A 144179-nucleotide genomic window follows, 5' to 3' on the forward strand; every position below is an offset into this window, starting at 1 on the left:
CCCCACTGTTGACAACACTGGATGACAAAACTAACTCATCATCATTTCACACAGCCACTCAGGCTTGAAACTTCAAAGCCATATGCTTTCTTCCTCGCTCCTAATTTCTCTGTATCCCATCAGTCAACAAACCTTGCTAATGTTTTCTTTGGAATTACTTTTTGATTCCTTGTTTTCTCTCCATTGACACTGCTATCACTTTATTATTAGCCTTTGTGACATCCCCTTTGACCATTTTACATGAGAATATGTACAGAAGTTCAGCAGTGGAACTCAAGCATACGATTTATGACATAAGTCATAAGAATATTCTTCCCAAAGTAACACTTCAATTGTGTTTTTCATTTGCTCGAGAATCTACAGTGGATTAACTATCAAGACTGATTTTAAACCTATGGTAATTAAGACAGTGTGGTATGGAGCAACATAGACCAATGGAACAGAATACAGAGCCCCCAGACAGACCCAAACAAAGATGGAAAGTTGATATGCAACATATGTGACCTTTCAAATCAGTGAGGAAAGAGTGGATTATCCACTAAATGCTGCTGGGACTCTTGATCATCCATATGGAAAATTATAAAATTAGCTCCCTACCTCACACCACAGAAGAAAAATTCAGTTCCAGGTGGATTCCAGATCTAAATGTGAAAAGCAAAACTTGACAACTTTCAGAGGAAAACAGGAGAATATCTTTATGCGCTTGGAATAGGGAATGAAAATGACTATTTAAGACACTAGACAACACAAAAATAAAGGAATTGATTGCTACGCTTAACTATATTAAAATTCAAGACAACATAAACAAGTTAAAAGACAAGCCACAGATTGGGAGAAGATACTTTCAATGCATATAACTGACAAAAGATAACCTATGAGGTTCTATACTTCTAGCTGTCATCACCTATCTGATTTCCTTTCCCACCACTCTCTCCAACTCCTGCTGCTTAGTCACACTGCTCCTTGCTATTCCTAGGACTTGCCAGGCACACTCTTGCCTCAGGGACTTTGAACTTGCTGTTCATTCTGCCTGCACTCTCACCTCCTTCAGGTCTTTTCTCAAATGTCACTTTCTCAGTCAGGCCTTCCTAGACAACTTTATTTAAAATTGCAGTTCAACAATTTCCTTTCCCACGCCCATACACACATGCTACCCACCCCTCTTCCCTGTTTATTTTTCTCCAGAGCATTTATCATTAGCCATTATTCTATCTTACTTCGCAATTTTGTTTACTGTTTACCTTTCCCCACTAGAATGAAAGTTCCATGAGGGCATGGATTTTTGTCCGTTTTGTTCATTGCTGCATTCCTAGTGCCTGGAACCATTCCTGAAACAAAGTAGATGCTAGAAAAATATTGATTAAATGAATGAATGAATGAGTATCCAGAATGTACAAAAACCCCTATAAATCAATGAGAAAAAAAGACCCAAATGGCCAATAAAGACATGAAAGGATGATTTACTTCATTACAATTCAGGGAAACTGAAAATTAAAACTATGAGATACCATTTCACAACCGTCGGGTTGGCAAAAACTTCAAAATTCAGACGACATCAAGTGTTGCCGAGGATGTAGAACAGATAGAACTCCGATCACTGCTAGAAGGAGTATAAGTTGGCAGAACTGCTATGAAGAGCAACGTGACATTGTATAATAAAGTTGGATAGGGAATACCCTTCAGAAAGTCCATTTCTAGCTACAGACCTGGGCAAAATTCTAACCTTTGTGCACTAGAAGACATGTAAAAGAATGTTCATTGCAGCATTATTTGTAATCTCACCAAAAAAGGAAGCAAATTAAATGTCCATCAGCAGGGGAATGGATGAATAAATCATGGTATTCATGAAGTTTAATACTATTTCAAAATTAAAAGGAGTAACTCAAGCTTGATGTATTAACGGAGTTAAATCTCAAAAATATAATGTTGAGCATAAAGAGAAAATTGCAAAACATGTATGGTATACCATTTATATAAAGTCTGAAAATATTATCTGTTGCTTATGGCTACATAGATATACATAATAGTAATAGTATATAAATCATGAAAGGGCATGATCATCACCAAATGCAAGGGCGAGAGAGGATTGACACTGGAGAGCGGACTACAGGGAACATCAACTGTATCTGTAATATTTATTTCTTTAAACACAATCTGAAAGTTGATGTTGCAAGATTTGCTAGAACTAGGTTGTGGGTACATATATGTTATCCTGTGTACTTTCTAGCATTTTAAATTGTTTGTAATCAATGAAAATGAAAAACAAAGAAATAATATGTAGGGGAGGGTTAGCGGTGTCAAATGTTGAAAACAGGACAAGGAAAATGAGGACTGAGAGACTTTCTCTGGGTGTATCATGGAGTTCACTGGAGACTGTTAAATAAGTGGTTTCAATAAGTGGTCAGGGTAGAAACAAGATGACAGGGTATTGAGAAGGGACTGTATCATGAGCAAACGGAGACGAGAGACCACATATCGAAGAAGTTTGGAAGCAAAAAGGAGTGAAATACAATTTTAATTAAATTAGAAGAGTCAAAGAGAAATACTTACCAAAACTTGAAGCCACTTTAAAGCCATGAGAAGGAGCTAGCAAAGAAGGGGACATTTAAGGTATTAGAAGAGGGAAGCAGAAAGGTTGCAAGAAAAATCCCTCAGTAATTGGGAAGGACGAGCATCCAAGGTGCAGATGGAGGAATCAACCTTAGAGAAAAGGAGAGAGAGTTCTTCCTCCGAGTCTACAGTATCCCCAGCACCCAACACAGTGCCTGGCATATAGTGGGGTACTCAAATATTTGCTGTAAAGAATAAGAGGTTGTGAAGAATGGAAATACATTGAGGTGAGGACACTAAAGACTGTGGAGAAACTCTCACAGGGGAGGTGATGATTTGCTCAAAAAAAAGTAACAAGTGGATGTAATAACAATAATAATAATACCGGTGGCTAACATTGAATACTCATGCGACAGACACTCTCCTCATGGCTTTACGTACATACTTTCATTTAATCCTCCTGAAATCCCTGTAAAGTAGTAATCTTATCGTTTCCACTGTAAAGATGAGACAACTGACACTCAGAGAGGTCTAGCAACTTGCCCGTTAGTTAGTAAATGGCAGAATCAGGACTGAAACTTTTGTCTGACTCTAAAGCCCTACCTTTTTTTTTTTAAAAGATTGGCACCAGTGCTAACATCTGTTGCCAATCTTTCTTCTTCTTCCTCCCAAAGACCCCAGTACATAGTTGCATACTCTGATTGTGAGTGCCTCTGGTTGTGCTATGTGGGACGCCCCCTCAGCATGGCCTGATGAGCGGTGCCATGTCCACACCCAGGATTCGAACCGGTGAAAACCTGGGCTGCCGAAGCAGAGCGTGTGAACCCAACCACTGGGCCATGGGGCCTGCCACTAGACTCCTAGCTTTTCAACTAACACATTACGCTGTTCATGCAATATTAACAGTAGCAACACTAAGTGTTTATTTAGAACCTTCTATGTGCCAGGCACTATGGTAACTGCTCTACCTGAGTTATCACATTTAATCTGATGAAATTGAAGTTAGATGCAGAGGGTTTGGGAACTTGAATAAGGCAGAGAAGGAGGGAACAGGCACTGTTGGAGACTGACAGTGAATCCAGAAAAGTTAATAAAGGGTTTTAGAACAACAGAGAAAGCCCAACGCGAGGCAGGTGGCGTGAATTCCAAATCAGCACTGTAAAGTTACCGGTCTGTACCTTTCTCCAGCAATGCTTGGTGGATGGAAAGCAGGAGCAGAGAAAATATACCAAGAAGGTGCAGTAGGCTCAGGAATTAGTACAGCAGGCAGAGCAGACTGTCATGGGGTGACGGAGTCTGAAATGGTGTTTAGGACGCGTTGAAATAGCTGACCCTGGAGTCAAAGTTGGGTAAAGATATGTATCCCCTCAGCCTAGCACCAGCAGAGGGGATGAAGGCAAGCTTGACTAATTTAATCATTTCCCTGGGCCTGATCCTGTGGAAAATTGTTTTCTCTCCTTTTTTGGCACCACTTCAGGGACTGTGCTTACTTATGTGCTTCTGGATGTGTTAAGTCATTTTTGTAAGTTGGCTAAAATCGTTATTTTATTCCCAACCATCTTCTGACTTACCTATGGTTCTTAATGACACCTCTATTTACTTGTCACCCAAGTTTGAAACTTGAGGTTTATCCATGAACTCTTCTTCTCCTTTACCTATGATATCCAATAATCCAAGTTTTGTCAGTTCTATAGTAAATTTTTAGTGTATAGCTCTGATTGTTCTCACCTATCATCATCAGATGGTATTTTGCCTAACAGAATAAAGGTCTTATGCCAGATACTTGTATTTACATATAAGAGATATCCAATGCAAAGAGTTAATGGTCACTGAACAAAATTCAAATAAATGAAATTATAGATTCAGGTAAACATGAGTCTTACCACCTTTACCACCACACACACACACTCACACACAAACACAGACATACAATTAAATGGGTGCTCAGTGCCTGTCTTTTATCCACTAGACAACTATAACTAAGTGCTTAGGACTTACAGGCTTTTTAGAGACAAAATAAAAAAACTGAGATCTTAAAAAGAGACTATAAAACACTAAAAGAAAATAAAAAACTCAAAAATCATAGCAATTTAATTAAATGACTACAAAATATAACATATCAAAGTGATTAATTATTAAATCTCATATTTATTTTTAAAACCATTGTCTTTGCAAACAATTTTTAGGTTGGAACTTCTCACTTCCCAAGACTTTCCAAGTATGCCTAATGATTGTGGAGAAATCACAGCCATTATAAATTAAATTAGTTATGCACAGACAAATAATTTCAAGAGCAAAATTACAAAAGCCCTTTCAAAAATTTACAGCAAAATTATAAATATTTAATGCAAGATGTGGATGCATTGTAATATGTTTAATATGATACTGGCTGAAGCCTTCATAAGCTAGATAGCTTAGGGCCTGCAAAGGCAAAAACAGGCCTACTTAACACAAGTGAGGCTGGGGAGGAAGATTTCGCATAGGTGAGTCAGCAGCCAGAGGCTGGAAGGCAGGCCAAGCGGAGGCATAAATGATTCATTGATTTTTAAATCACCACTAGTTGAAAAGCCTTGCTTTTCATATACACAAATCCAACATAGATATTGTTTTCCATACAGAACAGCATAAAGAAAAGCTCATTTTTATTTACATATTTTCAATTATACTTTTCATTCTGTATAGAATTTGGGGTGAGAAAGGCTCATTAACTTCTGAGAGGCACAAGCAGGCAGGAGGAGCTGGCCTCCTTGGGGAAAGGAGGCCCTCCAGACCCTTCTTCCCCTCTCTAAGTCCCCCCTTCCCTTTGCTACTTTGTTCCTGCCCTGGCTAGTTTCTTAATTCCCTTTGCCCTCCACCCCTATTTCATTCTCCTATGCTAGGGTCTCCTTTCTGTTTTGAGAATCCCATAGCCAGGTCTGGCATTGCCCAGGCCTACTTTCCTCCTCCCCTCAGAAAGTGAAGAGGCTGAACTGAAAGAATATGGAGTTAGCCTGACATTTAAGGCTCCAAGTATTGTGTCCTGGACATGTCTTTCCAGGGTTACCTCCCGAGACCACTCCTTATGCTCTACCCAGCATTTCCCTTAGCAATTGAACACGTGCAGCAGTTAGTGGCAATCAGACGGGTGTGCTCATGACTCAGGTACTCTGTTGATTGTCCAGATAAATACTGCTTATCTTGCCATCTTGGTCTTGATCTTTATAGAGTGTTAAGCTTTTAAAAAATGGTCATAAACTGTTTAACATATACCCACAAAGAATCAAAAAGATGCTGATGTTGAAATACAGACCATAAAAATGAAAAATTCTACGAATTCTCAAGATGATACTCATCAGACCCATAAGTTGCATTTATCTGATCAAAATTCTTACATAGCACATAAAGATTTCTCTAGCACTTTGAAAACCCTACAAGAGAAAATAGAGTTATGGCTAAATTCAACTCAGTTTTCAGCTTATTGGGAATAAAAATTATCTGCCAAGTAAAACCGTCTCTCTAATCTCATCATTTAGAAACAAAATATAAAATTATTAAAGTAAGCAAACTGATTTTTTTTAAAGCACAAAATTCAAGAATTCCAATCAGGTCTTGAAAGCTGTTTTTGTCTATTTGTAACATTTTAATCCACACCGTGATGGATCCAGTGGACTGATCTATGAAGCCTACCTGAGCTCCCTTCTACCCTCAACCCTGTGTCCCTTCTCCAGGCAGGCCGTGACACAAGAGGCTGGTCTCACCTCCACTGCAGGTGTGACAAAGGAAGAGCAGAACATACTCTTGTTTTTAGGTTATCGGTTTATGTCTCAGTTCAGAGTGTAAGACAGAAAAGAAGATTTTGGAAGAATACTTGGGCAAGATGTGTTATGTTACTCATCCCATCCCTCCACCCTAGTAGATAAGAACCTCAGAACTGAGAAGAAGGAGGAGAGTAGGAAAAGAGAACTTAGAAGTTGGGGTCTTGTGGTCATGATGAGGGGAAGCAGCTTTGGGTGGCAGTAAGGATCATGCTATTAGAGGTCTGAAGTGGAGTCGGATGGATGGCAGCAGGGATGCATGACAGGGTGACTTCATACATCTCAGGGAAGGCCAGTGCAGAATATACCAAGAGCCCAAGAAGTAGACGCCTCCTCCCCATCACTGCTAATTCAGTCTTACATAAACTCTAGAGTTCAAAATCAACATGAGGGCCACGAAGGAGGGAGGGGGTGACTCCAAAATCTGGTTGACTTTAAACATGAAATGACGCACACACAAAAACAACATTGAGTTGACCGAGTCTATGTGGATGAGTCTAGATTGTTTTCTGCTCTCAGGAAGAATGGTGCCTCTAGAAAGAAATTAAGTCCAGATACAGGCGATGTAATCTCCAAAATCTTGTTTGTCTTGCTATGGCTGTATACCTGGCACCTAGCACCTGGCATAGTAGTTATTCGATAGGTATCTGCAGGACGTATAACTATCCTTTGCAGAAAATAATGTATGACTTAAAATTTTCCTAAGGGTTTTAAGCATCCAAAGAAGCTGCTCCTCTAATCAATTTGACTATTTAATTTCTTGGTCACTTCTTCTTACTTCCATCTCGTTAATGCTATCTTTTCCCCCAACCCCCTCTGCAACTGCACCTACTGGAATCCTCTTTATTCTTCAATGCTCACCTCAAATGGTCCTTCCTCTTTGAAGCTCTTCTCTTGTCACCTCTCAGCTGGAAAAGAACGCTTCCTCTTCGGAGTAACAGTATCTCTTTGTACCTCTTATAGAACTTCTTGAAACTTCTCAAGGTCTGTTTTGTATCATATTGCCACAGAATGAATAAGCACATGATGAGCTCTGATCATTCTTAAATTCACTCCCCCACCATCTCCTCAGTGTTTTATAGCTCTACTTTTTTTTTTGAGGAAGATTAGCCCTGAGCTAACTGCTTCCAGTCCTCATCTTTTTGCTGAGGAAGACTGGCCCTGAGCTAACATCCGTGCCCATCTTCCTCTCCTTTATATGTGGGACACCTACCACAGCATGGCTTGACAAGCGGTGCCATGTCTGCATCTGGCATCCGAACCGGTGTACCCTGGGCTGCCGAAGCGGAACGTGCACACTTAACCGCTGCGCCACCGGGCCAGCCCCTATAGCTCTACTTTTTAAAGTAAACGTTTATAAAACATTTACTTATATTTTTCTATAGTATGTCTACTTTTCCTTCTTTTAATGTGCATAAAATATATATGTACAGTTTAACAAATGATTATAACGTTAATGCCCATGCAACCTCTATCCAGGCCAAGAAATCAAACATTGTTAGCATTTAGGGAGACACCCCCAAACCAGGTGCCTCTCTCTCTGACCATCTCTTCTTCCCTCTGCCCCCGCAGAATTAAACAGGGGCTGTTATTGGTCTGGCACACTCTGTCTTCTGTCTGTTTCTGCATACTCAGTGTGTTCCAGAATACTCAGCTTCTGTCTGCTTGGATTGGTCAAGATTTCAGTCACACTGGTAATTAAAATTTTTGAAGATCACCTCTGGACATAACCACTATCTTGACTTCTGTGATAATCATTTATTTGCTTTTCTTTCTAGTTTTATCACTTATGAATGAAGCCATAAATACTTTTGCCTGTTTTTGAACTTTATATAAATGTCATCACACAGTATGCACTCTTTTATACCTTGCTTATTTTACTCAATATTATGTCATGCATGTAGGTGTATATAGCTGCCATTTTCATTGATGTATAGTATTCCAAAATATGAATATATCACAATTCATTCATTCTCCTGTTGACGGACATTTGGGTGGTTTCCAGTATTTGGTATTATAAGTAAAAGCTGCTATGAACATTCTTGTATATAGCTTTTGGTGTGCATATGAATGATTTTCTCTAGGGTGTATTTTCCTAGTGGAATTACCGGGTCAAAGGTGTTGCAGGTTGGGCTCTCCAGAAGGAAAAGCTGAGATGGAGTGCTGAGTGCAAGATATTTATTAGAGACCAACACCTGGGAAAGAAAGGCGGAGGAAGTAGGGTTGGGCAGAGGGAGAAGATGAACCGTGATACAAGTCTGAGAAACCTTGAGCCAACTTGGCATGGAGTTTTGGAACAAGTAGTGCCCATCGATGTGTTCTGCGTCAGACCTCACTTATTTACACTCCTGCTTTGTTCATTCACCTTCGGAAGAACGTGACCTTGGGCAAAGGAACTCTGCAGCTGCAGCAGACGGTCAAGGTGATGGCAGCTGGGGGTTATCTGTTGACTGCATTCCCCATATCTGCGCAGAATGTCCTTCCTTGACGGAGAATCTGGGTTGCACGTCTCTGTTTCTCTACCACAATAGGGTACATATGTGTTCAGCTCTAGTAAATAATGCCAAACTGGTTTCCAAAGTGGTTGTACAATTTACACTCTTTGTAGTATATGAGAGTTCCCACTGCATCCTGTCCTCACCAACTCTTGGTATTGTTAATCTTTAAAAAATTTTTAGCCATATGAATGGATGTGTAGCAATATCGCACTGTCATTTTAGTTTGCATTTCCCTGATGACTATAGAGGTTAAACACCTTCTCATATGTTTATTGCTTTGTTATAGCTCTTTTTTCCACTTGCATTTGTCTTCCTTAGATAATGAATCTCTTTCAGGTAGAGATCAGCAAACACAACCTGAGGCCCATTTTTGTATACCCCTCGACCTGAGGATGGTTTTTATATTTTTAAATTGTTGAAAAAATCCAGAGAGGAATAATATTATATGAAATTCAAATTTCAGCGTCCATAAATAAAGTTTTATTGGAACCCGGCCATGCTTATGTGTTTACCTATTGTCTATGGCTGCTTTCATGCTACAGCAGCAGAGTTTAGTCACTGCAACGAAGACCTTATAGTCACGAAGCCTGAAATATTTACCGCCCGGCTCTTTACAGAAAAACTTTGCTGATCCCTGCTCTAGGTCACTGGTTCAAAAGTGTGGTCCCTGGACCAGCAGCATCAGCATCACTTGGGAACTTGTTAGAAAGGCAAATTCCTAGCCACACCCCAAAAATAGGAATTCAGAAATTCTGGGAGTGGGGCCTGTGCTTTAACAAGCCCTCCAGTTGATGCTGATGTGTTGAAGTCTGAGACCACCGGTTTAGGCCCAGGACAAGGACCCAATCCATTTTCTTTGTGAGACATCATAGTCCTTGATATTTTGTTCTACACATAGTGGGTAAGCTGTAAAAGAGCCTTAAAAAGTATTCTATAAATATATTGTTATGCATATGAAATCTGGCCCAAATGGACACCTAGGGCAAAATTAGAGGAGGAAAAGTGGGAGGAACCACAGAGGGCAACATAAAATCTGAATGGTATGTGTGGAGGGTGGAGGACGCAATACAGTTTGGGAGTCAGCCCCTGGACCCCCTTCCCTCCACCTCATTTCATGTAGCCTTTTAATAAAGATGAATGAGATATGGTTCCTGTCCTCAAGGAGGTCACAGTCTAAATAGGGAAGTGTCCTGCCCTCTTCTCCCTCATTTACTGCCTTTCTTCAGAACTTACCTTTGAGAAAGTGTAGTTGCACCAAACTGCTGACCCTAATAAATGATAATGAACATAGCAAATTAACTGGGCAAACAAAAGTTCTGCCTTATTCCCACCTTAGTTTAGGACTGACTTTCTCATAACCTTGCTTTTTCCTTGGCTCAGGCTGAAGCCCAAAGCATCATCTTGCTTTTTTCTTTTTGTTAACTCTCATCCATTGAGTGCATTTTACATGCCAAGACCATGCTAAGTGTTCTATGTATACTTTTACATTAAATTCTTATAAAGCCACTTTGAGTTGGGTTTTATTATATTTTACAGATGCAAATCTGAGGCTTAGGGAGGTTTAACAATTTGGTAGAATTCAAACTCCAAGTCTTTCTGACTCTAGACTCCAAGCTTGTACTAATTGTGCTATTCTTCCTCTTGTAGTATTCACAACCTGCTTTCAGCAAACTCGATTCACATTACTTAGCATGTTTTTCAAGTTTTGGGGCATGCATGGGTATGTAGAATTTCCGGGTGAGAAGTATTTAAAAAATTGCTATATCTTTTTCCTGAGCTAGGTTTCGTGTGATAACTTTTAAAAGTAGAAAAATCCTTTGACACACAACTTAAAACAATAATGTCAAAAACAGTTCCTTATCCAGGCAACATTATTGTAAATAGCAAAGTAATTTATATTTCTTCTGTTACGTTACACATTAAACAACTACACTCTGTCTTCAGTATGAAATTGTTCTTTTCCTTTTTATGACTCATCCTGTCTAGTAGCTCCTACTCCTTCTGTTAGGGATTATTTCAACCTGTCCAGTTTTGAGCAATAATTTTTGATTCATCTTTTAAAATGTTATTTATTTATTATATAAGTATAAACACCTTCATCGAGGAAAATTAGAAGTAATAGAAAAGCAAAAATAAGAAAAAGTCACCCATAATCCCACCATCTTGCTGTAACTACTGTTAACATTTGGAGTAGAACCTTCCAGACTTTTTCCTTGGTGGAAATCTATTTATGTAAATAGTTTCTTTTTTCTTTTTCCAAAAGTGAGATCATTCTATTTTCTTGCTTGCCTTTTCTCACTCAACAATATATTAGGAGCATATTTCCATGTCAACAGATACATATTTACATAATCCTTCACAATAACTGCACAGTATTCCATTTATGAATGCTCTGTACAATATTTTGCCAAACACTTCTTCTTGGACATTTGAGTTGTTTCTGTTAGGTTCTCCCCTCTCTCTGCACTCTAACTGTCCTGAGTCCCATTACTGTTCCAAGAATTTACTTTGGGTATATGCAAGAACCCCAAGTTATTCTCCAACTTCCACCTTACAACAACTTCTGTGTAGAGCTAAAGAAATTATCTGGCTGTTCACGCTATCGGAGCCTTAAGAGTGACAGTGTCTCCTCATAAACCCAGAGGGAACACGATGGAGACAGATAGCAGAAATATTTTGCAGTCATTTTCTCAATATGATTTACATTGTCAAGTCCTGTGAAGACCAGAGAATTTAATAAAGGTGAAGTGGAAAGTTGAGATTTGGAGCCAGACAGTCTGAGATTTGAATCTGGCTTCTGGCACTCACTAGCTATGGGACCTTGGGTGAGTTATTTAGCCTCTCTACGTCTCTGTTTTCTGATCTGTAAAATAGGGGTAATAATATTTATTTCATACAATTGCTGGGAAGATTAGCAATAGCATATGTAAAGAACCTAGTGCAGTGCCTGATACAATAGTGGGTGCTCAAGAAATGGTAGACATATACTAGCTATTACCATTACTGCTCCCTTTACATACAGAGCACCGAGGAAATGTGACATTTTCAAAGATCCCACTAGCATAAATGTCTTTAAGAAGAATGGTGAAAAAGCATACTAATATGAGCAGAATGGTTACTATAGCAGTGAGCAAAATACTGTGACCAGAATCCTTTGTACCAACTTCTGAAGAACACTGATCAGTGGGATCGCAATGTGGTTTTAAGTCATACTGTGGTTTCAACGACAAATTTCAGATACAGGATAAGAGAAGGAACGCCAAGCCCTTGACCTTGCCTTTATGAACTTTGTAAAAATATTTTAAATACCACCACTAGACATGTGTTCTGGTAGCTACTAAACAAGTTCAGCTATGCAAAAATGACTATTGAATATCCTCTACAATGTTCACAATCTGCCCAAATGGACATATTGTTCAGTAGACTAGGGTTCATTTTGAGGATCTCAAATATGGCCCCAAGGTTTTCTGTAAAAGTTTGCTTTGTTCTCCAATCTCAATGGAATAGAGCGATTAAAAACCATTTCAAATGAAAAGACATAATAAGGAGAAGTAGCAGATAGAGCAAGGTGCTGAGTAGGATCAGAAATGAGATGACTCGTTGAACAAAGTCTACAGACCATGAATTTTAGGCAGATTTGCAAATAAGGATAGCACATGCTCTGTAAATAGCAGCTGTTGCCACAAGCCAAAGGGCAATATTTACATGAATCCTGCAGCAAGACCTATGGACCAAGCATTGACCTTTCCAGCCGAACTCATATACTTGGTAGCACTTTTAGCCGTGTCACCTTGAAAAGAGAGGATCACATTATACATACGTGGAAAATCGCCAGCATACAACTATGTTCTGTCCCTCAAATCAACTTTTAAATTCTTTTTTTGGAACGTAGAACACACGTTCCCACAGAAAAGGTGTTATGCAGGGATGTGAGTTTCCCAGCTTTCCTCACCAGAGTGCAGTTAGCCCACAATGTAACTGAAATACTGTACATTGGCAATGAGAAATACAAAGGGACAAAGTACCCTTGCAAGTGGGAACATATCAATATACAACAAACATTTCTTGAGCCTTTCTCCTCTGAAGCCCCAGGCAATGAAAGGGGAATTCTGTCCTCCCATAGCTGTAGTTTGGTGAAAAAGAAGTCCTCCACTGCCCTTGTCTGGAAAGGTTCTTCTCAAGTCAGGGGCACGCGTGCGTTGAAGCATCCTTCTTTGTCAGTGCTTTTTGAACTTCCCATCAAACAATCCTTAATGACTGAGGAGATTGAACAGGTAGTGGGGAAGGGCTAGGATGTCTAACTGGAAGTCTCAAGCTGTTATCTGGAGACACTTCAAACTCCGCAGTTCATTCCTTAATACATGTGCACATTTTAATAGAAAAAATCGTGTTTCAAATGATCAGTTAAGTGACTTAATTTCATCCCACTTTTTGACCAAAGTTGATGCTCCAGAAATATGAACCATTTTTACACTGAGACTCCCTATACCCACTGGATAGTACACAAGCCTACTTCAGGATGAGAAACACGGACACAGGGAAAAACCAAAGTAAATGAGAAGAACATACTGAAATTCAAATCAGAGCAAAGCTAGCACCACCAGTCTCTCCTTTCCTCTCTCAGTGGCACACTTCTTCAATTACCTGCGTCTTGCTTTTTGCCTCTTTTTCTTTGTTCAAAACCAGTCCCTGGATAAGATCTCACACTCATTCACACTAAGGTGTAAATGACCAATAATAGCTAAAATGTCACAAGTTTTTGCATATTAAGGAGTCACAGCTTTAAAACAAAAGGGAATTTAGGGTATTATCCCCAGGAAAAATGGATCTATTTGGGAGACAATTGTGTGCCTTCCTCCTATTCACAGAAATCACACTTGACTTCAGATTGGTAATTTAGGAACGTGTGTTGAGGGAAATTAATCATGACTTCTTTTCACTTTGGAAAGTATTTGCTTCGTTTTGGAAACTGCAGGTTTTGTGATTGTTGTTTGGTACACTGTTTCCTATATGTTTTACTGTCTTTTGTCTCTAATGACTGAAATTTAAAAACTAGGATATAAATCTTCCCATTATTGATCAAAATAAATGGTGAGGAGAAATAGAAACAATAATATTTGATGACTGACATTTGCATCCTTTCGCACCCTTTACGATATACTTTTATATCTGTGACCACGCATCTTATTGGTGTTGAATTACTACTAAACAATAACGAATAGAACACACCACAAAATCACAGTAATTCAATCCAATTACTAATATTAGGTACTTATCATGAGTTGCCCCAGGTTCTGTTGGGACTTTGCCCCCTCCCCCCCAGGAGTTTTAAAATTCACTGGTGAAGGCAAAAGAAGGGCTCCTGCACACTGGCCATCGGAGAGGTATCAGAGTTGAAAATAGAGCAAATATACATAAAACCCAAGAGTCACGCTTTGCCTTGTAAGTGAATGTTTGCAGCTGCAATCAAGAGACTCAGGAGTGCTTCTCCTTCTGCAGAATTTACGAAGGTGGGAATAGCACCTCCAATCCCCCTTTAGGGACCTGGGAAAGGGCAGTCCCCGGAGGGGTTCTGGGCTTTGCAAATGGTGAAAAAGACCTTCTACGGTACACTTAGAAGCAGAGGAAAAGTTCTTTGTGCAAGAAGGGGAGAGCGCCCTGAGGTACAAAGAGCAGATTTAAGGGAAAGAGGATTCCTTTTGCACACATCTGCGAGGGGAACTCAGGCTGACTGTTGGGGGCGTGTGGGAAAGGAGATTTTTAGGGGGCTGCTGGCTGTGGGTTCCCGCCTCCACCCTTGTCCGCGCCCCATACTCCGGCAACAGTTGGTCGTGTGGGGCCGGCCGGGCTCTGGGTGGGGAGGGGGAGTCTCGCGATCGTTGAGGGGGGGTGGAGGAAGGGGGGAGGGTGACGGGGGGAGGCCATGACGTAGGGTGGGTGGACGGAAGTGGGGCAGGGTTGAGGGTTATTTAAAGAAGGGGGGGCCGAGCGAAGGGGTTGAAAGCGGAGTGATTCCCCACCCCTGCTTCATCTGGCTCTTTCCAGTGCAGCCACCGCCGTCGCCGGGAACCCGCGTCCCCTTCCTCGTCCCCCTCCTCGTTCCCGCTCCAACGCCATGGAGCCGGACACCGCTGCATTGGCAGCCACCGTGGCAGCCGCTGATGCGACCGCCACAATCGTGGTCCTAGAGGACGAGCAGCCCGGGCCGTCCACCTCTAAGGAGGAGGGAGCGGCCGCCGCGGCCACCGCGGCCACCGAAGCCACCGTGGCCACAGAGAAGGGCGAGAAGAAGAAGGAGGTAAATAGAAAGGGGGTGTGTGTGGTGGACAAATCCGGTGCCGGGCCCCTCCGAGGGGCCCAAACCCTGACCTTTGGGCGCCGACAGGTACCCACGGAGCTCGGTGGGGATGGGGGCCGCGGGCGGGCGCGGGGGGGGAGGGTGGTCGGCGGAACAGTCTAGCATTCGCTCCCCTCCCCCTTTCCTTCTCGCCGCCTGCGGGCGGGGGCGGGGCGCGGCGCAGCGCGGTGGAGGGGCCCGTTATCCGGGGACTGGGGGGCTCGGGAGCCCCTCTACAGCCCCCGGCCCCCGCACATTCCCGGAACTGGGGTAACGGGGTGGGGGATGGGGCCGTGCAGGAAAAAGCCTCCGCCTCTCCCCTCCTCGGCTCGCTCCCTCTCCCTCCCTTCCCGTCGGCCTCTGCCTGGGAAATCTGGGCCCTTCAATCCCACACTCACGCAAAAGGGGTTTTGCTGGGGCTCGTTTTTTTAAATTTGAATTTCAAGGTGCGGGTGGTTGGGAGGCGGAGGACCACAGGAGAGACTTTCATTTCTTTCATTGGCCATCTCGGCCTTTTGGGTGGCTGGGAAAAAGAATCATCCCTTGTTCGTTTGGTCCCCGCCTGCCGAGGCGGGGGTGTCACCCCAAGAAAATGAGCATTCCGTGTCGTACCCCCCCAATCCAAACCCCAAACTGAGGAACCGTGGACGCTGGCCTAGGAAATTTTCCAGCGCGTGCACCCTCACCCTCTCCTGCCCCGCCCCCGACGGTATAGTGTTTCACTCCAGGGCCACCCAAATGGTCCCCCAATCCGGCCTCAAGCCTTCCAGGCTTCCGCCTCCCTCTCCTAGTGGGCGCTGCTGGCTCCTGGACACACGCAGGTTTTTAAAAAAAAAAAAATTTTTTTTTTAACCCAGCGTCGCCAGGATGAGCTGCTGCTAACGTACAGAAGGGGACCGCTCTGACACCTATGAAAGCCAAATCCAGAAAATGTGTATTATCTCCATAAGGCATATTTTATATGGACTGAGACATGCAAATAAAACTATGAGACCCGTTAAAAAATTAAGATAAAGGGTAGGCCGGGGCATAAGGATTTTTGATGTATAATAAAATTGTGAAACGGATCGTTTATGGGTGGATTTTTTTTCCGTTTACGAGTAGACATATCGCAATTTAAAAAACGGTAGGTAATTAAAATTATGCTTTAGAGATCTCAAGTGGCTTTGTCTGAATCATTATATGATAATATACGACCAAATGAAAAGCTTTCGAGGGAAATTAACACCTTTCTCCGTGAATTAGAGTAATTTTAAATTCAGCAGTTGCTTAAGTGGCATTTTACTGTTACAAGGTTGACTAAACAGAAAGACAATTGTACTGCTAAGTGAAAACCATAGAAAACATACGCATTTTAAGATCTGTGCGATATTTGGATCAGTAAGACAATATTGATGATTAAAGCAGGGCCAGATACCAAGCATCAATGTAAATCAAATGTTAGGAAATTCAGAGATGCCACTAAGTACCTTTTATTCCCTAGACTGGGCAGATGCAGGTGCGAAACTGTCTTTTGTATGGCAGTAAATGTTGAATTTCCAGGTCGTATGAATTTTTTGAATTGTGAAAAGACTGGGGCTCAATAAAAAAACCTACAAAATAAGCACTGAGTTGATATACATATATTCATGAACTCTACAGCCTAATTAGCAATTGCCCTAATAGCACCTCATTTGTCCGCTCGGGGGGGGGGGAAATGAGGTGCTATATGGCAGGAACTTTCTGGATATCTGAAGTTTACTACCGTAGTAACTGCATCTTTTTATTTTTAATTTTTCCTTAAAAATCTAAGTAGTACTAAAACATCAACTTAAGTTCTTTCATTGGTACCATTTCTTCAAATACATTAATTTAGTACTCCCCCAAATCTGAATACACTGCGTCCTACCCTGACTCCCTAAATGGTGTACGGAAGGCGCGAATTAGCCTTTTCCTCATGTCCATCAGTTACTGTACTCGGCGACACGAAGGCATTGGAGATCCAGGAGGTTGTTTCCCCTCAATTAAGTAACCACTTCCCAGACACTTGCAGTATAGTGCTGATTTTTAAATAATGTTTCCATCTCCTTTCTTGTTTGCCAGGCTGTTAGCTGTTACTTTTAAACACTTCATCTACTTTCGTGAGGAAAAATTTATGATAAAGTACATAGATATAACAAAACCATGAAATCATTTGAAACAACTATAAAAGACAAAAATACAAGTGGTGCGGCAGGGAGAGGAAAGTAATTACACCTGCACACCAAGGAAAAGGGATGTCACTGCAGTGGGACTCATGTGTTAGTCCTGGGCTTCTCCCATCCCTCCTTGCTGTTCGTAGTGTGCCTTCTTCTAGTAGTCTTGCCCATGTCATCTGTTGCTGCTTTTCTTCTCTGTAGTATGGCAAGCCAGATGATCAAACTTCCTAGAATTGTGTATCAAATAAAAGATAATAGGCTCTGGGGGCCGGTTAAGTTCGCACTCTGCTTTAGCGGCCCAGGGTTTCACCGGTTCGGATCCTGGGCGAGGACATGGCACCGCTCATGAGGCCATGCTGAGGCGGCGCCACATGCCACAACTAGAAGGACCCAGAACTAAGATATACAACTATGTACTGGGGGGCTTTGGGGAGAAAAAGGGGAAAAAAAAGATAATAGGCTCTGAACGAGAGCATTTTCATGATGCGTAAACTGGATGAGAGTTAGTGGATTGATTTGTGACATTTAGCTACAGAAAGGTATTTTTGCTTACCTTCTGGTTCTTGAACTTATTTGATTTAAGTGACAGTTGGATAACCTAACACTGTGGAAATTGGAGTTGGTATTTTTGGTAATGAAAACGTCAAGAAAAAGGTCATGGTCTTTAAGACAGGGCATCTAGATGACCTTGTGCTGCATTCTCATGACATCTAGACTAACAGATGATAAAATCCATAAGGAATTTATTGGAATATCTCAGTCACCTTTTATCTTTTCTGGTATGAGAAGTGTGTTTTTAAAAACGTATGCAAATGAGAAGGTTTAGAAGGTAGGTATTTTAAAATTTGTTGAGGAAGATAGTGCCAATTAAGTAATTACCCACAGCTTTTAATAGCACTGCTCAAGATTAGGAATTTTAATTAGCGTATAATTAAACTTTTTATGGTATTCTACTGCAAGGTAAGCAAAAAATTAATGCATAAAATATTTTTCTAATACGAAAGCTTTACTTTTCTATGAGTGAAGTTTGTGTTCCACATTATTAGATATATACTTATGTATATGAGGCAAAGTGATTTTCACTGTTTTGAAACTCGGAAACTAGACTTCATATAGCTTTTCAAGGAATGATAAAGATGTGGATTTTGTTACTCAATTTTCCTTTACTTGTAGCTTTGAAAATAAAATAGGATTTATAGTATATGTGACAGTTTGAAAGTGTGGGGTTGAGGGCAGTTTGGCAGTTTTCTGTTCTCATCCATCCAGGATTACATTCAAAACATGCCACGTAGATGATATATACGTATGAGATGCTATAAATCAAGATGGTTGTCATTTGAATTAAGAATAACTGAACAATATCTGGTCAGTGCTCCAAATCAGAACCCTGACCAGGGTCAAATTCCATAATCTTAGTTTGGATTTCCTCAAAATAGAAATTTTAGTAAATGTCAGAAGACGTATTCATTAACTTTTGGAGCCATGTTTTTCTCATGTTTAAGATGACACCGTGTTGCTGGTTTATGACCTAAGTTTTCAGGAATAGATTGACAAAAGCCAGAATAAAATGGACATAATTTCTTTAGTTTTCACAACAGATTTGTGTTTTGACTTGTGCAAAGTCTGTGTTAAAACTGAAATACTCCCGGCTTTGGTACTAATGAGTAGATTTGTGTTTATTTTATTATTTCTGGATTTCTTACAGGGAAGAAGGTGTATTGTGTAGATCTATCTATATTTACAAGTATGAGCTTGTCTTTACAGAGAATTAGGCTGCATGAGACCCCCATATAATTACAGTATTTTTAAATAGCGGATTCATGTTAGTTTTCAATAAATTACAAGTTGTTAAATATCAAAGGTTAATAATTAATAGCCCTGAGGAACTGCTTCTACAAAATATTTGTGTAATATAAATAGTTTAAAATAGTTTTCTTTCCAGTTGAAGAAAATTAACATAAGCCAAAGGTTTGAAACTGTAAGATTTCATTATTTTAAATATAAATGGTTACATTGCCTTACATATAGAAGTTTAAATATTTTAATTAGAATATGAAGACAATAAAAGAAATAGTGTCTTTTCAGGAACAGAAACCAGTCTTTTCTTTTGAAAGTCTGGCTTGTTTCCATTACATAAAAAAGTGTTTCTGAGAATTAATATTTACTTTCCTCGAATCCTTTGGTTTGTGGTTGATAATATTATATTCTAGATTTTAAATCTCCTATTCAATGGTTATACACTTTCTTATGCTGTAAATTAAAAAATAGGTGAAAAGACTCAATGTTTCGCCTTTTGATTTTTATTTTAATTAATGTTATTTCTCTGGCTTTCACACTTCTTGGATTTTTTTATTGGACCTCAGGTGCACAGAACTGGATTAATCATAAACCCTGCTTCATGACGTGCTCTCATCATTGGTCCATGCATGGCCCATGATGATTTATTTATTTAGTATTTAATTACTTTTTACTTTCTTCAAATGAGGATGTTGACCACTTTTAAGACCTTGCTTTGCAATTTGATGATTTATTTTCTTTGAAATTCTAGAAAAACGTTTCTCCGTTTCAAGTCAAACTTGCTGCTAAAGCTTCTAAATCTGAAAAGGAAATGGACCCAGAATATGAAGAGAAAATGGTAAATATATTTGTGGGTAGGATAGTGAATACCGTAGTTCATTTTTATAGAGGGGATGTGAAAGATTAAAAAATACATGTGTATATATAATGCATAGAGAATCATGAATTTTAGATTTGGAAAGTGATTTAATATATAATCCATCATAGAGATTTTTGTTGAATAGATGAATCTCCTCATTTTCAGATGAGGAAATGAAGGATCAGAGAAACTATATGGAATAGGTGGGACCAGAAGCCACGTTGCTTCACTTTTGTTCAGTACTTTTTACCCTATAAGGTGTTTTATTCTAGAACTATTTTATCCACTAAGTGAAAATATTGGTGGCAATATGAATATGGCTGAGAGAAAGCAAGTCACAAAGACAGACTGATATTTTTTTCTCTTTGTCCTTGTTTTGGCTGTATGAATGAATGCTACACGTTAGGAAACATGTAATACCGTAATACATTTTCTTGAGGGAAGGACATTTGCCCAGTGTATGAAAATATTACATGTTTAAGCAGCATAATCCTAGTTGTGCCCATCTACTGCTTTGCAATAATTTAATTATTAATTTTTAGTCACTAAAATCCATATTTTAGCTTTAAATTTAACTAGGGCTAACTTTTATCCCCTGGGATCTTTCAAAACCAGTACACTTGGTTAACTCAAAAGAGAAATTAACAAGTACTAAGAACTGAATTTTTTGTTGAAGGGTTGTTTTTGCAGTAGTAGTATAAAAATAAGTAGAGATGAAGTACGTTTTTTGGTTGTTCATAGTGGTTTTACAAAACTCCATTCCTTTAATGTTTAAGGCCACGTCTAATGTACACAGTTAATGTTTTAACAACTCTGAAAACAACATTCCAGTGAGGATAACATAAAATGGAAAGGTTTTGGCTTCCTTCCAGCTACTGGTCTGAGTATATTTGTCTCGTTCTTGTATTTATGTTAATGAATGCTTCTAAGTTTCTGGTATTATTATTTATGCATCCTTCATTAGCAAGCAAATATTCTCTACCCTGTGGTCAGAAAGTGACTGGGAATTGAAAAATCTTCATTTTTTTAAAATCTAAAATGATGTATACATCCTTTAAGATTTTAGTGAAAAAAGTTTTATTGCATTCATATGGTACAAGTTCTATGACCTTTTCAGAAATTATATGTATCAATTTTTAATAGTTAATATATATTAACTATTTCACTTCTATATGTGTGTGTATTTTTCCCCCAAATCCTGCTCACTTTGGGGAGAAACTTTATATACTGCTAGCTTAAAATGCAATTTTCTAGATCACTGTAATTGAAGAGAGAGATGTTTATTGCATTATCGTACCACAACATTCAAAGTATTTTGAGGTAAGATGACACTGTATTCTAAGATTTCAATTATTTCTAGATGGAGGTTGAAAATTCTTAAGAGTTCAGTTTTTGGTGTGTCTATATATATGCGTTATATTTGGGATACATTATATATTATGATACTTAGTTTTGTTAACTATTTAGGAAAATAAAACCATATGGTTTGGAAAGAGGATTTGCTTTGACCCTGACTCTTTAAGCATGGTATTTCTTATTGTGGCGTTTACTAGGTCTGTCACGTCTCTTGGCTCCTGTTCCAACTGTCTCAAAATACCGTTTTCAAATTCTGTTGCTTACTAGCTGCGGGAATTTGAGCAAGTTACTTACCTTCTCTGTACCTCAGTTTTATCATCTATAAAATAGGGAATACTAGTACCTCCCTAAAAGGTTTATGGTGAGAATTAAATGGGTTAGTATGTTTAAAGTGCTTAGAACATAGTACAGAGTAGGTGCAATGTAAGTGTTTGTTAAATAACTTTGAATGAATAGAAAGAAAACCATTACTTTTTCTTTTGTTTTGTAAATTAGAAAGCAGACCGAGCCAAGCGATTTGAATTTTTACTGAAGCAGACAGAACTTTTTGCACATTTCATTCAACCTTCAGCGCAGAAATCTCCAACCTCTCCTCTGAACATGAAATTGGGACGTCCTCGAATGAAGAAAGATGACAAGCAGAGCTTAATTTCTGCTGGAGAGTATGTCGGCATGGCGCTCTCTCCTTTCTGCCCTCTCTCCTTCCCTCCCTTCCTCTTGTCCTTCCTTCTCCCTCCCCGCATGCTCTCCTTCCCTCTTCACTTGTTCACTATAACTCTGTATTCAAAAAATAAGGTTATTGTCAATGTAAATAGGTTTTGGAGGCAACAATGCTTTTTTCTCATTAGAAGTCGATCAATAAAAATGTAGGCAGGTTCTACCAACTTCTAAGCAAGACCTTAGATAACTCATTTTTTTTTCATAAAAGATATTATCAGAGTATACTGACTTCATTGACACCTTAGCATTTGGGTTGAAAATGACGGTTTTTCTTTTTTCATTTCAGCTACCGCCACAGGCGCACGGAACAAGAAGAAGATGAAGAGCTCCTCTCGGAAAGTCGGAAAACATCTAATGTGTGTGTTAGGTTTGAGGTATCCCCTTCGTGTGAGTACTTCAGCATGTTGGTTTTGTTTTTCCAGTTTGGTTTTAGAAAAATTTTACTTGATTGTATTAATGAAAGTATGAGGCATCCTTGACTTTTTTTTCAGATGTGAAAGGAGGACCATTGAGAGATTATCAGATTCGAGGACTGAACTGGTTGATCTCTTTGTATGAAAATGGAGTCAATGGTATTTTGGCTGATGAAATGGTAAGGAGTTGGTACCAAAAAAAACATTCTCAGTTATCAAGAATTTTAATGTAATAATTTGAAATACCTGAGCTGAATTGCCCCTCTGAGGCCTGGAAGCTATGTGCTTTATTCAGTTATTATAATGTAAAAAGCATTTGTAAAGTCTAAAATTGTTCCAAATAACCTCTAGAACATATTCTTTCACAGGCCACAAAATTTTAGCGATTTCTTCAAATGGTTCTAAAAACCTGCTTGTACTTTTGTTTTTGTTTGTGCTTTGGCTTTCAGGAAGCTCAGAGGCAAAATAAATGCCAAAATGGAGCACGTGTGTAACTTTTCACGGTTTGCCCATTGTGTCCTTTGTGCCTTTTCCTATTCGAGACCTTCTAGTCTTACTTTCCTTGGCCTCTCTTTATTTCTATTTTACTGTTGATTTATGTTCCATGTGTTCATTGTAGGCTCCCTGAAATCCTTGTGGGAATAAGGTGGGATCTATAAACCAAACACTGAATGAATGAATGAATGAACCAAACAATAAGTGAATGAGTGCATGGATGGATGAATGTAAATGCCTTGATGTGTGAGCAATCAGAAAGTTAATAGATGGAATAAAGAACAGAGAAGTAAGGAGCAATATTGAGTCTTGATACAGCAGAGTGCCAGGTGGGGGTCAGTAAGTAAGCTAAGGAATGATGGACATATACATAAAATGACAAAACAGAAAAACTAAGGCCATTTAAGACGTTAATTCAGCAGATCAGGGGAGTATATGAAGGCCTAGATTGGTATTTTAAGACCAAATGAATAAGATGGGATTTAAGAGAGGGCAGGGGGAGTTTTAGATCTATATGACCCAGTGATGCTGATGTTTATGTGACTCTGGAGCCATATTTGGAGTCACTCTTATCCAGAAGAGCCACGTGACTATTTATGCTCTACAGCATGTAGTGTAGTAGTCAGTCCCATGGGTACTTATCTCTGTCCGAAAATCAAGGCTCTGTAGTTCCTTACATTTAGTGTTCTGGGTTGGAGACTACAGTCAGCTCAGAGGGGCAGGAGCTTGGTTAATTGGACAATAGAAAGACCAGGATTTTTCATTTCAAGCTCCTCTTGGTTGCAGCCTGTCTAAACATGAAGGATCTAAAGATCCTTCATATTGAATTTATGATGACACCAGGTATGTTTTAATTACTAAAAAAGGGAAGATACTTTAAGAAGTATAGAAAGTTTGGAAAAAATCTAGAAACAAGTTAAAAGCAAGCTATAATTCTGCTACCTAGAAATAACCACAGTTAATATTTTGGCATAGTTCTTTTTAGACTTTTTTCCTCTGGATGTATTTATTTTGCATAGTTGAAATCATAATATATAACTTGGTATTCTGATTGCTTCACATTCATGCTTACTTTCCACATAATTAAAACATTTTTGTAAAAATAATTGTTAGTTACTGCATAATAGTTAATCTTATGGAGCTACCATAATTTTATTCATCTCCCTTATTCCTGGTTATTTGGATTCGTTGATGTATAATACATATATAATATATATATTGTGTGTGTGTGTGTATATATATAGTATATATTGGTTGATATATATACATGTATATGGCATATAATAATGCTGTTATGAGAACCTTTGTAATTTAGTTTTTCTGCACCTCTCAAATTATTTCCATAGGATTCCTAGAAGTGGAATTTCTTGCTTAAAGAGGATAAACATTTTAAGATTTTGATTCATAGCACCCATAAAACCCGTCTCATTAAGTGAAATATCAGAAGGGATGAACCCTGTAAAGATAGCTTTAAGCTTAGGTTTATAAAAGAAAATATATTCCTTGCATAGATAAAGCCAGAAACTATTTTAAAAGGCCGTGAAGCGTAGGACATAGTTCCCTTTTCCATTGATTAGCTGTTGGGTTCATGGGTGTTCAGTATATTATTTTTTTAAAAAGTCCACTGGACTAGGTGGTCTCTAAGGTCCTTTCTGGCTGCAAAGGTCTTTTATGTTCTGTTCTTGTGGTTCCGTAGCTCTTCAAGGGTGTGAGGTGCAGGTACAGAGCTACAAGCCCCTTGATGCATAGTCTGAGTATTTCATGCCTGGGGTGTAATAATGTTAAGGACAATGGGAAAGAAAGACTGGTATCTAAGCAGGCTGTTAAAGGAAACGAGTCTTTGTGATATACACAAAATTCCTAATTTTGCAACCAGTAGGAAAAATTATATAGTAGATTGCTTGCTTCTTTAGGAGTACGTCTCCTAAATAGAAAGTTGCTTTGTTGAGCAAGTTTCTACCTGCAGGTTCCTGGTTTCTTTTTGTGCTCACAGTAAGTACAGGATTGGAATGGTTGTTCACTTAAAAAAAAAAGATATTTTAACTTCTTCCTTTGTGAGATGGTTGGCAAATATCTTTTCTGATGTTGTTACTAACAAAATGTTGCGTTAAATAAAAAACATTGATGCATTTTTTTCCTTGTCATAATAATGCAGGGTCTTGGTAAGACTTTACAAACAATTGCTTTGCTTGGTTACCTGAAACATTACCGAAACATTCCTGGACCTCACATGGTTTTAGTTCCAAAGTCTACTTTACATAACTGGATGAATGAATTCAAACGATGGGTCCCATCTCTCCGTGTTATTTGTTTCGTCGGGGACAAGGATGCAAGAGTAAGTGATAAACAGGTTTAAAAAGGCAATCGAGAATAACATTTTTGGGGTTAAGTTGCATGTTCTTGCCGTAAAAGACATGTAACTTGACTACAACTTAGCAACACTTTAGTTGTGTTTACTCTGTGTTAGGCTCTGTTGTAAGTGCTTTTTATCTATTAATTAATTCTCCTAGAATTCCTATGAGGTAGATGTGTTACCTGTTAATAACAGACAATCCATTATTGTGCTTATGTGCATTTACTTTTGACTAACTCATTAAGCTAAGCATTTTGTAATTTTTAAATTATTTTTATTGAGGTCACATTGGTTTATAACATTATATAAATTTCAGGTGTACATCATTGTATTTTGATTTCTCCGTAGACTACGTCATGTTCACTACCCAAAGACTAATTACCATCTGTCACCATACACATGTGCCTTATTACATTTTTGAGTTGTACTTTGAAGTATCTTTTTATAAAAAAATCTTATTTTACTGACAGTGTATCTTATCAGTGACTCTATCATTTGTGCTGTTTGATGCCCAAAATGTGTGAATTTGCATGACTTAATTTTTTATGTTTGAATTTTTGACTTTTGGCTTTCACTTGCTATACATGTATACACCCACGAATGGGGCCTTTTTGATTTGTATGGAGAACCTTGTGTTTTGTGTTTCTGCGTAGACACAGCTTTCAGTTTTGGTCTTTGCATAGAAAAATACATGTCTGCATACATTTCTAGATATTAGAAACTCTGGGCTTCTGCTTAAATTAGCCATTTGTCAATCTAGTAGGCTACAATTATTTTAGGACTGTAGAATTAATCTAAAAATAATAAATTATGCAAAAATACCAAAATGAATAATCAGCTTAGAAAGCATATTATTAAACTTTGTCTTTATTTTGCCTCCAGAGAACATAGTTTAAAGATTTATTCTATTTTATATATTTAGATAGGTTATCAAAAGATATCCTCAAAAGAACGGTAGCATAGTGAATTATATAATTTTATTCTTATCATTTTGCTTGAAGAAAAATTACTTAAATTTAACATAAATAATTTAAATATTGAAATACTGGTCTCATAAATTCAGAATTACAGGCTTGATTCTTCCCTATGCCTAATATTTCCCAGTAGCACATTAGTCACTTAGAACTCTTTCTGATCTCTGCTATTATTTAATATAATCCCACTCCATATAAAACTTTGCTTTTCTGAAGTATTGGTTTTTTGCTGAAATTATTTCTTGAAGATCATAAGCAAGAGAGAAATATCTAGGCTTGTGTGTTCATAATGTTTCAGTAAAAAATGTATGTCGTGGTTTTCAGCTATATTATGTGGAATCCAAGGGTTTCATGAAGTATCTCTGGAAGCTTTTGAAGAAGTGGATGTATTTAATTTGTGACTGCCCTCTCTCTCCCCTGTGGGAGGTTGGGATTCTTCTGGTGGCTTCAAAAATTTCTTAATCTTGAAAACTAATCTTCGAAGTCAGTGTTTTTCAAATTGCTACTCATTAATAGGGTGGAAATTAATCTTAGTGGATAGTGACAACAAATTTTTAAAACACTGCGATAGAATAGAATAGAAAAAAGCAGAGTGTTTCATACATATTAAGGATACATATTGCTTCTTTCTATATACACACACTCGAACATATATGTGTTTACTGGATTGCGACCTAGAATGTAGTTTTACTGTGGGCCATGGTCAGAAGAGTTTGAAAACCAGTAATTATTAATTACATAAATAATGTGCCATATTTAACACTTAGAGATTGATGGTCAGTATGGATAGAGAAAATCTAGATCTTTATTTATAGACAAATTTGAATGTTGGTACCATTATGGGCTAGATATATTGGGTCTTTCTAGTTTCCTGGCTCTTGAAACATTTTGTGAGGGCAATATTTTAGTAATAAAAAATTTGATGTAGGCTACAACAGGTATTTAATTGAATTGGGATATTGTTAGAGATACTCCTGATCCTGTCTGATGCTAATGTAGTCCTGAAGTTTATGAGGTGTGATTCCAAAACATGGTTTTTTGACCCCTTCCTTTTCCACTCCAGAGGCATCAAAGATCATGGACATGGAGGGCTGGCCACATGGAGTAGTGGTTGGGTTCAACGTGTTCTGCTTCAGCGGCCTGGGTTCATGGGTTCAGATCCCAAGCATGGACCTACACCACTTGTCAGCCATGCTGTGGCAGTGACCCATGTATAAAGTGGAGGAAGATTGGCACAGATGTTAGGTCAGGGCTAATCTTCCTCAGCAAAGAAAAAAAAGATCATGGACATGGAAACAAGAGATCTGATTTTTAGTTCTGGCTTTGGTACTGACTGTGTGATGTTGAGTGAATCTTGAAGGGCCTTAATTTTGTCACCTATAAAAGGAAACCTTTTGGATTATGTAATCTTTAATATTCTGTCAAGATATTTAACTCTAACTCTTTCAAGTAGTTACACAAATTTCAAATCAGAGCTAATTTAAATTGAAAATATGCATATGTTCTATGAAACTGTAGGAGGAACCAATAAATTGAGTGTCTCACAAAATCAAACAAAGATAAGGTGTTTGCAGGACCAAATGGCGTCTGACACCCTGGTTCTCTTTATTTTGTCTCTAATTCCCTAATATCTTAATTATCGTTTTTAATGTGGCCACTTCCCAGGGTGCAACTGAGATCTCTACAAAGGCCTTTTTTCTGTTCTCTGCTTTAGTCCAGGCAATCCTTTTAAACATAGTGGGCACTCACTGAATATTTGTTGAATGAGTCCACAGTGTGTTTCGTGCATAACAGTGAATTTATGAAATAATTACTTAGCAGTGCACAGTTAATTTTTTTATGCGCTGTAATTTCAGATTTACAGTACCAGTCAGCCCCTTCTCAGTATAGATTTTGCTGCTCCCTGTTAACTTTTGTGGTTTTATTTTGACCTGTAACATCTGAAATTCAGTTCATGCAAGTTAGAAATACTCTCAATCAACTTGGCTACTACATGGCCACTGCCTGTGAAGGTTTAAAAATAGTTTTAAATAGTCTCACTGTTGTAAATAGCCTCCTATACTGGATAGAGCAAGTCTCCTTTATAAAATCATGTCTGTAGCCTCGTAACAACATCAGGGAGTTCACAGAAACATTAATGAGCTTTCACGACCCCTTAACAAATACGTGACTCATCCTTGCTAGAAAGTGAAGGAATGTACAAGAGATCTCAAAAGGTTGGAATCACTCTTGGATAGTGAGTTCTTTCCATTTGTCGAAACCATATCATGTGGGCAATGCTTGGATCTTGGTAAGAATATGGTGTTCAGAAAGCAGTTACAGGGCCTGGCCCGGTGGCGCAGCGGTTAAGTTTGCACGTTCCGCTTCTCGGCGGCCCGGGGTTCGCCGGTTCGGATCCTGGGTGCGGACATGGCACCGCTTGGCATGCCATGCTGTGGTAGGCGTCCCACATATAGAGTAGAGGAAGATGGGCACGGATGTTAGCTCAGGGCCGGTCTTCCTCAGCGAAAAGAGGTGGATTGGCAGCAGTTAGCTCAGGGCTAATCTTCCTGAAAACAAACAAACAAACAAAAAAACCACAACTTAAGAAAGCAGTTACTTTGCCGATGTCCCTTTGGACCTGTTGGTATGAAGAAAGAGCCTGGTAGTTTAGTCATCTTCTGGCGATAGGAACTTCTCCACTTCATTGAATATGCTGTACTTGTTTAAGGGAAGCCTTTGCTTGTCTTTTGTTGATGAATACATTCGCATGCCATCTGGATAATTGACCACAAAGGTATCTGGGCCTCAGTTTTTCTGTGTCTAAAATGGATGAGACCAAATGATTGCCAGGGTCTCTTAGAAGTCTAATATTCTCTTGCTGCTTTAATTCTGTGATCATCTTGTCCATATTCTAATAGAAGGAACTTTATTTTGCATTAGGCTGCTTTTATTCGTGATGAAATGATGCCAGGAGAGTGGGATGTTTGTGTCACTTCTTACGAGATGGTAATTAAAGAAAAATCTGTATTCAAAAAGTTTCATTGGCGATACCTAGTCATTGATGAGGCTCACAGAATAAAGAATGAAAAATCTAAGGTAAGCCACTTCTCAATAATTTTATTAAAGTTTTCTTTTAACTATCACATGTTTGTTTACTTCTCTGTATTCAAAATAAAAAAGTGATGGAAGATTGTGATTTTATTCATGGAATGTGAATGGAAATCAGTTTTGAAAAGGGTTTTAAGGTTTAAATTATTGAATGCAAAACAAATGAAAATCCAGCACAGTTTTTAACGTAAAGAAAGTTAGGTGTTTATTGGCTGTACCTGTTGCAGCTTAACTCTGTTATCCTACAGTATTTTAATATTTTGGTAATATTTGGTGTCCAGATGTCATTTGCACTGATTTATTTTTTAATGAGGAGCTACCTTATGTTATTCATGTGGATTAGAAAAAATCATTTCCTTGAATTATCTGACGTGTGTGAATTAGAGTGTGGTGTTAACATTGAAAAATGTCAATGTTTCTTGCCATTCAACTCCATCAACAGTAGGCAAAGCATCAATTATTATGTGAACTTCTCTTTGGATCACTGGGCTACTTTGGGAGAAAGGAACAGAACTGGAGCAAAACCACCAGGTGGATCATACTAATTTCAAATTGGAACTAGTACCCGATAAGAGGACGCATGTTAGAGAAGAATTGTTTAAGAGCATTGTAAAAATGTGCATTTTTATTGATAACATTACTGTTCTTTTATACTTTTGATGCTTTAATTTGTGGTCTTATGTTTAGAAAGTTAATATTAGATATCAGGGAAAATGGGCTCAACTCTGGTGCTTAAAAATTGTGACCATGTCAAGCTGGAGCTAGACTAGGCATGTAGAGGAGCATGATTGGCGGGGAGAAGGAAGTGTTTTTGTGTGTAGTGACTAGCCTGGATTCCTTAGTGTTCTAATTGTTTCTGTGGACCCAAAATGGAGAGTAAATGTTGTGAAGTGGGGCAGGGGTCTCAGGTATGACTGTGATCTGTATTCTTGTGAGGGTCGAAATGCCCAGAACATTTTGTTCATTTGTGCCTCACTGTGGCAGTGTCACCTGAAGTAGGATATTTTTCCATAGAAAATCAATTTCCAAGTTTTATTTTATTCAGGAAATGCATTGGTTGGATAAAGAACTGAATGTAGAGCCTTCTAATAAATAAAACGATGTTAACGGAACTATTACTTTTCCAGCTTTCAGAGATCGTTCGTGAGTTCAAGTCAACTAACCGCTTGCTCCTGACTGGAACACCTTTGCAGAATAACCTGCATGAACTCTGGGCATTGCTCAACTTTTTATTGCCTGATGTCTTTCATTCTGCAGATGTAAGTTGAAGTCAGACGTTTCAAGTATAATTTTCTTATGCTCACAGACATGTTTTCAAAGCATAGACTGTAGATTGAAATAGTTCTGTAGTTAGAGTTCTTTTTCATTTGTAATTCTTTATCTGTGTTTTTGTTTTCTCAGGAAAGAGCTCTGAAGTACAAATTTTTCAAATGTGGATGTTTAGAGAAATAATGTTTCTTTTCTTTGAGATTATCCTCCCCGTTAAACTTTACCTATATCACATTGCTACTACAGGTTATGATATGAGATAAGCTGAGTTCAGAATAGTGCACTCAATATTTTCTTCTGGTTAAATTGGAAGGGCTTTCTATATACTAGTTTTGCAGTTGGAGTCTTTAAAATGAGCTTTGATTATTGTAGGCATTAACATCCGGTGAGTGCTAAAGAGCTCATAATGTATGATTTGAAAAACAGCGTATTTTGTAAATGTATGATTTACATTGTTTTTGTCGTTAACACAAGGTTATGCTAGTGCAGCAAACTGAATTGAATGATTTAAGGACTTTGCAGCTTGATTTTCCTCATTACTGATATTAATTGATAATAAAAAGTACCAAGTTCAGCTATTCATTGGTTTGTATACTTTATCATTTTTATCGTTTGATTAACATTTTCATTAGCAATGTGTGTTTTCGATTTTATATTCTTACTCCTACTCCTCTTAACTGGATATAATGCTACTATGGTATGGGGAAGCTTAATAAAAGCATTTTAAGGAAAAACTACTGATGGAGTTTCTGTGTAATGGGGTTCAGATTTTGTTAACTGCTCCAGTATTTTATCTATTTTCAGAAGTAGATAATATTGGCCATCACAGTTAACATATTTTTGAAGGTGCTGTCATCCACTGCCAGTCTTCCTCTTTTTGTATGTGAGCTGCCACCATAGCATGGCGAGTGGTGTAGGTCCGCCCCTGGGAGCCAAACCTGGGCTGCCGAAGTGGAGCGTGCCAAACTTAACCACTAGGCCACTGGGGCTGGCTCTGAAAGTGCTTTTAAAGTGAATTATTGCTATATAAGTTGTATAAGAATTTGTAGGATATTGAGCTTATTAAAAGAAAAACTGTGCACTTACTGCAGAATTTTGACCCCTCCACAGGACTTTGATTCTTGGTTTGACACTAAAAATTGTCTTGGTGATCAAAAACTCGTGGAAAGACTTCACACAGTAAGTAATAGCAGACAAGAAGATTTAGTAATTAAATGTGTGTAACAGAGCCAGAAAACCAACTGCCATAGAATCCATTTGAACTTGCGGGTTAACCTCTTGGCTCAGTCTCCCTGCTTCTCCCTCCCAACATCCCTCTTTGGGAAATACACTCTACTATATCCTCAGCCAATCTATGAACAGCATTTTAGCTTCAGCTCTCAGCCGTGGATAATGTGATCCTCTCCAGCAGAGGGTCTTCACTCTCTTATACTCCACAGGTCCTCAAGATCGTATCAGTATTCTCCTAGTTCCCCAGTGCCACTTGTAAGCCACTGCTTCTCCACTGTCATGTGTAGAACTTTTCCTTTGAAGCTCAAGTTATCTTGCAGGTTCACCCACCACCCATTCTCTTTGTCATGTACTCAACACCAGGTGACTCTCTCACATTCATTAAACACCAGTTTTCCATTCTTTGATAACTTATGTTCTTCTAGCTCTTTCACTCATGTTACTCCTGTATCTATTCTCTTACAGAGACCTTCAGTCCCTGACCCCTGCTTTTTCTCCCCATCCATCAGCCCATTTCTGCTGTTACTTTTTTCTGTATCCAGCAGTGAGCCCATTTTCTATCACTTGAACCACTCATTTGCCAATACTCCCGAACTCCCTTGCTGTCTTGTCTGTCTGCCATTTCAGCCCTGAAAGCCCTAAACTAGAATAGTGTAACTGTGTCTCCGTTCTCTGGGTTTGAGTTCTGCTTCTACCACTTACTAGCAGAGTGACCTACTCTGTGCTGGGGCTGCTCAAAACTGATAAAGAAGATTATACAACTGTATAGGTTGAAACCATTACGATTTCGTGTTCCCTAATGTAAGCTGGGATTTGATGATGCTGGTGATCCTTCAGTATGGCCTTCTGCAGCATTCTTTCCCGTTTCCTACAACGGCTATTTCAGACCTTGCCCAATATCCCCAAGACTTCTATCCCAAGTATCCCCTACTCTCTTTCTCCCTCAGCAGGTAGTATCCATTCCTTTCTCAAAGAGAAATCAGAAGGCATTAGGTAGGAATTCCTTCAAGGCTATCCATCTTCCACAGGTATCTGCATCTGTGTTGTGTTCTGCCTGAGCGGAAGAGGTATGCTTTCTCTGGTCGATGGCTAATTCTTTCAGCATGAACGCTGGATGTCATCTCTTCCTATTTCTTTATGGACGTTTCTCCATGATTTATCCTTTTCATTGACTGAATTTTCTACCTCTCCCTCCACATTGGCTCTTCTCTTTCCACATCTCAAATATCTCCCCTGTTAAATTCAAACCCCTACTGATACCCACCCGCCCTCACACATGTACAAAACAGTACTCGCTCATTACTGTGTCCATCTTTAGCTGTGATTGTGGTTTCTTCCCTTGATAGCTAAGCTTCTTGAAAGAGTAGTTTATCCTCTCCATCGCCACTACCTAATTTTCTCTTCACTCTTGAATCCATTGACCACTGGCTTCTATCCATTCCATACAACTGAAACTTATTTTGCAAGTGATTTTCCAGTTGCTCAATTCACGGTACACCTTTTGGTCAGTATCTTGGCTTCTCTGTACTATTTAGCACTGCTGACCACTCCTCCTGCTCAAAACTCTTGTATGATTTCTGGGTATGGAATGGATTTTCTCTTCCCTCTTTGCCTGCTTCTGCCAGTCCCCTTTCTGGACTTTTCTTTCTCTGTCCCTGAAAGTGTAGTATTTTGTATGGCTATGTCTTTGATCTTCTTTTTCATGCAGGCTCTCCCTGGGGATCCACTTCCATGGTTTCAGTTACCACCTGTATACTTCTAACTTCCAAATTTGTCTCTATATTTCTCTTCGAGCTCTAGACTTACATATCCCACTGCCTTCGAGTCTTTCTGCCTAAATGTCTCACAGGCAGTTTAGACCCTTAAGAGTCTCTCCTACACAAGTTTAAGAGGCCCAAACCAGAGACCAGAAGTTTTTTACTTTTCCCTTTTCCTTATCACCTGTAGATCTGTAATAATGACAGCTTGTGGTTAAGCTCCACACACGTACTACCACAAATTGTTGCAGCAGCCTTGGAAATAGGTGTCATTATCCCCATTTAAAAATGCTTGGTATATACATAGATCAGAATTTTTTTGACATGGGGAAACAAGCTCAGAAAGGTTCCGAAACTTGCCCAGACTCACAACAGTGAATCGGACTGAGCTGATTATAGAATCAGCTTGATCTGGCTTTGAATTTTGCTTCTACCACTTACTAGCAGAGTGACTTTGGTGATGTTACTGAAGTTGAAGTAATCACATTTCCCTCAAGGATTTATTGTAAGGATTCAGTATGCTATGTAAAGCTCGTAGAGCACTGTCTGGCACATTGCAGATTCTGTATGGATAGTAGCACTGGCATTTGTGATAGAATCTGTCTTCCAGATATACACTGATTATTTCATCTTTTTTCTCTGTTCATCTTTATCTTCCTTAACATTGAACCATTTTGTCCTCATTCATATATTGAACCATTTTGAGATTTCCTGCATTTTTATTTCACTTTTAGAAACTCTGATCCATACTCTCACCAGATTTCCTTTGAAGGTTTAAAAAAGCTCATATGACAGCAGATTTTTTTTAAAAGAGCTCTTCCACGCTTATTCAATAATCAATAATATTGTCTTTATTTTTAATGTATTTTGTGCCATCAAATTATGAATGTCTATTTTAGGGCCCCTATTCTGATTTTCTAGGTGGCCATTACTTGGTTCTTTTTTACCAAGAAAGTTGGCAGCTGTTGTTGGTAGTGTTTTTCAGATGATGCAGTGGGAAGTAAATTTCACATTAGGGTGTTGTCATTGAAATATATGGTTTATAATATTACATGTTTTATAAACTTTATAAAAACTATCACTTTTAGGTTTTAAAACCATTTTTGTTACGTCGTATAAAAACTGATGTAGAGAAGAGCCTGCCTCCTAAAAAGGAAATAAAGATTTACTTGGGGCTGAGTAAAATGCAACGAGAATGGTGAGCTCTTTTATTTCCATTAGAATTGATTTATGTATAAGGATTTGTTAAAAAATTAACTTTGTAGTGGTTCAGTTGTGCCATTAGTACAAAAATTACATTTCATGTTTAAATGTCGAGTTAAGTAGTTCAAATATTTTAACAGAAAATTGATGAGTATTTTATTTAACCTTTGGGTAAGAGCATGGGCCTGGAGTGTATAGGCCTGTGCTTGAATCCTGTGCTTTGCATCTTAATAGCTGCTTAGCTTGGGCAAGTTTAATAACCTCAATTTCTCTTCTGTAAAATGGGGATAATAATACTTAGCTTATGGGAATTAAAGGGGTTAATGTCACTGGCACGTTTGTTATTCTTGCTTTTTTCCATCAGTGAAAATAGTAATAACTATAATAACAATAAGTGACAATAAGATGAGTGAAAACATCAGTGATTGTAGATATTACAAAAGCAGAAGCTGGGATGGTTGGATAAATACAAGCAAACTAGGAAATTGACAAAGGAAGTCACAAGGAATCATAAATTAGACATGCTAATAATGTAATATTGCTGCTAAGAGAAGCAAAACATTGCTTATTTACATAAAATTAGATCACATAATATGTAATTATATCTCGACTATTGAAGCCAGTTTAGGATAGTGGTGAAGAGTATATTCTTTGGATTCTGACATAAGGTCACACCCTGGCTTTGTCCTTTTCTGTGGCCCTGAGTAAGTTGTTTGACTCCTCTTAGCGGCCTGAATTTCCATCTGTAAAATGGGCGTGATACTAGTACATATCTCAGAATTGTGAAGATTTAACAAGTTGATTTCTATAAAGCCCTTGACCTGATACCTGGCACTTGCACTCAGTACAAGTTGGCTGTGATTATAATTATTATTATTGTTCAGGTAGATATGTAGGTCTGTTTTTGCCCAGGTGAAGGTCTAGAAAAGACGTTTATAGAATCAGAAAGAAATGCCCTATGACAACATGTATAAGAAATTGTGATTGTTTTAAGCACAAACAGGTAAAAGTTGGATGGCATCTTTTGGCAAATATTGTACTTATTGAATAATTACCAGATATAATTATCTGAATATTTATTAGCTGATGGCAATTTTTGGTAATGATAAAGCAGGAGGAAACAGGTTTATAGGCAGCATACAAGTTAAAATGTTCAAATCTTCACTGCTTTCTTAGTTTTGCTGATCAAATTTACACTCAAATCAAATCTTGTTGTTTGTCTTTAAATGAGAATCCAAGCTGATCACCACAGGGACATTTCTTGATGGCATTAAACCTTTCTAATAGTTGATGATTAATTATAGTTTAAAACTTTAGGTATACAAAAATCCTGATGAAAGATATTGATGTTTTAAACTCTGCTGGCAAGATGGACAAGATGCGACTCTTAAACATTCTGATGCAGCTTCGCAAGTGTTGTAATCATCCTTACCTGTTTGATGGTGCTGAACCTGGTCCACCTTATACCACTGATGAGCACATTGTCAGTAACAGTGGTAAAATGGTAGTTCTTGATAAACTGTTGGCCAAACTCAAAGAACAGGGTGAGTTACAAATCTTTAAATTAACGTGAAATAACTTAATATTGATGACTTGTATATGAATAACAATTTTCATAAACACTAATCATTCATTCTCTCCTTCAGCAAACATTGTTGAGTACTTACTATTTACCAGGAATTGTCCTAAGGTCTGCCTAGACAAAGATGTATAAGAGAATAGTCTTTCCCTTGGAGAAGCTCACAGTGTAGTGCGGAGGAATAGTTGCATTTCATGGTGATAAGCGCTGTGATATGTTAAGAAACTGGGAGTTGGGGAAGTTGTCACACAGATGACATTTGAGGTGAGCAATGGAGAATGTGTAGGAGTAAACCATGGGAAAAAGGAAGCGAAGGGTTTTCCAGGGCAATGAAACAGAGGTGTGAAAGAAAGGAATGCAGATCTTATGGTATTTGGGGTAGAGTGGCAGGTGATGAATCTGGGAAGATGGTTGGGGCCAAATTACTTAAACCATGCTTGAAGAAGTTTAGACTCTTTTGAAGTGAGGGGGAGTTCATAGAAGATTTGGTGTGGAGAGTGACACGATCAGATTTATATGGTAGGAAGAGAACCTAGGCAGCAGCATAGAGAATCTACTGAGGATGAGAGACTAGAAACAGGAGACTAGTTGGGAAACTGTTGTGGTAGTCTAGTGAAGGACTTTGTGGACCCATCACCTGTGACTCTGTTTCAGGACGGAGTAAAGGTAGACTTGAAATCATCTCATTGCTTGTGGAGGATTTTGAAGGCCTTAAAAATGCACAGCTCAACAAGCGCATAATTCTGTAGAGCATCCCTTGAAGGGGCGTGTGTGTGTTTAGTGGAGTGTTCATGTGCTATATATTTATATTGCATATGATGTTTATTTTTGTGACTTTCAAGTTGGTTTAATGTAAGTCGAATAACTTGCTTTTTTTTGGTGAAATGGTTTAGGTTCAAGGGTTCTCATTTTTAGCCAGATGACTCGCTTGCTGGATATTTTGGAGGATTATTGTATGTGGCGTGGTTACGAGTATTGTCGACTGGATGGACAAACCCCACATGAAGAAAGAGAGGTGAGGAAGAGAAAATAAAACGAGACTTCAAAAATCAGAGTTCAGTTAAGCCTTGTTTTTCATCATTAGGGAGTTTTTTGAACTTTGGCCTTTTCTTTAGCTAGGTACATTAATTTCTCACTGCCACCTCGCTCTCTATCTGAGATCTTCAATTTGGCTTCCATTACACTGACTCTTTACAAGTCATCCTTCCCAAGGTCTTTAAAGACATCCTCACTTATCTAAAGGACACTACACCATTGTATCCTTACTGCCTCTAACCTCTGCTATCTCTGAGCTTTTGATTACTGTTTCTCAGCTTACTCTTTGACCTCTGATTCTATGGCATTTTCTTTTCTTGATTTGCCTCCTACAGTAGACCCTTGCCATTTGTGGAGTTTTAACAGTTGAGATTTTTCCAGGTTATGAGCAACTCTAAAGACTCATGAAACATAATTTTGTAAAAGGAATATTCTCAGTCTTACAGAGATTTTGTAGAACTGAAACGGGGTGTCGGTATAGGTGCTTATCATGTGTTTGGATCTTAGAGTAGTAAAAGGTTGGTGTGCAGGAATGAGTCGCTTAGCTGACAAGGAAGCCTACCCAGCACCCAGTATCTTTCTCAGATGTGGACATTCTTACAGCTCTTTAGATTATCCCTCACAAATGTCATGGGTCTAATGTATTTTAAATCCTTTAAAGCACTTTTTTCGGGGAGGGCTTTGCTAATTTATCTTCTCTTTTCTGTGATCCTTCAGGGCTCTGTCTTTGGCCTCTGTTTTAAGTCTATACTCATGCTCTGGGCAAAGATCGTGATTCCATGGTATAGTGGAAAATGCATTGAGCTTGGTTTCAGAAGACTTGAATTTTAGCACCAACTCCACCACTTTGTAGTGTATGCAAGCCATTTAATTCTCTGAGCCTCAGTATCTTTAACTTGTGTTATAAGAGGAAAATTAATACCTAGGCTTCTTTTTTCTGACAATTTTGTGAGGATAATTGGCTATAATTGTTATGAATGCAGTTTTTAAACTGCGTTACAGTATATATTGCATTTTAAACTGTGTAGTGCAGTATATATCGCATGTCATGAAATTGCACACAGGCCTTTTTGTCTCTCAGCTTTAGGGCCCCTTATCAGGCCACAGAGACTCTCAGCACGAGTCCCTCTTCCTTCCGCAGCTGCAGTGGGCACTCTGTCCCTTGTACACCTCCCTGTTGAAGCCTGGCTGTAGCATAGGATAGTGCCGATGGCAGGCATTAAGGGTTTCCTGCAACCCACTGTGGGGAAACAATACAATAACGTTTACAAATATGGGGATGTTTCAAAGCTTACACTGTTCCCTACTCTGTGGTATTTTACTCTCTCTGAAATGGTAACTTGAAGCTTTATTGGGCTTTTGCTGATTTATTCTTGAGAATGGGTTTCTCCAAATCCACACAGTACCATTCAAGACGGCCTTTCTTCCTGGAATAAAGATGATACTGAGGCAGAAGAGTAGGCTTTCTGACCTCAAATTGCCGATTTGCGTTTCTCACTGATCTCTCTGCTCATGAACAATGTGGACGTTACCTAATTATACCCAAATTCTTCTGGTTTCTTGAAATTTCAAATAATTTTCTCCCTTCAGAGACTTTGAATTACATATATTGACTTTAGGTATAGCAAAGTCACAACTGTTTTTTTTTTTTTTTTGGAGATGCCCTGCTTTCCCATTACGCAATGGGAATCACAATCATTTCATCTATTTTCACAGTAAGAAGGGGAAGACCACGTTTGATTCCTTACTCTAATTGTTTGCTAGCTGTTAATAAACAATTCTTTCTCAGTAGCTCTCAGATTTGCCCTTTCTCCATTGCTGCAGCTAAATTCAACTAGCTAAGTCTCTGATCATCGTCTGACTCAGTTCCTGTGAACTTTACTTAATTGGCCTCCTCACTTGTATAGAGAAAGGAACTAATATTTGTCAAGCAACTCCTATAAGCTAGGGAACTTATAGTTCCAATTGAGTTCTCCCAGCAGCCCAGTAAAGTATTGGTATAATTTTCTCCACTTGAAACTGTGTCTCAGAGAGATTAAATGCTTGCTCAGAACCACATATGTAATAAATAGTAGAGTTATTCACGTCCAGGTTTTTGCTATTTCCTCTACACCAAATTGCCTCTCACTACACCATGCTGCTTTCTGTACTGTCCCCTCTATATGGACTGCGGCAGTGAGTCACCTTCTCTGCCTGCGACTTCTGACCATGCCATTCCATTCATTAAAAATAGAACTTCCTGTATTTTGTGATTATAAAAGTAGTATGTGATTGCTGAAGGAAATTTGGAAAATAAAAGTCTTCCTGGCCAATATTTTGTGTATATGTAATATATATAAGTAATTGATATTATATTATATACACTATATATAAAGTTGTGTTGTACTTTCCTATATCAGTAAAAAATAATTGTAAAAATAATTTTAGTGTAGTATTTCATCCTACGGACGTACTATAAATAACTTATCCCCCTATTGTTGATCGTTTAAGTTGTTTCCAATTTTTCACTATTATAAATAATGCTAAAGTGAAAGTCCTTATACATAAATCTTTGTGCACATTTCTGATTATTTCCTTAGGATAAATTCCTAGAAGTGGAATTACTGGGTCAGAGGGTATGAACATTTTTAAGACTCTTGATGCATATTGCCAAATTGCTTTCCAGAAAGGTTGTACCAATTTACACTCCCAGCAGCAATGTATGAGAGTGCCCGTCTCACCGCCCCCTCGTCAACATTGAGTATTATCATTTTTTTTAATCTTCAAAAAATGGTATTATGTTGTTTTAATTTGCATTTATTTGATTACTAGTGAGATTGAACATTATTCTTGTGTTTATTAGCCATTCGTATTTGTTCTGTGAATTGTCCTTTTTTTGCTCATTTTTCTATTGGGGTCTTAGTGTTTTTTTTCTGGTTAATTTGTATGAGATCTTTATATAGTAAGGATATTAACATCCCATTAATTTTTAAGACTGTTTACTAAATATCCCTGGATTACCTTCCTGACGTTCCTCATTACTTCCCTATTTGCCCCTTTTCGCCATATGGAAATAAGTCTACTTAACCTTTATCTTTTGCTCTCATTCCCATTTCTAAACCTTTTTCTCTCTTGGTTGGTCCTCTATACTGTACCTTCTTTATTAATCCTTTATAAACTAATGGGAATGAAATTGAGATATCTGACATTTTACCCCCTAGATATATTTCAGCTCTCACTCAATTAAAACATTTTTACTATTATTTTTTAAAATAATTTAAATGACTTATTACTTGCTTAGTTAAATTTGTCTATGTGATTATTCTAAATTTGTCTCTATTGATGTAAGCTTCTGAAGATTAGGAACTTTATGTAATATACTTTCTACAGCAATTCACAGAGTATAGTATGTAGATAGATAGATACTTAAATATTTTTGAAGATGAAAGAGTATTATAAAGTGGGGCTTTGAGTATGCATGTTAAAAATGTTTCTTTCTTTCTTAAGGACTCTGGTAATTTGATTTTTCTCTCTTTTTCTTACATCTCCTCTGTCAATTAAAAAAACAAGGAAGCAATAGAGGCCTTTAATGTTCCTAACAGTAGCAAGTTCATCTTTATGCTGAGTACCAGGGCTGGAGGTCTCGGGATTAACTTGGCAAGTGCTGATGTGGTTATACTATATGATTCAGACTGGAATCCACAGGTTGATCTGCAAGCTATGGTTAGTAATCTTTAATGATGCCAGAAATTTATCTTAACTCAGAATACAGTTGCTATTTACATAGCACAAAGATAATTTATGATGGTAACAACAAATTTTGGGAGGTTTTGTAGATATCAAAATAGATTATTCTGGAAAACAAAGTTGCTATGCTAATTGCAAAAATAAAGGAAATGAAAACAAACACATACACCCCAAATCCAACTATAGCATTTGTAGTCGATTTTGGCTTTTATCATGAAACACAAATGTCGTTTTTCCCCAATCTTGAATATTGAAGAGGACACATGCATATGTTTTAATGAAAAGGGTTAAACAGTTAATTTCTCAATATTATTCTGCTTAACAACTAAATATATTAAAATCCTTAGCAACGAAATTGGGAGAGGTAGGATTTTAACTTTTGTAATAAAACAGTTGGGGCAAGAAGGTAAAAAGATAACAAAGGAATATATTCCAGGAAAATATTTGTTACCTAAGGACACCGTCAAAAACTAGTCTACCCTTTATCTAAAAAGAAATTTTCAGGGAGGTATTTCTCTTACCTTTCATCACGGTGTCGTTTATTGAATTAGAGCTACAACTTCTGTCAATGTGACTCAAATTTTAAGATAAAGAAATATAATTTCAAAAGTAAAAAGATGCAAAATAGCTATGCATCCAAAATCCCGAGAAGTTAGACAATTGACTGTCTTTGGGAGCAATTAAAGTCACATGCCAATGAGGCATAGCTTAGAAGTCCTTCCTTTTCTTTTATAATAGAGAATTGAAAAAATATTGACCATTGGGACGTTTTTAAATCAACATGCTTTGGCATAATTATTGTTACTTTAGCATGGTGCCAAACTCCCTGTTTGATATGAGTTAAATAGGAGTAAGCCCCAGTAAGTTACAGTGTTAGTGAACTGGAAAATCTATTAATGATAACACTTCATTTCCTTAAAAGTGTTGGAGTATGACTGATCTTTCACGATTTACTGATTTGAGTTTGAAATTTTAAATACGTGTAGGGGTGTTGCATTCTTTTTCAGTGTGCTGTGTTAAAACTGTTACTGGGCTCTAGTGTTTTTATATTTAGTACAAGGGCTGTTTTGAACCCTTTTCTTTAATTTTTTTTCTCAACCTCCCACCTCCCTTCACCTGTTTGCTCTAGCAGCTTCTGTGTTTTAGAAACACTCCCTCCAGCTGTTTTTATATTATCAGAATTTGCCACCTGTCACCTCTATCAACTATAAACCATAGGACCAATTCTAGACCACTGTATGGTAAGGATATTAATATCCCATTAATTTTTATGACCCTCTACTACAGATCCCTGAATTGCCTCTGTGAGCAGAAAGAACTGCTTCATGATGAGCTAAAGCTGACCCTTGCCACCATAGCAATCCTAGTTAACTACTTTGCCCCTCACTTCCAAAACTCCTGGCTAGTGTGGAAGATGTTTCTATTTAGTGGCTTAAAGATACTTGGTAATTTAATCGCAAAGTTTTTAGTTCCATCTAGTTTTCATCTTAAAGGAACTTTGCCTGTTGTCCTTCTGGAAGTTTTCCATTAATGGTATGGTAGAATATTTGCAGATTTCCTTGTTCCCAGGGGTCTCTAGATATTGCTACTATTCATCATCATCCTTTCAAAAGTGGCAGGTGTAATGAGTTTAGGAACTAATTTTATGTTCAGAATTTTATAGCATATGGTGGCTATATTATACATTTTATCCAGAATACCCAATATCTTATGTTAGGGTTTTTCCTACTAGGATCGAGCACATCGTATTGGTCAGAAGAAGCCAGTGCGTGTGTTCCGTCTCATCACTGACAACACTGTTGAAGAAAGGATTGTGGAAAGAGCGGAGATTAAACTGAGACTCGACTCAATTGTTATACAACAAGGTATGTATACCTATAAACTTAGGTGGTTTTTTTGCAAAAATGCATGCAATTTTCTTCAAAGGAGATTACTTTTAATGAAAGTTGACTGAAAAATTTGCAAACTTAATGAGATAAAAAAGTTAGTTAGAAAGATGCTGATCTTCCTAATTTAGGGCCGTGTGTTCAGTGTATGGAAGAGACAGGTGAACATTCCTAGCTTATAGTTGAATGTCAGTGGCATGTCTTTTGAAGTTCCTGATGTTATTCTGCAGATAAAATGTCTAGTTTACAAATTTTTAAAACATGTTATTAGAGGGGTACCTTTCCATACAGAGAAATTTGATCTGAAAAATGAAGTTTGAACATGAAAAAGTGTTTCTGTGCTTCTGAGTGTTGACTGATTTTACTGAAGGAAATTCACATTGAGAATAGAAGGTGTGGTAGGAGAAAAACTTGGAGAGTGGGTCATTAAAAAATAACTTTGAAGCTCGCTAATTTTCTATTATTATAAAGGTTTACTTAGGGTTAAATGTAGTAATGTCTGATTAGACCTGTTATGCTATGCTTTGTCTGGAATATAATTGAATATGTACAACTTTTGTTTTTATAATTAGGAAGACTCATTGACCAACAGTCTAACAAGCTGGCAAAAGAGGAAATGTTGCAAATGATACGTCATGGGGCCACACATGTTTTTGCTTCTAAAGAAAGTGAGCTGACGGATGAAGACATTACAACTCTTCTGGAAAGAGGGGAAAAGAAGGTTAGTTAAAGTGGCGTTTAGCTTTCCCGATAGATTGCTTTAAAATCAACGTACTTCAGCATGCTTGTTGTATTTGTGTTGTTTCAAATGACTCATGTTCTAAGAATTTGTAGATTTATATCCAGGGGTAATTTAGTTTTTTTTAGTTTAAGTTTTGATGAGAAAGACTAAGAACCAGAGTTTAAAGTTGAGTGACCTTATACCTCATGCTTATTGAAAATAACATTGGTATTTACTTAAAAGCCAAATAAACTTTGTGTTAAATCACATGTATTAGGACTGAATTTTTATGACTTTTTTCCCCACTGGATTAGAAATGTTCTACTGCTATATTGTGTTAACTGAAAATCTTTTATGAACATTTCTTGAAATATGAAAGCATTATTTGTTAAAGTATAAGCTGTTTCAGAACATTGCGATTTTGTGTTGAAGTTGCCTTTTTTCACAAAGTATTATGGATAATTTCAAATACAAGCAAAAGTAGACAGAATAGCGTGATGGACCCCCATGTACTTATCGCCCATTTCCAACAACCATCAGCCAGTCCTGCCTCAGTCACACCCCCAATTCATCTTCCCTCTTTCTGGATTATTTTGAAGCAAATTTCAGACACATCATTTCAGCTGTAAGTATTTTACCATGTGTTTCTAAAATATAAGAACTCTTTTTAAAAACATAATCATTATAGCATTGTCCCATCTGAACAACCCCAATAATTCTATAATACCAAATATCTAGTTAATATTCAAACTTCCAATTGTCTCATAAGTAGCTGTACTTTTTTTGGAAACAGTTTTCCTTTTTTTTAATCAGAATGCACATAAGGTCCACACATTGCCATTGGTTGATATGTCATCTCTATCTATTTTAATCTGTCTGTTCTCCCTCAGTTTATGTATTATTTCCCTTGTAGTTTATTTGGTAAAGAAATTGAGTTGTTTGCCTTTTCAGTTGCTCATGTCTAGATTTAGCTGATTCCATCCCCATGGTATATTTTACCACGTTCATTTATTTCGTAAATAATACATTTACAAAATGTATTTCCTGTATTTTGTATTTCCTGTAGATTGGTTGAATTTACTTTTCAGACTACTTTTGTTTCTGAGAGAGAGAGATACATATTTTATATATATATGTGTGTGTGTGTATATATATATATATATATATATATATATATATATATTTCCTTTTTGGTGAGGAAGATTGGCCCTGAGCTAACATCTGTTGCCAATCTTCCTCTTTTTGCTTGAGGAAGTTTGTTGCTGAGCTAACATCTGTGCCAGTCTTCCTCTATTTTGTATGTGGGACACCACCACAGCATGGCTTCATGAGCAGTGTGTAGGTCCACACCCGGGATCCAAACCCATGAACCCTGGGCTGCCAAAGTGGAGCATGCGAACTTAACCACTATGCCACTGGGCCAGCCCCCTATATGTATTTTCTTACATTACATTCCCAGGACTTATTTATTTTACGACTGAACCCCCACCCCCACATCCCACCTGTCTTTCTCTGTATTTTACTTTGAATAATACCCTAAGGTCCAATCATGTTGTTGCGAATGGCAGGATTTCCTTCTTTTTTATGGTTGAATAATATTCCATCGTATACATATACACCACATTTTCTCTATCCATTCATCCATTGGTGGACACTTAGTTTGTTTCCCTGTCTTGGTTATTGTAAATAATGCTGTAATGAACATGGGGGTGCAGATATATTTTCGAGTTAGTGTCTTTGTTTCTTTCAGATAAATATCCAGAAGTGGAAGTGCTGGATCATATGGTGGTTCTATTTTTAATTTTTTTTTTTTTTGGGTGAGGAAGATCTGCTCTGAGCTAACACTGTTGCCAATCTTCCTCTTTATTTTATATGTGAGCCATGCCAGAGCATGGCCACTGACAGATGAGTGGTGTAGGTCCGCATCGAGGAACTGAACCTGAGCTGCTGAAAAGGATCGTGCTGCACTTAACCACTAGGCCACTGGGGCTGGCTCTATTTTTAATTTTTTGAGGAACCTCCATACTGTTTTCCATAGTGGCTGTATAGTTGGAATTTACATTCCCACCAACAGTGCACAAAGGTTCCCTTTTCTCCACATCCTCACCAACATTTCTTTCTTTTTTATTTTGAGAATAGCCATTCTAACAGGTGTGAGGTGATATCTCATCATGGTTTTGATTTGCATTTCTCTGATAATTTAGTGATGTTGAGCAACTTTTCATGTATCTGAGGTCATATCTTGAATTTTGAGCAGTCTTGTGTTACTGTGTTTCATATTAGTATGCAAAATGTCTTGTTTAGTCTGCGTTTGGCTTTATTTTAGCATTAGCCATTTGTCCCATGAAAAATATGCAGTGGCAGTTATAATGTGGCTACATCTTCAATGGTAAAACAGTTTAAAGAAAGCCTAAGTGAGAATACTTTGGAAGACCCATTTAAGTATTTGAAATACTTGAAGCAAGTTAAACTTATATTTGAGTTTGATGTTAGCATTATATTCTTACCTTGTAAGTTAACAGATTGTATATTTCATGTTAAAACCAGACTTTTAAAAAGAGAGAATCCACAAATTTTTATAAGTAATTCAGTGATAATTTTCTAATTTCAATACATTCACCTTTAGACTGCAGAGATGAATGAACGCTTGCAGAAAATGGGAGAGTCTTCTCTGAGAAATTTCAGAATGGACACTGAACAAAGTTTGTACAAGTTTGAAGGAGAAGATTATAGAGAAAAACAGAAGGTAATTTATCCTCAACCATTAAACTCTCAAATTAGTGTTTCTCCGCATAGCAATTATTAAAAAAACACTGGCACTTACCTATTACAGTACTCTGCTATAGAGTGAAATTTGATGTAGGTCAAAAGATCTCATGCTGTTGCTGCTACTACCACCAGTTTTGTTTTTGAGAAGCAGCATAGGTTGTGGTTGAGTTCCTGGATTCTGAAGCTGAAATCCCAACTCTCTCACTAATTAACTGACTTGGGGTACTCAGGTTTTTCACCTGGAGGCTATAGTAATTAGATCATAGAGTGATTCTGAGGGTTAAATAAGTTAACACTCATAAAATAACTAGAACAACGCGTGGCACTTAGTATTAACTATATTACTACTAATATTATTATTAACATATAGATACTTAAATGCCAGAAGGAGTTTGTTATAGGTGGTCTCATTTATAAAATAATGCCTTGTAATATACTGCATGGCCAGCAAGAGTCCTATGAAGAAATGGGAGTTTTATTTATTTTGTTTGTTTCAACTGACATTATGGCTGTAATTTTTAAAACTTTTTGTTTTGAAAAATGACTTTAGACTTTATTGCAAAAAACAGTACACAGTTCCCATATATCCTTCACTCAGCTTCCCCTAATGTTAACAACTTACATAACCACAGTACAGTTATCAAATGCAGGAACTTATCACGTTTTTCCCCTAATGTCCTTTCCCTGTTCCAGGGGATACTATCTGGGATCCCACATTGCAATTTTAAAAACAGAGTTTTATTTTTAATGGCCATTTTAGGTTCACAGCAAAATCCAGTAGAAAATATAAAGAGTTCCCTTATTCCTTCTGCCCCCGCCCAAACATAGCCTCCTCCACTGTCAACATCCCACACCAGAGTGGTACATTTGTTAGAACTGAACCTACACTGACACATCATTATCATCCAGAATCCATCGTTTGTGTTAGGGTTTACTCTTGGTGTTGTATGGGTTTGGATAAATGTCTCATGATTTGTATCCATCATTATAGTATCATCTAGAAGAGTTTCACTGCTTTAAAAATCCTCTGTGGTCTGCTTATTCATCCCACCCTCTCTTCAACCCCTGGCAACCACTGATCTTTTTACTGTCTCCATAGTTTTGTCTTTTCCAGAATATCATATAGTTGGAATAGTACGTAGCCTTTTCAGCTTGGCTTCTTCCACTTAGTAATATGCATTTAAGTTTGCTTCATGTCTTTTCCTTGGTTGATAGCGCATTTCTTTTTGCTGCTGAGTAATATTTCTTTGTCTGGATGTACCACAGTCTATTTATGCAATCACGTACTGAAAGACATGTTGGTTGCTTCTGAGTTTTGACCATTATGAATAAAGCTGCCGTAAACATTCGTGTGCAGGTTTTTGTGTGGACATAGATTTTCAACTCCTTTCGGTAAATACCAAGGAGCACAATTGCTGGATCACATGGTAAGTGTATGTTTAGTTTTGTAAGAAACTGCCAACCTGTCTTCCAAAGTGGCCATGGTACTTTTCATTCCCATGAGCAATGAATGAGAGTTCCTGTTGTTCCACATTCCTCTCAGCATTTGTTGTTGTCAGTGTTCTGGATTTTTGCCGTTCTAATAGGTGTGTAGTGGTATGGTGTTGTTTTAATTTGCATTTTACTGATGATGTGTGATGTCAAGCATCTTTTTATTTGCTTATTTGCCATCTATATCTTCTTTGGGGAGGTGTCTATTCAGGTCTTTTGCCCATTTTTTAATCAGGTTGGTTGTTTTCTTGTAGTTGAGTTCTAATGCTTTTTTGCAATTCTGGATGACAGTCCATTATCAGATATGTCTTCTGCAAATATTTTCTCCCAGTCTGTGGCGTCTCCTCTCATTCTCTTGACCCACGTTGTGTTTTTTTGCAGTGTCTCCTTAGTCTCTTCTAATCTGTGATAGTTCTCAGTCTTTCATGACCTTGACACTTTCGAAGAGTACTGGTCAGTTATTTTGTAGCTCGTCTCTCACTTGGAGTTTGTCTGACATTTTCCTGTGATTTGATTGAGATTATGCATTTTTGGCAAGCATGCCATGGAAGGGATGTTATGTCCCTCCAAGTACATCGTACCAGGCAAGGTGTGATATCCCTGTGTTGTATTACTGGGGATGTTAACCTTGATCATTTAGTTGAGGTGGTGTTTGCTGCACTTCTCCACTATAGAGTTATCATTTTCCCTTTGTAATTGATAAATACCTAGGGGGAGATACTCCTCAAACTTTTACCCACTGATTTTAGCATCTGTTTGTGGAGTTGCTTGCAACGGTAATTAATATGGTGTTTGCCAGATAGTAATTTTGTATTTCTTTCATTCCATCTACATTTATAAATTGGGATTTTTCTGTAAGGAAGAGCTGTCCCTTCTTCGCATTTCTTTATATACTCAGTTATTCATTTATATCAGCATGGACCCGTGGATATTTATCTTTTTTGAGTTATGATATTTTTCTATCATTATTTATTTTGTTGCTCAAATTGTTCCATAAAGCTGTTATATTTGTTAACTGACAGAAATGAATTTTGTTAAAACAATAAAAGCTTATTCTTGGGTATTCATTTTACTGAAAAATGAGAGCTGAGCCATTTTAATTTGCATTGCAACTAGTATGCTGATAATGCTTTGTTGCTATCATTATTTCTGGTAGTTTTTAGTGTCTTGACTTAAAGCTATGTGGTTCTTTTATCTATAACCTTAATTCAGATTACTCATATTTTATTCTGATGAGATGGAGGTGATGGCTTGCATGCACAGGGTGGAAATTGCCTTCCTAATATGCTGTTTAGATCTCATTATGTGATATGAATTTTATTAATTTTACAATTATTCCCACAGGCTTATTGGTATTAAAAGTGCTTTATAAAGTGGAAAAATATTAAACAGTTAAGAGTCTAAATATCAGTGGAGCTTCTTATCTACATTCTTAGAAGAAAATTAGACTCAGTAAAATGCTTGTCTATTTCTAATATAACAGGTTTTCCTGTGCTTCTAATTCCAGCAAAATAATGATTCACAGATATAAAGAAATTTTAATAGTAATAATTATGATTTGTATTTTTATAGTTGAATGTCTGGCCAAATCAGGATATTTTCTGAATATTCTGAGTTGAGATTACATTTTATTTATATTTTATTTCTTTCTTTTCATATTTTCTAGATAGGTTCTTAAAATAGGTTCATATTATCCTTTGAAGACAATTGAAAACCTGCAAGAATGTTGTTTATACGTAAATCATGGGAATTACACAATGAGGTAGATTTTCATATATGATTTGTTGAACCAGTTGCATTATTTTACAAGCATACTTGGTAGATTAAGTCATAATGACTGACATTGATCCTCAGTAAATTAACCTGAAAAAGTTTGTATTAATGTACTCCTGTCTAAAACAAACTAATTCAGCATGATTTATTCCACGTTTGAAAGCTCAGGATTGGCCTTTAATGCTTATTTCAAGTTTGAATACCTAGACCTTCAAACAAGTATAGGTTAAATGGCCCAATATGTTAGTTTTAGAAAGTTAATTTAAATCATTATTGATTTATTTTCACTCCGATTGAGATAAATAAAATATTGGTTATTTATAAAATGCCTTTTCCATTACTATCATCTCATATTAATCCATCTGAGGGGAAAAAACCAAAACAAAACTCATTTCACTGCTCTGGGTATTTCTCATTTTACATAAACTCACATTTTACTGTCTGTATCTTGTAGACTCTTAGAGTTAAAAGAGAACTTAAAAGTCATTTAGTCTAATGTTTTTTATAATTAAGAAATCCCATCTATAGCATTTAGGACATATCCAGCCTCTGTTTAAACGCAGTCATGTTGGAAATCTTATTCCTCTCAGGATTGTTCATTTCAGTGTTTTTTATTCTCTGGTTCCCAGAAAACTTATTTAACTTATAAGCTCCTTGTTGGAAGAGATTATTTTAATCATCTTTATATCCTTGACACTGACTTGCAAATAATACAATATGTACTTAAGACATATTTGTTAAATTATATTGAGTAGCAATCTACTTTGCTTTGACTTCCCACATTGGTTTTAATCTTATGGATCAACAAAGAACTGTGTTCTTTTCTATTTGATAGACTTTTACATATGTGAATGCCACCATTATGTTTGTCTTTAGTCTTTGCTTCTCTAGACACTGAAAGTCTGTAGATCTCTAACCATCCTACTCTTCTTAGTTTATCATCCACTCTTAAAATATGATACAAATGTTGGAACTCAACCCTTAGATAAGATCAGATAGAGTAGGATCATTAATTGTAGATTAATGGCTTCTTTTAGACCATTAATGGCCTCTTTCGTGTAAAAGCACTAGGCTAGGCACTGTGAAATCAAGAAAAATATCTGAACTAGAAAAACCATTTCTACCAACTCCGGAACTTTGTATTGCCAGTTTGGTCTGTTGACTTTTAAATTGTGTTTTCTAGCTGATATTGGGGTAAAGTTTTGTAAGGCTACCGAATTATTGTTCACCCCACTTTGAATGTTTAATAATAACTTACATTTAACTCTTGGCAGTTTATCTAATGCTTTCATGTATATAGTCACATTTAATCCTTAAGGTAGGTATTATTATTCACATTTTACACGTGGAAAATAATTTCTCCAAATTTGTACAACTGGTAAAGTGGCAGCACCTGGTTTCAAATTCAGATCTTTCTTAATAAGTCATGGCAATGCAATGTATGGCATAGGGCATGTAGTCAATGATATTGTAATAACGTATGGTGACACATGGTAATGAGACTTAGCATGATCGTTTAAAAATGTATAAAAATATCAAATCACTATGTTGTACACTTGCAACTAATATAATATTGTATATCAGTTATATTTCAGTAAAAAATAAAAAAAACCCCAAAGTCCAAATTCAAGTCTTTCTGATTCCACTGACTTTTCCCACAGATAGCTCACCAAGAGATCTCATTAAAAAATTTCTCTTGGGGCCAGGCCTGATGGCCTAGTAGTTAAAGTTTGATGTGCTCCACTTTGGCGGCCCAGGTTCAGTTCCCATTGTGGAACCACACCACTCCTCTGTTAGCCACTATGGTGTGGTGGTGGCTCACATAAAAAAAAATAGGAAGCTTGGCAATAGACGTTAGCTCAGGGTGAATCTTCCTCAGAAAATAAATGAATAATATTTCTCTTGATTTGAAGGGAACATATGCTTGTCATGTTGATATACATAATTTACCCCTTTCAGCTATTTTCTAATTCATACACATAACCACAGTTACCAGAATTTTGTTAGTCTTCCTTCTATATTAGATACTGTTTGTTTGTTTATTTTTGGTGAGGAAGGTTGGCCCTGAGCTAACATCTGTGCCAATCTTCCTCTATTTTGTATGTGGGACGTCACCACAGCATGGTTTGATGAGAGGTGTGTAGGTCCATGCCCAGGATCGAAACCCATGAACCTTGGGCCGCTGAAGCAGAGCATGTGAACTTAACCACTATGCCACTGGGCCAGCCCCCGTTTATTTATTTTGATATGAAATACTAACCAGATTGTGCAAATTCTTCTCAATTACTAAGGAAGAACTAAGTTTTAAACCTACTTTCAGAGAAAAAAAAAAAAAGGAAACCATCCTTGCACCTGAATTGGTATATAATACAAGGTTTTGGAACTTTGGATGTATAATTGTGATTTGTAAAGCAAATTTTGATTCTTTCTGATGGCTTTGGTTTTCTCACGCTTCTGTGACCTTGATGTGCTAGATTTTCATGAAACAGTTTGGAGTAATTAAACTCCTTGTTCTTGTGTGTTGTGTATAGCTTGGTATGGTGGAATGGATTGAACCTCCTAAAAGAGAACGCAAAGCAAACTATGCAGTGGATGCCTACTTTAGAGAGGCTTTACGTGTCAGCGAGCCAAAGGTTCCAAAGGTAAAACAGTATGAGGCCAGGTTTTATGTCTTATAGCAGAATTCTCTTGTAACCCGGTCTGTGATTCAGATTTACTTGCGTTAGTACCCAATCATAGTCCTTAAAATATAATAATGATACAGAAAAGTCCTTAATATGGCCCAGCAATATACATGGATTTCATTGTATTTATTTTTCTGTATATAAAAGAAATAGTAAAAGATAAGTATGTTCGCTTCGCGTACTGAAAACAAATATATATATATATAATGTATTTTTCTCCCACAGGCTCCACGACCTCCAAAACAGCCAAATGTTCAGGATTTTCAGTTTTTCCCACCACGTTTATTTGAGCTCCTGGAAAAGGAAATTCTTTATTATCGGAAGACAATAGGCTATAAGGTATAAAAATTTTCAATTTTTTAAGATTAGTACAATATAATCTTTTAAGCTAATATCTATTAAGCTAGACTAGGAGGTGTTCCATTTTAATGGGAGAGAACATAAGAGTAAACCAAAACAGTGGTGTTTTTAAAATCAAAGAGGAGGTTTAACTAGAAGTCAAACATCAAATTACTGAATCATCAGTAGGATCATCACTAAATGGGATTGATGGAGAATTAGCCAATATTTCAAAATAGTAATAATAACATTATTTTAATAGTGCTAGTGTTCGAGTGGTCAAAGAATAAGTAGAAAGAACAATAGGTATGTGTTGAATTGGAAGTGAATGCATGATAAATGATAGGAAGTTTTTGGTCATTTTCCTTAGTATGGCTAAGAAATAGTATTTTTGTATTTATTGCTCATAGGTTGATGAAAGAGCCCTATTGGCGGTTAGTAGATTCTAGTCACATAGGTGTTAAAGATAATGGTAAACATGATAATGAATGATGTCATTTTACTTTTTGAATTACGTCATTTAAAAATGATCTTTTGGAATTCACAGTTCTTATTTATATAGGTAGATAGGAACCCATTTTTAGTTAGCGAAATTTAATGTTTGTCACACTAAAGGTATCACATTGAGAGATTAGACATGCCAGGTTATTTTTGTATGTTGAAATTGACTTCCTAGTGAATGAAAAGGGATGACCAAATGTATGATCGATAGTATGAACAAAATTATAAAAATATTAACACTATTGTAGTTGTATGAAGCTTTCTGTTTTCTGAATTGGAAGCTGTGTTTTAAAATTTATTTTGTGAACCTTTATTAGGAATGGAACTATGACCAATTATTTTGATTAGTAGCTGTAATAAGCCTAGAAAAGCTCCATGTGTGTAAGATGTTCGGTTAGCCCATTTATATTTTGGAACTAGAGTGGATCTCTAGAATGTTTCTATTATTTGTCCAGAGTGGGAGCGTTGCCATTTGAAACAGAGCAAAAAAGCTTTGCTTGCTATTTGTGTATCAAAGTTTAAATATATATAAATAGGAATAAGAAACTTAAGGTGAATATAAGTGGTTAGTTATAATCTAGTTAGGGAAATGTGATTAAATTTGAATGTATTTAAATCAACAGGACTGGATAAAATCGTTCTTAGGAAGTTGTAGAAGAGTAAAGTAACCATGGTTGAACATTATCATTATCTTTGAAAACCAGTTTCAAAGAAGGTGAAAATGGCGCTATGCCAGAAGAAACAGGCAAGTTATAGGTTAAAAATGTAAAATAAAAATAGTAAAATTAATAAAGTAGTTAACATTTCATGAAGTAAACATATATATTATCCCATTAAGGATTATAATAATTTTAGGTTTAGATCATTATATTCATCAGATATCTATGTAGAGTATTTTATAATTTAAGAAATGCTTTACCACATACTTCATTTGATTCCTAACAACTCTGTGAGATAAGTCTTATTATCACCTCCATATGGTAAGTAAGGAAACTGAAGTTCAGAGCAGGTAAATGACTTGTTCAGGATCACATAGCTAAGAGAGTTGCCAGGGGTGCTGGTCTCAACTCCAGGTTCTCAGTGTTCATATGCTATGCTTTTTCTGCTCAGACGTTCTGGGCTATTTCTGCATGTGACATAACCCCGCTTCTTTCAGCAGCCCTAAATAAGGACTTTGTTTACAGTGGTGTGACATGTTGTTTGGGAGGTGAGCCAAGGGTAGTCAAGTAGCAGCAATAAAAAAATCATCTCTGCTGATATAACTGTTTATGCTCCTTCTTTGGAGATTCTGAAATTCTGTTCCCTGCAATAATACAGCGCTCACCACATTCTCACCACAGCTCTGGTTTTAATGTAAACAGTGCCTTTAATTATAGGCAGTTTGTGGTTAGGGGTGAGGTCTTACAATGACTGGTTGGGTGATGGCCAACTGGAAGGAGATAGAGGAGAGAGGAAACCTTAGAAGAGGGAGGAGTGAAGGGACAGCTGCGAAGGGTGATAGGAAGGAGGAAAGTGTAAGAAGAGAGGAAAGGGATGAATGTGGAGAGGGAAGATGGTGTGGAATCCATGCTATGGCACCTTACTATTTTCTCTTTCTCACCTTCCAGAAAGAAATGACGGGAGAGGGAGAATGAGTGAAAAGAGGGCTTTTTTTCATTTAATACATGTTTATTGAGTACTCCTCTGTGTCAAGTCCTATGCCAAGCACTGGGGATAAAGTGGTGAATAAGACAGACGAGGTCCCTGAGCACACGGAACTTAAGTATTCTAATGGAGGAGGTAGACATTAAGCTGATACCACAGGGTGATGACATAATTTATTTGTTTTCAGTGCTTACAAAGGGGTACTAGAGGGGAGGGAGCATAACATGGGCATCTAATGTGGACTGGGAGATCAGAGAGGTGGTCCCAAGGAAGTGTCATTTAAGCTGAGATCAGAGAGATGCACAGAAATTAGCCAAGTGAAGTATGGGAGAGAAGAGCATGGGCAGGGGAATGACAGGTAAAAAGGTGTGGCGGGAAGGAGGATTGCCCCTTTAGAAACTGAAAGAAAGCCAGTATTGTTAATGGTGGAGGGGAGGAGAGCGACTTGAGATGAAGCTGGTGAGCGGGTAAAGTTGGTTCATGTGGAGCACTGAACATTTATTATAGGTCATATTAATTAGTTTGAACTTTAGCTTTAGAGCAAAGGAAAACCATTGAGATGTTTTTAAGGCAGAGGGGTGGGTGGGTGTGAAATAATAATAGCAAATACTTATTTAGTACTTACTTATATTGCTTACTGTTCTAAGTTCTTTAAAAAGATTAGCTCATTATCTTCATAACAGCTCTGGAACTACATTCCACTTATACAGATAGGGAAACTGAGGTATAGAGAGGTTGAGTAATTTGCTCTGAGTAATTTGCTCAAGGTCAAACAACTTATGTGGTAGAGTATGATCAGATTTACATTTTAAAAGATCACTCTGGCTGCAACACAGAGAATGGTGAGGTTATCCAGGGAAACCAGGCAGGAGGCTGTTGAAGTGTCAAGATGAGAGAAGATGGTGATAGCTTGGAGTGTGGTGATGGTGGAAGGAGACTCAGTCCCCTACCACTATGCTCCTAGCCTTGTGCTCTCTTCAGCCCCATCCTGGATTGCCTCTGTATTGTCTAAAGACTTGCCTTGATCCTCCGTGTGCCTATTTATCTGAGGATTTGCAAGATAAATAAGAATACGTTCTGGATGTTGGTTCTTTCTAAACCTTGTCTCTCTCATTTTTTACCAGGAGCTACAGACCCGAGCCAAGATGAGTACTTTAACTGGGTGCATTTCATTTTTGAATTCAGAGTATAGACAGATGAGCATAGCGTGTTAATCATCTGCCAAAGCTTTCTTTCAAGGATGATGTGATATTGATGACTGTTAGAAGTATCTTCTCAAGGATGTCTGGCATTGATTTTTTCTCCCTATGCCTCCAGAAAACTCACCAGAGCCACAAAGGGAACAGAGCAATAGTTTATTCTCAGGTGAACAGAACTGCTGTAGTGGAGTGAGCCTGGTATTCTCTATGCAGTTAGGAGTCTCAAAAAGGAGCTCCTTCCCCTCTTTCTGCTTAAATGATTGTTAGCCCAGGGGAGAGAGGCCTTGTGTATGGCTGGGGGCACTGTGGTGCACAGTATCCTTTTGTCCGTTTGGAGTCCCCATAGTCTTATTCTGTAGTGATTTGGAGTGGGGCTTATGAGCGGCTCAGTAGTTTTGAAGCAGTTGGTAAAGGCATTTTTCCTGAGGGCCTTCTTATTTGCATTTTTATTTTCTATTTTGTTTTCCTCCCATACTCAGCACAAGGTCACAGCAATATTACTGATAATAAGATCTTTAGTTAAAGAATTTTGTTGTATTTGAGGCTGAAATATTTGTTTCTTTTGTCCTAACCACTTGATGGATAGCAGTGCAGTACGTGCCAGTTCTCCCCGCTGTCTAAGCGTTGACCTTGTCGCAAGTTAGACGTATTCAGAAGCTTCGTTGCTCTTGCAACTTAAGGGAGTTACTTAATGTATTTAATCACTTGTTCACTAAAATCTTTACATTGGAAGAGGATAACTTAATTGAAATTTCAATTGCAGAATGAAAAAAATCCAAAGCATTTAGGAATTCCATTGAATCGAAGGCTTGGAGTGAAGGAGTTTTGCCATGTTTGAAGCTGAAGAAAGCTGTAGAACATTCTAACATTTATCCTCAATAAAACAGTTCTTTAGGGACGGATATAAACATTTGACGAATGGAGACATTTCCGTAATCTTTGTGAGTTTTGATAACGTACTGTCGTGGGCCACCTGGTTTGCAGTGGTAGACCAAAAATGCGCTGAGCTGATTTCAGGTTACTCCTTTCATTTTGTGTGTGGTCACATTTCATTCGGGATTCCGTGCTTCTATGAAATGCTTGCTAAAACTCCTTCGAAGAAACAAGACAACAAAAAGATTTTTGCTTTCTCATGGAACACAGCTCTTAGTCACAAATTACTTAGTCTGACTAGAAATCCAAATAATAATTGTGATGTTTCCTTTCGAAAGATAACTTTTTGTATATTGTAACTATATTAAGTGTTGCTGGGGGCCATCAGTAAGACAGACGTATGAGTACTTGAGATAACTTTTAGGTGTCAACTTAGTACTATTGGTCTATAATTTATCTACTTAAGTTTTACACAGGCATACCTCAGAGATATTGTGGGCTTGATTCCAGACCACCGCAATAAAGCAAGTCACACGACTTTTTTGGTTACCCAGTGCATATACAAGTTATGTTTACACTGTACAGTAGTCTGTTAAATGTGCAAGAGCATTATGCATAAAGAATGTACGTACCTTATTAAAAAATAATTTACTGCTGAAAAGTGCTAACCATCATCTGAACCTTCAGTGAGTCTCACTCTTTTTGCTGGTGGAGGGTCTCGCCTCGATGTTGATGACTGCTGACTGATCAGGGTGGTGGTTGGGGAAGGTTGAAGTGGCTGTGGCAGTTTCTTAAAATAAGACAACAATGAAGTTTGCTGCATCCATTGACTTTTCCTTTCATGAACGATTTCTCTGTAGCACGTGCTGCTGTTTGATAGCATTTTACCCACGGTAGAACTTCTTTCAAACTTGGAGTCAATCCTGCTTCATCATCCCTGCATTATCAACTAAATTTATGTAGTATTCTAAATTGTTTGTTGTCACTCCAGTAGTCTTCACAGCATCTTCACCAGGAGTAGATTCCATCTCTAGAAACCACTTTCTTTCTCTATCCATAAGAAGCAAATCCTCATCTGTTAACGTTTGATCATGAACTTGCAGCAATTCAGCCACATCTTCAGGCTCCACTTCTAATTCTAGTTCTCTTGTCATTTCTACCACATCAGCAGTTACTTCCTCCACCGTAGTCTTGAACCCCTCAAAGTCATCCATGAGGGTTAAAATCAACTTCTTCCAAACTCCTGTTAATGTTGATATTTTGACCTCTTCCCACGAATCATGAATTTTCTTAATGGCATCTAAAATGGTGAATCCTTTCCAGAAAGTTTTCAGTTTACTTTGCCCAGATCCATCAGAGGATCCACTATGGCAGGTATAGCTTTCTGAAATGCATTTCTTGAATAAGACGACTTGCGAGTTGAAATGACTCCTTGATCCATGGGCTGCAGAACGGATGTCATGTTAGCAGGCATGAAAACAGCATTCATCTCATTGTATGTCTCCATAAGAGCTCTTGGGTGACTAGATGCGTTGTCAATGAGCAGTAATATCTTGAAAGGAGTCTTTTTTCCTGAGTAGTAGGTCTCAACAGTGGGTTTAAAATATTCAGTAAACCATGTTGTAAACAGATGATCTGTCGTCCAGGCTTTGTGGTTCCATTTATAGAGCACAGGCAGAGTAGATTTAGCATAATTCTTAAAAGTCTCTAGGATGTTCAGAATGGTAAATGAGCAGTGGCTTCACCTTAAAGTCCCCACGTGCATTAGCCCCTAATAAGAGAGTCAGCCTGTCTTTTGAAGCTTTGAAGGCAGGCATTGACTTCTCCTCCCTAGCTGTGAAAGTCCTAGATGACTTCTTTCTCCAGTATAAGGCTGTTTTGTCTACATTGAAAATCTGTGGTTTAGCGAAGCCACCTTCATTAATGATCTTAGCTAGATCTTGTGGATAGCTCGCTGCAGCTTCTACATCAGCGCTTGCTGCTTCCCCTTGCACATTTATGTTGTGGAGACGGCTTCTTTCCTTAAACCTCATGAACCAACCTCTGCTAGCTTCAGACTTTTATTCTGCAGCTTCCTCACCTCTCTCAGCCTTCACAGAATTGAAGAGAGTTAGGGCCTTGCTCTGGATTAGGCTTTGGCTTAAGGGGATGTCGTGGTTGCTTTGATCTTCTATCCAGACCACTGACACTTTCTCCATATCAGCAATAAGGCTGTTTCGCTCTCTTATCATTCATGCATTCACTGGGGTAGCACTTTTAATTTCCTTCAGACTTTTCCTTTGCATTCACAACTTGGCTAACAGTTTGGTGCAAGGGACCTGGCTTTTCGCCTGTCTTGGCTTTTGACATGTCTTTCTCACTAAGCTTAGTCATTTCTAGCTTTTGATTTAAAATGAGAGACCTGCGACTTTTTCTTTCACTTGAACAGTTAGAGGCCATCCTAGGGTTATTAATTGTCCTAATTTTAATATTGTTGTGTCTCAGGGAATAGGGAGGCCCAAGGAGAGGGAGAGAGACAGGGAAATGGCTGGTCGGTGGAGCAGTCAGAACACAAAACATTTATCGATTAAGTTTGCCATTTTAGGTGGGCAAGGTTTGTGGCGCCCCAAAACAATTTCAGAAGCACGTATATATTTGAGTAATTTCTAGAATTAAAATAGTAAATGTGTCATTGATGAAGTCATTCTAAAGGTTTGCTGTATTAAAAATATGACCAGTGGATGTAGAAGTAGTCTGCATTGAATCCTGAAATCTAATGGTGTGACATAATATTCTGATTTTGCTCTTGTTAAAGTTCAAGGGGGAAATTTTTAGTATTGGGGATATCTGCATGGGAAAAAGAGTGTATTTTGTGTGGGTATATTATCCGTTTTCTGTCATAAGATTAGATGTTTATGAAACATTTCATTTTGTTAACTATGGTTGGACATGAAAATATTGAAGATATTTGATAGAGAGGTATCTTAAGGTTAAAGAAGTTTTTCTCAATTAAAATTTTACGCCAAAGTAATTTCACATGCAAGCAGTTTAAGAAGTCTATTAAACTTTTAAAGCTATGTCTGTAATTTTTTTCAAATGTTTTATTATGAAAAATTTTCAAACATACAAAAATGTTTAAATAATTGTACAGTACACAACACGTATATTTTCCAATTTACATCTTGTTTGCCTTATCACCTATCTGTCCATTTCTCCAGCTTTCTGCCAAATGGATAACCATCTTATTTTTTTATGCATTTCACTCTTGCAGGCATAAGTATATTTCACCCAGGAACACTTCAGCATACATGTCGTTAGCCAGAGTTCAATATTTATTTGATTCTTTTTTAAGGTAAAATTTATATACAGTTAAATGTGTAAATCTTAAGTGTATGATTTGACGTATTTTGACAAATGCATCTGCCTACATAACTGGAACCCCTATAAAAATATAGAACATTACTGTCACCCCAGAAAGTGCTTCTTCTCAGTCAGTCCCCGTACCACTCCCTAGAGACAACTACTGTTCTGATATTATTTTCCTCCATAGATTAGTTTTTTTCTGTTGTTGTAGAATTTCACATAAATAAATGGAATCATACATTGTGTGTAAAGCTTCTTTCACTTAGCATACCGTTTTTGAGATTCATCCATGTTGTGCCATTATCAGTGGTTCTTTCCATTTTGATTGGTGACTGCTATTCCATTGTAGGGATATACCACACTTTGCTTGTCCATTCTCTTGTTGATTGACTTCTGTCTGGTTTTTGGCTATTATGGGTAAAGCTGCTATGAACATTCTTGTAAAAGTCTTTGTAGAGATATATTTCATTTCTTTGGGTAAATACTTAGGAATGGAATTGCAGATGTGCCTATAATTTAAAAATTGAATTTAGCTATTGACAAAAGTTATTTTTAATCATGCTTATTACTGGACTACTATTTATCACTATTTCATTTTTAATTTATGCCTTCTTTTCCATTTCCATCTGCCACCATTCTAGACCAGGTGGTCATACCTCATTTGTAGATATGACAGTTAAGCTAGTTCTCTCGCTTCTAGTCACTTCCCCACTTCAGTCCATTCATCGCAAAGCTTAAAGGTGAAAACATTATGTTTTGACACTTTACTCCTGTGCTCAAAAATCTCCGGTGGCTTGCTGTTGCCTACTGTTTAGTTTCAAAAGGCCCTCTAATCTATCTTCACCTGGCCTTGTTTCTTATCCTTTCTTAACATAAACCCTGTCTGCTCCTTCCTGTCCATTTCTGCCTTCATGTTTTTGCTCATATTGCTCCAGACTGGAATATTCTTTCCCTCCTCTCCATCACCCTAAGCCTTAGAGTTCTTAAGGTACAGCTCAAAATTCTACAACTAGGTTGTGAGCATGTTTTGGGCAAGGACCATGTCCACTACTTCTTTTATATTCCAATGAATACATATCATAGTGCTACAAACATAATAGACATTTAGTCAATACTTACTAATTTGATTGTTTGGTACTGATGATTACACATGACTCTGTTTTTTCAGTATTTTTTAAATGCCCAGTTAGTAGGTTTTATATTTAAACAACTGTTGGATATAAATAGTTTTTAAAAAGATTTATTTTTAAGTTACAGCAATATAGTTTCAAACTCTATGAAATATGTATGAAAATTAGAAAAATGTACTCTAGCATGTATTGTAATTACATTGTAGTAAAACCATGACTGTCTGATACCCCTAGGGAATGAGTCATTTATGATAGGTGTATATTCCAAACAATGGAAGGCTTACTGTCAACTCTTTTCTTTTCATGTTTAATGGAGTGCTATAAAATGGCCTCTTCGTGTTATGGACCTACCCTCTTAAATCAGTGTGTTGCGTTATCGCTGTAGATGCACATAGAAGCGGTGTGAGGCTTTGGGCGGAGTGACTTTGTCACTCCATACGATGAATGCTGCTCCATACTGCTGAACCGTACTGGCTTCTGTGTTCACTGTGACACACAGGCCTCTGGGGCTACAGTTTTGATATATAGGTTGCTGACTGACTGCTCGCTTCCTTGGAGAGCTAAGCTTCTGTCCTCAGTCTTTTGAACTTTGTCCCGCAGTATAATTAAATCTAGAATGTAGTATGGCATTTAGCAATGGGTTTTAACCCTAAAATATCATGTAGCACATTTAAGAATGATTTTTTTGGGTAATATCATAGTAGTAGGAATGTGAGAGGATCATGTGTCATTCTGGTGTGACTCTATATTGTTTGCCGTTGAAACAACTCTAAAGATTGATACGTGTATATACACCCTTAATTAATTTTTCTGAACAGTTTACTCATAACTCATCTCTTGATTTATAGGTCCCCAGGAATCCTGATATCCCAAATCCAGCTGTGGCTCAAAGAGAGGAGCAAAAAAAGATTGATGGAGCTGAACCTCTTACACCAGAAGAGACTGAAGAAAAGGAAAAACTTCTCACACAAGTAAAATATTTCAAGTGGCTGAAATATTTCTAGTCAACAAATAGAAACAAGAAAATATAGATCACTTTTTAAAAAATGTTATCGATGTCATCATAGTTTATAACATTGTGAAATTTCAGTTGTACATTATTATTTGTCAGTCGCCATATAAATGTGCCCCTTTACTCCTTATGCCTACTCCTCAATCCCCTTTCCCCTCTGGTAACCACTAATCTGTTCCCTTTGTCCATGTGTTAGTTTATCTTCCACATGAGTGAAATAATACAGTGTTTGTCTTTCTCTGTCTGGTTTATTTCACTTAACATAAAACCCTCAATGTCCATCCATGTTGTTGCAAATGGGACAATTTTGTCCTTTTTTATGGCTGAGTAGTATTCCATTTTATATATACACCACATCTTCTTTATCCAATCATCAGTCAATGGGTACTTAGGTTGCTTCCACTTCTTGGCTATTGTGAATAATGCTGCAATGAACATAGGGGTGCATAAGTCTCTTTGTATTGTTGATTTCAAGTTCTTTGGATAAATACCCAGTAGTGGGATAGCTGGGTCATATGGTATTTCTATTGTTAATTTTTTGAGAAATCTCCATACTGTTTTCCATAGTGGCTGCACCAGTTTGCGTTCCCACGAGCAGCGTATGAGGGTTCCCTTTGTGCCACATCCTCTCCAACGTTTAGTTTTTGTCTTTGTGATTACAGCCGTTCTAATGGATGTAAGGTGTAGATCACTTACTTTTTATTTTATGGGCCCAGTAAGCTAATTATTGGACACATCAGCAAAACTCAGGGCTGTTTTGTATACGTTTAGATCAAATATCCCCATTTTTTATCCATTTCACAGAATACACCCTTTTGAAAATACAGTCATGTACTACATAACAACGTTTTGATCAACAACAGGCCACATATACGACAGTGGTCCCATAAGATTAGTACCAGATAGCCTAGGTGTGTAGTAAGCTATACCATCTAGGTTTGTTAAACCACACTCTATGATGTTTGCACAACGACAAAATCACCTAACAACACATTTCTCAGAACCTAGCCGCATCGTTAAGTGAAGCATGACTGTACTAGAAAATACATAAATGCAAAATATGTGTCAATTATTAGAAAGAAGACATGTATTTTATCAATTATAATAAGGTCAGTTAATCCACATATGAACCCTGATAGAAATTACTAGCATCTTCTTATTGAGTGATGTGAACTATTCTCTGAAATTATACTCTACTAATCTTTTATTTATGGAATAATTTCATAATTCTCAAAATGCCTTTTATCCTTTTTTTGGGAAGAATTTTAATAAAACGAGAACTTTCTGAAACTTTTAAAGTTGAGCATTGTATAATTAAAAGCTAATAGTAATTAAATAGGGAGCATTTCCATTTGCACAAAATAAGAATGCTTTCTGGTCATTGTTGCTTTAGTATGAGTGGCGTACTTCTAAAATAATCTGTAGAAGATAAAAAAAGTTATAGCATAAAAGAGCCTCGCAAAATAATAAACAAAAATGTGTACTGGTACCACTTTAGTAGAGAGAGTTGCCAGCAAGATTTATTTATTCAACAAATTCTTCTGAACACTATGCAAGGCACAGTGTTGGAAAGTTTCCACATTAATTATTGAAAGATAGTTTTTATATTTATATCTTGTTATATATAGGTCTTTTCTTTGTCATAGCATGTAATTTTATTGAATTAATTTCTACAAATTACATTCATAAGTTTTTGAGCCAAATACCTGGAAGTCATAAAGTTTAGTTTGAAAATATAATTGTAGTCGGCTGAACACTAGGGCTTAACCCAGAATAAAATAAAACACTTAAATATTCATGTTTTATTTTCAGAATTTATTTACCAAACACAACAATAAAGTTATGGTCTTAGAATGCTACTTGGCTTGCAGTCTATTGTGAATGTACAATATATTGTACAGTATCAACTGAGAAATTGCATTAGTTTGTAATTAGAACTCAAATCAATTTTTTGGCCCCTCCTTGTAGTTGAATTCATCTTTAATCATCTTTCTCTACTACCCTAAATAATTAATCTTTTAAAAAATCATGGCAGTGCGAAGGAACAAATGTGGGATCATCTGAAACATTTATCAGCTAAAGGCTGGGGATAGTTTTGCACTGTTGAGGGTGTCACGTTCATGTGAGTTGGGACATGAGTGGAAAACAAATTCTTGGTCCTGTGAATTCACAGACATGCTAGTAATACCAAAGAGATTTAAGACACTGGTTGGTTAAACTTTTCTATCTTTGAGTAAAGAAATTGAGTGAGCCCAGTAACGTTCTGTTTATAGAAATTCTGTTTATGAATACAATTTTGAACAGAAATTATTTGTTCACAGTGGTTTGGAATGATATAAAGAGCTACAAACTCTTTTCTGCATTCTCCTTTTTTTCTCCACGTTTTTTTGATTTAGTGCATCCACATACCTCTCTTAATTTACATGGAAACAGATCTGCGAAAAAAACCATTCAAGTACTGGAATATCAGGGCTTCAGCATTTATATTAGCATTTTTATTTTAATGCATTAATATTTTAATGTAGTAGGCATCTATAAAATATGGAATTAAAAACAATTATCTTGGAACTGTAAATCAGTTTTTAGTACTTGGAGAGAAGTACTTTCTCTTCATGGTAGTAAAGCAGTTATTTTTATAATAATGCTCACTCAACTTTTGATTCCAACATAAAAAACCTGGGATTTTATAAGGAGGAACTCTTTAAATCTTTTAAACTGTTTTTAATGTATCATTGTCTAGAAGTAAATAAAACAATAAATGGTTTTGTTAATTTAACCTCTATTGATGACGCTTAATTTTTTGTTCACAGGGATTCACAAACTGGACTAAGCGAGACTTTAACCAGTTCATTAAAGCTAATGAGAAGTATGGAAGAGATGACATTGATAATATAGCTCGAGAGGTGGAGGGCAAATCCCCCGAGGAGGTCATGGAGTATTCAGGTTTGTATATGACTTCAAACATGGTGTTTAATGTAGCCTTATTCATTTCTTTAGTGTCAATTCAATTGTACCATTGTTCAGAGATCTTTTAAACTTTTATGAATAAAGTGTAGATGAAAGTATAAAATATAATTGTATTTCTATGAAAAGACTATAAAATTTATCAAAACAAACTGACTGCTAGTGTCCCTAGTAGGTAACTAATAGAGCCAAGTAAAGGCCTGATGAAAGAAGGGTGGATTTTGGATGAGCATTGACAAAATAAGTTTCCCACTTTCCCACCTCTGGAATTTGGTCCTCTTCTGGGCAAGTCAAATCTGAGACTTCAGGTTCAGCAGATTCAATTAGTGTCTTTCTAGGTTGTCCTTAAAGTAGAAAATTCCCATCAGGCCCTTTTAGATCCTCAGACACCCTCAGAGTTCCAGTGAACCCCCCGCAGGTCATGTGGATTCCGTTAACTTGAAGCAAGCTGGACTAGATCTAAAAAGACTGCGTGAAGAAATCCGTTGATTGGTCCTAGAATCGTCTTCCTCTCTTCCTCAGTTGTGTCTTTGCTCTTGACCAGAACTAGGTTAGCTACTGAAGTATACGGAGTTAATACTAATTCTCATGTCACAGCGCATCCAACCTCAGGCTTCTGGAAAGAAATCTTATTAAAAATAGATAATCATGTCTGGTAAGTTTTCTATATGTAGGAATAGGAAGTTTCGAACTTCCGAATAGGTTGAACTCTCAAATTTAGTCTGAATGTCAACTCTTTGGAATCCAGAGCATTTTTCCCTATAGAAACAATGTTACAAAATAGGTTTAGATTTCTGTGTTAGCCCCTCAAAGTCTGTTTAGCTTAACACTGAAATTCTGTGTTATTGCAGTGGAAAATAGTAGAGACGAAACATGACAATACTAATAAATATACCAAAGATTAATACAGGCTAGGAACAGCTTTTAATTTATCTCTAGTGATCGTGTTTGAAGAAATCCAGGTTTAATTAGAGAATAGATACTTTTTTTCTTTTGGAAATCCAAAAGGGTCTCCTGGTGATTATCAGGGACTTTAGAGGTTGATTATATTCAGTTTTTATTTCGTGTAATATAATATCAAGTTTATGAACTTCCTTTTCCTTGATACCAGCATAGCATTACTTTTACGCTTAAGCTTTATCACATAAGTTTAGGGCTTGTGGGGGCTTAGAGAGGGGAAAAATAGATGAGAGAGAGGAATTTTAGCAGCAAGAATTGAATGAAAAGAGTGTAAAAGGATATGTGTAGAGAAATTTTTCTGAAGTAGAATTTTTTTCGAAATAGCATCAGTGTATATGAAGTTGCAAGAAAACAAGTGATTCAAAAAGATATGTCAGATGTTCCCTCAAATTTGACACCAGGCCTGGTAACATGACTAGCTCAGGACAGCTTAATTGGGGCCATGTCAGACGGTGGGGAGATTGGAATGGGTTTATGTAGTTGGTTGCAATAAGAAAAGAAATGTGTGAGGTTGGCTGTTTGTGAATATCTTGTACAAAGCAGGGATTTAAATATGTGTTGAACGAATAAAGGACAGAATGAATAAATGAACACAGATGCTTATAAAAATCGCAGTGCTAACATTCCTTTTTTGATAGACTCTATAAATGAAAAATTTGAGAATGCAGAGTATGTCATTAAAAGGCTTTTCACTGAAGTCATGAGATGTGACATATTAATGCAGTCAGATTATTTAGCTCATTTATAAAATTTGGTGACTTTGTGTTTTTTTCTTTTTGAGAAAAGGCTGTTCCAAGTAAGTTTCAAAAACAAGCTAGGTGGTGCAGCGGTTAAGTTCTCGTGCTCCCCTTCAGCGGCCCGGGGTTCGCTGGTTCGGATCCCGGGTGCGGACATGGCACTGCTTGGCAAGCCATGCTGTGGCAGATGTCCCACATATAAAGTAGAGGAAGATGGGCACGGATGTTAGCTCAGGGCCAGTCTTCCTTAGCAAAAAGAGGAGGATTGGCAGCAGTTAGCTCAGGGCTAATCTTCCTCAAAAAAAGAAAAAGAAAGAAAGAAAAAGCAAGCTATGGGTCATTGGAAATATTGTAAGATTAGTGAGTGGTTCCAAAAGCGAAGTAACAGTTTCAGTAGAAATTGCTGCTTCATAGGAAATTTGAAGGACCTGTTAATAATGGTTTCGTTCTTGTTTTTGCTTGCTAGGAAGCTCTGTTTTCTAGGTTTATATGGCCACTCTCTCTGTCGTATTTCACTTTATGTATTGGTCTCTTCATGTCATGTTTGAATAAAAGCATAGCTTTAAAACAGTGTCTGTAGTATCTTGAAATCCTAGTCATTTTGGATAGATAATTAAAAACTTCATAATATTTTGTGAAAGGAAAATCGCTAAATCTGAATCCTAGTTGTAAACAATGGAAGTTCACTGTATCCTTTCCTGTTAATTCTTTATTTTACAGTTCCTTGGATTCATTTGGTTAAGATGATAGTATTGTAAAGTAATAACTCTGTTTTTCAGCTGTGTTTTGGGAACGTTGCAATGAATTACAGGACATTGAGAAAATTATGGCTCAAATTGAACGCGGAGAAGCAAGAATTCAACGAAGGATCAGTATCAAGAAAGCCCTAGATGCCAAAGTACTATATTTCATAATTGTCAGATTATGATTAGATTGTTTAATTGATATGGTGATTAGCTTTGACTTATTGTTTTGCACATTTAATTAAAAGTGGTGTTTTGTTTAAATCCACAGATTGCAAGATACAAGGCTCCATTTCATCAGTTACGTATTCAGTATGGAACCAGCAAAGGAAAGAACTATACTGAGGAAGAGGATAGATTCTTGATTTGTATGTTACACAAAATGGGCTTTGAAAGAGAAAACGTGTATGAAGAGTTAAGACAGTGTGTACGGAATGCTCCCCAGTTTAGATTTGACTGGTTTATCAAGTCTAGAACTGCCATGGTATGTATTCCTTTCTGACTTATTTCCTCCAACTTTTTATTTTGAAAAATTCCAAATATATATCCTTGACTTAGATTGTCTAATTGTTAATATTTTGCCACCTTGGCTTTCTTCCCCCACCCATATATGTGTATATAAACTTATACATACATACATACGTAGAATCTATAAATAGATATAGCATCTATATTTTATATTTCAGAAATACAGAAACATATCTACATTCAGAAATACATATCTGTATTTTATATTCATAAATATAATATCTTTATTTCTGAACCATTTGAAAGTAAGTTGCAGGCGTCATGAGCGTTCACCTCTAAATACTTCAGCATTCATCTCCTGAGAACGAAGACATTTTCCTGCATAACTGCAATACTCTTATCTTACCTGGAAGTTTTCACATTGATCCAGTAATGTCATCTAGTGTACGGTCCGTGTACAGAATTTTCCGGTTGTCCCAAAAGGGTCTCTCAGAGCCGTTTCTTTAAATTGATAGTGCCGTCAAGGTTCACATATTGCATTTGGTTGTTGCGTCTCTTTAGTCTACAACTTTTTGTTTTTCGTGACAATGACTTTTTTAAGGTGCCCGGGCTCGTTGTCTTATAAAATGTCCCACATGTATCTCATTCTTTGCTCATTGTTAGATTTAGGTTAAGCATGTTTGGCAAGAATGTGACATAAATGACGTATACTTATTATTATCACATCAGGAGGCACATTATGTCAGGTTGTCATCCCCTGGGTGATGCTAAGTTTGATCACTTGGTTAATATGGTGACCACCAGAGCTCTCCTCTTTAAAGGTACATTTTCCTCTTTGTAATTAGGCTGGTGATACTTGAGACTGTGTGAATAACAAGGATTTATTTTTAATGAGAAGGAATTATTGCCTAAGTTGAGTATAAGAATATTATGAGACGGGAATAATTAAGTAGAAGAGATATTTTATTTTACCTTCATGCAATTTACTCTGTTACTTTCTAACATGAATTGTGTTCCTGTTAAATTCTAGTGCTGCTTAGCAGTGTTCGTGATGATATTGAAATAAATGCAACACATTTTTAATGTTGGCATCATCAGTCCTTTGTCAGCTGAGGTAATTAAGACAAAAATAGATTTATACAGCCTAAAAATTAAAAGTAAACAGAAACTAACAATCCAAACAATGGACATTTTTCTTAAGTAGTTGCTATCTATCATAAATGATTTTCTTGGCCAAAAGTTCATAGGGGTGTGAAGCAATGCTTAATATTTTGTTTGACTCATTTTATGTTTTCAGTTCAAGTTGAATAAAAAGGAAAGAAGATGCTAATTTTGGTGGATGCTTTTATAAGATCAGATATTTCTTTAACACAAATTTAGAGTGTTCTTGGATTGTTGTTAGAATGTGCCTATCAAGTTTCTGGAATACATAATGCTGGGAGAGCTAGCAAATACTTTGGATCAAGCCAGCATCCAAAAGAAACTAGAGTAGTTAGAATGGTAGATGGGTTGACTCTCACAACGTGACATTTAATAGGGATAAATTTAAAGCCCTATCCTTGTACAAAAGAGTATGAAATGTGTATATATGAATAAGATACAGTAGGAAGAATTGAGAAAAGAATAAAAAAGATAAGAATGAATCTGTAGCATGAAGGACTGAGGGTGGAAGTAGGGAAGAGTTGCTTGACAAGCTTCTTTGGATCATTGAAATAGATTATTGAAGAACAATGTAAAATACCTCTTCTATTAGCCGTGAAAATGAGATTGTATTTTGACTATCTCAAGACTTTGGCAGTGAGCTTGTTGGCCTTTTAAGGTACCTTCTAGGTCATGGCATCTATGACCATGTTTAGCAGAGAACTCCTTTCAGAAGCCATGCATTTAAAATTTTTGTCAGTTTGGGGTGTTATGTGTGTAATGACCTACTTTGGAGCAGCATCACTAGCTTGTAAAAGACAAGTGCCTACCTGCATTTGTCGGTGAATCATGTTTTAGATCATACCTGCCCTTTTATGTGATGTAGCATTTGCTGAATTTTGAGTATTATTTCAGTGATATTTTACTATTTTTAAAAGGTTGAGAGGTTAATGCTGTTTTCAGTTTCTGGAATCATTAAAGTAAAACAGTAGCATGAAACAGATTCAAAAGTGCAAAGAAAATCTTATATTATTTGTAATATGAACATGACTGTAGAACTACATGACCTTATTTCATTTTCTAAGAGAAAAACCCAGTATATTAACAACCACTAGATGTCTCTTAACTCCCTTGTAAAGAATCTTTTTATCCTCCATCTTCTTTCTACAAGACATTTACTTTTTTCTTTCCTAAGAGATTTAAATCTCTAATGTATATTTTCCAAAGAACAGATGTTAACCATGTAGGTAATTGCAAAATGAAACCTGTATTTTGTCTGTTAAAAATGAAGACACCTCTGTCCTTAATTACTTTCTGGAAGGTGGAATTTATGATTTCTAAAGAATCCTTAAAAACATAGAATAGTTTACTTCATATTTAAATATTTTAATCCAAATTTTTTTGCTTTTTAAATTTTCTATCATATTGTTTTTATTTCCCTTCTAGTTAATGGATAATTTTTGCCTGGTTTTTTTTTTTGGATTTGGAGTGTAGGAAGTATATTTTAAAATATGCACATATTTGGACCATCGTTTTGGAATATTTCATGATAATATCAATCAGGGAATTAAAGAAATGGATTATTAATGATCTTAGATGATCTCTTTCCCCCCTCATTTTAAATAATTGTTCTTGTATAGTGAGTGAATCACGTTCACAATCTAGGAAGAGAAACTTCCCCCTTGAAAGAGCAGTTGTGATTTCTGAAATTAAAATAATTTGATTCATTGAAAAATACCATCTTAAAAATACAGAGGATGTAATTTGATTCATTATGTGTGTCAGTGTGTACAAATTAAAATCTTTAATGATTAAACTTTAAACTTAGTTTACTAAAGAAGCTATCTTCAAAAATGTAATCTTGCTTAAAGATGACCCTTTTCTTTCCCAGAGATACCAATAAATACTGTGAAGTACTTAGAAAAATGGGAGAAACCTTAGTAGTCATATTTTATTCAGAGAACTCAAAGTACTGAATTCATGGCTTCTGACTTAACTAACAGTCTTAAAGTGCTTAAAGGCGTGAACTCCACTTCTAAATATGCCTCACTTTGAAAGCCTCCAGCTAAAGGTTGAAGATTTCTTTGAGGCTCTTCTCCATTTAAAAATGCTGGCTATACAAAAGAAAAAATGAGTTTTAGTCCCATTACTCTGTGCTAAAAAGATTGTGATTTCTTTCTCTGAGAGCTTGTGTGGTCTTTAAGTAAGTAATCAGTCTCTATTGAACTACATAAACAAGTAGGAAGGATATAATCAATTTAGATTTTTAAGCTCAGAGCATATGAATCGCCCTACCATTTTCCTTCTAAGAAAAATATATTAAAATGGGGTCTTAGTCTGAGGACATTTGAAAAATATCAGAATTAAAAGGACTTTTACCAAATGACTATAAGAGGAAATGATAATACTCTGAATTTATATAGTACCTTTTGTGTAAGGCTTGCCAGTCACTTTACCAACATTAGCTCATTAATTTTCTTGCCATTCCTTTTAGGGAATGGATGTCAGGATACTATCTCCATTCCTTTAGTGACAGACTAACGTGACTGGGAGATGTAAGAAGAATCTGCGAGGTCCAAAAGATCTAGCACGTTAGTCAATTTACTGGAAGGGACTTGTGGAAAGTACCCAAAGTTTAATCAGTAAATCGTTGGACCCGCTTAAGTCCTTTTAAGTACTTAAAGGAGAAAAAACCAGAATTTAACTCTCTGAGATAAAGAACATTTCTTGATGTAAACACTTATTGCATCCTTTGCGGGGTTGCTTTGACTCTTAATTTTAATAAAAAATAATTCATGCCTTTTAACCTCTGAGGAGCTCTTTTCTTTCCTCTCTTAGCCAGCTCAAGAGGCTGTGTGCACATTGCCTGTGGCCATGTACCTTGAGTTGAATCAAAGTATTAGTAATTAGTTATTAGAGTTATGCTGCCTTTTGTAGTAATTTAAATGAATTTTTCTGATAGCATCTCAGAAAGAGAATTACACGCTGTTGTGTACAGTGTAATAAAAATTTCATGTTATTACTGTTTGTTTTCAAATCACGACTTTGTCATTGTGTTCCTTATTTAAAATTAAGAAAATGACATTCCTCATTAGAATTGTAGAGGAAAAAATACTTTTTAGAAAATATCACTATAGCTTTTTATTAGCTTGCTTCCCTTCTAATAGGTTTATCAGTGATAGTAAATGTTAATTAGGTTATTAGTTCAGCACAAGATATTTTATAAATGATCCGTCCAGTCAGAGGAGGATTTTCTTTATAGATACTTTAGAAAAATGAAAGTCAAATTAAAAACTTTCTGACTTATTCTCTAGTCACAATACCACTTTTGTTTGTTGCTCATGCAGCATAGTCTAGGAAATTACATAAAGAAGGCCACTCACAATTCTGATTTTGTGTTAGTACTTAATTGTATGATAACAGCTAATATTGATGTTCTAGAGCATTACATTCTTAATGGAATGTGAGAAATATGAATTAGTGTATTTTTAGTAAAATTGGTAAACTATAAAATGTATTGATGGGCTCTTCTTGACTATAGAATTGTTAAAATATTAAAAACCCAATACATTTATGCTCATAGGGATATATTATTAACTCACACACTTGAAAGACAAAAATGTCCCTTTTCAGCCTTAATTTTGTATAGTTCCTATATAGAGATTATGTGCAGAGGGAGTAGTGCTTAGCTTTGCCTTGAAGGTTAGGTAAGAGGAATGGCTTCACAGAAGAGGTCCTTCTTGGAACTGAGTCTTGAAAAACTAGAAGGAGCTGGCTATGGGACTACATTCCAGGTTGTGGAAACAGCAAATGCAAAGGTGTAAACAAGCGCAACAAGTTCAGAAACTGTGAGTAGGTTGGTATGGGAGAGTGGAGTCGGGAACTACTAGAAGATGAGGAAGTAGATGGCAACCAAATTACCAAGGGCTCTGTCTGCTGTGTTGAAGTCTTTGGTCATTAGTCTCTAGACTAAGTAGAGAGTCATTGAAAGATTTTAACAGATCAGTGACATGATCAGATTTATGTTTTAGAGATATTATTCTGTGGAAGTGGGCCATTGTCTACCTCAACTACCAACTATAGACGGATAATTCCCAAATTTCTCTCTCTCTTTTCTCTGTTCCTCATCCTTTTTTTCCCATCCATCTTGGCTAATGTATCACCATCTACCCCAGAGTCATTTTTCACTACTGCTCTTTTAACCTTTAAGTGTGATTGATTATATCTAAAGGGACCAGCATAGCCTCTTGCACAAAGTAGGCATTCAGTGAACAAAGGAGCATGGAACTTTCGTACTTCAGTTTGCTTCTGTCTTGTAGACTCTTACAGATGGGTCAGATTTGGATAGAATGTGAAGAAATGCTTGAGTTTTCTTTTCTTTTTATCAGCCATTTTCTAGTGATAGACTTTATTTGGCTGTCATCCCTGCAGCTTTTATTTATTATTAAGTTTGAATAGCCAGTTGTAAATATCATGTGTTGTTTTTTGTTTGTTTATTTTTTTGAGGAAGATTAGCCCTGAGCTAACTGCTGCCAATCCACCTCTTTTTGCTGAGGAAGACTGGCCTGAGCTAGCATCCGTGCCCATCTTCCTCTACTTTATATGTGGGATATCTACCACAGCATGGCTTGCCAAGCGGTGCCATGTCCGCACCTGGGATCCGACCCAGCGAACCCTGGGCTGCTGAAGTGGAATGTACACACTTACTGCCTCTGCGTCACCGGGCCGACCCCTCATGTGTTTTATTATTAACTATAGTGTTTCTTTTAAGACTGAACTGTTCTAACAATCTGAAATACAACTACACTAACAAGAGTCCATTTTAGGTATTTATACTGGTATGTTATCTTGTGAGGAAGTGATATAATATTTTACAAATAACAATGTTTAAGCAGCAGCAGTTAAGTAAAAGCATCATAACATTTGATACTTGTTTAAGAAATGTAGGCTATATTTATTTTAGAATATTAACTCATTTAACTGCCCGTGTGCTTGGGTCCCGAGATTCTAGTGTAGAATGCCATTGCTTTTTGTTAGCATGATAGAGGTTCCAAAGTGACAAAGAACCTGGGAAATGTATACAAAATGTAGAGTCGAAAGTATTGACCCTGTCGGTAAAGTAATAGGGAGTTTATAGAAGAGCAAAGGAGAAAAAACACCCTTTTTGCTTTACTAAGAACTGTGGAAGGAAATTCTGACTTTACAGAACTGCCTGCAAATTTAGAAACACAAATGTGGAGCGTGGTTTATTTTTTTGCCCTTGCTCATTCACCTGCTTTTGACTTTGAACCATAACAGGCACAGACCTTCTGTCATTCAGACTTAGGTAGGCTTAGTGTCTAGGATTTTAGTACATAGGAAATGTAATGTGGAGCCTCTTTAATCTCTTTCGATAAATCACTTCAAGTCTACCGATGCTTTCTGTGCCTTTTGAATTGATGCTTTGAAGCTGAGTATTGGGGCAAAGGATATTTGAACTTGGTGCCCAGCATGATTGATATTCACCACACACTAAGGGACAGCGCCACTCACTGCAAACATTCCATCATTTATTAAATAAAGGTCGAGATACATATCTTAGTATTCAACAGTTGAAACTTGTGTGGCTTTGCATTGAATAGAAACATAAACCATTAAAAAGCTACAGAAAACCAAGGCAGCGCAATTTGTTTAAAGTAAATCTAAAGTCTATAGTTTAAAACAGGGGTTGGCAAACTGTGGCCCACCACCTGTTTTTGTACTGCCTGCAAGCTGAGGAATGAGTTTTACATCTTCAAATGGTTGAAAGAAAATCTAAAGAAGACCATTTTGTGACATGTGAAAATTATGCACAATTCAAATTTTACTATCTGTAAGTAAGGTCTTATTGTAACGCGGCCGCACTCATTCACTTATGTGTTGTCTTTGGCTGCTTTCAAAATGCCGCAACAGCATTGCTGAGCCATTGTGACAGAGACCATGTGGTCTACAAAGCCTAAAATATTTACTATCTGGCTCTTTATTGAAAAGATGTGCTGACCCCTGGTTTAAAAGAATTTGTAAGAAAGGTGGAAAGAAATAATATAACCAAGGGTAAACTGTCCTTTAAGAAAAGCGTTAAATGAAGGATGGGTAAAGGGAGAGGATATTTAGCCTAAAAGAGGGGTGTTTCGAGGGGGTCTGTTGGTGATTGTGATGGAGGCATTATAGCTGCCTTGTAATATTTGAAGTATTGTCATACAGAAGAGGGAATCAGCTTGTTCTCTATGACTACAAAAGTTAGACTTAGAACCAATTGTTGGAAACTTTAAGGTAGCAAACTGTAGCTTTGCATAAGGGAACATTTTTAACTTGTCCAAAGGTAGACTAGACAGCCTTGGGAGGTAGTGAGTACCCCATCATTGGAAGAATTCCGACAGGCTGGGCAACTAATTAGCAAGGACCTAGTAGAAGGGATTCAAGCATCAACTTGAATGATCTTTAAAGGTTCTTTCTAATCTCGAGAGTCTATAATTTTATGAACTCCCACTATTGAAAATCTGTATTTCCAAGTACAAAACACACCTTTGATTACATCGCTCTTCCTGCTCAAAAATCATCAATGAGATCCTTTTGTTAACTGAATTAAGTAAAATTCCTTATTTCTTCATTTCTAGTTTCTTTGTACTTTGATCCAAACTTGGCCTTGTCCATCACTCTTATTACTCTGTACAGCATTTCCCCAGTTGGTTTCTACCAAACGTTGTTCCAGGATATATAAATAGATGATATGCAGGGCACGGGTTCTGTGTTCAAATAGATTTGGGAAGTGCTGATACTAAATCCTACTCTTGACCCTTGCAATCTACATTAGAATGCTAAAAGCTCCGAGGAAGTTTTGCGATGAAGAAATTTGTATAACCTTTTTCAAATCCAGCTTTTCCCACATACTTGTGACCACAGGATACTTTTTCTTTCTTTTGCCACAGCTGTTAACACTGCAGAACGGTTTTCCATTTGTCATTTTCCTATTCTCTTCTGTTGTCTTTATTGTTTTTGCATCTCCTCTCTTCTTGTGTTTTATTTTTCTCCTTCCAATTTCATTCCTAAATCCAGTGTGGAGGAATGGTGAGAGAAAGAGATAATCAGACTAGAGAATTGTGGAAACAGTTTGAGACCACATGAACTACTCCCTGTAACCCCAGGGAAATAGGAAGATAAAGAGGTATCAGAACCTAGGAGAATAGGTATGTGAAAGGAGAAATTATAGTGGATGGAAGTGCTTTTGACATCATGAAACTTCTCATAGTCATTTCATAGTCACTTGGTTATTCAAAAAGTGAATCACTGTTTTATGGGTAATCTAGCCTTTTTCCTTGCAATTTCTGCTTTTAGCTAGTGTTCTGTTTATGATACCATCTGTTTAGTTAGGCAATCTTTAAGCAGGTGAATAAAAAATGGATTGGTTTCTCTAGAGAAAGTGACATTACCTATGCTAGAATGTAACATTCGTACTCGCCCATTCCTTGGTGCCTTTCTCTAGGGAGATTATTTTTCTTTGTCTGGAGTAGTTGGTGACAGGTTAAAAGGAATGAAGGTAAGAATTTGTTATCCAGTCTATTTATAATTATTTTGAGATAGTCTTAACTCTCTGCATGTGAGCCTGTCTCAAAAGTATTAGTTTTTTTTTCCTGAATCACCCATATGAAACATGAATATGTATCTAAAGATATCTCCAGTCACAGGCAACTATTGCTTATTGAGAATAATAATAGCCGGAGGATATAGCTTACTGATTCAAGGATCAGCTTCACATAAAGACTCTATCTAAGTCTCCCTAGAAACCAACGATCAAATCTCATCAGGCTCAACTTTAGTGCTTTCTATAATAGATAAATTGAATAACATGCTGTTTAATTTGTATGTGTGTTGTTGAATGAAGTTATGAAGAGTATTTGGCCTGCATTTAAAGATAACCACTATTGTTTTGGTAAGTAAGGAAAATTCCAGTGTTATTTTCCCTAAATTATTTAACCTTGGGTAATTTGAGGATGCATGAGAAACTTGAATGTACCAGTGTTCTGTAAGGTTATTTTTAACAGTTAGACAATAATTTGTTGATGAAGAATTTTTTTTCTGGCTAGATTGTCTTTGGTTTTCTGCCCTCATTTGGGCTTGAATTTTAAAGAGTAGCAAATGCTTGGATAGTTGATAATATTTCTGTATGTAACATTTCCTATGTTGTATGCCATTTGTCTGGCTTTTATTTGCAAAGATAAAACTGTATTTAAAAAATTTGCCATTTCTTAAAAATGTTACAGATTTCCCAAGGCCTAAATGTTCATTGCAGAAAATTTGGAAAATACACACTAGTATAAAGAAGAAAATAAAAGTTACCATTGGTCCTACTCTCAGAGATAGCTGCTATTAACCACTAGTAACGTTGTAGTTAATATTCTCTCAGCTATTTCTGTGTATATATGTATATAATAAGATGTGTCTGTGTATTCCATTTCCAAATTACCAAAAATTTAGTTCCCAGTATTTCCCTGCTAAAAATAACAGTGTTAAACATTGTTTTGTAAATCTTTATATACAACTATTTCCTTACATTAAGTTTCTAGGAGTGAAATTGTTAGTTCAAAGGGTGTGAAATTTTTAAGATGCTTCATTGATATTCCCAAATTGCTTTCTAGAAAAGTAGTGTATTATTCTGCTTGGGCTGCCATAACAGAATACTGCAGATAGGGTGGCTTAAACAGAAATTTCTCTCAGTTTTGGAGACTGGAAGTCCAAGATCAAGGTGCCAGGAGAGTTGGTTTCTGGTGAGGACTTTCTCCTTGGTTTGTAGACAGCACCTTCTTGCTGAGCCCTCACGTGGCCCTTTCTCTGTGCACGTGTAGAGAGAGAGAGAGAGATCTCTGCGTGTCTCTTCCTATTCTTAATAAGAACACCAATCCTGTCAGATTAGGGCCCCACTCTTCTGGCCTCATTTAACCTTAATTACCTCCTTAAAGACCCTGTCTCTTAACACATTTACATTGTGGGGGTTTTAAGGCTTCAACATACAAATTTGAAGGGGACACAATTCATTCCGTTCCAGGTAGTAACATTGGCATCCCGTCGTCAGTGAATAAGAGTTTCCATTTCACCATCTTATCTCCAACACTGGCTACACACGCCACACATGCACACTTGCACGCATGTATTATTGCTAATTTGATAAAGATGGCATTGTTTTACTTTGCACTTCTTTGATCATTAGTTTGAGTGAGATTTTCTTTAATATTTGGACATTTTAATTTTTATGAGTTTTCTATTCTTGTACTTTGACCGTTTTTTGTTGCCAATAAACCTACATTTTCATTTGCTTGTTTAGCTGTTTTGTATCTTGTCAGACATTTTTGCTTATACAGAAAAGGAATCATATTTTAAAATATTATTTATCTTTTGATATGAAACTATTATTTATCTTTAAAATACAACAAAGTATACAGAGTTAATATATCTGAGTGTCCATATTAATGAATCATATGTTTAATGTTCACCATACATTCATAAAAACTGTTTATAGTTTGGATGCATTGATTTGCTGGCAGTGAAATATAGGTAATGGCAAGGTTAATGCAAAATCTTTTCAGCTGTTGTTTGCTCTGAATTAACAAATACAGCAGTGTTTCATGAGATGTGCTCCTCAGAACTCTGATCCCACAAGATGTCCTAGGAGAAGAGAGTTCTGTTGGTTGAATAGCTTTGAGAACTGCCTGCATCCTACATCTCCTACCTACTGGTTAACAGTGCTCATCAGGAACTTAAAGGCTCTGAGAAGCTCTGTAGTAAAGAAATCTGTTTGACTGTTGTAAACCGAGTACTTCCAAAACTTACTTTGGCGATAGAACATCCCCTTATTTTTTTGTTTGTTTATGTGATGTTTTGGTTAACTTTTTATCTTGAAATATTTATGGATTCACAGGAAGTTGTAAAGAAATGTACAGGGAGGTCTCATGTACCCTTCACCAGGTTAACATCTTGCATAACTGTAGTACAATGTCACAACCAGGAAATTGACATTAGTACACTCCACGGAGCTTATTCAGATTTCACAGGTTATACATGCACTTTGTGTGTGTGTCTGTGTGTGTCTGTGTCTGTGCGTCTGTGTATGTGTGGAGTTCAGTGCAGTTTTATCACATGTAGTTTGTGTAACCAGGACCACCACAAGCCTCCCTTGTGCTAGCTCTTTATAGCCACACTCACTCTCCCCGCTTTCCCTAGCCCCTGGCAGCTGTTGAAATAGTCTCCATTTCTAAACTTTGGTCATTTCAATAAGGTTATATAAGCGGAATAATATGTAACCTTTTGAGGTTGGCTTTTTTGCACTTAGCCTAATTCCCTTGAGGTTCATCCAGGTTGTTGTGTGTACCTCTGCTTTGTATTGCTGAGTAGTATTTCATGATATGCGTATACCACAGTTTGTTTACCCGTTCACCCCTTGAATGACATTTACCCCTTCCCCATATTTTTGGTGGAATCTATTAATACCCGTATAAATATTGTTCTGAAGAATACCAACTTTAGAAATTCTGTACCACAGAAATGATACAATTAAAGAATTGTCCGTTTTTAAAGATTATGCCTGGGTTTCAGGAATTAAGTCTTTTATTATTTGGTTTAGGAATTCCAGAGACGCTGTAATACTCTGATTTCATTGATTGAGAAAGAAAATATGGAAATTGAGGAAAGAGAGAGAGCAGAAAAGAAGAAACGGGCAACTAAAACTCCAATGGTAAAATTTTCAGCATTTTCCTAACTTTTAGGTAGATCCCATTTTTTTACATAATTGAAATGCCTATATTATGTTTAATGCCATAGTGATACCTACTATAAAAAGTGGTTTTATGAAATGCTAATTTGTTTTTGACAGAAAAAGAATTACACTACAACCACACTTTTCCTATCTGTAGAACATATGTTTAGGAACTCCCTAATAACAGGGCTCAGTATTTTAAAAAATCCCTCATGGCTTTAAGCAGAAGTCTAATGCAAGTAAAATCCTTTGAATTGAGACTAGAGTTGTCATGGGGAGTAGGAGAGGGGCGGGGTGGGGTGGGCTGGGGCTGAGGTTGAACCTGGGAGTTCTGATTTGATCAAATAAGTTTCAGATCTTTGTGGAACTGTGAGTGCAAATAAGAACTTCGGGCAGACAGCAAAGCTTTACTTGGTTTACTTGGGAATAAGTTAACTGTTGAATAATAAGATGACTTGATTCTAATCCAGTCAGGTTGCCTTGTATAGCTACAATTTAAATACTCTTCAATAGATCATATTATTTGAGTGTGATGAAGTAAACTACCGTATTTCATCAAGTCTAAGATGCTTTCCATTATAAGACAGCATTATTTTATGAACCACTAAGAAAAAATGCTGTCAAGTAACTATAATTTGTCATCAATTGTAAGGTGCATCCTGATTTCAGAGATGCTCAAGTGGGAAAGAAATGTGCATCATAGAATATATGAAATATGGTATTTTAACATTTATCATAACGTTTTAAAAAATAATACACTCATAAGTAACATTTTGCCCAGAAAACTTTAAATATTAAGTAGTTCTTTAAAATAAGAATACATTTATAGTACCATGTGTAAGTAGACACTTGATGACTATTTTTGATGGGTATTTTATGTCTTTTCTTATAAAGAAACATCTTTGAAGGTTATTTTACATTGGGTTATATAGTTTGTTGGGCTATATAGAACATTAACTGTGAGTATAACATTTAAGTGAATATTCATGTTAAAATTTTTTTTTAATGCATTTACATCCTAGATTTAACATTGTTGGGCCATTTAAAAATGTGCATATTGGAGCAGAACATTAAATCTGTTTCCATTTTAGTCACAGAAAAGAAAAGCAGAGTCAGCTACTGAGAGCTCTGGAAAGAAGGATGTCAAGAAGGTGAAATCCTAAAGCCTAGAAATAAAGTTTTAAATGGGAAACTGCTATTTTCTTGTTCCCATCTTCAAATGCTAATTGCCAGTTCCAGTGTATTCATGGTACTCTAAGAAAAATCTCTTTGGTTTTGATTTCTTGCATATTTTATATATTTTACAATGCTTTCTACCTGAAATGTGTAGCTTTATATTTTATGCATTCTAGTATTTTTGTGTACTGTATTTTGTGCATTTCATGTCTTCATCAAAATTCTCTCAGTCCTTGTTCTTTTGAAGCTTGTGCTGAGGTTTTAGCTTTTCTATGTTTTATATGCCGCTGCTTTGAAAGAGAACCTAGATTCTATAGCTGTATTATTGTTGTTTCATACTTTAAATTTATATGGCTGTGGAAAAATGAATTAAAATGATTTGAGGAGAAAGACTTTTTCACTTCTTTGTTGCTTTCTTTTCTATTGAGTATGGGCTTGTACGTGTTACTGCATACTGTGATTAGCATAATAATTGTTTCTTTGAGGTCATCTAAATATTTTTTCCCTAAAGGAATAAAGGGTGAGAACAGAAAAATATTAAAAAAACTAATATTTGATACTGTGCTTGCTGTCAGTATGCATTACATTTAAATTATTCTCTAAATATTCAAGTGGGAAAATATAATAAAGAAAATGTCTATAAGAAATTTAATTATTTCCTGTTTTTTGTGCAGTAGAAAATAGTTGTGTTTACTGAATTATATTGCTCACTACTGTGTATCTGGTTGAACGTTAAAGCTTTGCTTGCTGACTTGTGCATGATCTTCTGTCTCAGAGCCTGTTCAGAGGAGTCTGGGTATAACAAATAGATTTATTAACAACTGAATTAGGAGTATGAAATAAGCACCGTGCATGCAGAAGAAGGGTGCTGTCTTCTGTAGAAATACAATTATGCTTAGATAACAATCAATCTGGGTTTTACACACCAAGACTTAATTTCTTGCTCGCACTACAGATCCCATGCAGGTCAGAGGGATGTGAGAATGGGAGAGGATCTGCTCCACGTAGTCACTCAGGGCTCCAGGCTGACTGAGGCTCCACTGTTTTGTAGCTGCACCATCTGGGACATGTGGCCTTTTCAGCTACAACTGTGGGAGAAAGAGAGGCTGAAGAATCTCATGTAGGCTTATTATTGCCTCAGCCCCGAAGTGACGTGTTTCTTCCACTTAGATTTCATTGTCCAAAACTAGCCATGTGGTCCTGTGTACATGCAAGAGGGCTGGCAAGTGTAGGGGAACAAATGGAATGTTTTGCATTACTGCCTCTGCCACAGGGGCTGTCGGTTCAGGAAAGGACCTGGCCTGTCACATGAAACTGTTAGTGTGCAGTTAATCAGAGCCGAGGTCAGGTTATAAGGGAACAGGAAAAATGGATCAGAATCTAGTGTGAAACACACAGCAAATAAATAAGCAATGCTGGGAATGCAGAGCGGTGGTGTTTGTTATCAGAACAAGGTTTGGACTACTAAAGAGTTGCTCCCTCCCCCTACCAAGATCTTTCACATTTCCTATCATTGGCAACCCTTGGGTAGCCCTTGGTTCAAGTAAGCATCTCTCATATCTTCTCATAAGGGTTTTACAGCATAGGAATTGATCTTCTAGAATGACAACCCACTGTCTGCTGGACTCTTCCAAGTCTTCGTTCATTGTCCAGATTTCATATTTCTTACTGCCGTGCCCCGGATTGGATTCCTTTGACTGTTTTCACTATTAGGACTTAGACTCTTATATTCTCTTGGAGGTTGGGGTGAAATTGAGGTGCTGTTAAGAGATGAGATTAGGATGATGTTAGATTAAGGGACCCAGATAGACCAAAATATATAATTGCCCTTTCTGTAAGGTCCACAAGGGAGCTGAAAGTAAGCAAAGTAATACTTCATTAGCTGGTGCTTTGGCTCCAAACTTTAATGCAGAGCTCTGAAGCCTAAAATAAGATATTGGAATTTCCTACTCCAATGAGATTAACAGGTACAGTCAGCTGAGCTGGAGACAATGATTCCTGAGAGGGTCTTATTGATACCCCAAGTTCTGTGCACTGAAAAACAGCCCGGTGAGGATCCTGGACTCTGATCAATCAATTCAGCATTTCTTTTCTTAGAGGGAATGAAGTTGGAGGGTGGGAGCAGGTACAATTAGGGTCTTTGAACTTCTTTCATGGAAATTTAACAATCTCTAGTTCTTGTTCTTTCTCTGTTAACCCAAAGGAGTTAATAGCTAAGCAGTATATGACTATCTACTATAGGGGAGAAAATCTGCAGGTAAGTTCTTTAGCCTTTTCATGGGGCCATTTCCCTGATCCGTATCATGGGTCTTATGAGCCTTTCTTGGACCAAAGAGATGTGAAATTCGGTTCCCCAAGATATTCAATGAATGCCTCTGATGTCAGCCTCAGAAACTTGTGAAACAGTTTTATTTAGGATGTTAACTTAAAGACCACACTATATATTTAGTGAAAAATTCACCACCTGTTCTGTTCTTCATCTTAGATTATGTATAGCATCATTGGTGAGCATAGCCTACCAAGGAGACCCATAAATGAACATTAGATGATAGCACGGTCCAAATAATACAGTGTCGGGGACATAAAATGCCCAAGTCTCCATATGAAAGCTCTCTTATTGTCAATTTTACACAGAGAAATTAAAGTGTCATAGAAAATTTGAAAGTCCCAAGAAAGAAATTCAATTTTAAATGAGAGGCCTAGACTGATGGGGTAATAGCCCTAGACCTGGCTGCTGCGTTGGGGAGGATAGTCATGCAGGATAGTCAGTTTACCATGTCAGCTGCTTCGAGGCCAGAGGAAGCACCAGAGAGTGCTGTATCCATGCATGCAATCTTATAAATGCACAGTGATCCAGCCCCCCAGCAAAAGTGGTCCAGTCGATTGTACTGGAATCTGACCCAACCTGATTCCGTGTTTGGAGAATGTGCAAGGAGGGAAGTGAATAAAAGAACAGGAATCCTGAGTGGTTTCCTTCACTCGAGGCCTCTATAGAAGACAAGAGGTAAACAGGTTTTTCAAAAACCCTCGGGCTCCCACAGAGGCCCTCATAAAGCATTTGTCTTGATCCATTGGACACTCAGGCCCTGATTTCCTTAGAATCAAAAGAAGGTGATGAACTCGGTAATCTCTCATTTTCATCATAGCCGTTTGTATCTCAGTCTTTATTGCACAGTTCCTTCTTATTCCCTGGCTACCTGGCCTGCAAGTGGCTATGCTATATGGAAAACTACTTGTCAGATTACACAATTCTCCCATGAAATATGTCCCCAAATTTGGTTCATTGTCTGAGATTTCCCAGGTAAGAGAACTTAGTGAGCTAGAATTTTTGCAGCTATCTTGGTTGCTGGATGTTTAGTTTGAAAAGCCTCTACCCAACTAAAGAAACTACTGTCACCAGAATAAAATGATATTTCCCAGTTACTGGCAAAGGTCCCCACTGTGGTCTGTCGTTCCTCCTCTATGGTGCAATAACCAATGCAGCTATTCCAGATTTCTGGGACAGTTTCAAGGCCCACGATAATGCCAGTGTCTACATTGTTCTCTCTCCAGGTGTTCTTATCAACTCCTAAAATCCTCAAGTTGCCATCAAAGTTCAAATTTCTATCAGTGTTCTACCCCATGTTTCATTTATTTAGTCTGCTTAAGCTAACCTTCCCAATGGATAAGGGGTAAGATTTTCCTGTGGTTCAAATACATGTAGCTCATGCCATCTGTCATGTCCCCTCTTCCTCAGCCTTATCATTTCTGTGTTCTCCAGCTGATTTCTGTCAGTATTTCTTTGTCTGAGGGCTTTATCACAGGCCTTGGAAGGCTTTTCTGCCCGTTCCGTGATAAGCTGGCAGAGCTAGAGGGTTAACACCTCTGAGAATAGCTCTCAACCAAAAAGTGATTGGATTTGGTGTATAAGTAGCCCAGCTCTCTCACCCCTTGAACAAGGTCACTCTGAGGTATGTGATCTGTGTGGTTCCCCAGAGTTTACCAGTGGGATTAAGCTCCAGTCACCTACAGTAGTAGCTGTTGATAACACACTCTTTGTTGACTGCTTTCCTTTCCCTGTATCACCTCCTCACGCCCCTGTGGGTGTTTACTGGGGTCAACTCCTAAATAAACTACTTGCATTAGAATCTTTGTCTGCTTGTAAGGAAACCCAAACTAAGACACTCTGTGTGCATAGATCTTAGCCCTTAGTTACTCCATAAAAAGATGTGGGGTGTTTCAGGAGAGTAATGACTGGATAGTGCGTCGTGCATCTTTTCTTAGAAGATCTATCCCTCTGTGGACAGTTGGTGGGTGATGTGACTGGATCAGGATACTCTGCACTGGTACAAAGTACTGGGTGCCAATTTCTCTCCATTAACAAACGAAACCTTCTAATATCATCAATAGCTATGGTATAAAATGTTCTCAAGTTTTTGGTAAGGCCAGAGCTGGTGCCCAGGTTATTGTCTTTCTCAGTGTTCTCCATGCTAGTTGGTGCCCCTTCCCTGTAGCAGTGGTTCATTTAGATAATTGGACCGAGTGTTAGCCTTTCTCACTGTATCGTGGTCTATAACCATTACAGAAACCTGCTTAAAGCAGGCCCTTTTCATCTGTTGGCCTAGTGAGCTGATTGTCCCTTTCCTGATACACTGCTTTTCCACTAGAGAAACTTTTCATCTAGGCCATTGAAGTCAGTTTCAAGCTATATCTTTTCATTGACTTTCAACTTTGCCTTCCATATTGCCCCCAAGATGTGATTGGTTAGTTTCTGATCTCTTCCTGTGATAATAGATATTAGAATATGTAGGACTACCAAATTATGTGGTTTATTTTTCAGGGTCTCTGTATATCTATGGGAGGTTGATTGTACTTCTTATCTTCAACTACCTCCCATCACGAATAGTTTTGAACTAATATATCTCCTTCAGTAGTAGAGACCAAAGCCTATTTGCTATATCTAGGACAGAAAAAAACTTTGCATAAGATCGTATCTTTGCTAGAATATTTGGTATGTGACCACCATCATCAATTGGGATTGACACCTTATTCATTTCTCTCCTGGAATCAACTGTAAGTCTCCAAATGCTATTTAGTTTTTGTGCTGGCCATATGAGAGCATTGCCAAAATATAATTTACCCATTTTCTACTAAGATTGCCATGATATTCCATCTGTTTCCCAGTGTGTGTTAGCTATATTATTTACAGTTGGGTAGATGCCTCCCTTACTTTTGTGAGAGCTGATTGCTATTGGGTCTGGGTATATCTTTGTGGGTATGTCCTTTTTTCATTTCAAATATGTCTATCCTGGTTTCTAAGATCTCGAGCTTTCTTCTTTTCCTAATTCTTTCCTAGTTTGCCTCCCATCACTCCTAAAACTCAAATTATCTCCCAAACAAGAGGTTTTTTTTTAACGATTCGCCCTGAGCTAACATCTGTTGCCAAACATTTTTTTTGTTCTTATCCCCAAAGCCCCCCAGTACCTAGTTGTATATTATAGGTGTAGGTCCTTCTAGTTCTGCTATATGGGACGCCACCTCAGCATGGCTTCATGAGCCGTCCTAGGTCTGTGCCCAGGATCCAAACTGGTGAAACCCTGGGCTGCCAAAGCAGAGCGTGCAAACTTAACCACTCGGCCATAGCGCCGGCCCCCAAACAAGAGTTTTCAGTTCATTTAAAATGTCCTCTAGTCGTTCTACCTGCAAACCAAGGACCTTCCACTATTTCCAGGCCAACTGGATTCTCAAAGCCAAGGCATTCGAGGTACAGGCATTATTTAATGCCTTTTTGACTTTTGGACCTCTTTTTTCTTTCATTAAATTTTCCTCTTCACCTCAGCCCAGAGGCTACTTTCCCCATGCAGTAAAGGCCTCAATTCCTTTTTATTAGTGAATTCTACCTCTCTGTAGTGATTGCATCCACACTCTAAAGTCTCTGAAATCCATAAGTATGATTAGACGCTTGGCCAATCAGATACCTGATCAGAGAAGCCATTGCAAGGAACGTATTATCTCCTGATCAGGCTTTGCAAATCACTAAGGGATATTTTTTGTTGTTCTATCCATTTATCTTCTTTCCACAAATTTGTCGATTAGGATTTATATAATGTTCAAATCAGAGTCAACTTGAGAACATATGGTGGAGAAGGGACTCAGAAAACTTTAGAGAAGTCACATGACACCCCAGAATTTTATCTCACCATCATTCTCTCTTTATCCCTGGTTGCAGGTTAAAACAAGATCAAGAGCACAGAATCTGAGCCGGCCATCTAGTTGGCCATATGGATATTTGGATCTAACAATCCAATAGGCCAAAAATGTCACACTGCTTATTTTAGGGAGACCTAGGTCATGTTGTAGACTTTGCTGCTCCCACAATTTGAAGTCACGGATAAGGCTACCCTAGCTCCTAAAATGAATATTTGCAGCAATAGCAACACCTGCCTGTTAGAACATGGGAGATTATATTCTGGGCCTACAGAAGCGGTGCTTCAAGTTTGAGGACTGGACCTCAATGTCTTTTGTGTGACTCTTCTCTCCAAATGTCAGTTCCCGGGGCATATATTTGCTCTGTCTGCTGAGCCCATGTCTGTGTTAGGGGCAGAGGTGAGATCCGGGTACTATTAAGGGATGGAATTATAGTTGTAATAGGCCAGGAAACTCAGGAATACTTAATCCTTCCTTGACCCTACCACCCTTGTGTGTTCCACAAGGGTTGCATGTGCATAAAAAAGTAGCAAAAGAAAGCAAAGTAACATTTTACTAACTGGAACGTTGGCACCAAACCCCAGTTCTGCCCTCTACTGAGCTAGGCTTGACCACAGGAGGTTTAGGGTAGAGGCAGGCGGGAACTCAGAACCAGAGGAGGATGAATGGCTTAGCATTTCCCTTAAGCCAAAATCAAATCTCAGAATTTACCATTCCAATGAGAAAAAAACTCAGAGCTACCAGCTCCAGAGGGAATGAATCCAGAAAGGGTTTCTACCCATATGGGATTGTTTATATTCCTAAGGCTCCACCCACTAGAAACTGGTTCAACAAGTGTTCAGGAATTTTACCCATCAGTTCAGCACTTCTCCACTACTTGTGTAGGAGGATAGGGAGAGGACCAGAGAGGAGATTTGAACCCCTTCCCCTGGAGGCCAATACGGACACTCTTTTTAGACTGCTTACTCAGCTTGTGTAGCCAAGTCAGTTCCTCCAGCCTATGTGGTTGATTACATGTTGTATATGGCTGGCACACTGACTAATACAAAAGGTTTCACAAGAGTTACCATTAGAGAATGCAACTTGGATAACCTCTCATGACAATCATTACCTATGTGGGATTTCTTATGATCTACCATATTTTGTGATTATTGATGAGACTGTGAGTGAACTTGAGTCTTTGAGAACAATGGTGTACTATGCAACAGTGTCACAGTATTTTGAGTCTTCTCTTCTGGGAGTTGGCAACTGTTGCTGGTCATAATAGTAAGGAGAAAAGGTTATACTTTCATATGCTATTATAAATGCACATCTACTGCTAAAATTTGAATATGGATGGACTATGCTTTTAAAAGACGCTTTTACTTTGTAGTTTTAAAAAAAGCAGTGTAAACTATGTGTGAATAATTTGCATGCTATAATTTTCCTCATGTGGAGATCTTCCACAATTCTAGGTAGGTGCTGGAGCATGGCAAGCTGCCCAAGCTGCCTAGCCTCATGGAACCGTAACTAGTGATTGTATGTCCCTGGATGCAGAGGTTTGGACTTAATATGCTGAAGGAAAACATTCTGAATTGTATTTAGAATTGTCAGCTTCAGGCTCTGAAGACATCTAAGCTTGGTTTGGCTTTATTTTAGTTGGGCTCTGTATAAGTATGTTTTTGCTACGTAACAAAACACTCTAAAATTTAGTGGCTTAAAACAACTATTTAACTCACAATTCTGTGGGTTGGGCACAGGTGAGTGGTTCTTTTGGTCTTGGCTGAGTTCACTCACATGTCTATGGTCGACTGCTGATCAGCTAGATGACTCTAGTTGTGGGGGTTGACTGATTGTTGGCTTGGGCAGTGGGGATAACTTGGCCACAGGTCTCTCATCATCCAGTGGGTTAACTTGGGCAGTTTGGCAGGGCTCCCAAAGAATGAGCAGAAACTTACAAGGCCTCTTGAGGCCCAGGCTTAGATTTCACAGAACTTCAACTAGATTCTGTTAGTCAAAGCAAAGCACAAGGCCAGCCCAGATTCAAGGGGTAGGGAAATTGACTCCACTTCTTGCTGGGAGATGCTGCAAAATTTCATTGCAGAAGGCCTGGGTACAAGATGTGGGTAGAGGGGAATCTACTCCAGGCTGTTTCTGTTGAGGTGTTAGTGTGATTTACAGTTAGTGTGTGAATAACAGTCCCCTATTAGTATCCCAAATTCTAACATTTGAGTTCCCATGTATGTAACCCAGTGGAAAATCTGGAGTCCATCACTTAGAGCCTTCCTTCCTGAAAGATATTTTGTACCTGCCTTCTTGACTCTCCCGTTTTGAATGAGTAGTCTTTTTGATCCAGCAGTTTGGATCCCCCGTCTATTTTGGCTACAAGAACATTTGGACTCCCTGTTTCTGAGTACAAGCATGTATATCACAATTATGCTAACATAGACTGCTAATTGCCTCCAAATATACATCTTTTACTTCTTGCTTAGTAATAAGACGATCTATTTTTCAGCTGTTCACATTGACTATTGGCTAAAAGACTAAATTACTCAGCTTCCTTCGTAACTAGGTATGGCCATGTACTAAGATTTGGCCAGTGAGATGTACAAACAAGTGACATTGCAACTTCTGGAAAGTGTCCTTAAAAGGAGAGGTTTTCTTCCTCCTTTCCTCTTTCCTGCTGGTTGGAATGTGAACTTGATGGCTGGAGTTTGAGTAAACATCTTGAATTATGTGGCTGCACATCAAGGATGGTGCTGCGGCTGGATAGAAGGAGCCTGGGTCCCTGATGATCATGGAACTGCCTTACCAACTCTGGAGTACCTCCACTTCTATATTCTTTATCTTGAGAGAAAATAGTTTTCCATCTGTTTAAAGCACCATCTTTAATTTTGTTGTGATTGATATATGCAGCTGTATCCTAACTAATACCCCAATATTGATGATTTTTTGTTGAGTAACTTTTTAATGAAACAAACTCTCTTAAGTCAACTAAAGTCCTTGATCAATTTTTTAAACTGTACAGATAACCCATTTCCATTTTTTCTGTTTGTAGTTTTATTCTACTGAAAATATTTTCATTGGGATTGATTAGTTTCATTTTAACTTTACAGTAAGGATTTGCTTCATCAATAAATTATTTTTCAATGTAAAATTTACTTCACATTGTAAATTTTTATTTGTCGACATTATTTTCATCAAGGTCTACTTCCCTGGGTCAAATTTTACAGATCTAAATTCTTCAAGAACATGTGATTTTTCTGTAAAATTATAGTCAATAACAAACTTTATCTTGTGCAGCTTCACCACTTATTTTTTTCTGTGGTGGTTATTTCCAGCAAGTCTGCATTTTCTCAGGTCAGTTTTCACAATTTCCAGTGTTGCAAATGACATGTAGTTTTTCAGTTTTTTGTTTCTAATAAATTTTACCATGTGCTGTTTTAGGCATTGACCATTTTATTTTGTATTGATTAGTTCTATCGGTTATCGTTACTATGACTTGGAAATTCATATTAATTTCTTGAGGAAATTGTGAGCAGCACCCCTCAGATGTTCCAGAGTTTTCTTATTCTTCAGGATAAATCTATGCTATTGCACGTCCCATACTTATGAATAGAATCTTTCCCTTTGTGATTTGTTCCTGGCAATTTCCTTTAGTGCAAATCCTCCCAAGTCAAAGTTGCAATCACCATTACTGTAAATGGGAAAAAATGTTATGCATCCCTGAGCCCCTAAATTGACACCCATTTGTTCAAACACTACCAGATTTCCATTAAAATGAACTCAAGTGGTTTAATAACTCACATTACTTATCATAATGCAAACTAACTAGAAAGTTTCTCCTAATATAATTTTGGCTATTTACCTGTTCTCCTTAAACTCATTGTAGTTATTGTACACTCAACGTATAAAACTCTATTATCCCCCTAAAATCATAAATATGATATAGAAAGTTTATTTCCTTCAACCTTTAATGCAAAACACACACACACAAACATAACAATAAAGACAATTAAAATAATGTATTTTATAGGCATGTCAATGCTCTGCAGCTAAAGCCCACCAAGAACACACCTGTAGTTGAACAAGTTGGGTTTATTACTTGTTGTAGGGAGAGGGAATGCACACCATGGGGCACCATAGGGTCCCTCAGTGGGAGGATAGTAGATAGAACCTGTTATAGGATTTGGGCTTTGGATAGGTGATTGAAGGAGGGTCTAAGGAAGTGAGGGTTCATTCTAGATTGGATGCTATCAGAAATCAGGGATGATTCTGTGACTAGGTATCTCAAATCTTATCTATAGGAAGGGCTGGCTAGAGACAGTTGATAAAGCTGTAATTGGGAAAGAAGTAGCAGTTACGCATTTCAGCTGCCAGGGCGTGGTGTTTGGTAGTTTGTTGGGGGCACAGTGACCTCGACCTTGTGCTTAAGACAAAATTACAAAGTGGCCTTGTTTTGTCTCACTCTCATATTTTCAGAGTAACCTTGTTTGAAGTTGATATTACGTGACATTGTTAATGTCCAATAGGAGAATAAGATGGCCTAGCTGTGAGCATCAGGCCAGCTTTCAGATTTCAGGGACTGCCTTTTCATTTTTTTCCCCTTAGGCACCATGCTACAGGTTATCATTGCTATAAACTGGTAAAGCAGGAGTACTCTGAGAAGAGGACCTAAGGCGCCATGTGCCAACTCTATAACTGGGAAGACTGGCACACAATGTCTTTCCTCTCACAGGCTCAGCTGCTTTCAAGGTGTCAAATCCCTATTTATACATTCAAAGAAATTTCTTTTAAGTTGAAATAGAGGTATTAAACTCCTAGTAAATTTGAATTCTTGTAACCCAAATGGTCCATACTCTGGGTGCAGGAGAGAGCAAAATGCGGAACAAAAATGTCCTTTGGGTCAAATGGCATGGTCAAAATAGGCAGTGAGAACAAAATGTCCTATGTCGTCTGGAAATGACCCAAGGTCGAACATGTTTACCAAGGTCTAGGGTTGGTCCTGCTACTCCTCTTTTGGCACTGGGCCAGAACTCAGACAAGCCCCGTCGAGGCTGGAGACCTCCACCTTTGCTACTCTAAGCTGTTTGCTTGAGAACAGGCTTTCATGCCACTTTTGCTGCCACCGAAGTTGGCAAAGTTTGTGATACCTTGATTGCCATTGCTGCCATTGTTAGTGCTGGACTGTACATTGTCACCCGTTATGACTGAATTGATGTGTATGGCAGAACACTTCTGCTCCCATCACTTCCCTGGCCCCTAAGTGAGTTCCCCACCCAGGCCACCACCGAGCAAAGGTAATCTAGCAAAAACTGGTCTGGGATTCAAACACTTTAGCTCTTTAGAAACATTAACTTTTCTTCAGGGCATCAGAAGGGCTGGGATGGGATTGGTTGCGGGGTTTGCCACCCCACAGAGCCAGTCCTTCTGTTCCTCTACAACTACATGAGTTGGGGCAAGGTGCCGCTGGTGCCATCTCTTTCTACTCTCATAGTGATTTGATCTCAGAAGCTTTGTTGCTCTTTCTGGGCCTTGGCCAGGGTCACCTCTGTCCATCCTGACAAATGTCATTAACTTTATCTATTCATTTAAAAAGTATTTACTATTTATTCATTTGTATGTTCATTATTCATTCATTCTTCCTTTAGTTGGATTTCAGGTTAAACTCCTGGGAGCCAGGAGTTGTGGCTCTGACCCTTTCTCTGACAGAATGCCCTTCCAGCTTTGCATCTCTAGGGACTGTCTTTCTCTATCTCCATTGGTCTGTGTGTATTTTTCTCTCTTTCCTTGTCTTTGTCTCTGTCATTGACTCTGTGTCTCTCTCGTTGACTCTGTGTCTCTCATTTTGTTAATCTCCCTCACCTGCTCTTACACTCAAACTAATTTAAGTAGTCCCCTCCTCAGGCATTCTGATAACTCACTTCCATTACCTAAATACGAAAAGGTGGGTATTGTAAGGACACCGGCCAGGGAATCCTGGCAGTTAAACTTTCCATCTCTCTCCAGGACTACATGACGTCTCTCTCAATGTGCCAGTCATTGTCGTTCTCTCTCAGTATCTCTGCTTTTCTCTCTATGTGTCTGTAGCCTCTATAGTGTATGGCCTCCTGAGGTTATTTCTTGCAACTCCGTACTGTGCAATGCATTCTGGTTTGGCTGTATCTTTGCCTTGCCATAATCCTTCATAGATCCTTCTCTTCCTCAGGGCATTTTTGGTAAGCTTCAGGTGTCATTTCTCACTGCTGCAGTCTTCAGATTTTTGAGTGGGAGAATCAACGGGTACAGATCATCTTCTGCATCCGGTCACATTGTAGGTAAGTGGTTTGACTGACAGCTGCACCTCGGTCAGGGGTACACTCTATGGCTAGAGGCCAAGGTCATGTGATATAAAACTTAGAAGCATGAGCAGCAGAGGTTGCAGGCAGGCAGTGGACTAACAGGCAGTAAATTGACATTTTCCTATCGTCTGTTTCTTGCCCCTTGATATGCTAACCTTTCTCCTATATGCAGTACCAAGTTGTCTCTGCCTAAAACAATCTACCTATTATGCCTCAACCACAAAAACCTGCTTCCCTAATTCCAGGAGGAAGACAATGCAGTTTTATCTAGAAGTAATGTGAAAAGATCACATTAAAAGCTGCTTGTCGGACTCAGTGTCTGTAACTTTTGGGTGGCATCTTCAACTTAATTCCTGGGCCTGCCTATGGTTGCTGGTTCAGAGTATATGTTGCATCCTGCAGCTGCATGAGGATGGTGAATTATATACTGGAACTGGTAGGCCACGTGTATTGCAGATAAGGGAGTTCCTTGGTCAGCAAATCTGACCAACTGGAGAATCTGCCTCTGGTGGGATTACCCCTGAGATGCTCTAAGGGCAGCAACAGTCCATTTCCAGGTAATTCTGGCACTCTGGGCAAAGCCAGCTTGAGGGGTTGGTTCTCAAACTTGAGCTTGGATCGGAATCACCTGGAGGGCTTATTAAAACACAGACTGCTGAGCTCCACCCCCAGAGTTTCTGCTTCAGTGGGAATTTGCACTGTGACAAGTTCCCAGGCGGTGTTGATGCTGCTGGTCCAGGAATTACACTCTACAAACTGCTGTTCTAGGTTGCTTGAATCAGGCCTTTGGTGGGGTTTTGTCGGTGGTTTCGATCCAGGAGAATTTCTCTAGGTCGTCTGTCAGTTGTGTTCCTGAGATCCCTTGATTTGTAAACCCAAAATGGAGGTCTCCCTGTGTTCTGTCACTCCTAGCACCTGGATTGCCACCTTTCCTCATGTGCTGATTGTGATGTCCATACTCACTTCTGTGGTTAACTGCTGCCACTTTTGTCCAACCCTAGCTTTCCCATTCTCATTTCCTGCCAGGAAACAACTAATTCCTACTTGCATCGGTCTTTTTGTGTTTCCTAACTCAGATTCCTAAGACTGGGAATCTGACTGGCTTGCCAGTTTATCTTTGTGTCAGGTCAGAAAGAGTTGCTGGTCGGCCTATGTATTTTCAGTGCTTGGATTGTGAGTCCGTACTGAGTCCTGCTGGCTGTGGCCAATGAAGGGCTGAGTAATTTAGTGTATAACATGACTGCCTGGGCAGCAGGGGCTACGGGTAGGGTAATTGGACAAAGCTTGGGCCTGGCAGGCAAGATGGACATTTTGAGTACAGTGTATTGACTAGCAGAATTGATTTTCAGATGGTACTCACTGTATTGGTTATTTTAAATACTATGCTAATATTTAATTTAATGCTACAATATAATATAAATTAAAATATGCTACAGGTAATTATTTAATAACCAGGTGTACTGGTTATTAAAATACTGAATGCCTGGTAATGATTGGTAAATAGTTCCTTCCCTGAGCTCCTCCAGTGCCTCCCCCACCCCAGCTGACCTTATCCGTTCCTGAAAACCCCGAGATCTTCTTGCCGCCCAGCAACTAAAGGGTTCATTTGTGGTCCAGCAGAGGGCCTAGGCTTCTGCTCCAGGGCTAGGGGTGGCTTCCACTTTGATTGGCTGATGTCTGTGCCATACTGGTTGTTAAATATTTTGAATACCACTCCTGTGACTTGCATAGAAAAAAGATCCAAAACCCATATTAAAAAAGGCATATATATATATATTATTTTCTATGTGTACTTGCATCAGTGTAGTTGGAAATAATGTATTTCATGGTTTGGTCGATTTCTTCTAAAGGAATTTGAACATGTCTTTCTGTAAATTTTGCATTTTTGAAAGCCACCATTTATTTTTGTAAAAAAAGAAGAAATCGTGTATTTAAAAAGGCATTTTTTTTGTTATAGTCTTTCCTTAGGTTTACTCTTTTATTTCCAAAAAAAAATTTGGGGTCAAAAATCAGAATGAGTTGATTGCCTGTAGGTTAGTATTATATTCCAGTAAAACTGATCTAAGGAAGAAAAAAATCTCCTTTCCTCTACAAAGAATTGGTTTCATAGCAGAAACAAATTTATTAGAAGCTCCTACAGGGCTGTAATGGAAAACAACCTCAAAGCAAACCAAACATTGTTGAATGTTGTCATTCCCAGTGGGGATTTGGCATGATGTATAGTGCCTGGCCAGAGTGCTGTGCAATGACTGACCCAAGGATTGAATGAATAACAGGATCCAAAAATAATATATGTTCTTAGAACATACATGTGAGATCTTAAGCTAGAATTCTTCAACTGATAGTAAAATGTGCAGGATGCAAAGTATTGCCCTGAACTTTCACAGAACAAAATTACATTTGGTATATTCTTCAGCAGTTGAAGAGTATTTGCTGAAAGGAACTGCGTGATGTAGTTCAAATTTAAAGAATATAGACTTTAAAAAATGCAAGGGGAACCAAGAGCATTGTTTAAGAATTGTCTCCTTTTGCTAACGCTTTCAATGTATAAAGTAATAAAAGTGTCCCACTCAGATTTATTAGGATATGAAGTGTGACTCTAAAGCAACGTGACTATTTGTTGTGTGTGACTTGTGGAATGAGGGTCATTACTTTAGAGTCATAAACAATGGTTATTCCTCTTTGGGGAAGGGAAGCAGTCTAGTGAATAGACATTGGAATAGACATCAGGAAACTTAGACCCCGCTTCCCACACTCCTGCTGGGCTTTAGAGACCAAGGAGAGGCCTCATGGTATGGGGGAAAGAGCACCGGTTTGGGGAATCAATCTCATCCAGGGTCTACTCCTAGCTTCTCCACTTGCTAGCTATGTGAACTTGACACATTATCTAACCTCTGTGAGCATTCATTTGCCCATCTGTAATGTGGGGATGATGTACTCAGGGCAAACCTTCAGCTGATACTTACCAGCGTGGGTGGGGCAGTTGTTTACAGCTGCACTCTGTTCTGATTGGGATTGGGTCAGTGTCCACTCTGAATGGTGGGTGCCCATGCTGTACTGGTTGTTAAATATTTTGATTGTCGCTCCTGATAAGATTTAATGGGTAGGGTTATTGGGAACATAAAATGCGATAATATATGTGAAGTGCTTTACATACAGTTGCTACGCATGAAATATTAGTTTTATTTTCTTCCTTTTTTTTCTGTACGACTTTTAAAAAATATTTTTCAACCTAAATAAGGGGAGAAAAAAATGCCTGACACTTGTTTTCACTGTGATGTTAAGAGATTAAGGGAACTGTTTATATCTTATATTTATTCAGGATCCATTAAACAAACATGAGGTTCCTACTCTAGGCCAGGTCCTTGATGAATTCACAGTCTAGGAGGAGCAATAGACAAGCAAACTCTGATTTCAATCCAAACAATTGTAAGAGTCCATGTGAACTTATAAGATGTCTTTGTGCAAATATAAAAGAGACTTCCTCTAGGCAGGTACAGCCTGGCTTGGCAGCTGAGCTTAGGATAGATTTCGGCTCCCACTTACTCCCTCAGCTGGGTGCCTCTGTGCAGTGCACAACCTGCACAATTACACATAATGGCCCTGAGAACTGTTATAACAGAGGTATACACCAAGTGCTACAGGCCTGTACAGGCATACCTCGGGATATTGTAGGTTTAGTTCGAGACCACCACAATAAAGCGAATATCACAATAAAGCGAGTCACACGAATTTTTCAGTTTCCCAGTGCATATAAAAGTTATGTTTAGCATCTTGTCTTAAAAAATGTACATACCTTAATTTAGAAATGTTTTATTCCTAAAAATTGCTAGCCATCATCTGAGTCTTTAGCAAGTCATAATCTTTTTCCTGATGGAGAGTCTTGCCCTCCACCCAATAACTGCAAAGCGCAATAAAGCAAAGTGCAATGAAACAAGGTGTGCCTGTAATGGTAGGAGGGACTGAGTTTTCCCAGGTGAATGACGTTTGTCCAAATTATAGACGAGGGAGAAAGCATTACGGCGTGTGCAAAGACACAGAGATATGAAAGAGCTGGAAGATTAGAGGAATAGTGGATGTTCCTACCAGATAATCTATTTGGATTCCTTGTTTTGAGAAAAGGGACGTCAATATGAGTTATATTTACAACCTAAGTAGACACTTTGCCGTCATTACAATTAAATCTTAAAACTACTTTATGTGTAAGTTGATGTTTCTTCATTGTTTTTGGATTAGATAGCATGCTTTATGTTTTAAAATTTTCATTTGTATTAAAAAAATTGCTTTTGGTTGGTGAGAACACACTATCCTCTAAGGTTAATGATTTGGGGTCATCTAATGCTTTTCCAATAGGGCTTGAGTCTAGACAAAGAGCAGTGGTCAAAGGAGGCTAGAAGATGCAGTGAGAGATTATTTTTACAAAAGAATGTGGGGTCTTTTATCACTGAATTATGGATCTGTGTTTGCTTCATAAAATATTAAATCATAGACTTTTAGAGCTTGGAGATCTTTGGAGATCTTCGACTCTAATCCTCTCATTTCAAAATGACTTTATTGTTCTTCTAAAAATGATACATGCTCATTATAAAAAATTCAAGCAATTCAAAGTAAAACGTTGAAAGCTAAAACCACCCCAATTCTCACCACCCTGATGGAACCACCATTAACATGACGTTAACAGCATTCTAGATATCTCATTGCACACATAGAGACAGATAGGTAATAAGCATACAGAACCAATTTATGATAAAATTTGAGTCATATTATACATAGTTTTAATTACATTATTCAATTTACTTGTACTAGAATTTAATGGGATAAAGAGAAAATGAGGTCAAACTGAAGAAACTATACACTTTGGAAAAATATTCAACATAAGGCATATCAGTTTCTAATAGATCTCTCTAAGGGTAAGGATAAAAATTGATGGAAAAAACATCAATAGGTTGGTGTTGTTGTGTTTTTTCTTTCTTGTTTCACTTTTAATAATATTGATTGACTCCCTGCTGTGAAAGATGAGGAAATCACACTTATGTTTTTTCCTCTCCTTTTCCAATTTTTGTTTCATATAATAATATATCACATTGTCAATGTTGATAACATTGACTCCATGTTCTAAGAATCAGTTAGAAATTGTGTTTGACTGCCAGTGAATAGAGACCTGACTGTAGTGACAAACACATAAGGATTTAGTTTCTCACCTAAAAAAAGACTGGAGGTGGGAGTCAGGACATGGTCGGGGCTCCATGAACTTATTAGGAACCCAGCTTCCCCTGTCTTCCTGCTTTGCCATGTTTAGTGTGTGACTTTAATTTTCAAGGTCATAAGGTGGCTGCTGGAGTTCTTGTCATCATGTCTATATTCCAGGCAAGAAGCAGGTAGAAGGTGGGGGGGGGGTGGGGAGAAGGTAAAAAAGATACTTCCGGAAGCCCGAACTGGCACATATATATTTCACTGCCTGCTCCCCTCACCTCGCCACATCTGTAGGGGAGGCTGAGGAATGTAGTTTTTCCATTCACCACATTGCTTAAGATGGGAAGTACCTATAACCTCAATTTCCATAGTTGGTTGCTTTTAGTTTTATGTTTACAGGGATTTAATGCTTGGAACACCAGTCTGTTTTGCCAAAGAATCTCCATTTATAAGATGTTTATTTTGTTTATCTCTTGCCTGGATGTATTTCATCCTTAAGTAGTTCTTTCCAGAAGAGTCTGTGGGCATGTATTGCCTAAGTTATTGTTTGCTTAGTTGCATTCCTAATTCCCAGACATCGCCTGCCTTTATCATCTATTTGGTTGGTCCAGTTTCTTAAGCATGGTATCAGAGGAGTCTCTTGATTCCTGTTGTTTTCTATGGATACCTCACTCCTGGAGCTTTCCATCACTTTGCTCCGATCTGGCCTGATTGCCCCCCAGTTCTAATGAACAGCAATCACGCTAGGAGTTCTCTTCACTGCAGTCCTTGGGGGGAGCCACTGGTTCTTGGATCTCAATGTCTTTTTTTGTTTGTTAACTTTTTCTTGCTGGAATAGATCCTCAAGTGACTTCCTAAGAAATAATGTGTGAGAGAGAAACCTTTTGAGTTTTAAGTGTCTGAAAGTGTTTTGATTCTAGTCTCACACTTGATTGATAAGTTTGTAGATGCAGAATTCTCATTTGAAAGTACTTTTCTTTCAGAATTTGAAGGCGTAGCTCAATTGCCTTCTGGCATCATTGTTGCTGGTGAAAAATGTGATGCCAGTCTGATTCTTGTACCTTTGTAGACGATCAGTTTTGTTGTCTTTGGAAGCTTTTAGAACCTTCTTTTGATTTTTTGTTACACTAATGTGGCTTCTTGTGGAATGTGTTTGATTCATTGCACTGGACACTGAGGGGGTCCCTTTGATATAGAAACTCTGGTCTTCATGAAGTTCTATAAAATTTTCTTGTGTTATTTCCTGGTAATTTCTTTCCCTCTCCCTCCTCAATTCTCTTTTCTGAAACTTCTGCTAATCAGATTTAGAATTTCTGGGTTGATCCTCTGTGTCTCTTATCTTTTTGCTCGGATTTCCCACCTCTTTGTCTCTGTATTCTATTTTCTGGAAAATTTCCTCAGCTTTATGCTCAACTTTGTTACTTAATTTTATTTTGGAAATCACATTTTAAATTTACACAAGCTCTTTCTTTTTCTCTGATTGGTTCTTTGTCATAGCATTTTGTCCTTGTTTTAGGGATGCAATATCTTGAATCTCTCTGAGGATGCTGTTTTAAAATTATTTTTCTTTTTCAAAATTGCTTTGGCTATTCAGTCTTTTGTGGTTCCATATGAATTTTAGAACTTTTTAAAATTTATGTAAAAATGCCATTGAGATTATGATAGGAATTGCATTGGATTTGTAGATCTCTTTGGGTAGTTTGGGCATTTGAACAATATTGTTTTCCAATCCATGAACACAGGATGTCTTTCCATTTATTTGTGTCTTCTTTAACTTTTTTCATCAATATTTTGTAATTTTCACTGTAGAAGTCTTTCACCTCCTTGGTTCAATTTATTCCTAGGTGTTTTATTCTTTTTTTATGCTATTGTAAGTGGGATTCAAAAGAATGAAACTGGGCATCTTACATCTTACACCATACATAAAAATCAGCTCAAAATAGCTTAAAGATTTAAATGTAAGGCCTGAAACTATAAAACTCCTAGAAGAAAACATAGGGGAAAAGCTTCATGACATTGGTCTAGGCAATGATTTCTTGGATATGACATCAAAAACACAACCAACAAAAGCAAAAATAGACAAGTGGGACTACATCAAACTAAAAAGCTTCTGCACAGCAAAGGAAACAATCAAAAGAGTGAAAAGGCAACATACAGAATGGGAGAAAATATTTGCAAACCATATATCTGATAAGGGGTTAAAATCCAAAATACATAAGGAACTCCTGCAACTCAATAGCAAAAAAATAACCTGATTAAAAAATGGGCAAAGGACTTGAATAGACGTTTCTCCAAAGAACACATACAAATGGCCACCAGGGAGATGAAAAGATGCTCAACATTACTAGTCACCAGGGAAATGCAAATCAAAACCATAATGAGATATCTCCTCACACTTGCTAGGATGGCTATTATAAAAAAAAAAACCCAACAAGACAAGAAGTGCTCGCTAGGATATGGAGACATTTGAACCCTTGTACACTGTTAATGGGAATGTAAGTTGGTGCAGACACTATGGAAAACAGTATGGAGGTTCCTAAAAAACACCAGAAGTACCATATGATACAGAAATCCTACTTCTGGGTGTATATCCAAAAGAATTGAAATCAGGATCTTGAAGAGAGATGTGCACTCTTGTGTTCACTGCAGCATTATTCACAACAGCCGTGACATTGAAGCAACCTAAATGTCCACTGATGGATGAATGGATAAAGAAGATGTGATATATACATAGAATGAAATATTATTCAGCTTTAAAAGGGGAGGAACCCCTGCCGTATCCTACAACATGGCTGAACCTGGAGGACATTATGCTAAGTGAAATAAGCCAGTTACAGCAGGGCAAATAGTGCATGATTCAACTTATGTGAGGTATCTAAAATAGTCAAACTCAAAGAAGCAGAGAGTTTAAAGGTGGTTGCCAAGGGTTAGGGGGAGGGGGAAATGAGGAGTTGTTGTTCAGCGGGTATAAAGTTTCACTTATACAAGATGAGTAAGTTCTGGAGATCTGTTGTACAACATAGTGCCTGTGTTTAACAATACTGCATTGTGCACTTCAAAATTTGTTAAGAGGGTAGAGCTCATGTTAGTGCTCTTACCACGATAAAAAAATTATTGTGTTCTTATTGTTGTTTAAGTTCTCTTTATTCCCTGAACGATTGCTGTTTCTCTTGGGGCCATTTTTCTGTTTATTATTGATCTCTTTTCCGTTGCAAAATTTCTTCAAATGCCTGATGATCCTTGGGTATCTGTTCATCTATAAGAATAATGAAATAAAATATAAACAACTGCTGTGGATCTCTGTGCTTAGATAAAGCTGATCAATGGGTATACTTCACTTTAGGGTGATGTGGTAGGGAACTCCCAAGGATCGGAAAGCAGAGGCCTTTGCTTTAACTGTTTAATTTTTCCAGAGAAGAAGGCTCCTTTCCCTGGTGGCAAATATTTCTGTGCATGTGGAATTGGAAGTTGGGAAGACTCAACTGTTCCACATACAGATTTTTAATTAATCCCTATGTTGTCAGTTCCTCACCTCACTCCTACTTTTTGTTGTGTCTGGTACTTCTAAACAGTGAGCATTTGTCTGATCCCAGAGAGCATACTGACTCCTTTCTTGGCTGTATCCCTCTATGCATCCTCTAGGCTATTGCTTCTTCTGCTGCGTTTTGTCAGTTACCACTTCTGCATCTGCTTTCTGTCTTCAGAAATTGAGTGAGCTCTCTGATGGTCTCTTTACTGCTGTTTTCATTTTGGGGTTTATACTTTTCTTTTTATTCCATTGCTGCCAGAGAATGTCAGCCATCTCTGATCTGCTACCTGGCTATTGAGTCAGCCAATGCTCCTGGGTCCTCTATGGAGTTAAAGTAACAGGAGGATTATCCATGATTTGGTGAATGTGGAACCTTCCTTAAAAGACAGTCAGAAAAACTCAGGCAACGACATCTGAATTCTCTAGAACCCTTGGTATTAAAATTACCTGAAATCATTGGATGAACTGAAAACATAAGGTTTTGCTCTGACAACGTGGACAAGGATTGAGGACAACACTCTCCTTCCACCAGATCCTTGTGGTTAGTTTTATGACATGGCTCCGGGTAGATTAGACTCTTGATAGGAAGAGCTAGAGTAGGAATCTGGGCTTTGCCACCAGATCCTCACTAGCTGTAAATTACTCAAGTTCTCAGAGCCTTGTTTTTCTTCATCTGAAAAGTCATGCTAAATAACATTATTTACTTCAAAGAGTTATTGTGAAGATTGATCAGCTTGGTGCTTAGTAAGTTCTCAACAGTTGTTCACTCATCAAATTCCAAAGCCTATACTTTTAATCACTATGTTAAATTATTAATGGGAAAAAATGGATTGTTATGTATGTTAGGCCTATAGGTAGTTATTGCCGGGATACATTTTTTTTCTAGAGAGAACATCATATAAGTATTTTTAAAATGCTGTATCTTCTGCTATTATTTGGAAGTAAAAATGGTGTGCTCTGGGAAATTGTGTTAGATGATGCAAAAAGTGATCCAGTGAGATGAAAACGTTGATTTGGCTTCACGAAATGAGAGTGGATAATCAACATGCCTAATGTAAAATTTAGATAAGCACATATCTGAATTAATAAATCAAATAATATGAAGTAGTTATTGTTATCATTGTTATTATTTCAGCCGTGCTATCTTTCAATCCCATAGTCTTTGTTTCCTTTCCAAAAAGCAATTGACTGGAGTCATCAGATCTATACGTAGAAACCAACTACTATACCCCATCATTTAAAAAAAAGCTTTTGATGCATATCCAAACATTTTATTTTTATATTAATGGAGTCACACAATATAGAATTTTTCTATATTTATTACAGATAGTTTTTTTACACAGCTTTATTGAGGTAAGATTCAAATACCATAAAATTCACCATTTTAAGTGTAGAATACAATGATTTACAGAGACGTGTAACCATCACCACAATTCAATTTTTGAAGACTTCCATCACCCCTTAAAGATCTCTCTTGTCCATTGTAGTCACTCCCCATTCCCACCCTCAGTCACAGGCAACCACTAATCAGCCCTCTTTTCCTATAAATTTGCCTTTACACACCATTTGTTTTTTCCTTGAGGAAGATTCGCCCTGAGCTAACACCTGTGACAGTCTTCCTCTATTTTTTAGTATATGGGCTTCCAGCACAGCATGGCCACGAACAGAGCAGTATAGGTCCATGCCTGGGAAATGAACCTGGGCCGCTGAAGCAGAGCGTGCTGAACTTAACCACGAGGCCACCGGGTCCGGCCCCACAGATTATTTTTAAAAAGAAACAAAATGTCATTTCATACCGTTGAAGACTCATTCTGCTTCCACCCACTATGTCATTACCCTCCCTCCTTTCATCTTCAGAGGTAATCCTTATCTAGAGGTTGGTGCTTATCCCTCCCATCCACATTTTTATGCTTTTTCAACATTATATTTTTGAGATTTATGGATGTTTAGACATGCAGATCTAGCCCATTCATTTTCACTGTAATATTCCAATGCATACATTTGTGCTACTTAATTTAACACTTTGGTGGATATTTGTATTGTTTTCAAGCTTTTACATTACAAACTGTATTGTTTTCACCTTATAAACTATAATGAGCATTTGTGGCAGAGACAATGCTATGTATGCTGTGTATTTACCAAATTCTGTCTCATATTCCTCCTTCCTGAACAAGAGAAAACTATACCTTCCAGTCCCCTTGCAAGGCCATATGATTAGTTCTGGCCAATAAAATGTGAGCAGAAGTGATGCGGTTATCTTCTGGCTGAGGCAGTGTAAAATATCTGTGATTCTATAGTCAATCTCTCTCTCTGTCCCTCTCTCTCCATCCCTCCCCCTTTCATCATGGGCATGGAGGTTGGCTGTAGAGAAATGGAGCCACATAATCATAGCAGCCTTAATTCCTTTGTCACCTCATAGAGGAATGCTGTCTTGGAGAATTGCCTAATCTACAGTTAACTTTTTATGAGTGAGTCTTTTTATGTAAGTGGTGAAGACCAAGTCTGGGCATACGCCTCTGCCTCATTCCCCTCTCTGAATGCCACACCTCCCTGCTGCCCAGGGCCCACACTGGTCTCTGCATACTTGTTGGAGGCTCTACTTTTGGCAACTGCCAGCATGGAGCAGTGGAATCTCAGTCCATTGGAATCTTAGTTTGGAAGTCAGTGACTTAGCGAGTTGCCTTCCCTCTGGCCACCTGCCCAAGTTAAGACAGCCAAGTTCTCTGGGAGAAGAGAAGGGTGTGCTGGGGTCTGGCTGTTGCTGGAGTCAAAAATGAAACTGACTGTGGTGGCAGCCACTCTTCCCTCCTCCAAGCCCGCCAGGCCTTTCTCCTTTAGGTAGAGTGACCAACCATCCTGGTTTTCCGGAGATGGAGGGGATTCTCAGGACGTGAGACTTTTAGGGCTATGACACAAGCAGTCTCAGGCAAATCGGGATGGTTGGTGAATGGCACCTTATCCTTTGGTCAGTAGCTCTTCATCTAGAGAATGTCTCTAACAGAGGGTACCAAGCTTGCTCACAGCCTGGGATGGCCCACCCCAGGCAAATGGGGTGGGGTGGGGAAGGAGTTGTTCTCTTGTTTCTTAAGTACCGACATAATATCCTCAATTGTATCCATTGGCATGAAAAGCCTGAACTGTTTACTATCTGACTCTTTACAGAAAAAGTTTAGTGCTCTCTGGTCTATTTGATTATTTTTGTGCTAATATCACATTGTTTGAAAATTAATATAGTTTTATAATAAATTGATATCTAGTAGGATGAATACCCCCTCATTCTTCTTCAAAATTTTCTTGGCTATTCTTAGCCTGTTACTCTTCCATATCAATTTTAGAATTGGCTTGTCAAGTTCTATGAAAAAAATACTGTTGGGATTTTGTTTGGCATAGAATAATAATTTTCTTCGTTATGATTCTACACATACTTGGTTAGTTTTATTCCTAAGTGTATTATATATATATTTTTTGTAATGGTGAATGATATTTTAAACAATTTATTTTACATTTTCTAGTTGATTAAATTTTCTGTATCGATTGACATCCAGTAACATTGCCGCAATCTCTTAATAGTGCCAATAGTTTGTCTGCAGATTCTCTAGCTTTTCCTATATAAGCTATCATTTTGCAAATAATGGCAGTTTTTGTTCTTTCTTTAGAATATCCCCTCTCATTTCTTTATATTGTTTTATTGTTCTGACAAGTCCCTCCAGACTTGGAGGAGAAACAGTGATGAGGATCTTTGATTTGTTTCCTGATTCTAAAGAGTATGAGTCTAATGTTTCACCATTAAGTATGATATTTGTTGCAGGTTTTTGGTAGCTACCTTTTATCAAGTTAAGGAAGCTCCTTTTTGTTCTAAGTTGGCTAAGAGGTTTTTTTTAATCATATGAATGAATGTTGAATTTTATCAAATGACTTTTCTGCACCTAGTGAGATTTGATGAATTTTTTCTTTTGGACACTTAATTTTGTGAATTACGTGGATTTTCTAATGTTGCATTGCGGGGATAAATACCACTTGGTCATATGTATTAAAAATTATAATGCATTGCTAGGTTTGCTAATACTTAATTTAGGATTTTTCATCAATGATCATAAGTCAGATTGTCCTATTTCTGTCCTCCTTTTGTGCTGTTCTTTTCTAGTTTTGGTATCAAGGTGTACTAGACTCATAAAATAAGTTGGAGAGATTAACTTCTTTCTATTTTTTTCTGGATTATTTTATATAAAATCTGGATTATACATTTTTGAAAATTTGGTTAAACTGGCCTCCAAAACTATATGGGCCTTTGACAGCTAAATTTAACTCATTATGATTTATTGTGATTACCGATATATTTCGACTTCTTTCCTTTTTTGTTTTGATTTTTAACAACATATTTATTGAGATATAATTCATGTACTTTAAAATTCTTATTTTTTTTCCCAAGGAAAATTCACCCTGAGCTAACATCTGTTGCCAATCTTCCTCTTTTTGTATGTGAGCTGCTACCACAGCATGGCCACTGACAGATAGGCGGTGTAGGTCTGTGTCCAGGAACTGGACCCAGGCCACCAAAGTGGAACATGCTGAACTTAACTACTTGCCACTGGGGCTGGCCCAAAATTCTTATTTTTAACAACATGTAAATTTCAGTGGCTTTTGGTATGTTCACAGAGTTGTACAATCATTACCACCATTTAACTTTAGAACACTCTCATCATCCTAAAAAGAAACCCTGTACATATTAGCAATTACTTACAATCTGCTTTTCCCCCAACCCCTGACAACCACTTATCTACTTTCTGTCCCTATGAATTTGCCTATTCTGGACATTTCATATAAATGGAATCATAAAATATGTTGCCTATTGTGTTTGGCTTCTTTGACTTTGCATGTTTTCAAGGTCCATTCATGTTGTAGCAATCCATGTTGTAGCATGTATCAGTACTTCATTACTTTTCATGGCTTCCTAATATTCCATTGTAGAGATATACCACATTTTGTTAATCCATTCATCAGTTGATGGACACTTGGGTTGTTTCAACTTTTTGGCTATTGTGAATAATGCTGCTATGAACATTCATTTACAAAGTTTTTTGTGGACATGTTTTCAATTCTCTTGAATATATACCTAGGAGTGGAATTGCTAGGTCATATGGTAACTTTATGTTTCATTTTATTGAGAAATGTTTAATGATGATTCTTTTTATTGATCAAGTTTTCTTTATTTTTCTTTCCATCCTCTACTCATTTGGAAATCATACATTTTATTTCTGATCTTCTAGTTGTTTCTTTAAAAATTTAAGTGAATTTGTAATTCTTTAAGGGTTTATAGATAAGTGTGACTTAAGAAAGAAAAATAGGTAAAATTTCCAACCATCATCTCCTCACATATTGCTTCTTCCCCATTCTCTTTCTTCATTTATTCTATAATTCATTTTCTATTTTTTGTGAATGGAATCTTTAAAATAATACTACCTCTTTAATTATATTCTGCTTATTCTATCCTCAGATATTTTAATCACTCATATTTTCCATCTATTTTTGTCTATGTTGGTAATTTTCTTAGCTACTTCTACTATTTACGAAATCTCTCTTCAGCTGTGTCTAGTCTACAGTTTTACTTCTCTATTTACTTTTTAATTTTAAAGACTGTATGTTTTATTTCTAAAAGTTCTTTTTGTTTCTTCTTCAAATTCATCTGTTTTCTTCAAAAATTCTACTCTTCTATCTTTTTAATTGTTTTAGACATACCTATTTTATAATCTCCTTCAACCTTTTATTTTGTGTAGTTCTTGGGATGCTAATCCTGCTGTTTTTTGTGAAGGCTGACTCTCCCTACAGTGGTTAATTTCCTCATGTGGTTTCTATGTTCTTATTATAAACTCAGGGTTCTCTTTTCTATGGGTGTTCCATGCATCCTATGATGTGGAAGTGTCTCTAAACAATTTGTTTTGATTCTGCAGAAGCCTTAGGAGTTTTACTGGTTCTGGTCCTAGTTTTATGTTAATTTATTGTCCTAGGCCATGTGAGTAATGTATATGGGGGCACCCCCACCCCGACATATCCCACAGAGTTACGATATGACTTCTCATGGAAGACTGTGTTTTCAATCCATAGCCCCCAGGAGCCCATAAGTGTCCTTGATGTTCCCCTGAGATGATGGGTGAAATTGTTCTAGTCTTCTTTACACAGAATGGGTAGATTTCGAGGATGCTAATTTTAAACAGGAGTCTCAATTCCAGTTTTCTCTCTTTTATGGGCCCAACTCCACATTTCCTGTCCCCTTAGGATCATTAATGTTCCACCTGTGTTCAACTAATAGAGTCCTTACCTCACGTAAACACAATGCAACATACATTAGGTTAAGGTATCTCTGTTACAAATGATTATTTACTTTAAAGAAGGATCCACTCCAGATTACTTCTAAATAGCCACACATGTATCCTACTGAAATGTGGTTTAATTTGTAAAAATTCGATCTATGTAAAACTTTGCATAGTACTCAACAAATACTTACTGAATGAATGAGTGAATGAATGTAAAACTAGCTACTGTAGCATGGAATTGAAAATGCTGTTTTATAAAAACCTGTAGGATAAGAAGTTTTGATACAAATTAGCAATCGGAAGTTGGAAAATCTTAAGTGCAACAGGCAAGCTATTAAATAGAAACCATAATGAGTTGCCAAAAAGCCAATGTTTGGCACTTAGAGGAGTTCATTATTTTGAAGCTAAGTATAAAACTGCTTACTGAATATTCAGCCTATGAAAAATCATTCTGATGGTTTGTGGTGATCTGGGCAGTTAATTTAAACTTCACATAGGGCTGTCTATTAAAGAAAAGACATCTTTATGGCATGTGCACAATTCAGCAACTGATGCGTACTCCATTTCCTGAGCTACAATGGAGTTTGCCAGTGTCGAGAGGGTCAAGTGACTTTTCTTGCAAAGAGAAAGGACTGCAGGAGAGATAAAAAGAAGTTAAAAAAAAAGCAAAACGGAAACATAAAGGAAAGAGTATTATGTTCCAAATCTTTAAAACATAGGAAAGGGAGGGAGAAGCCATTTTGAACACTTGCTGTGTTGTGCAACCCTATGCTGTACATTGTTAACAACAAAAGGGAGATCAGCTTGAGATTTCTTTAATGTATCCCAAAACCAGTGGTTTACAAACTACATAGAGCATCTCTGAATACCAGGCAGAACAAGAACTATAACAATGATCCTTTTCTTTCTTTGGTTAAATGAGGTTTAGTTGTTGGCATCACATAGGTTTCATATTAACCCAATGCTGGAAAGGAAGTTCTGCATTTACAAGGTATAAGAGAAAGGACAAAGGGAGTTTAACTCAAAACTGGATTGTGTCTCAGAAACTATGTCCCATTTCATAGTCCCCACAAGCCGTGGGGAGTGATTTCATGTTAAGAAATGGGGGCAATTTTAGTTCCAGTGAGATTTCAAGATGAGCAAAAGAGCTTCAAAATGGAAGGAGTTAATTTGATTTTAAAATATTTCACTACTCTTTATTGGTGTCATTTGAATTTGGGGCCCATGCTAACATTTTCAAAATTGTAAAATAAATGAATTCTGTGAAGGGGAATGTCATCCTTGAGGGGACCTTAGTGATTATGCAACCCAATCCCTGCATTTGGTAAATGGGAAAACTCAGGCTCAGAGAGAGCTAGCGACTTGTCTAATGTCATACGGTGAGTCAGGAGAGAATTGCGACGAAAATTTAGGTCCCTTAACTCCTAGTCTAGTGTTATTTCTGTTATCTCATACAAGTTGAAACTCTTTGGGTTGTTTTGTTTATTTATTTTTTTAACAGCTGTATTATTTTGTTCGAGCTATCATAACAAAGTTCCACAAACTAGATAGTACAGAAATTTATTATCTCATACTTTTTGAGGCTAGAAGTCTGAAAACCAAGGTGTCTGCAGGGCCATGCTCCCTCTGAGACTCAGTAGAATCATCCCTTGCCTCTTCCTAGCCCCTGGTGGCAGCATCCAGCCATGGCGTTCCTTGGCTGGCAGCTCATCACTCCAATCTCTGCATTTGTCACACATGGCATTTTCCCTGTGTATCCTTGTCCATATTTCCCACTTCTTATAAGGATGCCAGTCATGTTGAATTAGGGACCAACCTAATGACTTTATCTTAACTTGATTAAATCTGCAAAGACCCTATTTATAAATAAGGTCATATTCACAGGTACTGGGAGTTAGGATTTTAACATATCTTTTTGGGAGACACGATTCAATTCGTAATACCAGCTTTATTAAGGTATAATTCACATACCATACAGTTCACCCATTTAAAGTGTACAAGCTAGGATTGTTAGTATATTCATAGGGCTGTGCAACCATCACCACAATCTAATTTTAGAATTTCCATTCCCCTGAAGGAAGCTCCACACCCATTAGCAGCCACTCCCTATTTCCCTTTTCTCTGCCCCAGCTCTTAAGCAATCCATAATCTACTTTTTGTCTCTATAACTATGCGTGCTCTGGACATTCCATACAAATGCAATCATACAATATGTGGTCTGATGTGACTGTTCTTTGACTTAGAAAAATGTTTTCAAGGTTGCTACATGTTTTTATGCTACATGTTATAGCATTTATCAGTTCTTCATTGTTTTTTTATGGCTGAATAATATCCCCTTGTATGATTATACTATATTTTGTCTATCCATTCATCAGTTGGTAGGCATTTGAGTTTCCGCTTTGGGCTATATGGATAATGCTACTATGAACATTTGTCTGCTAACTTTTGTGTGGACATATGTTTTGGTTTCTCGTGGATATATAACTAGGAGTGGAATTGCTGGGTCATATGGTAGCTATATTTAACCATTTGATGAATTGCCAGGTGGTTTTCAATACTTGCTGCACCATTTTACATTCCCACCAGAAATGTATGAGGGTTCCAGTTTCTCCACATCCTCCCCAACACTTGTTATTGTTCATCTTTTTTTATTACAGCCATCCTAGTGGATATGAAATTGTATCTCATCGTGGTTTTAATTTGCATTTCTGTAATGACTAATGATGTTAAGCATCTTTTCATGTGCTTCTTGGCCATCTATATATCTTCTTTGGAGAAATGTCTCTTCAGATCCTTTGACTGTATTTTAAATTGAGTTATTTATCTTTTTACTGTTCAGTTGTAAGAGTTATTTTTGTAGTCTAGATACACATATCTTATCAGATATATGATTTGCAAATATTTTCTCCCATTCTTTTGGTTCTCTTTTCACTTTTTTTCATGGTGTCCTTTGCAGCACAAAAGTTTTAAATTTTGATGAAATCTGAATTATCTAATTTTTGTTGTTGTTGTTCATGCTTTTGGTATCATACCTATGAATCATTTGCAAAATCTGAGGTCATGAAGATTTACTGCTATGTTTCCTTCTAAGGGTTTTATAGTTTTAGCTCTTACATTTAGGTCTTTGATTCATTTTGAGTTAATTTTTGTGTAGCATATGAGATAAGAGTCCAGTTTCATTCTTTTGCATATGGCTATCCAGCTGTTCCAGCACCGTATATTGAAAATAATATTTTTTCCAGTTGGGAGGTCTTGGCACCCTTGTTGAAAATCAGTTGATCCTAGACACATGGTTTTATTTCTGAACTAATGATTCTATTCCTCTGATCCATATGTCTATCCTGTGTCACTATCATACTGTCCTGATTACTATTGCTTTTTAGTAAGTTTTGAAATTGGGAAGTGTGAGTCCTCCTTCTTTGTTCTTTTTCAAGGCTTTTCTGTCTGTTCTGGGAAACTTGCAATTCCACATTAATGTTAGAATCAGCTTGTCAATTTCTACAAAGAAGTCAGCTGGGATTCTGATAGGGATTATGTTGAGTCTGTAGATTAATTTGGGAAATATTGCCATCTTAACAATATGAAATCTTCTAATCCATAAACAAGGGATGTTTTTCCATTTATTTAGATCTTTAATATTCTTCAACAGACCTTTGTAATCTTCAGAGTATAAATTTTTCATTTCTTTTAAAATTCATTCCTAAGTATTTTATTCTTTTTGATGCTATTGTAAAGACAATTGTTTTCTTGATTTCACTTTTTGATTGTTCGTTGCAAGTATATAGAAATACAATTGTTTTTTTAAATGTTGCTCTTGTGTCCTGCAACCTTGCTGAACTTGTTTATTAGTCATAATAGATTTTTAGTGGATTCCTTAGTGTTTTCTATTTACAAGATCATGTCGTCTGCAAATGGAGATAGTCTTACTTCTTCCTTTCCAATCTGGGTGCCTTTTATTTATTTTTTCTTGCCTGAGTGCCTGGGCTAGAACCACCGTACAATGTTGAATAGAATTGATGAAAACAAGTGTCCTTGTCTTATTCCTGACCTAAAAGGAAAGCTCTCAGTCTTTCACCATTAAGTATGATGTTAGCTGTGGGTTTTGATGCTCTCCTTCAACTAGTCTCAACTGTTCTGTCTTTTTCCCCACTGCTGAACTTTGCACGCCTGTTGCTCAACTCTCCAGTTGTATCCTTGCCCACAAAGACCCACTAGTCTAAATAACCTGATCTTTTAAAATACTTTTCTTTACATGCCCTGTTTATTTTTGCCTCTCCACCCATTACTCATATAGTTACAGAGAATTCTCCATTTCCTCCAACAATCTAGCTCATACACTTCCTCAGGATAAAGCTCCATTCCCAGATTGTTGCACCATCTCCTCCACAATAGACACAAATAAGCACACATACATGTGTGGACACACACACATCATGTGATTCCCTGACTCCGCATCTCCTGGGTGCTTGAAGCTAATTCAACCTTTTTTCAGCTCATACCACTTTGTAAATGTTCTTTTGTTATTTCAGATATCTTTGTCTTGGCTCCACCAACTACACTGTAGGTTTCTACAGAGCAAGGACCAGGAACTCTGTATTTTAATATCATCCACAACAGGGCTCAACGCAAAGGCTTATAGGAACAGAAGGTGCTTCATAAAAGCTGACTGACTTCAGTTGAATTTTGTCCTCCCAGAAGGACCCCTTCTTTTTTTTGTGGGCCACTATGAAAATCAGAGACTGCCTGGATGCCACTCATATCTCTATAGTGCCTCATTTCCATTTCCAAGCCATTTCTCTTATCCTCTTTCGTTTATTGGCTGAGTTTCAGAGGGAGATAATTGGCTCCATCAATTTTTATAGCTTAATGAAAGTCTTAGCCATGTTTACGTACTTTTCTTCCAGGGTAAATGCATCACAAGCCAAGGCAGAGTCATTCCCACAACCCTTGTTTAGAAAATGTATGATTTTTATATTGTCCCTATTAAAGCAACACAGTCCACTAGCTATGACCTCAAACTTGACCTTCTTTAAAAATGAGCCTCTCTCAGTGTGAAATGTTCATTTTCAAGGCCAAGCCCATGCTGGGGTTTGAGATTTTGTAACAAAGATTCCAGATTCCTGAGCACAGTGTCTGCTGTTGTTTTCTTTCCTGTGGCATTTGCCTGTTTTTTGTGCTTTACTGCAACTAAAATATTGACATCTCCCTGTCCCACCCCATTAACTACGGCAAATGTCATAGAATGAAAATCCTTTGCAATAAACATACCACAAATAAAAGAATGTAGGGTTTGATCTTGTTGCCTTAACAGCTAAAATGGAAGGGTGCATACCAGTTTCAGGAGAAAAATGGTTTTTATTAGGCACTTGCTGAGCATGTAGCCTGTGTCAGGCATGGGGGGTGGCATAGGCGAGCAAATACGTAGTTGCTGCTCTAGAGGAGTTTGCAGTCTCATTGGGGTAATAAGACTAACATACTGCAAATAGAGAACTATTAAGTTAGAGGTAGTGTGTGATAATTGCTAAAACAAGGACAGAGGAGCCTACCATCAGTGTGACTTGAAGTCAAGGAAGGCCTTTGAGAGGAGGTGAGCTTTTAAGTTTGACTTGGAAGGATTTTGATGGACAGAGGAGTGAAAGGGATGCAAATAAACTTACATGAGTTTGACAATATAAGGAGACCGACTAATAGGGTTGAAGGTCCATACTAGGAACCGTTTGGAGATAATATTCGCAAAATAGGATAAGTTTAGATTGAGATGTATCTTGAGTGGATAGAATCACAAAATATTAGAGCCCAAAGGGCATTGCCAATTTTCCAGCTGGAGCTGGAATTCCTGGTCTAGTTCCTATCATTTTCATTAGAATTTTTTAAAATCCATGGACTTTTTTCTTCAAATGAAATTTTACGGAAAGAAGCTCAATTTGTAAAGCAGACAAGAGTGAAAGTACTTTGGTTGAATTTTGGGGAGATCAAGATGAACCCAATTCCTACATTTTAAGAATGAGACAAGTAAGATACAGGAACAGAAAATTATCTCCATGTCATTAAATCCAGTGGACACTTAGTTCCCATTTTACCTGGCTTCTCAGCAACATACATTGTTGACTACCCCCTCTTGCTCAATACACTCCTTTCCCATGTCTTCTATGATACAACTCTTCTGATTTTCCTCTTACTTCCTGGCCTCTCCCTCTCAGTCTCATTTGGGTACTTACTTTCCTACACCTAGAATTTAGATGTGGGATTTCTCAGGACTTGAGCCTCAGCCCTTTTTTCTTGTTGCCCTGTATTCTCTGCCCAGGCAATCTTATCTGATGGCTTCAAGTATAATCTAAATGATGGTGACCCTCAAGTTATATTTCCAGCCCAAGCCTCTCCTCTATTACTGATTAGGCATCTCCATCTGGATGTAGCACATGTGCTGCAAACTCAAAATTACCCAAACTAAACGCATCTCCTTCCCCTCACTACAGCCCTTCAAGTTCTCACCTTCTCCTGTGTTCTTTATCTCAGTGAATGGCATCACCAACCACCCAGTTTCCTATGTCCTAGATCAAGGACTCGTCCTTGACACTTTTTTTTTTCTCCTTTTCCACATTCAATCACCAAGTCGTGTTCATCTTATCTTCTAAATATCTCTTGAATCTCTCCACTCTTCTCCATTTCTATCACTGCACCATAGATTATCACTCCCCTTCAGGCCACCATCATTCCTCTGTTGGACTCCTGCAGTAACCTCATTGTTCTCCCTGCTTCTACTCTTTCTCCCACCTCCAGTCAGTTCTTTACATTGCAGCTGGAGTGCGCTTTTTAAAGCATAAATCTGGTCATGTCACTTCACTGTTCAAAAGCCTTCAGTGGCTTCCCATCGCCTAAGGAAAATGTCTAAATTTATTAACACATTTTAAAAAACCTTTTATGAACTGGCATCTGTTCACTTGCCCAACCTCATTTCTTTTTTTTTTATCAGACCTCTCTCTCTTTTATACTGATACTCCAACCATAATGAACTTGGTTCAGTTCCTTCTATGCACTCTACTGACAGCCTCACAGCGTTAGCCTGTCATATGGGTTTTTACTGACTGGAACTCCAATCTGCCTACATACTGCCAGACTAAGTCATCCTTCTGCTCTTAGCTGAAATTTCATCACGCCTGGGAAATCTTCCTAACTCCACTCCCACTCCCAATTCCATGAGAAATGTCCCTCCATTGTATCTCACAGTTCCTTAAGAAGTTAATTTTTTTGCAGAATATATCACACATTATTGTAATTGCCGCTTTAATTGTATATCTCCCAAATAGCTCATAAGCTCAGTGAGGGCAGGGTCCATCTTGCCTGTCACTATATCCCTAGTGTGTAGCATGGGGCCTAAAATATAGTAGATTCTTAAAAAAATACCTGCTGAATGAATACATGAGTGAATGAGTTATGTCATACATCAAAGCTTATACTACCTTTCAGAAAACTTTACAAAATATAGTGACAATGCTAACCTTTGCCATAATTCTCCCATTTTTACTTTTTTATTTGATGTCTTCATAAAGGGATACACTTTTGGATCTTGGAAAATCTTTGCAAATGCTAAAGGCATGATTGATTATGATGATTAGATATTTGGTCAAGATGATTATGGCTGAAAATCTTGCCAATTATCCTGTGGGGAAGGCCTTCCTTTTGACTTGTAATTATGGTTACCTAACTTCTGCAAAGATTCACTGGGGAAATTAAAAAAGAAAAGATAATTAAAAATAAGAGATGACACATTTTAATCTTATGTAGCCAACTAAGGCACAGCTCTCTCCCTTTTCAGCTATTTGTCATTTATGAACCTCAAGGTATTTTGCTGAGAATGGGCTATTTTCTTCATGTTATGGGCACACTGGCAGGAGACTGGAACACAGGAAGACACGGAGGAGAAGTGAGAGACATTAAAGGCCAGTTCAGCAAGTGAACATTCCAACCTCCTGAACTTCTAAATTCCTTCAATTGCATTTTTAATGAAAAGGAAGAGCCAGTTTCAAGCCCGGGAGAAAGAATCTTGCCTTTTCAACCACCAGGCAGGTCATCAGGGTTACAGGGCAGCTTTCTGGTCAGGCCTCTGTAGCCTCAGTCTCAGCTCTTAGACAATAGTGCTGGCTGAAAGAAGATCTTGGATTCCTGAGCTGGTGGTCTATAGTGAGGAAGTCATACTGTGGCTGACAGAGAAGTGGGCCCTGCCTCTAGCTCTTCTGGGAAAGGTGGGTTGAATATCCAAACTCATTCCAGTTGCTGTGTCTTCAAAGCCCCTAGCTAATTCCCAGGGTAGCCTGCTTCACTTTAAAAGACAAAATCAGCCTCCAGTTAAACAACATGACAACTGAACACTGGGTAGTGCTTTACGATGCCAGGGTGGACAGCTTAGAGATAGGAGAGGCTGCCTCCCTCTGGTGGTTCCTCTCAAGTGCCTATCTGCTCCTAAAGCATTTCTTTAGATGAACAAATAGTAGTACCAAAAAAGGCGGAAATTATGCATAATGTGGCACCCGGGGAGTCATCAGATAGACCTGGAAAATGTATCCTCGGAAACACTAGGAAAATGGCAGTAACCAGGCTTGGCTGTTATAGACATTATGAGTCTTCCAGGAATCCAGGACCCTTATAATTCCCCCTACTGTCCATAGCCCCCAGCTTATGACCTCTGCCTAGCCGACTCTCCCCAGAAGTGCCCTATATTCTGAGTAATCTGTTACCCGGAGAAATAGAAAACTAATACACTCCAACAACCCTCCATTGCCCTTGAAAACTTCCTTATCATATTTTCTTGAGTAGGTGACTATAGTAGTTTCCTAGGACTGTTGTAACAAAGTACCACAAAGTGGGTGGCTTGGAACAGCAGAAATTTATTTTCTCAGTTCTGGAGGCCGGAAGTCCGAAAACAACGTATTGGGAGGACCATGCTCCCTCTGAAGGTGCTAGTGAAGGATCTTCTTCCAGGCTTCTCTCTTAACTTCTGGTAGTTCCTTGGCTTGTGGCAGCAAAACTCCATCCTTCACTTGGTGTTCTCCCTGCGTGCATGTGTGTCTCTCCATATATAAGGACACCAGTCAAAATGGACTGGGGGCTCACCTTACTCTCATATGACCTCATCTTAACTAATTACATCTGCAACAATGCTATTTCCAAAAAAGGTCACATTTTGAGGTACTAGGGGTTAGGACTTCAATATATGAAGTTTTGAGGGTTACAATTCAACCCATAACAGGTTCTCACTAGCTCAGTAAGATAAGTAATGACTTAAAACGACTGCAAATATATTTCAAAAGAAGACTTCCATACTTTCATTGAAAGTACTGACTGTGAGGAAAGGCCTGGAGACCATCGTTCTAGAGACTTGGAGAACTGGAGACCACCCAGTCTGGAGAGCTTCAGAGAGGCTAAGTGTCCTTGGAGACAAAGGCTTAGTATCTTTAGGCAGGGAAGAGGGAATTTCAGTAAAAAAAAAAGACTTCACATGAGGAGTTATTGTTTAATGGGTACAGAGTTTCAGTTTGGGATGGTGTAGAAGTTCTGGAGATGGATGGTGGTGATGGCTGCACAGTAATGGAATGTACGTAATGCCACTGAGCTGTGCACCTAAAAATGATTCCAATGGTTAATTTTATGTTATGTATATTTTACCACAATAGTTTTAAAAAAGAGAAACAAATAAAAAAGGACACTCCATGTGACTTTCCCTGAAGTGGATCAGACTTGTGGGTGGGAGGGGAGAGTGAGGCCCACAATCCGGAATGAGAGCAGAAGGCAGAACCCCAGAGGGCCCCCAGTCACCATCGACTCAGAGGGGAATCAGGAATTGCAGACCAGAGCTGGTGGCTGCGAGATCCCTGTAAGGTTCTGTGGCCTCTGTAATTCCTCAATCTTGTTTTATTAATAAGTAGTAATGATGATAATGAGCAATTCTTGAACACTTACTATATGCCAGGCACTGTGCTAAGTACTTTCCATTGTCTAATGCATTTAAGTTTTATATGACCTATAAGAAAAGTAATATTATTATTATTCACCAGTTACAGAATAAATTGAAGCTCAGAGATGTTAAATAATTGGCCGAAGGGCAAACAGCTGGGAAGTGGTGGATTTTGAGTCAATATTGGTAATTTATATAGGAAATTGTCCATTTCATTTAGGTCTTCAATTTAGCTACAAATCAAGACTCTTTTTGGTATTTAAACTGTAAGGCAATTTCTTAAGAAATTATAAATTATACGAGTAATACATGAATACCTTCTTCTCACAAAAATGAAAATATTATTGATTATTTCTTTGTTACTAATAATTTCCACCTCCATTTTCCAGAAGTAACCACTAATATCAGTTTGGTTTTATACTTCCAGAACTTTTTCTGTTCATTTACATTTAAATATTGCTGTCTTGAATCTTTGATAGAATGTCAGTAAAACTATTGGGACTGTTTTTTAGAAGGGATTAAAAAATTTTGGCTACTGTTCTTCAATGGCTTTTGGTCTATTCAAGATTTTCTGTTTATTCTTGGGCCAATTTTAGTAATTTGTATTTTCCTTGAACGTGTCCATTTTTTTAAGGCCTCAAATTGATTGGTATTAGGTTCTATAGTATTCTCTTGTAATTTTTAAAGTCTCCACTTTATCTTCAATTAGGCCCCTTTTGTGTTCTTTTTTTTTTTTTACAACTGTTGCCAATCTTTTTTTTTTTCCTGCTTTGTCTCTCCCAACCCCCCCTGTACACAGTTGTATATCTTAGTTGCAGATCCTTCTAGTTGTGGGATGTGGGACGCCGCCTCAACGTGGCCTGACGAGAGGTGCCATGTCCGCGCCCAAGATCCGAACCCTGGGCCGCCGCAGCAGAGCGCGCGAACTTAACCACTCGGCCACGGAGCCGGCCCCACCTTTTGTGTTCTTGATATTGCTTATTTTGGCTTCTCTTTTTTTAAATGATCATATCTGGCAAATTTTTGTTTATAGATTTTTAAATAATATTTTTAAATAAGTATTTTAAATGTATTATCCATATTTTTTATATTTTTAATTATTTCAGAGTAGTCACTTTTGGTTTTTTATTATCTGGTTTTTTGAGTTTTATATTTTATCAATGTATGTTTTTATCTATATAAATGTTTCATTTTACCTTCATTGGATTTATTTTATTGTTTTCTTTCTACCATCCTGAGTTGAAAGCTTAGTTCATTTATTACAATCTTTATTTCTAATACATGCACTTAAGACTAAATTTATTTTTGAGTACTATCTGGCCATATCCCTAGGCATTATTTTTTGTAATTTTTATTGAAGTATAATGTACATATAACGAAGTGTACAAATCAAAAGTTTTCATCTCAATGAACTTTTACGAACTGAACACACCTGTGTAACCAACATCCTGGTGAAGAAACAGAACATGACCAGCCTCTCAGAAGCCTCCTCTTGTGCCCCTTCCGGTCATCACCAGCACCCGCTTCAGGAGTAACCACTATCCTAATTTACAATGACATGTAGATTAGTGTTGCATGTTTTTGAACTTCGTGTGAATGGAATGATACTGCACATATTCTTTTGAGTCTTGATTTTTTCACTTAACATTATATCTGTAAGAAACATCCATATTGTTGTGGGTAGTGGTTCCTTATCCTTGACTGCATAGTATTTCATTGTGTGAATATATACTACAATTAATTTATCCATTTTATTATAGATAGATATGTGGACTGTTTCCGGTTTTTAGCAGTAACAAAGCTGCTTTGAACCTTCTTGTACACGTGTTGAGGTAAACATATGCACACATTTCTCTTGGGTATATACGCAGGAGTGGAATTGCCGGATCATCGGGTATGTATGTATTCAGCTGCTTCGTGCCAGTTTTCCTAAGTATTTACACCCCATTCAGCAGTGTGTGAGATTCTCATTTGCTCGGTGTCCTCACTAACACTTGGTATTTTTCTGTCTTTTTTTTCATTTTAGCCATTCTGGTGAATACGTAATGGTATTACATTGCTGTTATGATTTGTGTTTCCGTGATGATTAATGAAGTTGAGCACCCTTTCCCAATGTGTTGAGATTAGTCCTGTTCTAGATAATTTGTAATTCCCGTTTTACTTATACTTTTGTCTAAGAGTTATTTAGAATTGTGTTCTTTAAAAATCCCCAGGTGTAAAGATTTTAAGGAACTGTCTTTTTGTGGTTGATTACTAATTTTATTGCACTGAGAACAGTGAATGTAGCCTACATAACATCATGTTTCTGGAATTTGATATTTCCTTGTGGTCTAATGGATAGTCATTTTTTCAGTGAATATTTATGTTTGTTTAAAAAGAAGGTATATTCTCTACTTGTTGAATACAAACATATATGTTAATTGTTTTATTCAATTGTCTTTATTCTTAATTATTGTCTGCTTGATCTCTCAATTTCTTAGAGAAATATGTTAAATTCTCCTATTGTGATTGTGATTTATATAAAGCATGATTTCTTATTGTACATTTATCAGTTCATGTTTCTATATTTTCATCCTCTGTTCATAATTGCAGAAAGGTTCATAACTATTATAACTTCTTGGTGGAGTATTCTTTCTTTTTATCAAAATAATGTTTCTCTCTTTGTCTCTGAATTATTTTTGCCTTTAATTTATGTTTTGTCTGCTCTTAATATTGCCATATCAGTTCACCTTTTGTTATTATTTGTCTGGTATTATCCTTTTGTAACTCATTATTTTCAATCTATGTGAGTCATTTTGTTTTAAGTGTGTCTCTTGCACATAACATCTAGTTGGATCATTTTTACTACATTTTAAATAGATAAGTTAAATTCATTCATGTTTACTGTGTTTACTGATGTTTATAGATAGTTATTCTTGCTTTCTTATTTCCTGTTATAAGCCTATCATGCTTTTACTTTCTTAATTTTTTTCCTTCCTGCTTTTTATTGAATGGATTGAGAATTTTTATTCCTCTCCCCTGTTTCAAATTGAAAAATTATACATTTTATTTCTATCTTTTGTTAATCACGCTTAAGTTTTTAACATACATATAAAGTTATATTTTTTTCTAACACTGGAATTAGTATCTAATTCACCTTCCTGGAAAGATGATGACTTTAGCATGCTTTTACTGCCCTGTGCTCTCCAGTCTCAATTCTCATATTGATGGTTTTAGATTTGAGTCTTATTACTTTTTCTTGGATTCAATTTTCTTCTTTCTGTAATATATCCACCAGTAATTCTTTCAGCATGGGTTTTTGGTTGTTAAAATTCCTGAGCCTTTGCATGGCTGAAAATGTCTTTATTTTACTCAATTTCTTGATTGATAGAATTCTAGGTTCAGAATTATTTTCCCTTAGCAATACGAAGTGCTCCTTGTTTTCTTGCATCCCGTGTTGCAGATGAAAGGCTGATGTCAAATTGATTCCCATTCCTTTCTGGTAATCTGACACCTTTTTCTGCTCTTTCAGAAACCTTGGTTTCTGAAATTGTACTACAATGTGTCTAAGGGTGTGTGTGTGTGTGTGTTTAGTTTATCCTTCTTGGCACTCGATGGGTCTTTCCAATCAAAGACTTACTATCCTTCTTCAATTATAGAAAAGTTTTGGCTATTATTTATTCAAATTTTGCCCCCTCTTTATTTTGCCTGTCTCTTCTTTTGAAATTTCTGTTAGACTGATGTTAAAACTTTTGGGTCTGTCCTCTACGTCTTTGTACTTTTGCACTTTCTACCTTCTTAACTCTTTGGGTTCTACTGGGTAATTTCTCAGTTCCATATTGCAGCTTACCTTTTTGCTTTGCATGTAAATTTAATCTGCTATTTAGCCCATCTATTGAGCTACTTATTTCAATAGTTATATTTCAATTTTTAATACCTCTAAATAGCTTTAAAAATAATCTTCAGTTCTTATTCAAAACCATTTATTCTTGTTTTATGGATGTGATGTCCTTCCATATCTCTCTGGGGGAATAAATCAAAGTTATGTGAAGGTCTTATTCTGCTTTTTCTATGAATTTTGTTTCTGTTTAACTCATGTGTTTTCTTTTATTGAGTTTGTTGTTCCTCTTCAATGGTGTGAGTTTTCCTTAAATGTTTGACATTTCTTGCTTCTGCACAATCTGCTTGAGGGACAAGACAGAAGTTGCTACTGTTATGACTATTTTAAAGGGAGAGTAGGACGTATTGCTGGCTGGAGTACATTGGGGGCTAAACTTCTGGATGTGGGTGCTCTCTATTCCCCTCAGGGGTCGCTAGCCTCCTGAAGAGCATTGCCAGATTTAGTAAATAAAAGGATTCCCAGTTAAATTTGAATTTCAGATAAGCAATGAATGTTTTTCATATAAATATGTGCTCTATATTGCATGTTAAAGTCCTAAAATGTTAGAATTTTTTAATTTAAATTTTAATTTCACTTAAATTTGAATTACAGATAAACAACGAATTTTTTTTTAGTATAAGTATGTCCCATGCAATATATGGGACATACTTATCAAAAAAAATTTCATTGCTTATCTGAAGTTCAAATATGAGTGTCCTGTAATTTGTCTGACAACCTTATACCTAAAGCAGTCCCTGTCTCTTTGATCCAAGCTCCCGTACTCACTTGTTCCTACCTGGAGATAGACACTGCTGTGGCTTTTGTTGCTACTACCTGGCCCATGGGGGGAGGAGGTGGGAGGGATTTGCAGAGCCAATTATCCTATTTGATTTTGCCCAATCATTTCGTGGTTATCCTTGAGCTCTTCCTGTTTTGACCACCTGAGGGCATGAAGCATCCTTTGTACTGCTCTCATCTACCACAGCAGAATTTTACTGCCTATGATCATGGGCTGTAGTTTTTCTCTTTAATACGATCTCACCTGCTTCATGTCTTTCAAGGATTCCTCTATATTTCAATGGTTTTGGTGCTGGATGGAGAGACTACAGCATGTATTAGGTCTTTCATCTTGAAATCTGTGATCCTGCACCTTTATCTACCAGATGATACTATCTCTATTTATTTCCTGGCATGACCATTAGTTTCTGCTTGTTTGAGCTCTTCTGGAAGGAAGAAACTGGGTCATTTGTGTCGCCTTTGCAGCCAGGCACTAGGGATGAGCAGAACTCCATGAAACAGAATGGAAGGTGGCATTTGGGGAGAGGAGGAGCAAGGAATCTGAGACCAGTGGCAAAGGAAGTAAAGAGATCATACTTTTATAGGTACTGCAATCAGTGATCTGGGTTTGAACTGCAGTCACCATTCACCAGCTTTGTGACCTTAGACTGGTTATTCAACTCCTGTGGGCTTCAGTTTCCTCATCAGTAAATGGCAATATTGCCTATTTTCCTGATTCGAACATTTTAACACCACTGCATTTGATATGCATCTTACAATTCATGTGTATGATTCATATAGAATTTAAATTGATCGTGAATCTTAAAATCAATGGAATCTTGGAATTAAGACCAGGGTACCATTACCCGTTTCATAGAGTTTTGTAAAGATTCAGTGAGGTAATGCGTGTGAAGTGCTTAGCTGAGTGCCTGGCACATGAGTACGTATTCACTGAGTGTTAGCCAGTGTTGGTGAGAGCATGGGAAACTGGCTTGGGACTGAGAGGGGATCCTGGGGCTTAAGAGGAGAAAGGCCTTTGGGAACCTTGACAATGACAAATAGTAATAATTTTGGACAAATGACAAGTTCATGGGGTAATCCTTTTGATTGGGGGCAGGGGCTGCAGTGCTCCTCCAACAATAAAATTAGGCTAGCTTTACTTGTGGGCTCTGCATTGGTATATGCTGCTTGGTTTATACTTCCAAGCAGCAATATGGTTACTAAGCATAAGGGACTGTATTAGTCACCTTCTGGACAAGTGACCAATCAGGAGCAACTGCCCCTACTCTGGTCTATGGATCCTTTTAATTAAAAATCCAGAGGAGTTTGAACAGGAAGGGAAGTAAAGAGTGAACATGTTTGCATTTTTTAAGAGTTGACTTGTAACATCAGGGGGTCACATAAGCCTTGAGCTCAGTGCAGTTGTGTTGTGATTTTTCTGCATGGTGTAGAGCTTAAAATGTCAGGAATTATTGGTTTCCTTTTGGCTTTGTGTGACTCCAATCAATAATTACACCTATTGATCAAAGACATACATTCAAAACATTAATTTACATTGAGCACCTTAACTTCATAAAATAGCAACAACTGAATTGGCTGAAATTGATTTCCCTTTTGTTTTCAAAAGAAAAATTCTCAGTGCTGTGGATATCCTCAGCATGATTCAGAGCTCAAAGGTGGTTAATTATCCACCAGTATCACAGAGAAGAAAGCTCGGCAAATTATTAGGGTGCAAATTGGAATCCCAGTGGAAGTTGTTTGTGTGTCCTTTCTAAAGTTCGTCTGCTGAGATGAGGACCTCTTTCTGGCCTTGGAGGGAGTTGAACATGAGGAATGGTGCCCTGGTCAGTAAGGAAGACACCTTGGTTTCACAAGACAGCTCAACTGGAGGGTGATTTTCCAGGCCAGAGTGCCTACACTCCAAGCTGAATTCATTATGCTTGCCCTAGGAAGTTGAACAAAGACAGGCTAGGCCTGCTGCTGTGGCCAGGAATGCCATGCAGTAGTTTTCCAGCTGTATTTGGTAGGGACTTAGGGTTCCATGAGCGAACCTCAGGAGCTTCTGAGTGCAGAGATAGGGGAGACTGAGTTTATGGGATGATTGGCTCTATTCTTATTTCAAACAATGATTCTGTGTCATCATTGTAAACATTGTTGCTAAATAAACTCACAGTTAGAGCCTAGCCTGGTTCTGTGTTTGCTGATGTAACAACCCCTTCAAACACACACATACAGTCCATTTGGCTGACTCTCCTCTCCCCGCAGGATCTCTCCTGGCTAGCAAACAAAGCCCTCCTTTCCTCAACCTGCATATCTGAAGCCTTCCTGTGATGGATTAATTGCATGGATGGACCTAATTCTTCACTTCTCCCATTGTAGGCGGTGTGTTCTGCCCCATCTCTGGATTCTGGGCTCAGCCATATCATGCTTTACCCAACAGGATGTTAGCATACATGTTACATGCAGAGGCTTGGAAAATGCTTGCACATTTTCTCCTGCTCACTCTTGTACCTCTGCTCTTGCTCCCTTGCCATATCCATGAGAACAAGCTTAGGCCAGCCTGCTGAAGGGATGTGAGAAACACATGGAGCAGAGCCACACCATCCCTCACCCAAGCTGAGGCCAACCTAGATCAGCCAACAGCCAGCTGATCTCTAGATGTGAGTGAGCCTAGCAAAGATCCGTTAGCTGACCTGCAGCTGACTGTAGACACGTGAATAAATCCAGCCTAGATGATCAGAACTTCCCAGCTAAACTGTAGACTCAAGAGCTATAGTAAATAAATGCTTGCTGTCTTGGGCCACTGAGTTTTGGGGTGGTTTATTGCACAGCATTCTTGTGGCTATAGATAACAGATACGCTACCTAATCACTGAGGCTTAGCTCAAATCAGTGCCAAGCCTTCCCTAGCAACTCTTACAGCAGAGGATGCTCCTTCCTCAGAACTCCTACAGCACTTACTGCTTGTACTGCCTATTTGGACTTTTTGATTCTCTGCATTATATTGGAACCATATTTCATTGACTCCAAGATGCTGTTGGTGGAAAAAAACACCATTAACTTTTGAATCACTGAGAAAAATAAAACACCACCAAATATACTACAACATGCCACCCATTGGAAGACACATCCTAATTTCAGAACTTTTAAAATGTGTTTCTTAGAATCAATGAAATATGGTAATTAACTCTTAAGGGTTTTATGTCTTAGTTCTCCAACAAGATTGTCCTTGAGGACAAATACTGGGTTTTCATCTTCTTTGGGAAGCAGCATAGTTAGCATAGCTTTGGAGTGCGGCAGACCCTTGTTCAGATTCTAGTTCTCTCACTTAACTGGTGTGAGCTGAGGCAAGCGACCTAAATTCTCTGAGCCCCAGTTTTCTCTCTATGAAAACAGAGAGAACAATTCATATCTCGAAGGGTCATTGTGAGAATTTATTAGATCATGCAAAGAATGTGGTGGTCATTTAAAACAATGTTTAATTAATTTCTTTGATTAGGTAATACAGGCACATGATAAAAATTTCAAAATGCACACAAGAGAATGCAGTGCAAAATGAGTCTCCTTCTCACCCCTGTCCCCCAGTCAGTCACTCAGTTTCCCTCCTAGGGGACAACCACAGTCACCAGTTTCTTGAGACTCTTTCCAGAGAAGCTCATAGTGATGCGGGGTCGGTGAGCCGAGGAGTCGAAAGAAAGATTTCTTAGACTCTCAAGATCTGGCAGTAGTGCTCTTTTATTTAGAGAATAGTGTGGAATAGCATGGGGACAGGACCCATGGGCAGTCAGAGCTTCTGCTGCCGCCGCTTCTGCTGCCCCCACTGGCATGGGGACAGGGCCCGTGGGCAGGCAGAGCAGCTGCTGCTGCCCCTGCTGGCATGGGGACAGGACCCATGGGCAGGCAGAGCTGGTGCGTGGGGACAGGACCCACGGGCGGTCAGAGCTCCTGCTGCTGCTGCATGGGGACAGGACCCATGGGCAGTCAGAGCTCCTGCTGCTGCCCCGAGTTGAGGGTTAGGGCTAATTTTATAAGGCATGGGTACGTGACTTATTTTTACTGGAGAAAAGAAAAGATGATGTAAAAAGTCATTAAATGATTTCAGTGCAGATGGGGTCTGGTTATTGTGCGGTCATATAACTTTAGATACGAATCTGGCCATATAGATCGGCATGTAGGTGAGGATGCCCTGGGCTTCTCTCCCTGGGGCGGTCCTAATTCATACCATAAAAAAAGTCCACTGGGTCGTATAGTTTGGCATGTAGGCCAGGTCACCTTGGGCTGCTCTAGCTGGGGCAGCCTTAATCCACATCAATAGTAGTCATTTAATCAACATTAGTTTCTTTCTGTCTCTTTTGAACCCCACAACACCTAGTAGAGAGCTGGGCCCTTTGTAAGGGCCAAGGTGCTGATTGCCCGTTAACATGTAGAACTCTAGATGAAAATAGGTGGCACAGGAAATTGGACTGAATAGACCAGAGTCAGACGTTTCCAGGGAAAAAATAAAGTTTGTCAGTCCATCTTCATATAATTGCCTCTTTTTGTTTCATAAGAGCTAAGTGATGAAAATTTTCAATTAAGGGAGGGCTCATTACTTGGGTGCAAGTTAATATAAGTTTTACTGTAACTGCTGCTTCTTCAAAAGTGCTGAGCAGGGAATGCAGACTTCACTTACCACAACTGAAAAGCTAGCCAAGCAGAGGAAACCAAACTAATAATGTGGCTGATATTGTCAACTGCTATACATACGCAGATAGAGGAAACTTGTATTGACATAATAATAATAAATATGTAAAGAAAGCTCATGGTTTACCAATAAAATCATTTACCATGTTGCTGACTTTACTGGAAAATGATGCTTTATAACCAGTCTCTCAATTTGATTGATACCTAATTAAAAATTCACTAGGCTCAACTTCAAGCTCCTCAAGCTATATTAAAGTCTCTGCTATGCCAGTGGCGGCACAATATCATTTAAAACCAAAGCAAGGATGATCATTTATTTAAAGCTTAGAAATATCCTGAAAATTGCAAAGTTGCATAAAATCTGTGGCCACATACAGAAAAACAGCAGTGTAGTTTAGTGGAAAGAACTAGGGACTCAGAAAGACTGGTCTCAGGTCCAGCTCTGTCCTGGTCACACTGCATGGTCCTGGGGAAGTTACTTCTCTCTGGTCCCTGGTTTCATCATTGGTGTAATGAAGAAAATAATATCTGTTTTTGTAAAACCTCACTGGATTTTTGCAAGACTCAGTAAGAGGATGTATGTAAACTAGTTCAAATGGTACAAAATAGTACCCGAAGGGAGTTCCAAAACTTAGCGAGCTCTTACCATGTGCTACAGACTGCGTGGTGCTGAGGGTACGTAGGTGAACAAGCCCAAGTCCCCACCCTCAAGGAACTCAGAGACAAGCTGCCAGAGAGAAACACTAGTGTGGTGTCACTAGAGTTTCTAGATAAAATTCAAGATGCTCATTTAAGCTTGAATTTGAGACAAACAATAAATAATTTTTAACATAAATATGTCTCAAATATCACATGGGACATATACTAAAAGTTATTCATTATTCACCTGATTCAAATTGAGTTGGGTGTCCTGTATTTTTATTCGCTAAATCTGGCAACCCTACGTGTCACACAAGAGTAGAAATCTGTATGTAGTAGAGAAGCTGTGCAGTGGAGAAATTAATGAATCCTGTCTTGAGGTATCAGGGAAGGCTTCACGGAGGAGGTGAAGAGAGACGTGCAAGCATTCGACAGGTGAACATGATTGTGTCGGGTGGGGAGAGGAAGGGAGGCCATTTCAGGTGGAGAGAAAAGCTGTGGCACAAGGCAAGAAACACCTGGGAGAGTGTAAGCAACTCTAGGCTTTTCAGTGTGGCTGAACCATGAAATGTGAGGTAGGGAGTGACAAAATTTGGACTACGTGGACTTCATTAAGGGCCTTATGTGGACTTTGAGGCATTTAATCTGTATCCAATAATGAAAGTGATGAGACTAGCCAAGGAGAATATGGCAATAAATTTCCTGGATGGATGGGTGGGGTGGATAAATTGACCACAAGGACAAAATATTAGGCTTCCTCTACATAGAGAAAGAATGGTTGACAGGACAGAGATTCTTGTTATCTGGAAGGTGGGGTGGATGGGGAGAAGGAGAAAATGGAGCTGCTGTTTATGTTGGATCCTAGAAAGGGCGGGTAGGGGGCCATTTCTGTAGCTAGAGGACTAATGAGATGGCTTTAGAATAAACTCAGGAAACGTGGACTTCACCTAGTGGAGAGTACATATAGATTTTACTACCCTAAGGGGTAGTATAGGCTGAAAAGATAAATAGAAGAGGTTAAAGAAGTGCTGATATATGGACAGAGATCCCAGGGTGTAGGCCAAGCTATAAATATTCAGTTAACTCATACACATCTGGAGGGCTGGAGAGGGGAGTGGTGAGGTATTAGTTTACAGAAGGAAGCAAGGAGTTTGCTGAGCAGGTCAAATGACTGGGTGATTGGACTGTCACCTTTAGCTGGCCCTCATTCTGGCTCACAAGAGCCAGTTGTTAACTTTTCAGGAAATTTTGCAAGCCAATTTTTAAACACAGCCATTATTAAAAATTGGTACAGGGGCTGGCCCCGTGGCCGAATGGTTAAGTTCGCGTGCTCCACTGCAGGCGGCCCAGTGTTTCGTTGGTTCGAATCCTGGGCACGGACATGGCACTGCTCATCAAACCACGCTGAGGCAGCATCCCACATGCCACAACTAGAAGGACCCACAACGAAGAATATGCAACTATACCGGGGGGCTTTGGGGAGAAAAAGGAAAAAAAATTGTTACATAAACTTATCATTAAAAATTATGTTAAAAATACTCAAAAATCATCACTTCCTAATTGTTTCACTACTTTTTACTTATATATGCTTTTGAGATTATTATATTTGTACATGGAAATATTGTGTAACGGTGTACTAGTGCATGTATCTTCACAACTCTGTGCTCAGTGATGTCAAGGTGGAGGTTTGAGATTGGCTATGGTGAGAGTACTTACACCGTGGAAATCAGCAAATTCTACAAATAAGGGCTTCCCCCCCCCGCCCCCCACCAGAGAGCTGGTTGCTAAACATTTAGCATTTAGCCATTGGGGAATAAGGGGGCCCGCCCCCTCCCCATTGGGCAGAGTAGTGATATGGTCACATTAATTAGGTTGAACCATATGAAATTGCTGATATTATATCATTTTTACCATCATTTTTGATGTATGAAAATGATAATTTCATATGATTCAACCTAATACAAAAAGGCACCCTTTTGGGCTGACTGAACCTTGAGCTGTGACACACTGGTTTGGTTGGTGGGCACTGGCTAGATTTCATCTCCCATCTTTCTCTCAGCTTTTCTAAATCCACAAAATGCAGTCATAAGTGGTAGTCTTGTACCTTCCTGTGGTAGAGATTGCTAATTGTCCCCCAAATATATTTCCCTTTCTTCCTCAGCAATAGAACCTCAATTCTGTAGCTGGCCACACGGTCATCAAGAATAAGGACTACATTTCCCAGCCACTCTTACAGTTAGATGTGACCATGTGACTAAGTTCTGGCCAATGAATTGTAAGCAGAAACAGTATGTGCAACTTGTAGGAAGTGTCCTTAAAAGGAGGGGACATCTTCTTTCCATTCCTTTTCCACTTTCTGCTGGATGGAATAGGATCATCATGGCCAAAGCCCCAGCAGCCAACCAGGACTGTGAAATGTCAATGGGAATGGAAGCAACACACAAGATGGAGAAAGAGAATAGGAATCTACGTCTCTGACACTGTAGGGGTATCAGACCAGTCCTACTTGAACATGAGAGGAAGCTAAGCCCCATGTTGTTTAAGTCACTATTGCTTCCTTTTCATTTCTATTGTTCCAGGCAAAACTAGTCCGAACCAGGAATTGCTTAATAGAGTAGTTTTGAGGATTCAATGTGATAATACAATTATCACAGTGCTTGACCACAGAGCACTTGCACTATACATATCTAAGGAGAGTTAGGGTCCACCGACTTGGTGTGGGGATAATGCTAAGGTGTGGAAAGAGGGATTACCAAGGACATTGTGGTGGGTTGACACTCATATAGGCTACTGGCGTACTCCTTTGGGACAAATGTCAGAGTCTGTGGGACGGGGTGTTCCTATGTAGTATCTGGAATGTACGAGCACATTCTGGTGTAGTATTTCTGTATGAGACTAAGAGTGCCAATACAGAAGAGGACTACTGCAGTGGTGGTGATGACACTAGCAGTATCATGGAGGTGGAATGCTGTGACAGCAAACAGCAGTAGATTCTTTGGGCGGTGACAATGTGGTAGGCCCCAGAGATAGTGGTCAGAACCTGGTCTCCAGGAACCAAGTGGAAATCAGGCTTAAGGCAGAAATTGCAAAACATGCCAAGGATCCTTCCTCCTCCATCCTTTACTATAGCTTTACTTGAGCCAGGAGGAGGAATTCGGATGGGGCTAGAGTTCCTCCAATTCTGCAAGTGGGAACCCAGCCAGAGGAGGACAATTTTGTTACTGTTTCTTTGTGTGTTTCTGTATTCTTCCCTAGGCTGGTGGTCTGGGCAACACGTGTTGCTCATAAATCCAGGAATGGCAAACTGAAAATGAACCACGGAAGGTCAGGATGTTTACGTAGAGCTGTAACCTTTGAAGTGGAGGGGCTGAAGAGTAATTTCCACGCTGCTACAACCTGCTAACGAGGCACCTGCCCCCCAATGGAATTCTGATATAACTGGTTCACTGAGGAATATTAAGTTAGTAGGGGTATTAACATGTAAAGGTTTCATGTCTTCTGAACATTGACTGCAACCTTGCTTTGTGGAGTTCCTCTTCTTTATTCATAATCTTCTGGTACTTTTCAGTTAGTAAAATTTAGTCTGTTAAATTTTCTCATATCTGATTCAAAGATTACTCCTTACCCTGTTGCTGTCTAGATGAGTGGCTGGGAAAACTAGGAGTAGATGCAGGGGCGTGGTATTCTCCCTCCTGCTTATAATTTAGCTCCTCTGCTACTGCTCTCTGGCTGGTTGTTAGGGATAGGGAGATGCCCTGGCCTCACCCTTGTTAGATTTCCTTCTAACTCTTGGTGGTAGCTTCTGCTGCTGGGCTACCCTCTGTGTACACAGATGGCATATGTGGCTTTCATGGGAGTGGTGGCTAGCTTCATGGAAGTGTCTTCTGTTACTGAGAACTCTCTCAGAGAGGGGCAGCCTGGTCTCTTGCAGTCATTCCCAGAAGTTCATGTGCCCGGCCTCTTCCCTATGTGGAGTGCCATGACTGTTGGCCCTGAAGCTGCCTGGGCAGCACTAAGGCTCCTGCTCTTCTGCTCCAGGCTCCTTCACGTGGAATCACAGAGCTGCTGTGGTTCTTTTCTGTGACTTCCAAGGGCAGCAGGAATGTGGAGTGGGACTATCATCCCATTCCACTCCAAGTTATATTACACTACAATTCTTTCACGTCCTCCTGGAATGGACTACTCCAGCAAGACAGCTGCCTTCAGAAATCTCCAGATAAGGAGAAGGCCCTAGCCTCCACATTCACATATTCCCTTTGCCTTTAGAGAACCTATATCACTTTCTCTTAAGGATTCTCACCTTGTTCCACCCAAAGATATGAGGGTAAGTTTGCAGGGTCTAGACCTCTTCGTGCATCCTGCTGGCTAGAAAGATGCCAGTCTCCTCTTCTTATAGGTTCTCCAAAAATTCATGAGAAATTCTCTAGGGACCCACCCACTACTTCACTTGGCTTTGGTGGATGGGAGAGAAAAATCTCTTCCTCTTTTCTACCAGCCTGAAAACTCCAATAACATGCTATCCTCCCTTCCTCCAGGCCTCAGAGGAGTAGACTGGAGGTGGAGGGTGGTAGAGCATAGTAGATGACAGTACGTCCAATAAGCCCTGAGGAAAGTGTCTGGTCCCATTTGTTGGTGGCTCTCTTGAGAATATGACAGAGTCTAGGCTATAAGACACTTCAACTCTGGAGCTAGAGTGCCTGAGTTCAAATCCTGTCTCTTACATTTACAAACTGTCTGGCGCTGGGCAGCTCATTTAAATTTTCTGTGCTTCAATTTCTTCATCTCTAAATTGTGGGTAATAATAGTATCTATATCATAGGGTTATTATGAGGACTAGTTGGATTAAGGTTTGTAAAGTGCTTAGTACTGTGTCTGGTCCGTGATAAATGTCATGCAAATGTTCATTGTTATTTATGATGATGACGATTATTACTTGTCTTCAGCTTTGGGCATAGTCACCAATTTTGGGACAATAGGAGAAGTTCCTTCAATATCCTGTTATGTTTGATGGATGGGTCATGAAACCAACCTAGAAACAAGGAAGGATATTTAGAATTGCTTATGTAACACTTCTAGTTAATTGAAGCTGAGCAAAGAAACAAACTCACTATATCTACTTGAATGTCCCATTAGAAAGATCAGGAAAATAATCTTGGGTGGGTCATTGGTCCATCCATTCCTAGTTAGTAAATCAAGCAGGCTCCCCTTCTGGCAGAGGAGATGCTGTGTCAGAGGAATATATTCATTTAAATTAGAAACCAGCGCATTCTTAATAATGCTCCACATGCACTAAAGTGAATTATCATGCTGTGTAAACTCTGGAAGGATTTTTCTAACTTTCCACTGGATAGAAAAGCTTGTTTTATTAATGTATTGAATAACAGCATTCTGTAAACAACTCATACTTTTTAGATTTACTCCTGTTAAAGAATGCCATACTTAAGTGCTTGGAATTGACACTTGAAAATGAAATACCGCTGCAAATAATGGAGAAATTGTAGATGTATTTTATACCTCTCTTTCCCAAATCAAAAGGTCTCATAAATACAGTCTCTAAAAGTGTCGGTGGGGGAGTTAACATAACTGTACAAGCAATAAGCCTGACCTTTCAATGTAATTTATTTTCGATTTGTGCAATCCTTTTTTATTAAAACTAGCACATCTGAAGCAGAATTAAATCCTATTATAACAGGTGTGTGATCATATCAGGTTTTCCCTGCCAGCGACCCATTTTATTAAAAGTTACTTTGTTTCAAGGAGGATAACCTGATCAGGGCGGCAGGATGTCTTTGGGAGACTGGGGATAGCAGAGGAAGGACAGCTTTGTTTTCCTGTGAGCAAGTGTTGTTACCAGAGAATCAAATAATATTTATGAGCATTTCTTTTGTGTTTGAAAAGCCACGGTGGGATGTAATCTTTCCTCTGTGTTTATAAAGGTTATTTCTCTCTGGGGTCATTTAGACCCAGGGACAGGTGGGTCATCAAGCTGTTCTGTATTGTGATCCACACATTACTTAGCCTGCAATCATTTTCATGTGCAGTGTTCTTACTCCAGTGACCATTGGAGGGAAAAACCTTTGAGAGACTACTTAGATACGGATCCACTTGGGAGAAACTAGCTTTCAGTATTTGGCCTGTGTTAGGGCACCTAATTCTACTAGGTCTTTGAAAAAGATTTAAAATTTTAAAGAATCACCCCATTGTTGAGTGGTTTGACCTATTTTCTTTGGATTTCATCTTTTGGTTTCTATATCCTTTTCTCTGCCTACTTATCTCACTACTCAGTTCAATTTCCACATTTTCCAGGAAGTTATTCCTCATACACCCCTGCCCACAGTGACCCGTTCCTGCCTCCCAAATCTGATCACTTATAGTTTACATCCATCAACTGGCCACTGATCTGAATGGATTTGTCATATCTCCCCTATCAACCTGACAACTCCCGGAGGGCAGAATGTCAAGTCAAGCTAATTCGTCTTTGTAGTTTTAGGGCATATGAGGGCTGATCAAGGAAAAAATATATGACCACAAGGTGGCAGCAACACACAGTAAGATTTATTTGGGTGCCAATTTGATAGGTTTGCATGGCAGTGGTGGGGTAGGGGTAGGGGAGAAGTTCCCTACAGTATGCGTCCTTCTAAAGGCCACCATATAGAAGCCACTACCCATAAAGGGAGGAGGGGAGGATGGCAAAGAACTTCCAGCGGGGAGGGAAATCAGAGAGGGAGCTTACATTCCTAGGTGATGTTGCTCAGCAGCACAATGGGGATCCTCTGGTTCCGAGGGCTCTGAAGGGCAGCAGTGGCTTGTGGTCTTTCATAGCTATAGGCTTTATTTTATCTATGGCTAGCAGATTTTAGGTGCAGTTTTGCAGGGTATTCAACGCATGTAGGCTCTAAATGGCTAAAATCTGCCTATTTGGGCTATATTTAAAAGAATTGGATGTGTAACACTTTGAGTTTGGTGTCTATTGGCTTTTGAGCTAGGAGATCCCAGCCTGCTATGAAGAATTCAACAACATAGAGCTAATATACAGAGGCCATCTTTGGAGTATTTATATAACATCTTTTAATACTGTTGAAGGCTCAGTGGCTGAAACCAAATGCTGAATTTATTTCTTGCTTAAGCAAGGGAGAGCTTTACTTATAAGGTATAGATTCTCTGAGAAAAGCAGAGAGGTTACCTTATGCAGGCTTTTGGAAAACATGGAATTCAGGAATTAGTGAGCTTCAAAAGCAGAAGTGTTTAGGGACTTTACATCTTTAGCTATGGCAACGTGGTTACTGGAGCGTGTTTGCTGTTGACTAGCTCACTCTCCCAGGTATGGGGCTACTGCTGCTTGGTTGGGTTTCAGAAGTGTGATTACTAGTACAAAGTGTCCCACTGACAAAAGAAATAGTTAATAAAACTGGCTCTGGGGGTTACTTGTTGCCATGGCCAAAGAACAAATCGGTCTCTTTTTTTTTTTTTTTTGAGGAAGATTAGCCCTGAGCTAAATGCTGCCAATTCTTCTCTTTTTGCCGAGGAAGACTGGCCCTGAGCTAACATCCATGCCCATCTTCCTCTACTTTATATGTGGGACGCCTACCACAGCATGGCTTGCCAAGCGGTGCCATGTCTGTACCCAGGATCCGAACTGGCGAACCCTGGGCCGCTGAGAAGCAGAACGTGCGAACTTAACCGCTGTGCCACCGGGCCGGCCCCAAATCAGTTTATTCTTAACAGAAGAGGAAAATTTGATTCTCAGCACCCAGCACAGTGTTTTGCAAGCAAGGAGCACTCAGCAAGCATTTGCAGAATAAATGAGTGGCATATATGTATCATTTGAAAATACACTGGCTTCTGGTCTCCCCAGTGTTGAAGCCCCTCCCTGGGGTTTAAATGTGAAAGAACAGTAGCATCTACCACATGTCTTTATGTTCTTTGTTTCGGAACAAATCACTTTCACATCCATCATTTCATCTGATACTCACTTTACCCTCTGAGGCCAGGAAGGAATATTGCTATCTCCACTTGTAAATGAGAGGTGAAGTGAAATGGCCATGGTCATCTGACAGAGATCTTTGGACTCTACATTCTCGGCCTCTTTTAAGGAAAGTGTAAGGCCAGTAGAGCAGGGATTCCCATTTGGTGTGCAGAGATATTGGTCCTCTCACCCCAGATGGGGCAGGGCCCAGAGTGCCCAGAACCCTGGCCAATTGCTCTGGCTGAAAGCAGCCTTGTCCATTTTCCTCAGTGTGCTGACAAACATTTTCATTTTCTATGTGTGTCCTGATGTGAAAATGCTGTCCAAAAGGCTGGCTCCAATTTGCACTCCCACCATGAATGTTTGAGAGTATATTTAATGAAAATTTTGCAGGGCATGTGCTGTCACCCCCATTTTCCAGATGAAGATATTAAGGCCTAAGGTCACACCGCTAGTAAGTTTTCCAGCTGGCAGTTTGCATATTTAACAAACATGTGTAGTGGATACTATGTGCCAGGCCCTCTTCTAAGCACTTTTAAAGTATCAACTCATTTCATACTCAGAAAAACCTTATGTAGTGGGTACTACTATCATATCATTTTTTCAGGTAAAGAAATTGAGCCGCAGAGAAGCTAAGTAACTTGCCCAAGGTCACTCAGCTAGTAAGTGGCAGAGGAGAGATTTAAACCCAGGAAGTCTGGCTCCATAGATATATAGAGAGAACTGAGAACAACATTGTGAGGTAGTGTAAGAGACTGGGGATAATAGTTCTTGCCCTGCCCAACTCACAGGATGTTTGAGAAGAAACAAAAAATGGAAATGAAAGAAATTTTGAAAATTTGGAAAGGCTATACACGTAAGGGAATATTATTACTATTTTAATTTTGGAATATAATTTATAATCAGTGACTCTACATTTCCCTTCAGGTCTTACCTCTCCTGCTCCTTCCTCTCCTTCTCCTTTTCATAATTATTATCAAGTGCATACTCCATATCTAAGAGCCTTATAGCCTGTCCTTCTTCCTCCCTGCAATGCTCTGTCTGACTCTGCCCTCCCTAGCAGTGTGGCTCTCCTCAGAAGAGCTAGCCTTTCCTTTGTCCCATGGTCTAGGGTCTGTGAGAGGTAATCAATCCCTTCAATATGGTATGAAATCTTTAAAAACCTTTTCAAAAATTCCATGTGAGGTTGCTTTTGGGCCAGCAGGGCTTTTATGAGGACCAGGAAGGCTAACAGATACAGGGTCCTGATCAGTGAGTGGTTAGTGTGACAGATTCTTGCATGATGAAGTAGTAATGACTAATTTTGATGCAATTTATTTTTAGTCTTAGAAATTTGCTTTTTAAAACATGACTTATGAAGATAATGCCTTAGGTCTTTGGTTCTCAAACCGTAGTATGCAAACTATGGAATCAGAATATCTGAGGGTAGAGGCATGGAGTCTGCATTTTTAATAAGTCATGACTGGTGTGTGTGATGCTACTGGTCCAGGGATAAAACTTTGGGAAACATAGTATTAGACGTTCAAATGTCATGGGCCTCTAAGAAATATGGTCTGCATTCCATGGAGTTCTATTTACTCCAGGTCTCTGAAGATTAAACTGGATTAATCTGCCTCCATGATCTTTGCTCCCTGAATGAAAGGCTAGACAAAGTTGTCTAAACAATCATGAACATAATTTGGAAATTGACCAAAGGCATACACATTGAGAAGCATTTATTCAAGAAAATCTACTGAATCTTGGTAAGAACAGTGGGAGTCTGTGATGTTTTAGGAGTTACTACCCTCTCCCAGCTCCATGGCAGGGAAATTCTCCCTGAGAAGGCAGGAAAGCCAGTGAGTGCTGCCAGAGGGAGCTGACTGTTTGGAGCATAGTGTGGGAAAGTTTATGGACAGGGGTGTTGTCAAAAACAATAGCAACATCAGTTGCAAACAATCAGGAAGGCAAACATTGTGGTTAGCCGGGGAAATCATGATACTGGCTGGGGAAAACCAATAAAACAACAGACCAGCCAGAGATTTAACAGGGCTGTTCAGGAATTAGACAACCAAAGGGGTCCTTGCTAAGATCCCACTTTTCTCTGATGGTCTGAAGGCTGTGCATATGTGCAAGGCTGTGCCCACTTAGGAGAGGCCAGAGAGGGCCCTGGCAAGATACTCATCCCTGGATGAATATGAGGCCTTGCAAAAACAGGCTTGTAAATTGCTTGAATTTCGAAAGCATTCCAGAAGCCACATACAAATCCATTGACAATGGGCCTTACTGGTTAAAGGTGTTTAAGCACAACCTCTGACCAATTATTGGCTGATCATTAAGTTGTACTTACCCAAGGACAACCCTCAGGAAGGCAAGTTGAAAAAAAAAACAATAAAAAAACTGAGCAGAAATGTCAGAGGCCATATACTGCAGGGGATGTAAGCTCCACAGAATTAGTCCAGACACATAAACAAACCAAAAACAAACAAAAACAGCAACAACAACCATCTCTGGGGAATGTCAGAATTCAGAGTTGCTACACTATTTAATCTAAAAAGGTAACTTTTTTCAACAAAAATTTATGAGACATGAAAGAAACAGGAAAGTATGACTCATATATAGGGAAAAAAGCAGTCAATAGAAATTATCTTTGAGGGGGCCCAAATTTTCAACTTAGCAGACAGATACTTGAAGGCAGCTATTATAAATATTTTCAAAGAACTAAAGGAAACCATATTTAAAGAACTGAATGAGGGCCAGCCTGGTGGCACAGCGGTTAAGTTCGCACATTCTGCTTCAGTGGCCTGGGGTCTGCCGGTTTGGATCCTGGGTGCGGACATGGCACTGCTTGACAAGCCATGCTGTGGTAAGTGTCCCACATGTAAAGTAGAGGAAGATGGGCATGGATGTTAGCTCAGTGCCAGTCTTCCTCAGCAAAAAGAGGAAGATTGGCAGCAGTTAGCTCAGGGCTAATCTTCCTCAAAATAAATAAATAAATAAATAAATAAATAAATAAATAACATATTTAAAAAAAAAGAATTGAAGGAAAACATGATTACAATCATTCTTCAAATAGACAATATCAATAAAGATATGGAAATTACAGCAAAGAACCAAACAGAAACTCTGGAATTGTAAAGTCTGATAACCAAAATGAAAAATTCTCTAGAGGGGCTTAACAGAAGATTTGAGCTGGTAGAATAAAAGAATTAATCAATTTAAGGATAGATCAATGGAGATCATGAAATCTGAAGAACAGAAACAAAAAAGAACAAAATGAACAGAGCCTCAGAGACCTGTGAGACACCATTAAGTGTGCCAACATACACACGAATATTCCAGAAGGAAAGGGGAAGAGAAAAATAGAAGACAAATAGTTGAAGAAATAAAAAGAAGATCAATGAATTCCAAATAGGATAAATTCAGGGAAAGCCACACCAAGACACATCATATTCCAATTATTGAAAGCCAAAGACAAAGAGAACAATCTTGAAAAGTGAGAGAAAAATTACTTAGCATGTACAAGGTAACCAAAATAAGATTAATATCCAACTTCTCCACCAGAAATAGTGTGGGACAAAAGGCAGTGGGATGACATTTTCAAAGTGCTCAAAGAAAAAAAATTGTCAATGAAGAACTCCATATCCAGCAAAATTTCCTTCAAAAATGAAGGCAGAATAAAGAAATTGTCATATAAACAAAACCAAAGACTTTGTTGCTAGAAAACTTGCCTTACAAAAAATATTAAAATTCTTCAGGCTGAAAGGAAGTGTCACCAAAAGTTAACTCAAGTACATGCAAAGAAACAAAGTACGTAAGCATGTATAATATACATATTATATATATATATATATATATATATATATATATATATATTTTCTCCTTTTTCTCAATTGGTTCAAAAGATAATTGCATAAAATACTAATTGTACAATTGTATCATTGGGATTATAACATATTAAGATGCAACATATATGACAATAATAGCACAAAGGAGGGGAGAGGGAATAGATCTATTTTGGAGCTAGGGAATGACACCCAACAGTAACTCAAATTATAGGAAGAAATGAAGAGTTCCAGAAATGGTAAATATGAAGGTTAATATAAAAGACTCTATATTTTTTCTCCTTTATTTTCTTAAATCCTTTAAAAGACAAAGACTTATAAAGCAATAATTATTACACTGTATTTTTGTGTTTATAACATATATAGATGTAATATATACAACAATAATGGTACAAAGGAGGGGGGAAGGAAGGGAGCTATATTGGAGCAAAGTTTCTCTATATTACTGGAATTAAGTTAGTATAAATCTGTAAGTAGATTCTGCTGTGTTAAGATGTATGTTGTAAGCCCAAGAACGACCACTAATAAAGTAATTAAAAAAATTGTTAAAATCATTAAAGGAATCAAAATGGTATGTTAGAAAATATTCACTTAAGATAGAAGGCAGTAAAGGAGTAACAGAGGAACAAAAAAAGATATGACATAGAAAACAAATAGCAAAATGGCAGACATGAATCCTACCCTATAAGTAATTATAATAAATGTAAATGGATTAAACACTTCAACCAAAATGCAGAGATTGTTAAACTGGATTAAAAAAACAAGAACCAACTATATATGCTGTTTACAAGAAATACACTTTAAATTTAAAGATACAAATAAGTTGGAAGTAAAAGAATAGAAAAAGTAATACCATTCAAACAGCAATCATAAAAGAGCTGGGATTGCTTTACTAATATCAAATAGAATTTAAAACAAAAAATATTGCTAGAGATAGAGGGGCATGTTACAATGATAAAAGGGTCAATCCGTCAGGAAGATGTAACAATTATAAACATATATGGACCTAACAACAGAGATCCAAAATATATCTAGCAAAAACTGACAGAATTAAAGTGAGAAATTGACAATTCAACAGGTATTGTTGGAGACTTCAATACTTCACTTTTAATGATGGCTAGAACAACTAGGCAAAAATTAGCAAGGTTACAGAAGACTTCAACAACACTGTTAACCAATTTAGCTTAAGTGACATCTACAGTCTAGTCCACCCAACAACAGCAGAATAATCTTTCCATGCTTAATATTGGGCACCTCAGTCTCTAGTGCTTTGCAACTCGCTAAGGTCAAGCCTGTTTTATGCGGTTAACTTTCCAACACTTATGACTATTTAATAGACACCTTTCCATTTGTTAGTAACATGAAATAAATTTTGTTTTGTTTTGTTTGTTTCTTTATTTATTGTTTTAGAGACAGTTTACATCCCAGGAATCAATACTCATTACACTTACAGGGAAGCAACTATGACTGACAGACTATTCTCATATGCTTCCAGTTATAGAGTTAAAAAGTAGGGGAGGCTTCTTCAAAACCAGTGGAAGCCAGTTAGTTACAGTTGATACTTTGATGTAGAGTTAGGCAGAGGTATGGAATCCTCTTTCTTTGTTTTTGATTGAAAAAAAGTATTAATGGCAATATCAGATTAAGATAAAAATAAAGGGAATAGTACCAGAACCCCCGTGTACTCATTACCTGCCTCCAACCATCATCACCTCATGCTCACTCTTGTTTTATCTATACCACCCAACCTACCCTTCCCCACCTCAACACCAAATTATTTTCAAGCAAAATTCTAGATATTATATTATGGAATCCCTTTTTAAATTCACCTACTCAGGGGATGAAGATGACAGAGGTAGGTGTTGGCAACATACCGGGTTATGAGTTAGGAATCCCAGACCCAGCCTCTGATTATTAAGGGATGCTGGGAAAATCATCACTTGTTTTCTCTTGGTCTCAGGTTCTTCATCTGTAAAATGAGAAGAATTGGTCTCTATATCAGTGGTTCTCCACCCCAATTGCGCTGATCCTTGGAATCACCTGAGGAGCTAGCAAAAATTATGGAACCTCTTGGGAATGAGGCCTGGCTTTAATATTTAAAAGAAGAAAACTCAAGTGATTTTAATGTGAAGCCAGGGCTAAGAACCAATGACCTAGAATGGTCTCTGTGATGGTTAATTTTATGTTTCAACTTGGCTAGACTGTATTACTCAGTTATTTAATCAAACACTAATCTAATTGTTGCTGTGAAGGTATTTGGTAGATGTAGTTAACATCTACAATCAATTGACTTTAAGTAAAAAACATTATGCTTAATAATGTGTGTGGGACTCATCTAATTAGTCAAAGGCCTTAAGAGCAAAAACCGAAGTTCCCTGGAGAAGAAGAAACTCTGCCTCAAGACTGCAGCATCAACTCCTGCCCTGAGTTTCCAGTCTGCCAGACTGCCCTACAGATTTTGGACTTGCCAGCCCTCACAATCACGTGAGCCAATTCCTTAAAGTAAATCTCTTTTACATATATATATATATATATGTATGTTATTGTTTCTGTTTTTCTGGAGAACTCTGACTGATACAGTCTTCCTCTGTATTTCTAAGGTTTTCTAGTTTCCTTTATGTATCTCTGCTCTTTTCAAAACCAGCCTTGTCTTTCCAAAAACTGTCTTTGGCAGTTTACAGGTTTACTGAGAGGTTTCTATTTATTGAACAGTTACTGTGTGCTAGACAGCATGTTTAGAGTCTTTCCAATTCCCTCCCTTGGTTTTATTAATTGAGCTCTCTCTGTCAATGTTCATAATAGAGTACTTACAAAATAGTAGATAACATAAATTTTACTCCCTTTTCCCCATACTTGTGTTAGATTTGTATTAGTGTCATGGGTCACAGAGCATCAGTAACTTGGAGATAATTTTTTGCTCAAATTGTTATTGTTTTTGTTGCCTATTGCCTGATTTCTTTTGCTCCAGATATATTTCTCTTAGCCCTGGGGAGACAGGATTATTTCTAGTGCTTAGTGCTCAATAAAAAGCACTTAAGTATAATGATAGCGTGCAGTAAAAATTGATTGCTGTAAATTCACATTGTACTTTTCCTCTGAAATCTTGAGGGGCCACACAGAGATTATCAAAATTGAAAGTAAACCCAGGAGATGAGCATTAAAGGCAAGAAGTCTAGATCTAGGCCCTTGCTGCTCAATATGTAGGCTTCAGATCAGCAGTCATGGGCATTGCCAGGGTACTTATTAGAAATACAGAATCTTGGGCCCCACCCTAGACCTGCTGAATCAGAATCTGAATTTTGACAAGATTTCTAAGCAACTCATATGCACATTAAAGTTGAGAACTGATGGTCGATTCTGCATCTTTCACATTAGTTTAGCTGTCCTTTTCGTGGCCAACCACTCACTTTATGAC

General features: G+C 37.9%; 1 protein-coding gene and 1 non-coding gene across 7 annotated transcripts; one reads left to right on the forward strand and one right to left on the reverse strand.

The window, feature by feature from the left end:
- Window positions 1-14650: 14650 nt before the first annotated feature.
- Window positions 14651-82170, forward strand: SMARCA1 (SWI/SNF related, matrix associated, actin dependent regulator of chromatin, subfamily a, member 1). 6 transcript variants are annotated; one of them, XM_046673965.1, is made up of 26 exons: window positions 14651-14666; window positions 14888-15140; window positions 19905-19991; window positions 21864-22030; window positions 22375-22475; window positions 22580-22680; window positions 25152-25331; window positions 29246-29401; window positions 30541-30672; window positions 31793-31861; window positions 34758-34867; window positions 36190-36416; window positions 37345-37466; window positions 40066-40101; window positions 41036-41188; window positions 42945-43077; window positions 43671-43819; window positions 46446-46565; window positions 52384-52494; window positions 52762-52875; window positions 62413-62535; window positions 65387-65519; window positions 68017-68135; window positions 68252-68464; window positions 80222-80332; window positions 81445-82170. In XM_046673965.1, exons 2-26 carry the CDS (start codon window positions 14958-14960, stop codon window positions 81514-81516), a joined length of 3222 nt encoding a protein of 1073 aa, XP_046529921.1. In that variant the 5' UTR covers window positions 14651-14666; window positions 14888-14957; the 3' UTR covers window positions 81517-82170. The 6 variants fall into 6 exon arrangements, with proteins under 6 accessions (XP_046529921.1, XP_046529923.1, XP_046529924.1 ...); XM_046673967.1 differs by lacking the exon at window positions 14651-14666 and having other exon boundaries at window positions 14833-15140; window positions 80222-80363; window positions 81376-82170; XM_046673968.1 differs by lacking the exon at window positions 14651-14666 and having other exon boundaries at window positions 14833-15140; window positions 80222-80363.
- Window positions 19708-19779, reverse strand: LOC124246247 (small nucleolar RNA SNORD112). Its single transcript, XR_006890450.1, has one exon. It is a non-coding gene; the product is annotated as a small nucleolar RNA SNORD112 (small nucleolar RNA).
- Window positions 82171-144179: the final 62009 nt, after the last annotated feature.

The sequence above is a fragment of the Equus quagga genome, chromosome 10 (genome assembly GCF_021613505.1).
Source record: "Equus quagga isolate Etosha38 chromosome 10, UCLA_HA_Equagga_1.0, whole genome shotgun sequence".
Classification (NCBI taxonomy): domain Eukaryota; kingdom Metazoa; phylum Chordata; class Mammalia; order Perissodactyla; family Equidae; genus Equus; species Equus quagga.

Excerpts from the sequence above, each read along its gene's own strand:
- SMARCA1 (XM_046673965.1), top strand. The coding sequence starts at position 14,958 with ATGGAGCCGGACACCGCTGCATTGGCAGCCACCGTGGCAGCCGCTGAT. Across the intron at positions 30,673-31,792 it reads ATGTCTTTCATTCTGCAGAT|GACTTTGATTCTTGGTTTGA; the intron begins GTAAGTTGAAGT and ends ACCCCTCCACAG. Across the intron at positions 62,536-65,386 it reads AGGAAAAACTTCTCACACAA|GGATTCACAAACTGGACTAA; the intron begins GTAAAATATTTC and ends TTTTGTTCACAG.